The sequence below is a fragment of the Silurus meridionalis genome, chromosome 4 (assembly GCF_014805685.1).
Source record: "Silurus meridionalis isolate SWU-2019-XX chromosome 4, ASM1480568v1, whole genome shotgun sequence".
Lineage (NCBI taxonomy): Eukaryota > Metazoa > Chordata > Actinopteri > Siluriformes > Siluridae > Silurus > Silurus meridionalis.
In genome coordinates this window covers 33,921,883-34,066,061 of record NC_060887.1, presented here as the reverse complement: position 1 = coordinate 34,066,061, position 144,179 = coordinate 33,921,883, and the positions used below count along the sequence as shown (strand labels likewise).

The window sequence follows — 144,179 nt, the reverse complement described above, 5'->3', positions numbered from 1 at the left end:
TCTCAAGCTCTCCTGTGTTTGTATGTTAAAGACAAATGAAGACATTCTGTATTACTCCCGGTATTTGACGCCTGGTCTATCCGTGACACATGTAATAACCTGTAATTAAGGTAGCTGTTGTTCCCACATGAATTCATGTGACTCGTGGTGTAGTTAAAATTAGATTCGATTTGTATATGCCTTAACTCATCATTAGTTCACAACATTTGATTTACATATTAGTACATGCTTATTTATGTACTGTTATTGTAAAGTGTTACCCAAATTTTTATAGGTTTTGATTAAAATATCTCACCACTGTTGCATTTTAAAGTGGAGTCTTGTTTCAGAGAGCTGCAGACAAGAGACATTGATGGTTATGCTACAGACTGTATAGATTCTGCAAAAGTGCAATGTAAGGAACCCGAATGATACAGCAGAAATGTGTTCACCCGATTGTGGGTTGAGAATAAAATGTAAACCCTGATGATCTGTGGCAGGGAGCCATGCCCAAAATGTGCTGTGCTGTCTGTTTGGGAGGGTATACTCTCTCTCTCTCTCTCTCTCTCTCTCTCTCTCTCTCTCTCTCTTTCTCATCACAGTGTCAATTGTAGTCATCTTGCCAAATTTTTAGGACACCTGGTCATATGTATGGTATGTGCTTTTTGAGCATAGCATACCACATTTACTCACAATTTGCTCTTGCAGTGTAGTTCCCTCCACTATTCTGAGAAGATGTTCCACTAGATTTTGGAATGTGTTTGTGGAGACTTTGTGCTCATTCAGACACAAGAGTGTTGGCAAAGTCAGGTGCTGATGTATGTGAGGTGAGAAGGCCTGGGTTGCATTCACCATTCAAATTTAACCCAATGGTGTTCAATAGGGTTAAGATCAGAGCTCTATAGTAGGAGATCTTTCACTCCAACCCATGCAAAGCATATCCTAATGGAGTTTGCTTTGTGCACAGGGGCATAGTCATGCTGGAACAGGTTTGCATCTCCTAGCTGAAGTAAAGGGAAACTTTCTTGCCACTGCATCCAAAGAACCTGAAAGCTTTGCGATAACAGTTTGGGAAAGAACCACATATGGCTGGGAAAGTCAGGTGTCCCAATACTTTTGTCCATATAGTGTGTGTGGAAGACGGCAAATAGTGCTTTCCTGTAGAAAAAGCAGGTGCCAGACTTCACCCTCTCCATCGGGCATGTTATATAAAATGGCTGATGGTTAGGAACTGGTTCAAAAATTAAGTGTGTTTAAAGTGCAAATTACTGTCTCAGCTTAGCATTTATATACGATTAACTGATACTGGTAGAAAAGGATTTCCATTATGAGGGTGTAGAAGTGAAGAACACCCTCTGCCCCGGGTCATTCTTCCTCATTAATGCTTATTAACGTACCCAAATTTGAGAAATAACTCGAGATTAACACTTGTACTCAGATTCCTTCATGAAGCCAAATCATGGTTAAATATTTTAACCCCGCCACCAGAAACCTACACGGCACATTCAGGTTCGCGATGCAGTCATGTGAACGCTAAAAGCTCCCTTAATTGAATATAAATCATGTTCCCTGCCTCGCTGTCACCCGGCACTGATTAATCCTGGTTTAAACTTGAGGCGCAGGCAGAATTAAAAGCTCATAGCTATCTTTAAACAGGCTGTCTCCTTACGAGTCTATCAGAATGGACCATGCTGGCACAGCAGACTCCGGAGCTGAGGGAACAATGCCTTACTGACAGCTGCATATGTGTTGTTTAGATTTATGTAGCGATGCAAAAACTTGGCTTGCTGCCTTCGGCTTGTCAGCTCACTGCTTGTGGCCGATGATATAGCATTCTGGGCGGGGGGGTGAAGCCATTCACAGAAAATGGAGCAATCTTCACTGGTAGGCTGATGCATTGCAGATTCAAGACAAGTACCACAGGTCTGCCCACTTTAAATGCATGTCTGTAATACTACAGGCTAATGGAGGCAACAGAGTCTGGGCATAGTACTTTAGTTAGATGTGCTGTCTTTATCAGATGTTACATAAATCGGTTAAAGAGATTCTGAAAATTGATAGTATGAGACTGGGACGTGGGGTCGCATTTAATGCATATGCAATCAGGTGTGTGCTAATATCGCTTGGGTTCATTTATAACTTTTATAGCTTTTGATTTTTTACAAAATAGGCTTTTTTGTCTTTTTATTCTAGGATGTGATCACTGATCCTAAAGGAAATAGTGGTCAGGGATATGCTTTCAGCAAAACAGGCTAAAGTTATTGCATATTATAATAAACAAGATACAATGTGACAATGAAGGTGGATGTCTGAAGATAATAGTGACTGGGGAGGGTAAAAAAAAAAAATAGTTTTCGAAATACAGTGGAACCCCGTTGTACGAGCAACCTATAGTACGAGCAAACGGAGATATGAGCAACCTCGCTCGCAAAATTTTACCCTGTTTCACGAGCAAATTTCGAAGGCACGAGCAAACCCACGCTGCCGGTTCCCCGTTTTCGGCGGAGGGTCGCATCAGTCGCTTAGTTGATGACGATCACCGGTCGCCTCGTTGTTCAGTGCAGCAAAAACGTAACTGTGGCAGCGGGGGCGTGGCCGAGCGGCGGTTTGTGAATGGAGGGTGGGTCCGGGAGCAGATAGGCAGAGGATTGCCTCACCTGAAGTTAATGTGACCTAATGATTGTTCTCTCTTTTCAAGTGATCGGAGGGTGCATTTGTGTGTGTGTGTGTGTGTGTGTGTGTGTGTGTGTGTGTGTGTGTGTGCGCGCGCGCCAGAGACGTGCTGCGTGGGGCACTAAGCAGACCGACACAAAAAAAACAAATAAAAGTGGATGTGAAGCCTTTGCACCTGACCTGTTGTGGCGTTCCTTATTCCCGTATTCATACGCTCTCCCACAGTAACTTTTTTAGTTTTATATTTTTATTTCACTAGAAATCTTGAAAAATGTCTCCCAAGAAAATCAGTGATGGTGCTGTGAAAACGACAGTAAATAGAATTATATGGAAACCGAGGAGGTTATGAGCGTTTTGTGCGTCTCACACTTGCAATCAACCACTACCACATGAGTAAGTGTTAAATTATATTTATATTATGGTAATTTGCGGTGTATTTGTTTTTAAAAATAGGCTACAAATACTTTTTAAGTGCAGAAATAAGCGATCGGATGAGATCTCGGAACGGATTAAATCACTTTTACATTCATTCTTATGGGGAAAATCAGTTCGAACATACGAGCAAATGGACATACGAGCAATATACGAACGAATTATGCTCGTACAACGGGGTTCCACTGTATAATGGCAATCAGGTGACACACATTGTGTATAAACACTGAACATTTTGCCACTGATTTTAGAAGTATGCTCGCAAGTTGACCCTGCAATAAACTCTATTTTTGCCTTTTCTCCATCATATTATCTTGAAGACCAGTTTTTAAAAGAATAAGATTTTGGACATTGTTGACACGCAGCTATTGTGGCAGATTTTTCTACAACAATAGAATCCACATCAGGTGTCTGCTGTTGGCACTTCATTGCCAAGTCAGGTGACTGGGTTCAGATTGTCATGTTACTTTTTGTTTAATGATTTGTGATAGGTAGGAATAGGATTGTAATCTTGAGGCCAGGACTAGCCAAGATCAAGTCTTAAATGGGGTTGATCAACATCAAGCCTGAAGACTCAAGACTCAGATTCTTTCTGTGACCAAGCCTACACTTGGAGTAGTTGGTTTTATGTGTGTATTGCTTCTATATATGATTAAGCTGCTTTAGAAGTACTTATTCTTTTTTAAAAAGACCAAAACAACATTTAGCAAGGTAATTGTCCAATACAAAGACAAGTCCAAGTACAGATTACATTAATTCTAAAAGATAACATCTCAAGACAAGAATCGAGTCGTAGTGCAGAAAAGGTTGTTGTGGTCAGCATAAAGAATGTATATATATATATATATATATATATATATATATATATATATATATATATATATATATATATATACACTAAAACTAGTCCTCAGGGGTGGACAGTAATGAAGTAAATGTAATTCACAATACTGTACTTAAGTAGTTTTTTCTCCTGTATTTTTAGTTTACTGAAGTATTTACATTTCTGGAAGACTTTTAATTCACTATATTTTTAAATCAAATATCTAACTTTTTACTCCACTACACTTTCATTCGTTCCTTTTTATTTTGGAGTGGATAAAAATGTAACTCGTCAAGCACGCAGCAAACCACCAATCATGGTAGCACGCATTCGGTTTTAAACTTGTTTTGATTGCCGCTTGGTGGTATGTTGGTACTTAGCACACACATACAGTTCAGCATCAGTTTAATAGCAAGTAGAACATTTTGAGAGGAATAAATGACGGAAAAAACTAGTGATCTAATTAATCTAACTAGTGAACTAGTGCATCTGAAAAGTTTTTACTGCGCTTCACTTTTTCCACATTTTGTTATGTTACAGCCTTATTCCAAAATTGATTAAATTCATTATTTTCCTCAAAATTCTACAAACAATACCCCATAATGACAACGTGAAAGAAGGTTGTTTGAAATATTTGATCACCATCACTGCACCCCGCAACATCGTATATCTGCAATAAATAGACATTCGGTGCAACCCAGATGAGGATGGGTTACCTCTAGAGTCTGGTTCCTCTCAAGGTTTCTTCCATATGCCATCTCGGGGAGTTTTTCCTTGCCACAGTCGACACTGGCTTACTCATCAGGGACAAACCTACACTTATAAAGAACATATTCATTTTTTATAACCACATTATCTGTGTAAAGCTGCTTTGAGACAATGTTCATTGTTAAAGCGCTATACAAATAAAAATGAATAAAATTTAATTTAATTAGCAAATGTATTAAACAAAAAATCATATGTACATAAATATTTACAGCCTTTACTCAATACTCTGTTGAAGCACCTTTGGCACCAATTACAGCCTCAAGTATGATGCTACAAGCATGGAACACCAATTTTTGGACAGTTTCTCCCATTATTCTTAGCAGAACCTCTAGAGCTCCATCAGGCGTCATTACACAGAAATTTTCAGATCTCTCCAGAAATGTTAAATCGGTTTCAAGCCTCAGCTCTGGCTGGGCCACTCAAGGACATTCACACAGTCGTCCTGTAGACACGCCATTGTTATCTTGGCTGTGTGTTTGGGGTCATCGTCCTGTTGGAAGTGGCTAGTGACTAGTTTCCCAGTTCCAAGTGTTATTCTTTCACTGGGGGGTGGCTTCCATCTGGCCACTCTACCATACAGACCTTATTGGTAGAGTGCTGCAGAGATGGTTGTTCTTCTAGAAGGTTCTCCTCTTTCTGTTTCAGAGTGACAATAAGGCTCTTGGTCACCTCCCTGACTAAGGTCTTTCTCCCCCAATCGCTTTGGCCTGGCGGCTTTTTGTTTGGCCTGGTGCTCTAGGAAGAGTCCTGGTTATTTCAAACTTCCATTTACGGATGAAGGCCACTGTGCTCACTAAGACCTTCGATGCTGCAGAAATTTTTCTGTCCCCTTCCCCAGACCTGTGACATGATACAATCCTGTCTCGAAGGTCTACAGATAATTCCTTGGACTTTATGACATAGTTTGTGCTCTAACATGCACTGATTACTATGAGACCTCATATAAACAGTTGTGTGCCTATCATATCCTACTGAATATATTTGTTGTACTGTTACTTAAATGAAAATTTGAATGAAGCACTTTTACTTTTACTGGAGTCATATTTAACCTACTGTATCTCTACTTTATCTCAATTCCATAGTTTGTGTATGTTAATAAACGTTAATCACCTTTAATAGTACTGTGCCAGCCTATATAGCAAAATGCATTAAATATGCATGAAATGTTCTTTTATTTGCATGTATACCCACCAAATGGCAATATATCCATCCAAAAAGAAGTAGCTTGAGTTATGGTACCGAAGAAAAATGATTTGGTGGGAACACTTGAGTTCTACATGAAGCTGTGTTCTATAAACCCACCCCCCAAATAAGCCTGTCTTTAGTGGAGGCTCAAATGAGATTATCAACTATCTGACTACATCATATCAAAAACAAATAAAACGCCATGTCAGTTAAGATTCTAAAAGTTTTGTCTTGTATACAGGGAAAATGAAGGGCATGTCCTTTAACACATGCTATTATGCGCTCTAGTCCACTATATGATGAGGAGTCTGCTCAGAAAGCGAACAGTCTTAATTAGATTTGAGCACTGTGTGAAAATGCCGCCTTGTCCTTTTGCTGTGTATTAACATTGACAGGTGCCAATACAATAACCAACATCTCCATCATGGCTGAAATGGGAATATACAGCTTTGTCAGCTTTCCCAGTTGGGGTGAACATCTTAGGGCCGGATATGGAGAGAGAGAAGGAGAGATAGAAACAGAGCGAGAGTGTGTGAGAGAGAGAGAAGGACAGAGGCCAAGGTGAAAGAGTAAAATATTAATCTGGTATGTACAGCCTGAATACACACAGACGGTGTATAATATTCATGAGATCGCCTTCATCGTCCTCTGATACGGAAACGAATGAAATAAACATGCAGACACCGTCTTGCCTGGAGCGAATGTCGTTTTATCGACTCGGCCGTATTACCTACAGAGTGGAGCAAAAGCTTGACCCTTACTGTTTAACCTCGAGGACACACAGATCACAGGAATAGTGTTACATCTCCCCATCTGTCCATCTGATTGACAGAAAATCTCTGGAGGAACAGAGGAGCTTAGCTAAATCCCCCTTCATTGGCAGCGGCCAGTTTTTGTCCAGGTAATGCGTCCAAATTTGCTCTTTCCCAGGTGAATAACGCGGCTTAAACCTCCACTTAAAATTCAGCAGGGCGCTCGGAGGAAGGCTGATGATATAGACGCGACGAGCATTCGCATCCGTTTCTGAATAGCAGCATGATGTCTCTCCTTCAAAAAGGGCTGAAAGGCAATGTCTTTCCCCTGCAACACACAACTTCAAACCACAGTGTTTACCTCTACAAACACTCGTGTTAAGCTTTTAAGAGGAAAAAACACACAGCGGTTGCATTAATATGCACAAACTGAGCATGAACCCCCACACACACACACACACACACACACACACACACACACACACACACACATACACACACACAAGCATGCATGAATTACTTAAAGCCACTTCAAGTAACGGGTCAGTAATGACTGATTATACAGCAGCCAGCAGTCTCATTTGCTCTCAGTAGAAGAAAAAAAAGAACATCCACAATTTAAATGTGATCAGGAAACACAGGCTGTGTGCTGATAGAAGGCAATATAATCTCCAGTCTGTAGGTCAGAAGTTAATGAAATTCTCCAGTTTGGTTAAATACTTGTTTATGTAACACACTGCAGTCCGGTGCTTATGCCCATAAATCACGGTGATTTAATAAAGCAAAGATTAATGATGAAGCATCCGCCGAGGGCATTTACTCACAAGACCCATCATAACTTAATGGTTGGAGTGTAAACCAGGAAAATGCCAGCCTTCGTTTGGCTGGAAATGCATCAGAGATAATTAGGCCAAGCAGTCAGGCCAAGATTTGGCTCCATCAGCAGACTTTAAACTCCAGCCCGCCTTCATCCTGCTTTAATTGATTTGGAACGCTTTATCTTTCTGTACCATGGCAAAAACATTTTATAATTCCAACGAGATTTATTCATTCGTTTGTTTGCATCATTTGATTATTCTTTCTCTGTCAGCGTTACGTAGGGCAAATAAAAACATTTTTCAAACAAATCAAACTAAATCGGTTGCAATTCAAGGACGGAGAGACTTTTAAACTGTTTATGTAGTTGTGATGACTTTTTTTAATTGCAAAATAATATGTTTAAACAATGTCCAAAAATGTAAACAGTTTGTTACCTAGCCTGGAAGAAAATTTAAGTATATCAGTTCAGAATATAGATAAACCAAACTATTAATTGCATTAATTTCCTCATCGGAATCATCTAACAGTGTACTATATAACTTACCCACATGTTTCTTTAAAGAGATAACACCAAAAGCAATTGAACCTCTTCGAAGAAATCGATTCTTCCATTAGCTTTAGTTATGTACTTAAATCTTTTAAACTAGCAGTTATCAAACCCCTAATTACGAAAACTGACCTCGACTCCTGTCAATATCAAGTCTTTTCTTTATCTCCAGGGTTCCAAAAGGTTGTAGCACAGCAGATTCTCATACCTACAGTACAAACTGCATGTAACTGTCACAGAATGAACACTGCCAAGAAATAAGATGAGACATTTAATAAGAAATAACAAATGTATCAGACAGGAATTAGGCTTTATCATATCACAGGAACAGCACTGGGTAAAGTAGTAAATGACCTGCTACAGGCCTCTGGTAAAGGATGCATATACTTGCATGTGTTTCTTGACCTTATTGCAACTTTTGACACCATTGATTATTATTCTTCTCGATAGATTAGAAAATGTTGGCATCTTATTGAACTGATTTTTAGTTTGTGGATACAAACAATTGACTTTTCCACTTGTACTAAATAAGGTTTTCTTTCTGTTTTAGGCCAACTGCTGTTTTCTAATTTATTCTGCTTTAGTATAAAACTATTCATAAACATGGTATTACCAGCTTAATCAAATTCAGGAATGTGTAAAGGACATTAGACGCTTATTAAATTCCTTTTGACAAGAGAGATATAATACTTGCAGCATTGCACTACACATGTAGCATTACATTTAGGGCATTTGGCAAACATCGTTATTCAAAGTAACTTACATTTATAGAGTGTTTTGGTAAACTTTGGATGTTTGGCTGCTGCTCCCACCCCTATCCCCCAAGTTATTAGTGATCCAGAACCCATTAAAATCCACATTAGGACATTTAATTTTAACCTCCTCATCTTTCTGGATATATTTCAATTGACTAAAATGTTCCAATAATGCTGTGAATAGTGTATAACCAATCGCTTAGTGTTTATAGCATGAATTAATATAAAAGTTATATGCAGAATTGTTACATCTACCTGTGTTAAAATGCACGGATAGACAATACACACATTATTCTACTGATTTATGAAACTATCTTACAGTTAGAAGTGCTGGTTTTTACTGTTTATACCAGAAATGGCCAAACTTTTCTATCAAGGGCCAAAAAAAGTGAGTGCATCTCTTATATTTCAGCAACTATTGTAGTAGATCTTCTCAAGGAACAATTCAATAAAAATGAAATTAGGATATATTTTAGAGGAGTCAATGTGCAGCTTGTACAGATTTACTGTCCTTCAAAAATCAACATACAGCCATTATTGTCTAAATATCTGGCAACAAAAGTGAGTACACCCTAAGTGCTATCAGCTGTACGTCGTTTAACAATGCAAAGTCACATGTCCTATTCATTATGTTCATGTTTTTGTCTGCTTAACAGAACCTTACAAATTTGCATATCTTTTATTAGAGCAGTTATAATTTGAGTCAAATTCTCCCATACTGACTACAGAATGTTTAACATGCACGTCATGGCAAAGACTCTCTGAGGATTTGAGAATTAGAATTGTTGCTCTACACAAAGATGGCCATGGCTATAAGAAGATCGGTACCACCCTGAAACTGAGATACAGTACAGTTGCCAGGGTCATACAGAGGTTTTTTTAAGACTGGTTCCACTCAAAACAGACCACAAGGGTCCATCAAAGAAGCTTAGCCCTAGTGCTGTGCGTCAGGTGCAGAAGCTGCTTTAAAAAACAGGCGCATGAGTGCTGCAAAATTGCTTTAGAGGTTGCCGAAGTGGAAGGCCCGCTTGTCAGTGCTCAGACCATATGCCACACTCTGCAACAAGTCAGTTTGCATGGCCTTCATCCCAGAAGGAAGCCTCTTCTGAAGCTGGTTTACAAGAAAGTCTGAAAACATTTTGTTGAACACATCATGTCCAAGAGAATGAATTACTAAAACCATGTCCTGTGGTCTGATGAGACTAAGATAAACTTGTTTAACTCAGATGGTGTCCAGCATGTGTGTGGCGACGCCCTGGTGAGGAGAACCAATAAAATTGTTTTGCCTACAGTCAAGCATGGTGGTGGTAGCATCATGGTCTGGGGCTGCATGAGTGCTGCTGGTACTGGGGAGCTGCGGTAAATCTGTACTGCGATACAAGGTGCACATTGACTGCTCTAAAATATATCCAAGTTTCATTTCTATAGTGTTGTACCTTAGAATATATAATAAAATGGCTGCTAAAAGGTGAAGGGTGAACTCACTTTTGTGAGATACTTTATACATTTATATTAGGGATTTCAATCGATTCAAATATTTCATTGTGATTAATCGCATGATTTTCCTGACCTAACTTGTGATTAATCACAACTTAATCACATATTTATCTGTTCTTAATGTAACCTAAATTAATACCTTTTACATTTTTAATACTCTAATTAACATGGGCATATACAAATATGAATGCTTTATGCAAATGTATGTTTATTATCAGTGAAACCAAACTTAACATAGAGCATGAAGACAAAATATTCTTGTAAATGGTTTAAATTAATTAGGGTGTTTTAGAATACGTAAATCATCAGTACACCAAATGGAAATTTTGCTATGTTTCCACACAGGCGGAACAGGCATCATAGTGGATTTTGGTGCTGATTTGAGACTTGACGCATCAGTAAAAAATGTTTTTTAAGTTTTTTTTATATCTGATTAAAGATGGCAGAAGCGCCAGCATTTCAACCTGCATTTAGAAGGAGTTATTTTAAACACCAACTTGTCTTTTAAAAATCATATCAACCATGTTACAAAAACAGCCTTTTTTCACCTTAGAAATATTGTGAAGCTAAGAAACATGTTATCTATTTCTGATGCAGAGAAGCTCGTCCATGCGTTCCTGACCTCCAGACTAGACTATTGTAATGCATTATTAGGTGGTTGTCCTGCATCATTAATAAACAAGCTACAGTGAGTCCAGAATGCAGCAGCCAGAGTTCTCACAAGGTCGAGAAAATATGATCATATAACCCGAATCTTCTCATCCATACACTGGAACCTAAGTTTCGAATCGACTACAAACTACTGCTTCTCACTTATAAAGCACTAAATGGTTTGGCTCCCATGTATCTCTCCAGTCTTCTAACACGCTACAATCCGTCACGCTCCCTGGGATCTCAAAACTCCGGATTTGTAGTAGTTCCTAGAATAGCAAAGTCCACTAAAGGCGGTAGAGCATTTTCACATTTAGCTCCTAAACTCTGGAATAGTCTTCCTGACAGTGTTCGGGGCTCAGACACACTCTCCCAGTTTAAGTGCAGATTAAAAACATATCTTTTTAGCAAAGCCTACACATAACATACATCTCACATCATAACCTTGTGCTCCAGAACATCTGATCACATGCACATTATCAACTTGTGCTGTTAATATCATGAACAGCAGCTACGCTAATTCCTCTCCACTGCTTCTCTTTCTCTCCCCATCCCGAGGCATCCTGCGGTTGCTCCAGCCCCAGTCTCGTCCCACCTCATGAAGATTGTGGACCTTTAAAGAAGTGGATGCCGACCCCGCAAACATCCCGAACCATCTAGAGACGTACCAGTGCCATTTGGATTTCACTTCATGTATGGAGTTTTGACACTGGACCTCTGAGTGTTTAAAGGCTCTGTCATGGAGAAGTTGGTGTTGGATCTATGAGGATTCCAAATGTTGAGCTATTTTATGAGTTGCTCAGTAGCTCCTAGTTTTATAACCACAATGACTGTAAAAGACTGTAGAAAGATCATTACTCATAATCTTATACTCCAGTGCTCATGTTAGTTCTCACTCTCCAGTGTTCTGTATTGTTGAAAGATTTATGATCAAACTCTTGATGTCACCCGAATGAGGATGGGTTCCCCTTTTGAGTCTGGTTCCTCTCAAGGTTTCTTCCTCATAACATCTAAGGGAGTTTTTCCTTGCCACAGTCGCCTCGGCTGCTCATCAGGGATAAATACACACCATTCACCTTCACTGTTAATTTCTGTCTGTTGTGAAAAACGCTATAGAAATAAACTTGACTTGACTTAAAGAAAAGGATTTTAAATTCGCCTCTTTTATATTTATTTATTTATTTATATTTTTAATAAAAAATGGTCAAACAGAAATGCATGCTGCATTAATCGTGCGTTAATTATAAGCATTATAACGTAATATGCTCTTATATTAGGAGGTTATAACTGGGTTTATGGGTCAAATCAGCATAAATAATGGGGACAGTTTCCTGACGTTTTATCATTAGGTACTGTCCTCATCACTATAGCAAAAAAACCAACAACAATAACAAACCCAGCATACAGGATGCTAATCTGAAACAATAATAAGCCGGTATCAAGATTTGTCATCATTTCAAAAGGCTACTGCAGAGGAAATTACTCCAAAACAGAGCTACACCAAGTTTATCTTCCTTACATTGAAACTAGGAAAGAGAAATTTATGCAAGACTGCATTTTGTCTTAGACAATAATGACTGATTGTGTGATTGTATTTTCACAGCCGCACTAAATAATGAGTATAAAAGCGCATTATGGAGCTCATTTCAAAATAATCAAATGAGCAACACATAAATACATAAACAAATATGTTCTGTCGTCTCCATTATGTGACTAAATATGACATCTTACATGTAAAAAAGTACATCGCTTACATAATACTGCCCCCTATAGACCGAACATGAGCACTGCACCCTAAGCTTCTTTCCCGAGGCCTTTTGAGTAAAACAAATGTCTGATTATAAAGGATCTGATCAAATCCGAGTGCTCTCGTCCTGAGTTCACGACCTCGATTCCAAAACATGACAAAAATGAAATTATCAAGCACCAGCGCCAACGACGGAAGCAAGGCGTAAGGAGAACAACACACGACTCTGAGGATGATAAACCCAACCAGACTCTGGCTAGAAAATGTCGTGGCAACACCACAATGTTTCATTCGTCATGACATTTTCGCAGCCATTCAATGCAATTCACTTAGATATGCAAATTCAAGGCCTGTAATCTGATTTCCATAAATGTCATTCAAGATGTGAATGGGAACGGAAAAGATGTCTTGTGTCCTTTTGCAAGGAAAAAAAGAGACTCGAGAAGAAAAGAGGAGAAATGTGTATTACTCAGATAAGCCGTGCGACTGAGAAATATAGTGGCTTATCAAAAGCAAAGGTGAAATGATGCTCTGTCGTAACACCTTCACACGTTTTACTTCCATACATTACTTTTTTTTTGCTTGCTTGTTTCCATAATTATTTATAAAATTAATTGATAGTAGCATTTTCCCTATAATTCCCTATAATAATAATAACAATAATAATAATAATAATAATAATAATAATAATAATAATAATAATAATAATAATAATAATAATAATACATTTACGATCAGGGGTCTCTCTCTCTCTCTCTCTCTCTCTCTCTCTCTCTCTATCTATCTATCTATATATATATATATATATCTATCTATATATATATATATATATATATATATATATATATATATATATATATATATAATTTTATTTTTATTTTATTTTATTTTTTTTTTTTTTTTTTGAGATCAGAACTCTATAACAGGAGATCTTCCACTTCAATCTATGTGAAACCTTTCTCCATTGTCATGCTAGTTCAATTAATGATTAAATTTCATGCTACCGCATGAAAAGAATTTTAGGTAACAGTTTGTAGAAGAACCACATTTGGCTGTGAAAGTCTGGTGTAGAAATATATTAAGCAGGTGGTCATAAAGTTAAGTCTGGTTGTTATATATATATATATATATATATATATATATATATATATATATATATATATATATATATATAAATAATTGGATAGTGGCTCTTAAAGGACAAAAAAAAAAAATAATAATAATAATAATAATAATAAGTCTCATGTCTATTTATATTTTTCCCAGAACATTCTTGTCAAGTCAAGTCACATATATTTGTATAGCGCTTTTCACAACAGACATTGTCTCAAAGCAGCTTTACAGAAATCAATAGTTAGGGTGAATGGTGTGCATTTATCCCTGATGAGCAGCCGTGGTGACTGTGGCAAGGAAAAACTCCCTTAGATGTTATGAGGAAGAAACCTTGAGAGGAACCAGACTCAAAAAGGGGAACTCATCCTCATTTGTGGCCCATGAAAGCTCTTCCACGACCCAGTACTAGTCATAAACTGGTGGTTGGGAGCTTCTGCTCAAGATCACCATACAGACATAGTAAAAGAAACCCTAATTGTACCTATAGAAATGACAAATGTAGGTCTGGCTCATTGTGTAATCTCGTTTAAGGCTTAAATCTTAATTAAATTCCTTATCAGTCGTTCTTTTTAATCACACGTAATGAAGAGCTGATGGTTGTTTAGAATGACCCGTTAATGACCTGGTTATAGTGAGGAAATGAGATCTCTGTTTAATTACAGTTAATCCGACGGGAATACACACACACACACACACACACACACACACACACATACACACTTGATTTAAATGAGAAGTAGAAAAAAAAGATAGCGTATAATGAAACCTGTTAACTCTTTACATAATGACACAACACCCTTACACACTTATAATAATATGAACAGATGGCACAGAGGTAAACGCCAGGGGTGAGTACTTATTCTTACGATCTAATAGGAATTGAAGGAAATGAAAGGCATCCAGATCACCTTTGCTTTTACAGATATAACAATAGAAATGTGTACAAAGCGGTTTTACAGACATCCAGCTGCAGATATATTTAGATCTGAAATGGGAATGCCAGAGGCGACACTGGAAAGAAAGACTTCCTGAGACAACTTAAGCAAGAAATCTTGAGGCTCAAATGAGACTCAAATGAGAACCAAATGAGAACCGAATCTCTTGAGTGTGACACGGGATAGTGAGATTGTGTATCATTCTGGTGTACGTGTGTAGAAGACTAAAGTCATACAGTACTACTCAGATTGTGAATAAGAGTCCTAGGGCAAATTCCTTATGAGATTTCCTTCCTCCTGCCTACAGCTTAGAAGAATGTGTGAGTAACATGTGATGATTTCGTGACCATTTATAAATCAATCATATTTGTGCCCCTGGGGCTTTTGTGAAAACTCAGCCCTGGTTGGTGTTTTTTATACTCCTGAGAACTAACACTTACTGACAGCTCATGTTCTTAGTTCCATACGTTTCTCTTTTAAATGTAAACGTGAGTTTGGGGGTGTATGTTTGCTTACACACGTCCTCCAACTACACTATAGCCAAAAGTATGTGGACACCCGACCGTCACACGCAAATGAGGTTCCTTCTCAATCAGGGCATTGGAGAGACACAATCATAAAGAATGTCTTTGGATGTTGTAGCATAAAATTTATCCTTCACTGAAACAGGAGCCCCAAACCTGTTCCAGCATGATAAGGCTCCTGTGTACAAAGCCAGCTCTATGAAGATATGCTTTACATGGGTTGAAGTGGAACATCATGAGTGGCCTGTTATAGAGCTCAACCTTATTAAAAAGTTTTTTTGTTATGAATGTTAAACCTACATCAGTACCTGACTTTACTAACATCCTGGTGACTGAATGTGCACAAATCTCCATAAGTACACTGCACAATCTAGTGGAACATCTTCCCAGAAGAGTGGAGGTTGGGGAAAAAAGAGACCTATCGTAGCATGACAATGCACAAAACTAACTCCATGAAGGCATGGTTTGCAAAGTTTGGAGTGAATCCAGAACCCTACTGAAACCTTTATGATGAACTGGAACACCACCTGAATCTCTTCAACCAACATCAGAGCGAGATCTTATTAATCTTGTAGCTGAATAAGCACAAATTTCCACATCCATGCTCTAAAACTGGAGGTTATTATAACAGCAAATAGGGAATCAACTCATGGTTTGAGAATAGCATATTGAACAGCACATAACGTTGCGATAGTCAGGTGTCCACAAACTTTTAGAAATATAGTGTACTGCCTGCACTTGATTGTATATAGTTCTGTTATTGTCTGCTTCTTTACCAGCCCTGTTTTGGATTCTTCCATTTACTGTACATTCTCTTTATAGATCTCTTTATAGACAATTTCTTTATAGATTATTTTAGGGTTCTTTGTTTGTCTCTTTGTTGGAATCCTTGAGGTCTTCACCATATTTTCCCTAGAAAATAGTTTCTTAGAACCTAGACCCTATATGAAACCTTTAGGTGGGGTGGTAGCTTAGTGATAAAGGCATTCGAGTTTGGACCTGAAGTTTATGAGTTCAAATCCCAGCCACACCCAAAACTCCCATTTCTGGGCCCCTGATCAAGGCCCTTAGCTGCTCAGCTGTATGAATGAGATAAACGTAAGTAACTCTGGATAAGGGCTTCTGCCAAGTAGCATAAATGCAAACTAGTAAACTATAAACTAATTCTGAGACAATAAGAGAAAATTCCCATGAGCTGCAAAATGGATCATAATTTTGATTCTAAGTTTATCTGATGGTTATTCTGAATTATCTGTAGTATCTCCATCATATGACCAGGACACCATGCTCACAGGAACTCTAGCATGACCTCCAACACTCACACACACTTCTGGGTTCACTGCTATATAATCTGCTCATAGGCATTTCTTTAACACAAAGCCTTGACACCTCCTGTGTGAAATGTGAGCTTGGGTATTCAGCATTCCATTGGAGTACACACTAAGGGCTTTGCTGTGTTTCTTGGGAACTCATGGCCTTGAGAACTGCTTGCTAGTTGCCTACAGCTACAGGATTACATCTGCCATCATAGCCTGCACATCACATGACCTAGTAAATCTCACCCTGGTTTGTCTCAAACTTGTCTTCATGCTTGTTGTGATTCTTGTTCTATGTTAGGACAAATACACCAACAAGATATAACATTCTAACATTATGAGTGGTAAAGTGAATAACACTGATTATCTCTTCATCATGGCACCTGTTAGTGTGTGGATTTATTTATTAGGCAGCAAGTGAACATTTTGTCCTCAAAGTTGATGTTAGAAGCAGGAAAAATGGGCGAACGTAAGGATTTGAGCGAGTTTGACAAATTGTGACGTCTAGACGACTGGGTCAGAGCATCTCCAAAACTGCAGCTCTTGTGGGATGTTCCTGGTCTGCAGTGGTCAGTGTCTATTAAAAGCACTCCAAGGAAGAAACAGTGGTGAACCGGCGACAGGGTCATGGAATGGACTCATTGATGCACGTGGGGAGCAAAGGCTGGTCCATGTGGTCCGATCCAAGAGATGAGCTCCTGTAGTTCAGATTGCTTAGGACTGACAAAAGGGGGACCAACACAATATTGGGCAAATGGTCATAATGCTATGACTGATTGGTGTATATACATACACACACACACACACACACACACACACAAATTAAGAAACTCATTAACTGTTTACACAAAATCTTCTGTACTGCTCTCTACAGTAACACTGTGTGTACTGTCTCACTTATGTTGTTTTTTGCACAATATGTCAGACATGTGCCAGTATTTTGTGCCCCAGTTAGTTTTGTGTAGTTCTGTGTTTTGTGTTCATTTATGTTGTCTGATGTAACTGAGTCCTGGGGGAACGTTTCATTTTGCTGTGTACTGTATTGTTTTGTACTGTATATGGTTTGATTGGCAAAAAATTCTACTTGACTTGACGTATTTCAGTTTATGTTCTTTGCTTGTTGGTCTCATATTTTTGTGTTTGGCTTTGATTGAGGTTATTTTGAACTTTTGCTTTTTATTAAGTAAAGAGGTGGGAAGTAATGAAGTACAAATTCTTTGTTACTGTACTTAAGTGGATTTTTCTGGTATCAGTATTTTACTTCACAATTTTACTTTCACTTATTAAATTTTTACACAAATATCTGTACTTTCTACTTCTTACATTTTTAAAACAAGCTCGTTACTTTAGTTTTAATCTATTGTGCACCGTTTTCAGCACATCAACCAATTTCCTGTCATTGTGCAGCTTTTTCAATCTACGACTGGTGTGTCGATTCCTGGCTCTCACACATCACAGACGTAGGCCAGTTTATGAAGATAATGAGCAAGACAGAAGGCAACAAATTAACAAAGGGGTTAATGTGGACATGACTGAGAACAGAGACGTTCCTGATCACCTGATCATCATCATCTTTTCTCTGCTTGTGTTCTATATGGTGGATGTTTAGCCTGGATACATTCATTGGATAACAAAATGTAAAATTCTTTTGTCTTATATATAATTAATATATTAATCAGGGCTGTCAAAATAAACGCAAATTCATTTTAACGGCACAAATTTTATTTACGTGCAATTAATGCAGCGCGCATTTCTGTTGACCAACCTTCAACGCAACATGTTTATTCATAACGTCCTTTCTTTACTCAGATATAAAATAAGAAACTCTTGCTAAAAAAAATATTTTTCATCCGTAAAAATTTGTCTTAACTCAGCACCAAAATCGACCATGACACAAAAATGGACCATCTGGGGTCGACAAACGCACCGGCGTGTTTTGTGGCATTTTTCGGTAAAACAAACTTAAATTACTTTGTCTTTTGTGATTATACAGATAAAAGCGATACATCATTCAAATCTGTAAAGAGTCTACTTTCATTTGTATACACTCTTAATAATCATAATCATTTTTGTAAAATAAAGAAAACAGACAGGGGGCGCTCTGTTTTCTCACTTTACAGAGAAATAAATAATACCACCTGAATCTCAGTGAATGCTTGCCTCACAGACATGATAAATATGTGTAAAAAGCTCAAAAAGTTAAATAAATTAAACAACATGTTTTGAGTATTTAATCCGTATAAAAAAATATAGAACTATGGAAATGTAGCAAAGGTTCCGTTTAGTGTACTGATGATTTAGGTCATTTAAAACACCATAATTACTTTCAAACATTTACAAGAATAATTTTGTCTTTATGCTCTATATTGAGTTTGGTTTCACCAATAATAAACATATATTTGCATGAAGCATCAATATTTGTTCATGCCCATGTTGATTCAAGAATTTAAAACTTGAAAAGTATGAATTTACGGTACATTTAGAACGAGTAAAAATATGTGATAAAGTTATGATTAATCGTGATTTAATATTTTATTCGATTGACAGCCCTAATATTGATATGATGTGAGGTCCAGTTACTGCACCAGCATGACACTAAAGCAGGTAGTAGTAATAACTAATAATGGCTTTATACTTAAGTACACGTCAGAGCACAAAGTTCTTTGCTTTAACTTGAGTAAAGAGTATAGTCAGTACTTTAACATTTACCAGAGTCTTTTAAAACATGAGTATCTGTACTTCTACTTAAGTGAAGGATGTGTTTACTTTTGCCACCTCTGAGTAAATATTAATTGCTCTTTTTGTACCTGTTTTCTATTGTATTACATAACATAAATACACCACATGGAGAAAAGATTGGGGACACTTGATAATGGGTTTCATGTGATTTTTAAGCTTCACATTTGATCCCCATTTTGCGTTATAATTACCTCCACTTTTCTGGAAATATTTTCCACTAAATTTTGAAGATTTGTGCTTATTCAGACACTAAGGTGGTAGTAAAATCATGTACTGATGTAGTTGATGGTAGGAGACCTGGGGTGCAGTCAGTGTTCATATTGATCCCAAAGGTGTTCAGTAGGGTTGAGGTCAGATCTCTACAGTATATTAAATAATGGATGAGTAAAATTTGGAAATTTGGTAAATGAGTGAATGACTGAATGGATAAATGAGCATGTGAACATTCAATTCAATGTAATTTCTATAGCACTTTTAACAATGGACATTGTCCCAAAGCAGTTTTACATTTGAATATGTGAATGAAGGGATGAGTAAATAAAAAAATGGGTGAATGCATGAATGAATGAGCGCTCACACAGTGTATTGACTGTTACTATAGAAATTAATCTTGCTCATTCTTATTATTAGCATAAACAATGATGCTGAGGGAGTTACACAACAATAGACTCAGAATCCAGGATCCAGCCTTGACTGTAGTCTAATACCCTCACTGTAATAAATATAGTAAAATCTGGTTCCCAGAAACCTCCAAAAAAAAGTTTGCAAGTTGTATGGAAGGAATCTCCAGTGTCAGAGCTTCAGCACAGTAGAGTTTGACTTCATGACATCACCTGCATGTAGACTGTTTTCCTCTAGCAGCCTCAGGCACAATTCAATTGTCTTCAATTATGATAAAGTTTTTATTTGGTAGATTGAGTTGGTTAGTTGGTTGTTTGATTGGTTTATTGATGATTTGGTTAGTTGATGGTTGTTTGGTTAATAAGTTGGTTAGTTGATTGGTTTGTTGGTTTGTTGGTTGTTTGTTTATTTGGTTGTTTTTATTGGTTGGTTGGTTGGCTGATGGAACTTAAGAGGTTCTGCAAAGAAGAATAGGAGAAACTGCCCAAAAAGACTTGAAGCTCATATTCAAAAAGACTTGAAGCTCATATTCAAAAAGACTTGAAGCTCATATTCAAAAAGTCTTGATGCTCATACACAAAAAGACTTGAGGCTCATAATAAAAAAAACTTGCGGCTCATACTCAATAACACTTGAAAAGATATGAAAAAGACTTAAGGCTCAAAATTATTAAAATATACTTGAGGCTCATACTCAAAAAGACTTGAGGCTCAAAATAAAAAAGGCTTGAGGCTCATACTCAAAAAGACTTGAGGCTCATTCTCAAAAAGACTTAAGGCTCAAAATTATTAAAATATACTTGAGGCTCATACTCAAAAAGACGAGGCTCATACTCGAAAAGACTTAAGGCTCATAATTATTAAAATAGACTTGAGGCTCATTCTCAAAAAGATTTGATGCTCATACTCAAAAAGACTTGCCAAAGGTGCTTCAACAAAATATTGAGTATATGCTGTGAATACTCGTGATTTTCTTTCTCTTTTTTATTTTCAATAAATTTGCAATGATTTTAAACAAACTTCTTTCATGTTGTCAATATGGGGTATTGTTTGTAGAATTTTAATCCATTTAATTAATCCATTTTGGAATAAAGCTGAACATAACAGAACATGAAAATAAGTGAAGTGTTGTGAATACTTTCCAGATGCACTGTATAGCAGGCAATAACTTCCACTCCATCCCATTTAGAGCAGATCTTCATGGAGCTGGTTTTGTGCACAGTGACATTGTCATACTGGAACAGGTCTCTTAGAAGGAAAAATTGAATGCTACTGCATCCAAAGACATCCTATATAATTGTGTGCCTCCGACTTTGTGAAAACAGTTTAGAGAAGAATTGGCTGGAAAACACAACCTTAAAAGCATACAGGAAAACCAGAACCGAGGTGAACTGTCACAATGTTCATGTGTCACAATGTTCATCTGAAGTCATGTTTGTTAATGAGAAGTTCTGAAAGTCGAGACTCTGCTTCATGAGCACATCTAAAAGTGTGTGTTGTTTTGTTCTGTAAATCCTGCTGTGTGTGATGGGTTTGTGAGTGAAACACGATCAAGTACAGGAGAAAATCTCAATGAAATCTGTCACTCAGGATTGTATATATGTACAGTTATTGCTGCCATACATTTCACTTATAGTGTTCTTTATTTGTTTCAGAATGTCATTTTAGGTCTTGAATCATGCCTTAGAGCTGACAATTCACCACTAATGATTCCTACATCATATTCTGGTGACAGAAGCATGACAGTTTTCTTTCTAAAAAGTTCTTTCTCTCAGGCTGGTTTACTTCTAGCTGGGTACAGTAATGTGAAAAAGTCTTTACACCTTTTTGTATTTTATTTGACTTCATTCTAATAATAACTGGCTTACCTTTTATAGCTTTATTGTGTTTTTATTCTTTACATTAAAAAATGTATTATACAGTACCAAACATCAGGAACATATTAGACAAATTAAGTGTTTATTGTGACATTTTAGTTCTTAAAAAAATCTTCTGTTTCTGTTCCACTTTTTACAGGGTTATTACTGTTCTTTTCAGCATCCTATAAAACGTGTCACAGTTCTTTCCTTTACATTTAAATCTCTGGCATTTGGCAGATGCTCTCATGCAGAGTGAATTACAATTATCTTATTTATACAACTGAGCAGTTAAGGATTAAGGGGCTTGTTAAAGGGCCAGAAGTAACAGCTTGGCTATGGTGCTAGGATTTGAACTCACAACCTTCCAATCAGAAGTTCAACGTCTTAACCATTTCCCAGTTCTTCATCTTTGAAAGGACTTGAAAACATAACCTTCATATTAGGAGGTTCAGATGAAAATGGCCTTGGTGTTTTTGACCCAGTAAAGCAGAAGGCATAACATAAAATTAAATATAATATATATTTTAAAAAGTACATTACACATTAAGGCATATAAAATAGCTTGTCTAATACCTTTGCATGTTGTAGTAACAAGCAAGTGGATAAAATATATTTGCAGATATTTTAAACCAACAACCAGGCATGAGACATGAACATGAGACAAAGGGTGCAATAAAAGTTGAGGGTATATAAAAGTGCTTATTAACAGTAAATAAAAAACTGGTGCACAAGCGATCACATGTGCTTAACAGTGGACATTGTCTCAAAGCAGCTTAACACAGTTAGAATGTATATGCTTAGTGTCTATGAGTTTGTTCCTTATTATTTTAAGTTCACTTTACTTTTATATAATTTTATTTGTAACAAACTACAGTTTCTTTCAGCTTCTCCCATTAGGGGTCGCCACAGCGGACCATCCGCATGTTTGATTTGGCACATGTTTTTACGCTGGATGCCCTTCCTAACGCAACCCTCCTCATTTATCCGAGCTTGGGACCGGCACTAAGGCTTGTGCAACCCTAATGGCTGGGGTTGGTTCCCTGACCGGGGATCAAACCCGGGCCGCAGCGGTGAGAGCGCCGCATCCTAACCACTAGACCACTAGGAAACCTTGTAACAAACTACAGTGAATCTGGAAAATATTCACAGTGCTTTACTTTTTTCACATTTTGTTATGTTACAGCTTTATTCCAAAATGTATTCAATTTATTATATTTCTCAAAATTCTCCAAACAAAACCCCATAATGACATCATGAAAGAAGTTTGTTTGAAATCTTTTTTTTAAATAAAAAAGGAAAGAAAAATCACGAGTATACATGAGTATTCACAGCCATTACTCAATACTTTGTTGAAGCACCTTTGGTGCCTCAAGTCTTTTTGAGTTTGATGCCACTAGCTTGGCCACCTATTTTTGAGCAGTTTCTCCCATTCTTCTTTGCAGAACCTCTTAAGCTCCATCAGGTGTTGGTGCACAGCTATTTTCAGATCTCTCCAGAGATGTTCAATCAGGTTTAAGTCTGGTCTCTCGCTGAGCCACTCAAGGACATTCACACAGTCGTCCTGTAGACACTCCTTTGTTATCTTGGCTGTGTGTTTGGGGTCTTTGTCCTGTTGGAAGATGAACCGTTACCCCAGTCTGAGGTCCAGAGCGCTCCAGAGCAGGTTTTCATCAAGGACGCCTCTGTAAATTGCTGAATTCATCTTTTCCTTGATCCTGTTTAGTCTCCTAGTTCCTGCTGTTGAAAAACATCCTACCCCCCTGTAGGGATGGTATTGACCAGGTGATGAGCGGTGCCTGGTTTTCTCCAGACAAGACGCTTGGCATTCAGGACAAAGAGTTCAATCTTTGTTTATCTTTGTCTGAGAGTCCTTCATGTGCCATGTGGGAAACCCTAGGTGGGCTGTTATGTGCCTTTTACTAAAGAGTGGCTTCCATCTGTCCACTCTACCATACAGGCCTGATTGGTGAAGTGCTGCAGAGATGGTTTATCTTTTGGAAGGTTCTCCTCTCTCCACAAAGAAATGCTGGAGCTCTTTCAGCGTGACAATCTGGTTCTTGGTCACCTCGTTGACTAAGGTCCCTCTCCCCCGATCGCTCAGTTTGACCGGGCGGCTCGGCTCTTGGAAGAGTCTTGGTGGTACCCAACTTCTTCTATTTATGGATGATCGAGACCACTGTGCTCACTGTGACCTTCAATGCTGCAGAAATGTTTTTTGTCCCCTTCCCCAGACCTGTGATCGATGCAGTCCTGTCTCGGAGGTCTACAGACACTTCCTTGGACTTTGTGGTTTGGTTTGTGCTCTACCATGGACTGTTTACTGTGGGACCTTTGATAGACAGTTGTGTATTTTTTAAAATCATGTCCAACTAAATTTACCACAGGTGCACTCCAATCAAGTTGTAGAAACATCTCAAGGCTGATTAGTGGAAATTGACCTGAGGTGTCATGGCAAAGGCTGTGAATACTTATGTACATGTGATTTTTTTTTTTCAAGTATTATTTAGAGAGCAAACCATTTACTGGAATGTTATCTATCATGGAATTGTCAAGTCAAGTCAAGTTTATTTCTATAGCGCTTTTCACAACAGACATTGTCTTAAAGCAGCTTTACAGAAATCAACAGTTAAGGTGAACAATGTGTATTTATCCCTGATGAGCAGCCGTGGCGACTGTGGCAAGGAAAAACTCCCTTAGATGTTACGAGGAAGAAACCTTGAGAGGAACCAGACTCAAAAGTTCTGCCTATTTACCATACCCAAATCCCACTGAAGTGCTCTGGGATCATGAGGTTAGAAAGAAATCTCCAACTAGTGATAAACTCCTTGGCCAGTTTAACAAGAGGCATGGAAAAGTATTTCAGCTAAATGTTTGAATTGTCTGGATGCCAGGAGCATGTAAAGCTGTCTGACTATTGCAGTTTGGCAGATACTGTAGTCCTGTGCTTCTAGGTATAATCCTGACATTGCACAGTAATTTAAGAGATAATTTTGACATGTGGACAAGATCTTTCTTTAATTCCCTGTTTTAGGAATCATTTGTAAATTGACTTGAGTTTTACCACTTAATTAGACAATGTACTTTTATTTAGTACTTTGCACTGGTACAAGGTAACATCTTAAAAAGGACATTTCAAATTAGTTTCCATTTATGCATACAGATGATAAAAACAGAATTTTATATTCAGTGAATAATTTTTTTACAATGTATTATTTTTTAAATAGCATGTGTAGTTTAAAGACGTACAGTATATTGTACCTGTCTGATAAAATGTATATATGCAGCTCTAGGGTTGTAGGATAATTTATTAACTTAAGATAGCTCATACAATGAACAGACTGCACACTAAATTCAAGAGCCAAAAAAAGGACACAGGACACAGCAGCTAGGGACAGATCGTTTTGGATTTTTATTTGACCAGGACAAAGTAACTAAGTGAAATGTTCTGGGTCAGAGTGGCCTTGAGAACAGAGGTAATACTTGTAAGTAAGTGTGCAGAAGGGAAACCATCGGGCAGCTCACAAAACCTTCAGCAGGATCTTTACTGGCCTGACCAGTAATATCCTCACATACAGGTGAGGTGGGCTTGTAATCATGACCACCTGCACTAACACATAAATCAACACTGTCATTATTGTCAGTGGGTTGGTATCAGGAAGGCGATGTCTGATGACCTTGAGAAAAAGAAGCAGATGTAAAAACAAGATAGTTAAACATGGTCAGAAGGGATGTGTGTGTGGAATCACCTGATGTTCAAAAGTAAGAATAAACAAAAAGTTCCCAAATGTAATAGTAATCAGTGGATGTACAATGTGTATAAAAGAGGAAGATGTCGCTAATGAATTTCAGATCATCTCTGACATGTCATGAGTCTCGGGTTGATTGTTGTTTTTTTCTGCAATAAACACTACTTTTCTTTTTTCTCATTTTATTATTCTCTTTAAGACATTATTAGTACCATTGCTTCTCCTCATTTCCAGTGTGGCTATCCTCTAGGTTCTCCGATTTCCTTCCACAAGCCCCCTTTCCCATGAAAAAATGCTAATAGGTTAAATTTAACGTTAAATTGCCCCTAGGTGTGAATGCGATGAAGCCCTGAGATGAAGTGGTGTTAAATCCAGGATGTATACCCCGCTTGTGTTTAGAGTTCCTGGAATACACATTGGGTTTTCTTGAACTGCAGTTTATTGTGTGTTGGAAATTTAGCAGCTATACCAACAGCTGCACCTTTTATATTAACAGCTGCACCTTGAATATCAACAGCTGCACCTCTAGTCACAAGTCTGTAAAAGTATTTAAGTTTTAGATGACACCACTGTCATTGGGCTCATCTCTGAAGGGGATGAGTCTGCCTTTAGGTGGGAAATTAACCATCTGGTTGTGCATTTGGTACCTGGGCCTTTATTAGAGATGAACCTGACTTAATCCACCTCTTAATACCACCACTATCACATCACAATTATACAAACCATCAATACAATACAAAAACGCAATATAACGTGTGGTATTACAGAGAGAGAGAGAGAGAGAGAGAGAGAGAGAGAGGAACTTCACATATTAAGGGTGAATCCCATTTTACTAAATCAAAAAACCCAGTTAAGACTCCAAACATCTACACTACAACTGCAGCTGTGCACCTGCATCATCTGGAGCAGTTCAATCAATATCAATATTCAATCAATATTTGTCTAATAACATGACAATAAAATTAAAATGTAAATATAATACATCATACTCACCAGAGATGCAGACATCTTGAAAAGGACATTTCAAATTAGTTTCCATTTATGCATACAGATGATCAAAACAGAATTTTATATTCAATAAATATATTTTTTACAATGTATTATGCAGACTCATCATTTGCACCGCTCCTCAGAGGCTGTAATCCAGTGGTACCGCTCGTATTCACTGATCTGGAAGTGGAGAACAAACTCTTTCCCGGGCTGAGACAAGCTAGCTAGCTTCGGGGTTAGCCAACCTCCTCACGCTTTTCTTCAAAATGGATTTTTATGTATGTCCGAGACCAAAACAATTTCTCTTCCTCCGTAGGCATAAAAAAGTCTAACTTAGATGTATTAATGTGTGCAGAGCTACACACGTGTTTTGCCAGTCGAACATGGCTGTAACAGTTTTCCTCTGACCAACCAATCAGAGGACAGAAAAATGCTGACACTATTCTGGGCCAGCTAGCTGCCCTGTGAGGAGAATCTGCAATCTGTTCGGTTAAAGAAACAGACTAATTTATAATACTACAGTAAAAAGGCCAGCAGTACTGACTTTGAAGGCCCTGGGCAGATTAGATTGACAGGGCAGCACATAGAGGCTGAAATCTGATTGGACAAAAAAATCTAACATCCACATACACGCACTGGAAGCAGTGCAGCCAAGAGAAACACTACGAAATGAAGAAAATAAACTGTTGTGAATAAATTATAATTTCATAGAACAAAAATTAAAATGTATGTTGTAAATGTAGGTCAGTGCTTCTGCACCACTGCATTAATCTAAAACCCCAAACTCGTTTCATTCATCTCATATGCAATATATTAGAACAATCAACAATGACTTATACTGCAACCTGCACCTTGGACTTATTTTACTTGGCAATAAAGATGTTTCTGGTTTTTATTTTTATTCCGATTCCCTCCGTTTGGCTTTTTGAAATACACTTTGTGAAATACACATTAAAGTGCCACTGGGTGGAAGCAGTGTTCAGTAAATAAATGTTGCCATGAAAAGGCCTCTGACAAATATAATAATAATAATAATAATAATAATAATAATAACAATATATAATAATAATTATTATTATTGTTATTATTATTATTATTATTATTATTATTATTATTATTATTATTATTATTATTATTACAATAAAAATCATTATTGTTATTCTTATTTGTATTATTTAGTCACTGTTGATTTTTATTTGTATTTTTTGCCACTTGGATGCAAATAGCACCCAAATAGAGCCCATAAAAAAAATCAGTTTACACACACAGCACATATTTAACAAGTTTTTAATGACGCATTAACTTGATTTTGGCAATAACCCACTAAGGGACGATTGAGAAAATGTGTGCCAATAAATAAACGTTTGGTGTAAATCCAAATCTAAATGAAAACATTTTTAAAGTGTCAATCTGGCCAAAACTAGCACCAAGCCACAGTTTTTGCTGTTTGTTTGTTTGTCTGTTTGTTTGTTTGTTTGTGTGTTTTTACATTATAGGGTAAATGCAGGGTCACCCAACAACATACATCCTGCTCAAACTGCTTTAAACCTGCATTTGTATGAAATAAGACAGACAGGCAGACAGACAGACAGACGGACAGACAGACAGACAGACAGACAGACAGACAGACAGACAGACAGGCTGTTAAATGGGGCTGAGATTCACTCAAATATGTAATGTCTAAATGTAAACACTAAAAGTCACATGTTTTTTATTTGTATCTCACTGAAGCAGAAGGTACACAGAAAAATTTGACTTTTATCTCCACTATTGTCTTTTATATATAATACCATCCAAGCAATGCCTTTTCTTTTGTCCATCAAATACATTTTAAACAAGCCATTAAATATTACACTTTGGGGGAAGCAGGAACGCACTTTGTGCAGTCAGTAATGTTATATTATTTGTTATAATATTGATTGAACTCAACAAGTGAAAAACTTGTGTTGAGTGCTGTTTTCACCACTAGAGTGCAGCACTAACTCATACTAAACAAATGGTTTAATCCCTTTTTTTTTTTTACAGATTATGCTATTAAATAAACATTTATTTTTATAGTTATAATATAATTAATATATCAAATATTTATACAAAAATGTATACTAAATCAAATGTCACTGATAAAACTAATACATAGTTCATATAGTTCATAGTACATATATATTCATCTGTAATTATATTCATAGTACATATATATTCATCTGTATATTATGTTCATAGTACATATATATTCATCTGTATACTACATTAATAGTACATATACATCTTTAAATTACTGTTTATAGTCCTATATGACCTTTCTATTTAACTTGTGTAAATCATGTAAAAACTGTATATCCTGCACTTGCTGTTGTCTAATCTAATCTAATATTGTTCTATCACAATATAAAATTGGGTGTATTTAGCTATCATACATTCTGGGTACTATTGTCAAAACACCAATTTTGTACAAAAAGTATTTTCGCTTTCATTTCTCGCTAGTAAAAGGGCAGTGGTTCAGACAAACCACGTTCACGCATATAGTTTCATTTTGACATTGAACTCCAGTATAAAGAAATGAAGTGGTGATGGACTACTCACTTACGTAATATTGTGTCAGAAAGTATGCACAGTCACAGGCATTTCAGGGAAAACATAACCTCATGCAAATCATTCTAAAGATTGTGAGCACATCTTAAAGCATGCACCATATAAAGAGAGGAAACACAGCAGGTTTAATGAGGGGATGCGTTAAGAAAAAGGAAATTTTTCATGTATATCACACAAATATCAACAAATTTCAAATAGTAGACAAATATATTACAGGATGCAGAAGTTTCGCAAACAAATGCATAAGCATTAAAATATAAGATTTCCTCCTATCTCATATACAGTACAGACCAAAAGTTTGGACACACCTTCTCGTTCAAAGAGTTTTCTTTATTTTCATGACTATGAAAATTGTAGAGTCACACTGAAGGCATCAAGGGCTATTTGACCAAGAAGGAGAGTGATGGGGTGCTGCACCAGATGACCTGGCCTCCACAGTCACCGGACCTGAACCCAATCGAGATGGTTTAGGGGTGAGCTGGACCGCAGAGTGAAGGCAAAAGGGCCAACAAGTGCCAAGCATCTCTCGGGGAACTCCTTCAAGACTGTTGGAAGACCATTTCAGGTGACTACCTCTTGAAGCTCATCAAGAGAATGCCAAGAGTGTGCAAAGCAGTAATCAAAGCAAAAGGTGGCTACTTTGAAGAACCTAGAATATGACATTTTCAGTTGTTTCACTTTTTGTTATGTATATAATTCCATATATAATTCCACATGTGTTCATTCATAGTTTTGAAGCCTTCAGTGTGAATCTACAATTTTCATAGTCATGAAAATAAAGAAAACTCTTTGAATGAGAAGGTGTGTCCAAACTTTTGGTCTGTACTGTATATATATATATATATATATATATATATATATATATATATATATATATATATATATATATATATATATATTTCAACATCGGGTTTCTTTAGGGGCTCCAGGGACGGCTGGATCAATCCTAAAGTATCAATAGTTTTCATACTATTGTTGAATCAAAAAGGATTATTTCTCACATTAGAATATCGATCCTACCGACAATTTAGGTGACAAAGTTTTCCAGAAATTACAACAAGCCCACGAGAGATGATCGTGAAGGAGTTCCAGATGATATTAGTTGTGCAAGCAGATGTTTTATTGCATTTGTGAAGACACTTGATCAAAAAAAAAAAATCCCTAATCAAAAACTGTTGATGGATTTTCCTAAGAGATTTTTTCTAAATCAGGCAAATTGAGGGGAATCATCTCTTTGGCCCCTGAGCAAGGCCCTCAACCCTCAGTGCTCCAGGGGTGCTGTATCATGACTGACCCTGTGCTGTGACCCCAGCTTCCTAACATCACATGCAAAGAAATGATTCCACTGTGCTGTAAAGTACATGCGACACATGAAAGCTTCTTTCTCACAATCATTACAATCATAATTTTTTACATTTGTAACTGTTTTCAAAATATCTTTAATTTGTTAATGTTATAGGGTTGGAGGATTTGTAAGGATTTCATACCAGAGTTTTCTGTACACATGATAATAAACTCTTGAATCTTGAACAATCAAAGAAAAAACAGGGGAAAAAATCAAACTTCTCTTGTTCCTACCACAAAAACCTATAAAGGAGGAAGGGGGTGTACATCCACTCTGTGACAATTCTAAATAGTTTAATTATGGCGCGAGTTTGATGTGTTATATATTGTTAAACGTTAGTTTGAATAAAGATGCTCAGTATGTTTTAAATAAATGCAACAGAAGACCAGTCCATTACACTTTATTTAAAAAAGAAAACAAACAAACAAACAAACAAACCAAATATATATATATATATATATATATATATATATATATATATCAAAAGGTTACTACTTTGAAGAACTGAAAATATAAAACATGATGTTTATTCGAAACGTTTTTGTTTACTACATCATTCTGTACGTGTTCTTTCATAGTTTGGAGAAATAGTTAGTGCAAATAGTAGCAATTAAAGATACATATGTAAATGTATGTACAAAATGTAATATACAAGTGTGTTAATGTACAGAAAATAAATAAAGTCTGTTACAGTGAAAATGTGCATGAGCTGTTTATTAAGTACAACATATATATATATATATATATATATATATATATATATATATATATATATATATATATATATACAGTACAGATATTTATTTTCATGACAATGAAAATTGTAGATTCACACTGAAGGCATCAAAACTATGAATTAACACATGTGGAATTATATATGGAATTATATACATAACAAAAAAGTGAACTGAAAATATGTCATATTGTAGGTTCTTCAAAGTAGCCACCTTTTGCTTAGATTACTGCTTTGCACACTCTTGGCATTCTCTTGATGATCTACTTTGAAGAACCTACAATATGACATTTTCAGTTCACTTTTTTGTTATGTATATAATTCCATGTGTTAATTCATAGTTTTGATGCCTTCAGTGTGACTCTACAATTTTCATAGTCATGAAAATAAAGAAAACTCTTTGAATGAGCAGGTGTGTCCAAACTTTTGGTCTGTACTGTATATATATATATATATATATATATATATATATATATATATATATATATATATATATATAATTTCTGAACAGTGCAAGTACACTAAGAATAAATATAAACATATATATATGAAAATGTATGAGAAGTTCTATTAGTGCAGGATGTGTGTAAGGCACAATATTTGTAGAGAATGTTAGATGTACAAATGTACAATATGAGATGTGTACAAGTGTAAAAAATGATACACAATGTAGACACAGAAGATATATAGATATAACATTATCTAGGATATACAATGTATTTAATGGACTCTTTTCTCTACTGCGTTCAAGGAAGCGCTTTCACACCTTGAAGGAAAACACAGAGAGAATGAGGATGAGCTTCTTCCCACAGGCCATCCGCAGTTTAAACCAGGAAAACAGCCAGTACCTGGACTTCCTCTACTGGACTTACTTTTCCTTCCTATATCACACTGGGACACTCTGTCAATATCTGTCATATACATAAACATCCATTCTGCCTAATATATACATACATAAATATTTTATTCAATATTATTTTTATACTTACTTATACCTTATTTTTTATACTTTATATTTTTTACTTTATTTATTCTATAATATTTCTATTTCCATGTTGGAATGTCGTAAAAAAGAACATTTCACTACATGTCGTATAAATTTGTATGTGAAAAATAGGATTTGATTTATATACAGGATAAATAAATAGAATGATTGATTAAATCAAACGTTTGACTGGTAAACATAAATGTATACCTCAGGGTTTTATGTGTGTGTGTGTGTGTGTGTGTGCGCGTGCGCGCGCGCGCCGGAACCTTTTTTCCTCCACTGCTCAGTTGCATGCCGGCGCCGTTATGGAGTGACACTGACCGCAGCACAGTAAATAAAGAAATACCCGGAGCTCGGATGTGTTTCTTTTTTATTTACTTTCTAACAACAGTAACCGTTTTAGCGACCGGTTTTATTCTACCGACGTGTCGTTTCCCGTGAGCGTGTAGAAGCCGTTTGGTGACGGTAACGACGTGTTATTTCGGCGCTCCGACTTCGGGAAGAGTGTGTAGCCGGAGATTTGATTTGTAGGTGTGTGTGTGTGTGTGTGAGGGGGTGGGGGGGATTTCTAGCGGGTGGAGCCGTGTGCGTGTATCTTGCTTCTTATTTACACGTGCGCTGTCGGTGCATTTCGATGGCTTTACCGTGCGCACGCCGACGCCCGGGACCGGATACATGTGTGTAGACCGTGTTCTTCGAGGTCTGCTGTTCCCCTGACTTGGGTGGCATCCATCCATCACTCATCCATCCATCCATCCTTATATTCAAGCGGAGGCATTTCTCTTCTCCGTCGCATCGTCTGCGGACATCATGGGGAACACGACCTCCTGCTGCGTGTCCTCCAGTCCCAAACTGCGGCGAAACGCCCATTCTCGCCTGGAGCCATACCGACCGGAAGCCGAGCTGAGCCGCGAGGACACGGGCTGCAACCTGCAGCACATCAGCGACCGCGAGAACATCGACGGTGAGTCCTCCAGAACATCCATCATCTCTCACTCAGGGCTTGGTTTCTCTTTTTTTTTTATGATCATGATGTCAGAACCAATCCCCATCCCTGCGCTCTCAGAAATCTGAGCTGTATGAGATGATACACACCTACATCCACACAACATTCGTGCATACATGATCAACACTCAGGTTTCATCTGAAGCATTAGATTTAGTGTAGACCTCATCCTCTCCTGATAACATCTCCAATTGATCGTCCACAATATAACATGATGATGATGTTCAACACTCAGGTTTCCTCTGAAGCATCAGATTTAGTGTAGACCTCATCCTCTCCTGGTAACATCTCAGATTGATGGTCCACAATATAAAATGATGTTCAATACTCAGATTTATTGCCCAGTGGCAGATTCAGTGAAGACTTCATCTTCATCCTCTCCTGGTAACATCTCCGATGGTCCACAACACAATGATTTTTCAATATTCAATACTCAAAATTCTGGATCACAACATAATGTGATGATGATCAATAATACTCAAGTTCTCTCTGAAGAGAGATGTTCAGGGTAGTCCTCCTTCTCATCTTCTCCTGGTAACGTCTCTGATTGGTGCATCTTTACCTTGTAGCAGAGACGTGGAAGAGGTTTGCACTATTCTGTATTCGCTGTAGCGTCAAGGTTGTGTCCAACCATGTCACCTAAATGTCCATCACATGGACACCTTTGACATATTACAGTTCAGTTCATGAATTTTCTGCAAGAAGGTCTCCACCTCTTTTGTACGTAATATGGGTTTCAGTGTTATAATCTAGCATTATTTATTATAGCACACCGTTTACATTACAGCCCGAACGCCATCTTCACTCTCCTTAATTCGAACCCTCTACAGGAACCTCATGGATCTTTAAACTGTTCATGTGGAACTATTTTCAGCAGCAACGAGCAGTTTCCAATCGAAAACTACTCCATCAGGCAGGTGGGGCAGGACCACTGGTACCTCAGGAACAAGATTTGAGAGTTTGTCATGGACCACGTTACATCTCGGTGTAATTCCGTGTTTTCACAGCAGCCTGTGGCATAAATTATAAGGACATGAGATTTAAAAAGACGCAAGATAAATGGCAATCTGAGTTCATTTCGAATAAAAAGACCCCATTATCCTGATTAGATCAAAAGAACATGACGGTCTAATATCAATCAGCCTTTTGTTCATCAAACAGGAGCTGATTTACTCGTGAATCGTTGGTACTAGTGTCCACGTTTTTTGGGATCTGTAAAAACGTTCACGTTGTGCTGCTGCGTGCGTAAATTCACTACCGCAAACCTCGACCCGATCAACCACGTGTCCAACCTAAACGAGCGATTCAATCTTGACTTTTTCTTGCCGTCCAGACTTTTCCGCTGAGTGTTCATTTCGTGCTTGCAGCTCTTTGTGCTCTCGACCTTATATGGCATGTTGTGGGCGTCGCTATATGCAAATGAGGCGAATCGGGGACGAATGATTTGAATTTGATTTCACTTTTATTTGTATAGCGCTGGCAGGAATGGGCATTGTCCCGAAAGCTGCTTTAAAAGGGAAACCCATCCTCATCTGGGTGCCACCAAATGTCCATTCATTACATTTTTTTTTTTATCATCGTTGAGGTGTTTGCAAACCTATAATCGACCAAAAGTATCGGGACACCCGACTTTCCAGCCATGTGCGTTTCCACGAATTTGGCACACAATTGTATAGAGGAGATCTATGGATGTGGTAGCGTTAAATTTCCCCTTGGCTTGAACTAGTAGACCCGAACCTGTTCCAGCTCCACGAAAGATATGCTTTTCAAGGGTTGGAGTGGAAGATCTCCTGCTGTAGAGCTCTAAACTCTTCAGTACCTGACTTTACGAACACACTTGTAGCCGAATGAGCACAAATCTCCACAAGCACACTCAAATCTAGTGCAACACCTCAGAATAGTGGAGGTTATTGTAACAGCAATAATATAATATGCGTGAGAGCGTGTTTATTTTTGCCCTATCCTCCCACAGAACACGGAAAGCGTTAACACCTAGAGCTGATGTTAGTTTCTTTTCGTAGATTAAACACGTGTAGGAAGCATGTTTTGGTTCAAGAAGCGTGTACCTCTCACCTCTCGCTTTCTCTGGGCGCGTTTAGAGATTCGATATCGTCCTCGACCATGACTTCGATCGGTCCTAGAGCTGAAGGACGCAGGAGGACATCTCAGGAATTTTAGCACAAAAAAGCCAGAAGAGACGGATCAGCGTGTAACTTGCATACGGATACGTTCATTTCAAACCCGATATATTTGAAAACGCTCTTGAAAGAAAAAAAAAATGTTAATGTAATTTTTAGTCACATGACTCCTTCAACTCCAAACATACAAGATGGTAGTACTTTTGTTTGACATTTTTGTTTTGTTGTACAATTTTATGCTTGTTGTTAGGTTGTGGTAATGGCCTTCAGATCAGGCTTGTTTTTTCGAAAGGCGGCAGGAAGTTCACTCGTGTAGATTGTAAGAGAAAGTGTGAGAATGTAATTAAACTCTCGGCGGAATCGGCGCAGACCAAGACGTCTTCACGTGTGCACAGGACTGAGCGTGTGTTTTAGGCGTTTCGGTCGAACTTTTCTTCTTTTCTTCTTTCTCCAGTGCTCTGCATCAGTCCAGAAAAGTTCACTCAAAGTAGCACAAGTGTTTTATTATTATTATTATTATTATTATTTTCACTTCAGTTTGAGTTTATTCGTATAACACCTTAACGTTCAAAGTCACAAAACAGCTTTTCAGAAAGAAATCGATTACAAATATGACGTTTTCAATTGATGGATTAGTTTCTATAATTTTATCTCTAATGAATGAGCCAGATGTGCCAGTGGTGAGGGGAAAAACACCATGAGACTTCATGAGGAAGAAACCTTGATAGGAACTCAAAAGGATTCTCATTTTATGGATTCATACATCATTGACTTTGCAGTATTGGAAAACAGCTGAGTGATAACAGGAGCATCAGTGATGATCTTACATTCAGTTTTACTCCATACTGAGACTAGGACAGAGCAAGGACCAGACTAGGACAGGGCAAGGACAATGCAAAGACTGGACAGGGCAAGGACCAGACAAGGACTAAACTAGGACCGGACAGAGCAAGGACAGGACAGGGACAGGGCAAGGACTGGACAGGGACAGGGCAAGGGCCGGGCAGGGACAGGGCAAGGACAGGACAGGGACCGGGCAAGGACCGGACTGGGACAGGGCAAAGACTAGACAAGGACAGGGCAAGGATTAAACAAGGACAGGGCAAGACTTTATGAATCCCAAAGGAAATTCTTTCGCAATTCTTTTCAACATAGGATACAATGGTCTTTAATTAGTGAAGAAAAAAGGGAAGTGGTTCATTGGATAAGATGTTGGACTTGTAAACAAGATGCCAGTGCTTGAGCAGGTCTCCTAACCCTCAGCTGAACGAGAGAGTTTTTAGGGGCATCTTCCAAATGCCATAAATGTGATGTTAGAAAAAAGAAATCGTTCTGTACTGTTACTGTAGAGGAAGCCGGATGTGCTGATATATAAAAATATGTAACTTTTGATTGTTTTATACCATCGTCATCGATGCCCAGGTGTTGATTACGTTCCTCTTTTGGCAAGTGTCTATTACTAAACCTCATTACAGGTATAGAGGTATACAGGTGCACATTATTCCATATGATCATGATGAGTTTATCAGCTACACTTATTAGAAATGTGTTCATTCCATTATTTATTTATTCTTAAAATGAAGTTCTTTTTAAACTGAAACGCTTTCTTAGTTTTTTTTGTATTCTGAAACTCAAAGAATCCCAGACTGTTTGTATAAGGCTGCTGTTTAGTGCACTACAGTAAGTACATGTGGCACATGCTGTTGTGATTATTCATTTATTTATTTAGAAATCATTTATTTTCATTTGTAATTGAGGCCTAATGAGATCTAACATCTGTTTCATTACGGTGCTTTCGGGCTGAGAGTAATCCTGTGTAACGGTTTATAGTACGTACTGCGGCACATGAACCCCGATGCGGTCTGGATATTATACACTACACGAGCAGAAGTATTGGGACACGTAGCATTTCCCAGCCGTATGTGCTTCGTTCACAAATACCGCAAACACGGACGGCTTTGGATGCCGTAGCATGAGATTTTCCCTTCTCTTGAACTAGGAGACCCAAACCTGTTCCAGCATGGCAATGTCCCTGTGTACAAAGCAAACTCTGTGAAGATCTGCTCTGCATGGGTTGGAGTGAAAGATCTCCTGCTGTAGAGCTTTGATCTCAGCCCTATTAAGCACCTTCGGGATGAATGTGAACACTGACTGAACCCCAGGCCTCCTCACCTTCATCAGTACATGACTTTACTAACACCCTTGGGTCTGAATTCATCTCGTTTCAAAATCTAGTGGAACATCTTTCCTGAGGTTCTTATAAGGAGGCTAAATGTGGTATGTAGGAATCTTATGCTCGGGTGTCCACAAATTTTTGCACAAATATTGTAGATAAACGGGGTGTGTGTGTGTGTGTGTGTGTGTGTGTGTGTGTGTGTGTGTGTGTGTGTGTGTGTGTGTGTTTAAGGCCAGTAAGTACCAGATTGCTGAAATGGAGGAAGTCCAGCACTTTGAATCATGCATTGAGTAGATGTGGGAGGAGCACGTAGTGAAGCTTTTATCTGTGTGTGCGTGTGTGCGTGCGTGCGTGTGTGTATATATGTGTTTAAGGCCAGCCATTGCCTGCTGCTGAGATGGAGGAAATCCAGCACTTTAAATTAGGCACCAAGCAGAAGCACGTAGATGAGCTTTTATCCTCCTGTGTGTGTGTGTATGTGTGTGTGTGTGTGTGTGTGTGTGTGTGTGTGTGTGTGTGTGTTTTGTGTTTGAAAGACCGAATGAACACTCTGCCTCGCTTCTCTTCCTTTAAATCTCCTCTAATGAAACCTCTGTCCTGCTTTCATTACTCAACACTTCACACCCTGTGGAGTGTAACGATTCTGGTTCTGGTGTTAAACCGGCGCTCCTGGTCGCTCTGCGTTCCTAGACTGGAATCATGAAAAATTTCTGGGAGCAAAGGCAATCTAGATTTTTGTCTCATGTGACTTCATGTGTCTTAAAGAAAGAAAAGGGAAGCCTTGGTCAAGTCAGGACAAAAAACAAAACAAAACGTGCTGCTAAGCAACAGGTCATGTTCAGTCATATAATCGTAATAATATAGTGTAGTTGTGTAGTTGTGTAGTCCAGTGTGTGGGTTTCTACAGCTTGTTTTGTGTTTTGCGGTTCTGGAAGAACGGCATTTCGTTTCGCCGGGTATCGTAACCGCTCCGCTCTGTCGAAATGACCACTTGAGATGACTCAAACACATTCTGGGAGGCATGAGATCACGTGACATTTGTCGCATGGACGCAATATGTACATCGCATTTCGTTAATGCGATGTACATATTGCGTCCATGCGACAAATGTCACGTTGATATTCACTGGAAAACACAGCGAATAGGTGAACATAGTGCTCTCCAGGCATATAGGCAGCTGTGGTGAACACGAGCAGAAGAAAGCTGAGAAATTATTTTTTCTTTCACTTTATTCTCAAAGACCAAACACAACACGGGTCTATTCAAAATCTCACAAAAGTGTGTGGACACCTGACCTTAAGTATGCCATGTGACATCACATTCCACATTTAGTCCCTGTTAGCTGTTATAAGAACCTCCACTCTTCTGAGATGATGTTACACTAGATTTTCTAGTGCGCTTATGGAGATTTGTGATGTTTGTAAAGTCAGATATTATAAGCACATCGTCACTGAAGAATAAAAAAAATAAAAAACCTTTGGTCTTTTTCTAGTCTTGTTCAGTTTTGGTCTGCGTACGTGAGGGGGTAACACAAGAGTCACGGTTCAGTATGTACTTCGGTCAATTTCAGTACTAATGCTATTATTATTATTATGATTATTATGATTATTATTATTATTAACATTTGTAAACATCAACAGTTTACATTAAAAAAAAAAATTAAAAAATGCCTGCTTGGTTAAATAATATATAAAATAATATTTTATGTTTTAAAAAAATAGAAAATATACAAATAAAATAGAATTAATTAGGTACATGTATTTATTATATTGATTAAATTAAGTGATCAGTTCAATTGGCACAAAAGAAATTGATTAAATCAAATTAAATAAATGGACATTTTTTAAAAATAGTTTACATTTTTTAGACCCCATTTGGGGGTGTGTGTGTGTGTGTGTGTGTGTGTTTTACATTAATATAAATTTTTACTTAACTGTTCTACTTATTTCAACATACTTTAAATGAAGGATAAAAGGAATGAAGACATTTGTTATTCACTCTTGTCAGGATTTTCTCCTTTCGAGAGAAATTCTTGATGCTTAACATAAAAGGCAAAAGAATCTTAATACGAACACTGTGTTGACGAGGGAAAATCAGATCGTAACAATGTTGTGCACGTACAAAAGGTTTGCGTTCGGGACACGTGCACCGAACCGAAAGCCCATGCCGGCGTCGAATTCTACCGCGTGTGTGTGTGTGTGTGTGTGTGATGGAAAAACCAGCTTTTCCCTCTGCTATTGGCTGGATAGTTTCGCTCAGTTGGGTTGTTTCTTACTTGATGCTTTAAACCTGCGGCGTTGTCGTCATTGTACACCGACAAAGTGATCGGTGTGAAAGTTTTACTCCAGATAGATAACGAGTGTAGACACCGAGGTTAATAAGATTAAGCGTAGTTTATTTCTATTGCGCTTTTCACACTGTCTCAAAGCAGCTTTCAGAATTTAACAGTTAAGGTGAATGGTGTGAATTTGTCCCTGATGAGCAGCCGTGGTGACTGTGGCAAGGAAAAACTCCCTTAGATGTTATGAGGAAGAAACCTTGAGAGGAACCAGACTCAAAAGGGGAACCCATCCTCATTTGGGTGACATCAAGAGTTTGAGCATAAATCTTTCAACAATACAGAACACTGGAGAGTGAGAACTAACATGAGTACTGGAATGTAAGATTATAAGTAATGTTCTTTCTACAGTCTTATACAGTCATTGTGGTTATAAAACCAGGAGCTACTGAGCAACTCATAAAATAGTTCAACATTTGCGATCATCATCAGATCCAACACCAGCTTCTCCATGCCAGAGCTTTTAAACACTGAGGTCCAGTGTCCAAACACTACATTAGGTGAAATCTAAATAATTCTGGTGTGTTTCTAGATGGATCAGGATCTTTTGCGGGGTCGGCATCTACTTCTATGAAGGTCCATTAGGTGGGACACAATAATGCACGTTAATGCACGTCATAAACCCACAAGTGCTCCGAAATCGAGGCCAATTTAGAAAATTGTATTTGCTACTGCACGATTTTCAGTCGAAACACTCGACGCGGTGTTTACACACGTTAATGGACACTCAAGCGGTGCGAGTCGTGCGGTGCCACAAAACGGGCTTAACCTTCAAAAGGTTTTTTTTGTTTTCTTTTTTTGTTGATTCATGGCTGCGATATCAGAGCCGCTTCCACCACGTCAAGTTTCCTCGATAGACCGCAGCGTGTTTCTGACCATGTGTCTCGAGGCGGTGAATGACTACCATCTAAACCTGTGATCGAGAGACGGTCAGCCATGAGAGTGAAGCAGCAGTTAAAAGATTTATTGGCACCTTTTTTTTTTTTTTTTTTTTTTTTTTTAAGATGCAAAAAGAAATTTCACCAACCTTTAGTTCTGAATGTTTTTCTTAAATACACTCAGATTGGCTTGGTACCTTTAAGGACTAGCGTATACAGCTAACTCTAGCTATATTCATTTGGATCAAATATATGCGGTCGGATCCAGTTGTTGGGCGTAGTTCATTTCTGTAAAGGTTTTGTTCCTCAATTATTTACAGCGATGTCGCAGCTGGAACACGCTGGCGACTCTTTAGCTCCGTCCCCCTGACATGAGCCTGGCTGTTTTTTGAGAGAAGCGTGAAGTCGTATCTCTCCTTCATAAATCTGATCAAACCCAAGGACTCGTCAGAGATATGAAGGATGCAATACTACTTAATAGGTACTTGCATGAGACCGGTCGAACTCGTGTGTAGTATCTCCTGTCATATTCTAATGAATATATATGAAGTGAAATCTCAGTATAGGTTTTTTTAAAAAAAAAAAAGCTATTCGTTTGACAGAAAGCATAACAAGTCCAGTTTGCTTTCGCCAAGTCTTCCAATCAAGTCTTTTCTGTTCTTCTGGAAAATAAATCCAAGTGCAAAACCCAGACCTGTCTCGGCGGATTAAAACCTCCATAGATAGCGAATGAGCAGAGAACGCACAGATCGAAAGACTGAAAAGGATAAAAAGCCGTTCGCGAGGCTTCGATTCATCCCGCCATCATCCCATATCACTCGCTCAGCATGGATGCTAATTTTAGCAGATAGATAACGAGTGTAGACACCGAGGTTAATAAGATTAAGCGTAGTTTATTTCTATTGCGCTTTTCACACTGTCTCAAAGCAGCTTTCAGAATTTAAAAGTGAAGGTGAATGGTGTGTGTTTATCCCTGATGAGCAGCCATGGTGACTGTGGCAAGGAAAAACTCCTTAGATGTTATGAGGAAGAAACCTTGAGAGGAACCAGACTCAAAAGGGGAACCCATCCTCATTTGGGTGACATCAAGAGTTTGAGCATAAATCTTTCAACAATACAGAACACTGGAGAGTGAGAACTAACATGAGAACTGGAGTGTAAGATTATAAGTAATGTTCTTTCTACAGTCTTATACAGTCATTGTGGTTATAAAACCAGGAGCTACTGAGCAACTCATAAAATAGTTCAACATTTGCGATCATCATCAGATCCAACACCAGCTTCTCCATGCCAGAGCTTTTAAACACTGAGGTCCAGTGTCCAAACACTACATTAGGTGAAATCTAAATAATTCTGGTGTGTTTCTAGATGGATCAGGATCTTTTGCGGGGTCGGCATCTACTTCTATGAAGGTCCATTAGGTGGGACACAATAATGCACGTTAATGCACGTCATAAACCCACAAGTGCTCCGAAATCGAGGCCAATTTAGAAAATTGTATTTGCTACTGCACGATTTTCAGTCGAAACACTCGACGCGGTGTTTACACACGTTAATGGACACTCAAGCGGTGCGAGTCGTGCGGTGCCACAAAACGGGCTTAACCTTCAAAAGGTTTTTTTTTTTTTCTTTTTTTGTTGATTCATGGCTGCGATATCAGAGCCGCTTCCACCACGTCAAGTTTCCTCGATAGACCGCAGCGTGTTTCTGACCATGTGTCTCGAGGCGGTGAATGACTACCATCTAAACCTGTGATCGAGAGACGGTCAGCCATGAGAGTGAAGCAGCAGTTAAAAGATTTATTGGCACCTTTTTTTTTTTTTTTTTTTAAGATGCAAAAAGAAATTTCACCAACCTTTAGTTCTGAATGTTTTTCTTAAATACACTCAGATTGGCTTGGTACCTTTAAGGACTAGCGTATACAGCTAACTCTAGCTATATTCATTTGGATCAAATATATGCGGTCGGATCCAGTTGTTGGGCGTAGTTCATTTCTGTAAAGGTTTTGTTCCTCAATTATTTACAGCGATGTCGCAGCTGGAACACGCTGGCGACTCTTTAGCTCCGTCCCCCTGACATGAGCCTGGCTGTTTTTTGAGAGAAGCGTGAAGTCGTATCTCTCCTTCATAAATCTGATCAAACCCAAGGACTCGTCAGAGATATGAAGGATGCAATACTACTTAATAGGTACTTGCATGAGACCGGTCGAACTCGTGTGTAGTATCTCCTGTCATATTCTAATGAATATATATGAAGTGAAATCTCAGTATAGGTTTTTTTAAAAAAAAAAAAGCTATTCGTTTGACAGAAACGCAACAAGTCCAGTTTGCTTTCGCCAAGTCTTCCAATCAAGTCTTTTCTGTTCTTCTGGAAAATAAATCCAAGTGCAAAACCCAGACCTGTCTCGGCGGATTAAAACCTCCATAGATAGCGAATGAGCAGAGAACGCACAGATCGAAAGACTGAAAAGGATAAAAAGCCGTTCGCGAGGCTTCGATTCATCCCGCCATCATCCCATATCACTCGCTCAGCATGGATGCTAATTTTAGCAGAAGCGCACGCATGTCTGATTCAGAAAAAAAAAAACCCGGAGAGGACGTGCTGTAAAAAAACAAAAGTGCAGCGGCTTGTTTGTGTTCCAGTGAACAGCAGTCGTCATATTAATGTTATTAAATTAACAGCTTTGAAATGTTGAGAAATTTGACTTCATACTGGTGTTCTGATCGGTTTTAGGTTATATTATTATATTTGGTTTAATACTCAGTGTTTCTATAGTAACAGTACACACACTGTTACCACATACTTGGTTAATAGGTACCATAGTTAATGGTTAAAGGTTTAATGCACAATAATGCTGATTTTGCAAACTGTCCTTGAGTCTAGAATTATGCTGTACATAATTATATATATACAGGCTTTATATTAGCCTTTAAGAGCCACATGGCAAGATTTCAGAAAAGCTGATTTCCACACTAGCAGTTTGAGCTAATTATTACTATAAGTATTAAACCAACATCCCTCTAAAGTGTCTCTAGTGGAGGAAGTAAGAAAAGACCTCATGCTTGTGATAGTGGAGAGACAGCTACTGATGAGAGAGAGGGATAAAAAAAAAGCAGATTTATTAAAACTATATGACGACTCGTATCTAAATGACTGTTTTTGTCTACAGCTGGTTCACATGCTCTAAAGCCCATATGTGTACTTTGTGGAGATGCATTAGCTAATGGGTCGACGAAGCCCTTCACCATCTCCAAACTAAGCGCCAAGTTCGAGACACAAAACGATTGAAACAACCGATAAAATAATCTGATTCTCGGTGTACAAAAGGTCGGAGATCCCTGATTCAGCTGAAGGAAAAATGGAAACCAAAACAGAAAAATTAAGATTTTTCCTGCCATATATATCGTTTTCTTCCCAAACTGTTACCACAGTTGTGTAGGGTGTCTTTGGATGATGCAGCATTACATTTAATTTTTACTTTAACTAGAAAACCTGTTCCAGCATCTCAATGCCTCTGTGCACAAAGCCAGCTCCATGAAGATATGTAGTACTGGACTGGAAGATCTCCTGCATTAGAGCTCAACCCTTTTAAACACCTTTGGGATGAATGTAAAAGCTGACTGCACCCCCAGACCTGCTCACCTTCTCACCTAGTACATCAGTATCTGACTTTACTAACACCCATGTGTGCTGAATAATCACATTTTTACGAGGAAAATCCAGTGGAATGTCTTCCCAGAAGAGTGGAGGAAATTATGAAGACTAAATATGGACTGGGATGTTCAGAAATTGTTGAATCTCTTGGTCAGGTTTCCACAAACTTTTGTCCCTAATATTGTATAGATGGGTCGATTTCCAACTGAGGATAAAAGCTTGCAGATATTTTACAGCGTCTTTTTGTTGTGTCTGGTTTGAGTTTGTTGTGTCTGTAGTATCGTGTAAATCTCGGGTCACTGTGACCGACGCAGAGCACATATATAGTTAAGTGCTCAGAAAAAGTCTCCTGTCCTTGCCGGGGCTGAACAGGAGGTGGAGGAGGTGGAGATGGAGAAAGTGTAGGAGGAGGAGGCAGAGGTGGAGAAGGAGGTGAGTAGTTGAGCACACAGCAAAGTGAACGAGTGACTGAGTGAAGAGGGAAATAAAGGGGCGCTACCCAGCTGTGAACACACACCACCTCTTTACTTCACCATCAGTCATCCAGCTGAATAGAAATGAGCACGCTTGAGTGCTGATAAGACTCTGCTGCCTGAGCGTGTTTGAGTTTTGATAAGCGTGTAGAGCCTGTAATTATTCATGTTCTCTCGCTCTCTCTCTTTTCTTTCTCTCTCTTTCTCTCTCTCTCTCGCAGGGATTTGGCCAGTTTAAGCTAAAATCAGATTCAGATCATTCAGCCTGTCTGTCACAGAGCACGAACAAGCGTCTGTCTGTCTGTCTGTCTGTCTGTCTGTCTGTCTGTCTGTCTGTCTGGTGGATGAAGTACACAAAGCATGTGTTGACTAAAAGTACAGATAAAGTAGGTGAAATATGACTCCAGTAAAAATTTAAGATTTTAAACTTTCAGTTGAGTTAAAGTACGAAGAAATTGCCTTCAAATGTACTTAAGGATCCAAGTACCGTATTTTCCGGACTATTAAGCGCACCCATATATAAGCCGCACCCACTGAATTTTACAAAGATTTTTATTTTGAACATAAATAAGCCGCACCTGTCTATAAGGCGCACTGAAGCTACACTGTCTACACTGAAACTAATGAACTTTACACAGGCTTTAACGAAAGACAGTGTCTGTTACACGGCTTGTATCTAAACAGTAGCCTATCAAGAAAGTCATTGTTCACTGTCTTCCTCCTTCCTTTCACAACAATTTCTCTCGAGAGTTTATCTTTTGTCATCGTCGTCCATTGGTGAATCTTTTCTCCCGATGCCGTGCAGCTCAGAACACAGGTGAAGTGTGTTTTTTCATGCCCCGTTGTTTTCAGCGTGACGAATGATTCGCATTTCCTGTAGACAGTCCGAGTGAGCGGCAGGTCAAACGTCAGACGAACCTCATCCATATTTATGATGTGGTGCGGCCCGATTCAGTGGGAGCGCATCTGATTTAACATAAAGAGTTTCATTGGTTCACCTGAACCCGTTCGGCAATTTAATTGGTCTAATGTTATGGGGTTCAGTTTTTTGCCATTAAGTTTGTGAAACCGGAAAAAACCCCAGAACAATCCACGGGGTTCAAAGTGTGGGGAAAAAGTAGGGGCTTATAGTCCGGAAAATATGGTACTATGATTTAGAAGAAAAAGAAGAATAGCATTTTTGTCACATATACATTACAGCACAGTGTCATTTTTTCTTTGCATATCCCAACTTTCTCAGAAGCTATGTTCCGAATGCAGTTATTACTTAATTGTGGTTGTGAATTGTTGAAACAAGAACAGTTGCTTTACAATAGTGATGAACTGCTCCATCCGTCCGACTTTGGAGTAAAGCTAAAGAAGCAATATATTGTGGCTAAATGTGCAATATTTTAAAATAAAAGTAGGTATAGAATCCGGAAGGTGAGTGTCACCACATTCAGATGCGAACCCTGCGTCCAATTTCTCCTTTAACAAAAGAACCAATAATTTCTCCGAATCCTCAGTTGGATATAAAAATATTGTCGAAATTGTGAATTTCTAGATGTTCACTGTTCTCCGTAGCGCTGCTGTGATTCCCGCTCGTACCTCAGCGGCTGTCGTTGGCATGATTGCGCTCTTAACGATGATAAAATGATACAAGACTGATGATCTGAGCGTGTGAGGTACAGCAGAGCTAGAGAACAATCGAATCTGGTGCAGAGATCCGTTTGTACTTTCCGCAGAGCACCGAGTCTGGTTCCAGTTTGGCCGCATATGTTGAGAAGGTGATTGTAAGTTGAATTATTTATACCCCCCCCCCCACCAACCAATAAATGATCCGAAGGCGCGTAACGTCAGAGAAAAACGATACACTGTGCCGTGACCCATAAACATTTGGGAGTTATGAATAAATGATGAGCGAGATGGCTACATGGAGCGACGACGAAAGAAGGAATATTTCTGTCGTTCCACGTTTCATCTGAAGCCCAGCGGAGTCTCGCTCGCCGCCTTTTCTGCCTCTCGTCTCTATTTGTAACCGTCTCGGGGCTTTGATACTCCTCCTCCACGTCTTAGGGTTTATTTTGGACTCGCAAAGCTTTTCTCCTGCTATTAACACAAAAACACACGTGTGTGTGGTGTCTAGTGTGTGTTCTGCCTCGGCTTGGCATGCTGTCTAAGTAGGGCTGCAGGCAGTCTGGGAGAACATGTAAATAAACTCACGTCTCCGTCCTATTTTTTATTTTTATTCCTTCTCATCTTTTCCGAGACGAGCGACTTTAAACCTTCTTTACCCCCCAAAAAAAAGTCCCTCCGCATGATGTCCTGCTCTTACTCACATGTCTCGGTCTCTTAGGCAGATCACATGGTTCACATCGAATATGTTCTAGTTTATACGGTAACAGTAATTGTACAGTGTAGGCTTTATATAAACATTGTCCAATCATAGATGTTAAATTTACAAATAAATTGAGACACAAATCTTCAAAAGCACACGCCAAAATCTCACATTTTGCTATTTTGCTCAAAATTCGATTTATAGTGGCCAGTTGGGACTAAATGCGGAATTGGATGTGAATCTTATACTCGGGTGTCCACAAACTTTTGGCCATGCACGTGATACGGGACACATATGTCACGGTTCGGTACGTACCTCGCTTCGATTTCGGGACAGTCGGGGGAAAGAAATGCAAAAAAAAAAGAATAATAAAAAAACAGCTTGTCACTTTTTATCGACGCAGATTTTTATTATTAACATTTAAATAAAAAAGAAAATATATAAAAAAAATAAAAGACTAAAATCAAATGGTAACATTTTAGTTTTTTATATTGATTAAATTGAGTGATCAGTTAAAAGTTAAATTTAAAATTTAAATTGTTTTAAGTAAAATTAAATCACTGAAAAAATTATTTTTGACTCCATTTGGTTAAAAGATGCAGTTCTGTTTTATATTTAATATTTGATCATGTTAAAGGTTCTACTTATTTCAGCATATTTAAACATATGTCTTCATTCCTTTCATCCATCATTCATTTACTCTCCAGATATAAGGAATTGTCAGGATTTCCTCGTTGTAAGAGAAATCTTTAAAGCTGGACATAAAACGCTAAAGAATTTATATCGCTCTCATCTGCGCTCAAAGGTACATTAAGGTGTTTATTCTGTATCATCCTACACACATTGTTGTGTTTTCTGTGTACATACTCGCTGTTCAATTCATTAGGAACCTTCTGGGGTACGTTTCAGTATCGTGCCTTTCGTTAGTCGTTTATTTTACCTCAAAACTCTTCCGCATCCGTGTTGTTGTTTTTTTTTTTCTCTCGTGCTGGAATTTCCCCAAAAGTTTAACTTTATGCATGAACAGTTCTACATTTAAGTGCTGATCGCTGACTGCACACCTCCACAATGATGGAACTGTAATGAATGGACATTCGGTTCCACCCAGAAGAGGACGCGTTCTCTCAAGGTTTCTTCCTCATGCCGTCTCAGGGAGTTTTTCCCTCCCACAGCCGCCACTGGCTCACTCATTAGGGCCAAACTTACAATTATAAGGAACAAGCCTATGGGCGCTAAACTCGTACAACCTCTTACTCTGTAAAGCTTCTCTGGGACAAATGTTCATTGTTAATTCAATTTTATTTGAACATGTAGGCGTTTTATAGTGAGATTTCATTTCATGGCATGGATAAAGCCCTCGCAGGCGTTCTGATTCCTCCGGCTCTACAAACGCAAAAGGCTTTTAAACTTTCATTGTGCAGTGAAAAGAATGGACAAATATTGGCCTAGCGAGGGTTCTTTCATTTTCCCACACATTTGTTTTGGTTTCTGAGGCGCATTAGGTTTCACTTGAGGGGAGATCGATGGTTAAAGTAATAGTTCCATAGCAGGGGCGGAATAAAATTGCTATGATTTTTTTTAATTAAAAAATTAAAGCCCATACATACAGTGGTTGAACAAGATATAGCATTAGGTAAATAAAGCCGGGAACGCATTTTCAAGGCATGAGAACGCCTCTGTGCACATCCCTGTCCCCCAATTGTCTCTCCAATCTGCTGCAGCATTGGCCTGCTTTCAGACTCCCTTGATTCTATTGAACCCAGGTGCATTTGTGTCCATATCACATCATCGCCACGGCATTGGACTTTTTGTCCAGAGCGGACACTAAACACCACGTAGCTCGCCATATTATTTTTCCGCTTTAGTCATCATTTTGCTTGGCACAGTCAACAACCCTTTGCGCAAGGCTTTTAGCCGAGTCGGCTGATCGCAAAGAATTTCCAGTACCCTAATGATGTCATCAGCTGAAACACTCCCACGCTGAGTACTTTACTTTCTGGCCAAATGCGCACCTGAGAATGGGAATAGAGGCACGGATCCGGTGCAGCCGAACCTGGACCACCTCTCGCAGGTACTCTTACGTTCGGTACCAGTTTGTGTTCTCGGGTCCTTGCATGTTTCCGGTCTTTCACGTGAGCTGTGAAAAGCTTTCCTGCTATTTATAGAAGGAGTCTCCAGTGTAAGCAAGTCATTTTAATTCAATTGTATTTGCATAGTGCTTTTAACAGTGGACATTGTTCCAAAGCAGCTTCAGAGGTTATAAAGTATCAATTTATAGTGCGCACGGATACATTTCTTCCTAATGAGTGAGCGCGTGGTGACTGTGGGAAGGAAAAACTACCTGACACGGCATTAGGAAGAACCCTTGACACTTGAAAGGGAACCCCACCTCCTCCTCATCTGGGTGGCACCGAATATCCATTCATTACAGTTCTATCATCGTTAGGGTCACTATTTACATTTGCTTTCGCGGCTTTTAGCAGACGCCCTTAGCGTCGCCAGAGCGAAGTACAAAAGTGTTTTGAAGTCTCTATCAGTGGCTAAATCAACAACGGGTCACCTAGGTTGCAAACCTGAATAGAAATGATAGCACACTTTTATTTGAACATAAAGACATAAACAGGGAAAGGAAGTGCCAGTTGAAGCGTTTCAGGAAGAGGCATGTCTTCACTTATCCCTTAAAGAGAGCCAGTGACTCTGTTCTGACATCTAGGGGAAGTACATTTGGTACCTGAACAGGAAAAAAAAATTCTTGACGTATACATTACTAGGGGGCTGTAGGATTCACCGATTCCCATCGGTGCAGCGACATGAAAGTAAACGATGCGACGCATCAATTTGAAAAAGTGTACATCGCTATACTTGTGTCCTTGTATCCATTTGCATCTGTAAAAAAATTATTTATTTATGAATAGTTATTATTTAAGCTGCTATACTTTTATTATTTAGAAAATCCTCACCGAACTGTATCTCGAGCACGAATATGAGGTGTCGCAACACTACAGAGAGGCGTGTCAGATAGAATACAGATTAACATGGCAGAGGTAGAGCTAAAGGTAAAGACGGTAAAGACGTCAGGGTTTATCCAATTTTTTTAATTATAATAATTTTTTGTGTGTTTTGGGCTTTTACAAAGGAGTGTTTGTGAAAGGGCCATGCGTTAGAGGGCACTTAATGTTTTTGTAGATTTTTATTTATTTATTCATTTATTTTTTATTTATTTATTTTTTTCCCCATCGCTTCACTATTTCCACATTCTGTCCCGAAATTAACTAAATGCGTTATTTTCCTCAAAACTCTACAAACAATACCCCGTAATGAGAACGTGAACGAAGTGTGTTTGAAATCTTTTGCGATAAAATAATTCACTTTTTCACTTATTACAGTCTTTTCCATCACACTCAAAATTGCATCCTGTTTCCACTGATCATCCCTGAGATGTTTCTACAACTTAATTGGAGTTCACCTGTGGGAAATTGAGTTGATTAGACATGATTTAGAAAGACACACACACACACACACACACACACACACACACCTGTCTAAGGTCTCACAGTATATATGTGTTTTGTGTGTAGATGTTTGTCACACTTTAATGTTTCAGATCATCAAACTAATTTAAATATTAGTAAAAGATAACACAAGTGAACACAACATGCAGTTTTTAAATGAAGGATTTTATAATTGAGGGAAAACAAAATCCAAAACTACATGGCCCCGTGTGAAAAAGTGTTCACCTGAGCTGAATTTCTCTATCCACACCCAGACCTGATTACTGCCACAAGTGGTCACAATCAAGAAATCTCTTAAATATGACCTGCCTGACAAAGTTCAATGATCTGAAACATTAAAGTGTGACAAACATCCAAAAACATTTTTCACACCACTGTATATAATCACACACTATATACAGTATATTGACAAAGGTATTGGGGACACCTGACTTTTCCAGCCGTATGCGGTTCTTCCCCAAACTTGTTACCACATAGTTGGAGAAACACAATCTTATAGGATGTCTTTGGACACGTACTTTTAATATACCGTATCTGTAGCACACTGTATATATATTAATTACAGTCCAAATCCATCCTCATGGATCCACACTAACCACAGTAACTCTATCCATCGGTCGGTTTAGGGAGGGACAGGGACATTGATAAGAACTTTCCAAGTTCTCGTGGTTATTTATTTCTCTTTTTGTTTTGTTTTTTACTTTAAAAGAGAGACTCCCGAGGAAATACAACTATAGCATCTATAAGTGACAGCAGCTGGAAAGCAAGAATTTCTGCCACCAAGATTAAACTCTAAATGGATAAACGTGGAAGATCTTTAGTGAATGCACTCGGCTCGGTGCGAGATCATCTATCGATTTCTAAGTCATTGTGGAAATCGTGAACATTGGAACTGTTGGTACCAAAACGCGGTGGTGTAAAATCACACAGTGTAAACAGATGTACGGAAGCACAGCGGTGTGTTCAGGTGTCGGGCTGTGTGTATGTGTGTGTATGTGTGTGGATGTTTGAAATCTGTGTGTGTTGTCCAGAGAGTGGGGGATAAAAAGAAAGCACACAGCTGTGTGTAAAGGCTGCAGGCTGCTGTGTGGAGCTCATTGTTAGGAGGATGTGGGAGTCAGAGCTGCCTTTTCATTACAGCCGTGTGACAGACACTGAAAGAACACACTAATGGCCAGAGTCCAGCTGGAACACTCCTCCGTTCCTCTCATCTTCTTCTTCTTGTTCTTCACCATCTTCCTCCTCCTCCTCGTCCCCTCCTTTTTTTTTTTTTTTTTTATCTGCGTGTTTCATGTTGTCAGCGATTCTTGTATGGGACCACAATTTGCACTTTGTGTTCCCATGGTACTGATTCTCACACTTCCTCTAGTCATACACACTCCCTCTCTCTCGCTCTCTCTCTCTCTCTCTCTCACTCACACTCCCTCTCTCTCTTTTACCCTCTTTTACCCTTTCTCTCTTACTACCACTTTTCTCATGATTGATTTATCTCTTTCTTTTTCTGTTTGTCTCTCTCCTCAAGTTTCAAAGATAGAAATTACTCTCTCTCTCTCTCTCTCTCTCTCTCTCTCTCTCTCTCTCTGTCTTTTACTTTCTTTGTTTTTCTTCCAAAATACAGATTCAAATCTCTCTTGTTTTCCCAAATCTCGTTCTCTCATTATTTTTATTTTATTTTTCTCTCTCTTTACCCTCTTTTACTCTTTCCTTTTCTACCACTTTCCTCAAGAATGATTTATCTATTTCTTTTCTTTTCTTTCAGCTCTCTTTATCTTTGTCTCTCTCTCTCCTTCTTAAGTTTAAAAGATAGAATTTGCTTTCTCTCTCTCTCTCTCTCTCTCTTTCTTTCTGCTTCTCAAGTTTCAAAGATTCAAATCATTTTCTCTTTCTCTCTTTTTCTGTTTCTTAAGATTCAAATCTTCTGTCTCTCTTTCTGTCTGTCTTGCCCCCTTCTCTTTCTCTCTCTATCCTCTCAATCAATCATCTTTCCATCTCTTCAAAAAGGCCTGGATTTGTTCAGATGAGTTCAGATCTCAGTGGGTCTGTAGGGCCTCAGTCGTGCTTTTCCTCCGCTGGACGGTTTCTGTTTGGGTCGATGTGCTCTGTTCTGTCAGTGTAACTTCACGTAACGACACGTCATCTGTCTATCACACACTAGTAAAATAAGCGTTTTCTAATAGAGATAAAGGGAAGCTGGGAGGAGGAGATAGACAGGATGCAGAGGAGAGAGACAGTGAGGAGTTGAGTGATGGGAGAGATGAAGGAAAATGCAAAAGAGAGATGAAGAGAAGTAAGCAATAGTGATGTAGAGGTAGGAGATATCCAGAGAGATAGTGATAATTGGAGAGTGAGCATGATAGAGAGAGATAACGTTATAGGAGATGATGAGCAGAGAGATAGACAGAGAATTGCAGACGTCTACCCGTCTACCGTGGTAGTCTGTCACTCCAGACCAGACAGAATAGCCTTCATTGCCCTCGTCCTGCAACGAGCGTCAGATATCCGACACCCTGTCGCCGGTTTGTGGTTCGTCCCTCCGTGGACCACTGTATCTCAATCCAGTCGTCTGATCGCTTCCATTTTGTCTTCATCATCGCATTCACACACGTTTTCTCACACAACCAACTTTCACTTCCTGCCTGATATTTATTGATTATGAGATGCTAAATATTATCAGCCCATCAGTAGGTTTGTAGATTTCAGCCAACATTAAATGGATACAAGTGAAATGAAAGCAATAGTATTAGTGTTGGAGAATCGCTGTAGGCTAAAAGAGACAACAGGAAATAAGTCAAGTCTCAGGTCAGGTCAAGTCTCAGGTCAAGTCTCAGGTCAAGTCTCAGGTCAAGTCTCAGGTCAAGTCTCAAGTCTCAGGTCAAATCAAGTCTGAAGTCAAATCAAGTCTCAGGTCAAGTCGGCTTTATCATTTCAACCATACACAGTGCAGTACACAGTGAAATGAAACAACGTTTCCCTAGGACTACGGTGCTACAGCAAACAGAAATTAACAAAAGGAACACAGAAGTACACACTAACTCTAAACTAACAACACACAGTGCAACATTCAGTGCAAAAAAAAAACACAAACATGAGAAAAGGAAAAACATTAACACAGTAGCGCTGACCAGTACAGTAGGTTGTGCAAGAAGGGATTGTCCATATACAAATAAAAAAATAAATACTGTACATGTAAACATTCATAAACGTGACTCGTAACTCTGTGTGTGCGTGTGTGTGCGTGTGCGTGAATATATCAGGTAGTCAGGTCAGTCATGGTGTGCATGGCACAGATGGCGTCTCAGTGAGCCAGATCTTTCTTAACAGATTCTCCCGGAGCGACTCTGACGCAGTGGAACACTCACGCCATCATCATCATCATCATCATCATCCCATACTATCATTACCATCACACACCATAACACTTAACATCTTTATTTTAAACCATCACCTTCATCAGCACACACCACCATCATCTACCATCATCACACACACTTATCTACCACCGTCACACACCACCATCGCACACCATCATCTACCACCATCACACACCATCACCTACCACCATCACACACAATTATTTACCACCGTCACACACCGTCACACACCACCATCGCACACCATCATCTACCACCATCACACACCATCATCTACCACCATCACAAACCACCATCACACACAATTATCTACTACCGTCACACACAATTATTTATCACCGTCACACACACTTATCTACCACCATCACACAATTATCTACCACCATCACACACCACCATCACACACAATTATACACCACCATCACACACCATCATCTACCACCGTCATCTACCACACCAGCATCACATACCATGATCCTCCACCACCACCACACATCATCACACACAATCACCATCACACAGCACCATCTACTACCAACATCTACCACAAACCACCATCTCACACACCACCAACTCACACCACCGTCATCTTTCACCATCACACACCACCAACATCTACGACACACCGCCATCTCACACACACACCACCGTCACCAACTGTACATAAATGGAAATGTAAAATGTGTGCTTTTCGAACATCCACTACATCCACTAGATTATTGGAGATTTGTGCTTATTCAGCCATAAGTGTGTTAGTAAAGTCCGGTACTAATGTAGGTTGGAGGTCTGGGGTTCAGTCAGTGTTCACGTTCATCCTGAAGGTGTTCAGTAGTGTTGAGATCAGATCTCTATAGCAGGAGATCTTTCACTCCAGCCCGTGTAAAGCAGATCTTCATGGAGTTTGCTTTGTGCACAGGGGGATTGTGGAAAATTATTATGGGTGGAAAAGTCAGGTGGGTTGGGTGTGTGTGTGTGTGTTTTGTATATAATTTAAAAGTCTGCTGTCTGTCGGCGGTTCTGTCGACTGTTGATTCTGGTGTTTTATTGTTCCTGAACAGAAGATGAAATGATCAGGAAAAAGGAGTGCAGATGAACCATAGCAGCTGTTTTCTTTCTTCTTTTATCCAGACCAGCTTCTATTTTGGAAGAGAAAGAGACGGATCAAGATGAGATTAGGGGAAGAAGAAAGAAGTAAGTGGATGAGAGAAAAGGAGAGGTGGAGGAAAAAAGACTGTGGAAGTGCAGGAAAGGAGAGAAAACAGGAAAATGGAGAGGAGAGATGACAGAAGGTGCAAAAGAGTGGCGAAGAGACAAAGATGATTGAGATGGCAAGAGATGAAGAGCAAAAGAGGGGGAAAGGAGGAAACTAATCTTGGGAGAGATGAAGAAGAGCAATAGAGGAAAGAAGAAGGCAAAGGAGGACAGATGAAAAAGGATAAAGAGGCGGGTGGGGGGGTGAGAGGAAGAGGAAGACAATAAAACAAGAGATGAAAGTAGAATGACTGAGAGATGAGAGTGATTGACCTGAGTGATGGAGAGAGAGATGAAAAGATTGTGTTTGCAGTTTGTTGTGCTTTGATCTGGATGGACAGATCGGGTAACGGTGATTCCTCATAGCTCCAGGGCTCGAACCTGAGCTCATGTTACCTCACGTGTATGTGTGAGCGCACGTGTGTGTGTGTGTGTGTGTGTGTGTGTGTGTGTGTCGTTCAAAAATAAACCACTTTCTGGCGTTATATGCTTTTATGCAAAACATTTATTTCATGTATACAGCTGAGCAGTTGAGAGTTAAGGGCCTCACTCAAGGGCCCAACAGCTTGGTGGTGTTGGGGTTTGAACTCATGACCTTCTGATCAGAAGTCCAACATCTTAACCCCTTCCACTGAACTCAAATCTGCTTGTGGACGAGCTCTGGAACAGGTTTTGTGTGATGTTTCTGCTCAATGTTAACAATGATGGAACTGCTTCTGGTTTCTGCACCAAGGAGGCCGAACCACTTGTTTCTCCACCATGGGGCAATACTTCTGGTATCTCCCCATTGGGCAATACTTCTGGTTTCTGCAACATGGGGCAGGACTTCTGGATTCTGCAACATGGGGCAATACTTCTGGTTTCTCCACCATGGGGCAGGACTTCTGGTTTCTCCACCATGGGGCAATACTTTTGGTTTCTCCACCATGGGGCAGGACTTCTGGTTTCTGCACCATGGGGCATTACTTCTGGTTTCTGCACCATGGGGCATTACTTCTGGTTTCTCCACCATGGGGCAGGACTTTTGGTTTCTCCACCATGGGACAGGACTTCTAGTTTCTCCACCATGGGGCAGGACTTCTGGTTTCTCCACCATGGGGCAGGACTTCTGGTTTCTGCAACATGGGGCAATACTTCTGGTTTCTGCACCATGGGGCAGGACTTCTGGCTTCTTCACCATGGGGCAATAGTTTTGGTTTCTCCACCATGGGGCAGGACTTCTGGTGTCTCCACCATGGGGCAGGACCTCTGGTTTCTATACCATGGGGCAGGACTTCTGGTTTCTATACCATGGGGCAGGACTTATGGTTTTTACACTATGGGGCAGGACTTCTGGTCTCCGCTCCACGGGGCAGGACTGTTGTGCACCACGGGGCAGTTCTTCTCGTCTCTGCACCACGGGGCAGTGTGGTATTTGAAACACAATGGGCTTTTCCTTCCCTTCACTCTCTCCCTGTGCGTCAGCGCTACACAATACACTCCTGTTATTTATTTACACTACCTTCTATAACAGGGCATCGATGCACTGTGTGTGTGTGTGTGTGTGTGTGTGTGTGTGTGTGTGTGTGTGTGTGTGTGTGTTTATAAATTGCGTGCTTTTGTGATTATTACCTTCCATCTTGAACTTCCTGATTTTGTGCGTGTGTGTGTGTGTGTGTGTGTGTGTGTGTGTGTGTGAGAGATTCATTAGAATAATTAATGCACATTAACACAGAGGCTGGTCGCAACTGAGATGTGAAGCTAGAAAGAGGAAATGACCTCGTCCCTGCACAGGAAGCGCTCAGCCATCTGTCAGTGCTCGCAGGAAGAATGAGTAATGGTTGGTGCGTGCGTGCGTCTGTGTGCGTGTGTATGTGTAAATCGGTCTGTTAGATCAGTATAAAGATGAATAAAGTAATAAGGAGTAAACACGTGTAGAAACACTATTTGGCGATTTGCGTGGATCTTTGAGTTACTGTCGATTTCCCAACAGTTTTCAGTAACGACGAATAACGTCTCTCGCTCTCAGCCTGCGTACGTGTATCTCGCCGTGCTGAGAGACACTCTACAGACACGAGAGCAGGAAAGGCTGCCGGGCCGGACGAGGATGCGTTGCTCAATTATTTCTTCATGGCAATCTAAAGGCGCTTAGGAGCAGGCCGGCTCTGTAAAACGGCTCACGGCAGCACAGGCAGAGCGTAATAAACAAAATGTATTCACTCAGCAGGTCTCTAATAAACACTGCGAGTAACGCCTGAGGCCCCACTGTGCTACACACGAGCATAACGGTAATGACGATCAGGAGACTAGTGTGTGTTTTTTATTTTGCGTCATTCCGAGGAGTCGTGCGCCACGTGCGGACGTCACGCTGTCCCCTGAGAAACCGTCCTTGAGTTGACGCGTAAAACACGGCTAGAGCAGTGAGATTAAATACCAGTCATTAGCGCCTCCGCGTCGTTTTCCCCTCTCATTTTACCTTCTATTAGTATTCTAAGAGAGAGAGAAAGAGAGAGAGAGAGAGATTGCTCAGGCTGGCACAGTTTTATTAGCCTCATTAAAGACCACTTCACAGTCCTTCGATCCTGCTGAGCAGCACCGAGACGTCTGACTTCAGCAGTCAAAACACAAATACTCATGAGGTCCTTCAGCATTTCTGCAGAATATAAAAAAAATAATACAAATGTTTTCTCACAGCAGATTTTTTTGTTATTTAAATTCCCCATGAAATAGCTGGGATTCGGTTTGTACCTCGATTTTAAAGTCACGGTTTGTTCATTTTCGGTACGGTTATGGGGAATGAAATGCAATATATAAAATCGTTAATTTTTTTTATTTAGTTTGTTTATTATTAACATTTGTGAACAACAGTTGACATTTTTTTATATATAATTTAAAATAAAATGCCTGCTTGGTTTAATTAAAAAATTTTATATAGAAAAATAAAATGGAAAAATATATATATATTTTAATTATATTGATTAAATCGAGTAATCTATTAAACTGGCATGAAATAAATCGATTAAATAATAAATACATGGACAATTTAAATCAGTTTCAATGTATATATTTGTTACCCTTTTTGGGTAATGCAGATGTGCATGTAAATGGGTTTTTCTTTACATTTATTATAAAATTTTCGAAAGATATGTTCGACTTATTTCAGCATATTTTAACAAATGTCTGCTATTTAAAAAAACACGAGTTATTCATTCAACTTATTTATTAATACACAAATTCATTCCATCCATCGTTCAGTCATCCATAAAGCTAATAAAGTGTGAGGCGGAGGCTAAACAAATTCGTTATCCACTATTTAATATATTCGTGAGGGAATGTAGATTGTAATATGGTGCACACGTTAAACAAAGATCGCACCGAAAGTCGAGTACCGAAACGGTTTGGTACTGATACCTGTACTGTTACACCCCTTGAAACTCATCGGTTTTTTAGCCTCCAACTAGAAAAAAAAAGAAAGCCTGGACCTGAGGGAACATTGGCGCAGGCCTTGGTCAAGTACTTGTTGCTACACCTACAGTGCAAGTCGTCAACTGTCATTTCAGCCATATAAAGTTTAAACAGTACAGTGGTCTTAGAACATAAACCACACGTGTTCTGAAAATTGGCTTCAATGGTACCTTAGTAAATTTATCCAGACATTATGCCAGTAAGTTGGTTCCTTTTTGATGCAAACTCAACAGAAAATGGACATAAAGGCTTTATCATGAGAATAAATAATACAATAGTGTTTGAAATAATTTGTTTGTAAAAACAATGTTATTCCTAACGTTCCTGAACATTCTGTCCGAATTCCAAATTTTAAAATAATCCATAACTTGCTGTTGGTTAGGTTCAAATTTTTTCCCGAGCCGCGAATTATCGGGGGTTGACTGTATTTACTGAATTGACGCTAATGCAAAAAGGTGTTGAGCACATGCATAATGGCACCGTCCGACAGTTCAATCACTGCAGCATCTGATTGACAGGAAGTTCTGCATTATTTGTGTATTACAGCTTGGCACTTTAAAGGGAACATAGGAGCCGGCTGTGATTTAGGACTTTGCCGATTGGAAGATCTTGAAGACCAGTTTTGGAAGTGGAAGATGTTGAGTGGCCTGCTATCTGACCTCAAACCTGTCAAACACTTCATGTGAAAGCTGACTGCACCCCCAGGCGTCCTCACCTCCCTTCATCAGTACCTGACTTTACTAACACCCTTGTGGCTAAATGGGCACAAATCTCCACAAGCGCACTCCAAAATCTAGAGCAAAATCTCCTACGTTGTATTGCATTGTATATGCCTCATTTTCTGCATCCATCTTTTTCCGCCTTCTGTCCAAGTGCCACCGTTACCGTGGGATACAGAGCAAAGGTTTGCCCATCCACGTGATTTGGAGGGTAAACGTATCGAGGTGGAGTTTACCACCGAGCAGCTGGTGCGCTTTTACAAGGGATAATTGCTTACTGCAAAAAGTGGAACCGTAATTAATGGTACTATCCAAAAGTACCATTCAATCATGCTGCTTAACCACAGTGTGGCTGAATAGAATTTTGTGAAAATGGTTTCGACTGTAACATGAACGATATATTTCTTTTAATAGGGCTCATCAGGGATAAACTAGTAGGCACTAATGGAATAGTTTAGGTTTTATAACCTACTTTTAGGCTTTATATACCTATAAAATACAGCTAAAATTGAATTGTAAAATGGGGAAGTGAACACATGGAGAGGAAGGAAGAGGGAATAGAGAAGTGATGGGGAAAGAGAGACCTGGGGGAGCCAAAGAGAGACCTGGGGGAGCCAAAGAGAGACCTGGGGGAGCCAAAGAGAGACCTGGGGGAGCCAAAGAGAGACCTGGGGGAGCCAAAGAGAGACCTGGGGGAGCCAAAGAGAGACCTGGGGGAGCCAAAGAGAGAGGGTGATGGTATTAACTTGGTGATTAAGGCATTGGGGTTTGGATCCGGAGGTTGAGTTCAAATCCCAGCCACACCAAGTTGCCACTCCTGGCCCCCCGAGCAAGACCCTTAACCCCATAGCTGCTCAGTTATATGAATAAGATTAAAAAAATTAAGCCGCTCTGCATATGGCGTTTCCCAAAGGCCGTAAAGGCAAAGAGAGAGGACAAAGAGTGAACAATGGTTTATCGCTGCTGTACTCTAATTAGACCAGGACCTTTCTTGTCTCTATATCGTTCCACATCACATACAAATCTGTCTTTAAAACCCAAACCTGCATGACCTGTCACTCATATTCCTACACGAAACTAGATGTTGACCGATAATGGATTTGACCAAAAACTAGGTTGGATCGTAATTGCCGATAACCGATTAATCAACCAATTTTTTTAAATGGATACTGGATAAAAAGAAACAAAACAAATAACACTCCATCTAAAATGCTCCCAAAAACTGTCTTGCTCATCAGGAGTAAACAATTACAAGGAACCAACACAGACGATGAACTTGCACGTTCTTTTATCTGTGCAAAACTGTTTTGAGACAATGCCCATTGTAAAACAGGCTATACAAATCGAATTAAACTAGTACTGATCTTTAAAAACAAAACCTACTGAATCATGAAAATGTGCTTAATCCAATAAATCCAATAATTTTTTAAAAATGTAATGAATAAATCATAAATAAAATATATAATATCGCGCTCTCCGTGCAGCACGCAGTCTAACATGTAAATACAACAAACAGCACTTTGAGTCAGCGAGTCGCCCCAAAGGCCACTCTCGTAATGGCAGCAGACCGGAAGCCGGAAAAACTATCGGTATACATTTTTGCCGATAGTTCCAGCAATCAGCGATTGATCGGTCGACCTCTACACGAAACATCCAGCAATCACTGGCAAATTACCCATTCTGCTTTGTGCTGGTCTCTATTCCATCAACCAGGTGCTTATACACGGATTATTTATGACCCGGTCGGCCCGAATACTCAACTCTGATTGGCTGTAAGATCTGAGTTCAAGCAGTTGTACTTGGAAGCTTTGATCATTTTAATCCCTGTTCTATATTAATGTGCTGCCTTATGAACAGCTGTAATCATCGTAATGTACAGTCACAATTCAACACACAGTGCCTCTTAAAAAAAGTGTGTGTGTGTGGGGATATAACAGCTGTCTGCATCTGTATGCCACACTTCCGTGCCCATGTAAGGGCACATGGCACATAGACTGACAGAAACAGTATCTCATCCTGCTTGGCTTTCACATGGGCGAGGTATAAACACAGAGGAACGCCAAAGACGAGAGTTTCACTCTCTTGGTTCAGACAGACTGTAACCTCCTGACACTTTACACCCCAAAATCTAATCTATTCTCTTCTTTTTCTGTCGTTCCTCAGTCTCGTTTACTCCCCCATGGGTTATAAGGTCGTTTCCTATTATTTTTTAATGCCTACTTTTTTTGCTCTTATACTGGTGTGCCCTCCACTGCCTCGAAAAGCTACTTTTAACTGCGCAATACAAAAGAAAAAATTATGATCGTTATTACTATATGTCACTGGCGCAAAGATGTTTTGTATTGGACGTGTATTCGATGTTATTTCGGATGTGTTGATCCTCATACGTCACCTCAAAGTCACGTGATACACTGTTTTATCAATGTTGAATAAATATCACTTATCATGACTGTGGTAGCACTGTTGGGTGTAGCTCCAGGCACACACCTTCAAACTATACTTACGTGTGTGTGTGTGTGTGTGTGTGTGTGTGTGTGTGTGTGTGTGTGTGTGTGTGTGTGTGTGTGTGTGTGTGTGTGTGTGTTGGTTTGTGGTTCTTCAGCAAATGTGCTGGTAATGCAGATGTGCACACTTTCTTTATCTTGCACTGTCTCTCTCTCTTTTCCTTAGTCTGTCACTTCTCTCCCACATGGTGCTGAACTCCATCTTTTATTTATCACCCTCCTGTGTGTGTGTGTGTGTGTGTGTGTGTGTGTGTGTGTGTGTGTGTGTGTGTGTGTGTGTGTGTGTGTGTGTGGTTAAGGTTCAGGATCCTTTGAGGCTCGAGTGGCTCTCACACGGCTTCAAACAGCTTGCATGCACAAAGCCCTCTTCTCTTTCTCCTGCTTTTTTTTGTGTGTATTGTATCCTCATGATGCCTCTCATTTCATTAACAAAGTGCATTAACCTGTCTGTAGGACACACACTCTTTCTCACACACACAGAAAAAAGGGATGGTGGAACTGAACAATTCGGCTCCCTGTAAAGCTGAGAGGAAAGGCCTGTGTTTCCTCTCTGTTGTGTGCTGGGTGTGCCTACATCTTTCCTCTTCCTGTTCTGAGATGATGACGATGGTGTGTGTGTGTGTGTGTGTGTGTGTGTGTGTGTGTGTGTGTGTGTGTGTGTGTGTGTGTGTGTGTGTGTGTGTGAGAGAGAGAGAGAGAGACCGATTCATCAGTTTGATAATTATTCGCCACTTGACATTGTTTGCTGGATCTATCTGCAAAAAAAAAATCATCCGGATAGTTTTTCCGGGTCGTGTTATACAGTATGAGAGCACCCTCCAGAGGATCACAGATGTCAAGTGCTGTAGATTTTTCTTTTTATTATTATTATACAATTTTTTTTTATTAATTTTGGATGTAGTTGTTTTTAGTTATTTGCAGTGTTACTTTGTTTCAGTTTGAATGCATGTCTTATCTTCCTTCTTATTTTTTATTCTAATAAATATATATTTTTATTTTTGTTGTATTTAACACATTCTCATAATCCAGCAGTTTATTATTGGAATAAAGTTCAGTACTCTGTTACATGGAGTTTTATTTATTTATATTTTTTATTCAGTATCTGTTTTAAAAGTTTATTTTCCATTTTATTCAGTCAAAAAAAAGAAGTTCAAGTCCAAACCCTTTTATTTTGGACTGATTCATGCTTCTTAAACGAGTCAATAAAACCAGCAGTTACTGGTGATCCCTCTGGTGTCCGTGCAGTGTAACTGCAGCTTTGTATCACGATTGATTCTCTGGTTCTGCTCGTTTGTTGATCTCCTTCACCTGGCCCACGTTTTCATCGCTAGAAAATTGAATGCTGCATATTTTTTTCTTTCAGAGCTGAACATGGAGTACAACCCGTCAGATCACCCACGCACCAGCACCATCTTCCTCAGCAAGTCTCAGACGGACGGTGAGTGTGTGTCAGTGTGTCACCTTCTTATTGCCTTGAGAATGATGACTGTGAGAAAGGCTAGGTTATATATTTTCTTCGTTTTCTGCAATAACATGGTCATCATTTTACGTCATATTGATTTTGGCGATATCCAAAGTGGCAGAAATATTGTTGGTGTATTCTGTTGTTTTATGGGGGGTTTGTATACTTAACTCTACTTTATATACAGTAATCCCCCCTCATCCTTTTACACACTTTAAACACACACACAACGTTTGCAAGAATAAATCGAGATATATTTTGTGTAAATTGGTAGCAATACAGTACACTATCACACTTATAGTGAGTACATGTACTGTACAGTATAGAGTTCTGTAGTAGCGTAGCCTGCGTGTAGTTTCTCTGCTTGTTTATTGGCAGAAATGTCATTACGTCAAAAAAGGGGCGGAGTTAAAGATACACGTGACATTTACATTTGCGGCATTTAGCAGATCAAAAGTGATTTGAGTCTCCAGTAATGAATAAATCTACACTGGTATGCAAGAATACAAACCTAATATAATTATAACCCTTGAATTTTACATAGCAAACTTGCAAAGTGCTAATTTAAGTGTTTCAGGAAGGAAAGGTCGTCACCGCATTCTTGACTTTCTGTACTGTGTTAACATTTTACTTCTTTTTTTATATTGAGTAATTATATTTTTATAGATACATTTTATTATTTTAACATATAACTCTATAAAAACAATTCCCTACAAGTCTTTTTAGGTCTGTCGTTCTATCCGCGATAGACCGGGAAAATCAGCCCAACTAATTAGTTATGTGGCAAACGCAATTCCGCAATCAACCAGACGGGGGCGCGAGATTCTAACCGCGGTAAAGCGGATGATTACTGTATGTATAATGTGCTTTAATACCACTTAAAGCTTTGTTTGTAGTGTATTTATGCAGTATGTGCATTATGTATTTGTTGAAAATGACCAAAATTCTTGGCCACGCCTCCTTTAATGCATCCAACAACCACACAGACTTCTCAGGTCGTGCCTTTTTTACTGAGTAATAGTACATTTGTACAAATAAAAGAGTACTGTATCCTGATAGAGATGTGGGACACTGCTTTCAGTGCTTACAGTGGTTGTGTGTGTGTGTGTGTGTGTGTGTGTGTGAATAATGGTTTCATTTAGCTCTGTGCCTCTGGCTGAGATTGCACTGGGAATCAGCGTTGTGCTCTGTGTGAGATGCTGTTAGTGTGATTTCCAGCTCTTTTTAATGCCCATCATTAGCACCTTTGTTTTAATATAAATGAACTCCCTGAACACGTGTGTGTGTGTGTGTGTGTGTGTGTGTGTGTGTGTGTGTGTGTGTGTCGTGGTTTGGAGCGTGACTGATTCCTTTTTTTTTTTAAGGCGATGTACAAACCGAAAAAGAGTAAATTATAAAAGTAGTAAAGCACAGCGCTGCTGATGGCGCATGAATAAACCCGATTAAATCCAGAAGAAAAATGTGTCCTCTGTTTAATACTTTATGGAGAAATAATCCCGATAAGAATTCACATCATTTCTTGTCTTTCAGTTGTTCCTTCCAGCAAGAAAGGTACGTCCAATACCAAGGCTAATGAAAAAATCGTATTCCTGTGTGTGTGTGTGTGTGTGTGTGTGTGTGTGTGTGTGTGTGTGTGTGCGCGAGCGAGTGAGCGAGAAAGCAGCTGTTCTCATTAAGCGGTCCTGTTCATCGGTCACGAATGCTTCATGTGCTCAGTGTTTGTCTAGACTTTTGTTTTTGGACGTTTGCATGTTGGGTTTTGTACTGGAGAAATTATGCTGATTTTGCTAACAAGTGATCAACTTTATTTACGATAACGCCCAGTTTCACACTATAGTTTAAATTGTATGTAAAAGATCAGATAACTCGACCTTTGATCATTTCTTATTTGAACAGCTATAATTTAGGGTACTGTATTGTGAGGGAATTTATAGATACACTGGTTAGTGTTCTGGTTAGATATGGGGTTGGGGTAAGATTTGCGGGTTGGGGTTAGGGATTATCATTAGGGTTGGGATAAAAATTGGGGTTAGGGATAGAATTGGTTTTAGATATAGAATTGGGGTTGGGATTAGAATTGGGGTTAGGGATAGAGTTGGGGCTGGGATTAGAATTGGGGTTAGATTACAGGGTTGGGATTAGAATTGGGGTTAGATATAGATTTGGGGTTGGGATTAGAATTGGGGTTGGGGGTAGACTTGGGTCTGGGATTAGAATTGGGGTTAGATATAGAGTTGGGGTTGGGGTTAGATATAGAATTGGAAGAGTTGTGGTTGGGATTAGAATTGGGGTTAGATATAAAGTTGGGGCTGGGGTTAGAATTGGGGTTAGATATAGAGTTGGGGTTGGGATTAGAATTGGGATTAGATATAGAGTTGGGGCTGGGATTAGAATTGGGGATAGATATAGAGTTGGGGTTGGGATTAGATATAGAGTTGGGGTTGGGATTATAATTGGGATTAGATATAGAGTTGGGGTTGGAATTAGAACTGGGATTAGATATAGAGTTGGGGTTGGGATTAGAATTGGGATTAGATATAGAGTCAGCTGGGACTAGAACTGGGATTAGATAAAGAGTTGGGGTTGGGATTAGAACTGGGACTAGATATAGAGTTGGGGTTAGATATAGAGTTGGGGTTGGGATTAGAATTGGGATTAGATATAGAGTTGGGATTAGAACTGGGATTAGATATAGAGTTGGGGTTGGGATTGGGATTAGATATAGGGTTGGGATTAGAACTGGGGTTAGATATAGAGTTGGGGCTGGGATTAGAATTGGGGTTAGATATAGAGTTGGGGCTGGGATTAGAATTGGGGATAGATATAGAGTCAGCTGGGATTAGATATAGAGTTGGGGTTGGGATTATAATTGGGATTAGATATAGAGTTGGGGTTGGGATTAGAATTGGGATTAGATATAGAGTTGGGGTTAGAATTGGGATTAGATAAAGAGTTGGGGTTGGGATTAGAATTGGGATTAGATATAGAGTTGGGGTTAGAATTGGGGTTAGATATAGAGTTGGGGCTGGGATTAGAATTGGGATTAGATATAGAGTTGGGATTAGAATTGGGATTAGATATAGAGTTGGGGTTGGGATTGGGATTAGATATAGGGTTGGGATTAGAATGGGGTTAGATATAGAGTTGGGGCTGGGAATAGAATTGAGGTTAGATATAGAGTTGGGGCTGGGATTAGAATTGAGGTTAGATATAGAGTTGGGGCTGGGAATAGAATTGGGGTTGGGGTTAGATATAGAGTTGGGGCTGGGATAGAACTGGGGTTAGATATAGAGTTGGGGCTGGGATTAGAATTGGGGTTAGATATAGAGTTGGGGCTGGGATTAGAATGGGATTAGATATAGAGTTGGGGCTGGGATTAGAATTGGGGTTAGATATAGAGTTGGGGCTGGGATTAGAATTGGGGTTAGATATAGAGTTGGGGCTGGGATTAGAATTGGGATTAGATATAGAGTTGGGGCTGGGAATAGAATTGGGGTTAGATATAGAGTTGGGGCTGGGAATAGAATTGGGGTTAGATATAGAGTTGGGGCTGGGAATAGAATTGGGGTTAGATATAGAGTTGGGGCTGGGAATAGAATTGGGGTTAGATATAGAGTTGGGGTTGGGAATAGAATTGGGGTTAGATATAGAGTTGGGGCTGGGATTAGAACTGGGATTAGATATAGAGTTGGGGCTGGGATTAGAATTGGGGTTAGATATAGAGTTGGGGCTGGGATTAGAACTGGGATTAGATATAGAGTTGGGGCTGGGATTAGAACTGGGATTAGATATAGAGTTGGGGTTGGGATTAGAATTGGGGTTAGATATAGAGTTGGGGCTGGGAATAGAACTGGGATTAGATATAGAGTTGGGGCTGGGATTAGAATTGGGATTAGATATAGAGTTGGGGCTGGGAATAGAATTGGGGTTAGATATAGAGTTGGGGCTGGGAATAGAATTGGGATTAGATATAGAGTTGGGGCTGGGAATAGAATTGGGGTTAGATATAGAGTTGGGGCTGGGATTAGAATTGGGGTTAGATATAGAGTTGGGGCTGGGATTAGAATTGGGGTTAGATATAGAGTTGGGGCTGGGATTAGAATTGGGGTTAGATATAGAGTTGGGGTTGGGATTAGAGAACACGTTCTGGCTGATGGATTTCACTCAGGAGAATAAAGTAAATGAAGAACAGCGTTAATGCACTGCTTTGCCATGCAGTTCAGGTGTGTTTACTGAGTCATGCCACTGTTTTCATTCTGTATTGTACAGGCTCCTGCAATAGCAATGCAGACTTAGTGTGTGTGTGTGTGTGTGTGTGTGTGTGTGTGTGTGTGTGGTCAGTCAGCAGTCTAGAAGGCAAACAGCTCATGCATGCTGCTATATAGCTGTTATTTGTGCAGCACCAGACTGTTCTCGCTTAAGCTGGTTTGTGTTGGCACAAGTTGAAACTGTGTGTGTGTGTGTGTGTGTATATGTATATATATGTGTGTGTGTGTGTGTGTGTGTTTGTGTGTTTGGGGGGGTTGGAGCTGTCAAAATTAAAGCGTTAATAACACGTTAACTCAAATCCATTTTTAACGGCACTAATATTAAAAAAAAAAATTTAATAAATAAAAAAAAGAGAAAAACCCCTTAATGCAGCACACATTTATTCACAGTGTTCTTTTATTTACTCAGATTTAAAAAATTACAAAATAAATAAAATTCCACAGACTATTTTTTTAATCACTAAACATTTGTTTTACTGATGCTCCAAGTCTTAAATCAGCACCAAAATCCACCATAACACACACACACATCCGGCAATTAAAACCGTCCGTGTGGAAACATAGCAAAAGTTCTTTTTGTTGTTCTGATGATTTACGTAACTTAAAACACCATCATTTCTTAAAAACACTTACAAGAGTACATTTTCACGAGCTTCTCGGTCATATAGAAATGTAAACAGGCTTGTTTGTTTCAGTAACTGCTTCAGTTCAAAGAAAGAGAATTAATGGGAAGCTTTGGTTTTTCTATGTTTTTTGTTTTTTTCCAATGTGGTTAATAGACATGAACAAGTTCTTTGAAAAAATGTATGACCTTTGAAACATGTCTAGTGTTCATGCTCTGTGTTGAGTTCGATTTCACTAATAATAAACGTAAATATTTAATTCTTTTCACAGCCCTAAACAATTTAAAATAAAATGCCTGCTGCTTAAATTACATAAAATAATATTTCATAAAAATAAAATTGAATTAATCAAATTAATGCAATATACTTTATTATATTGATTAAATCGTGTAATTGATAAATTGGCACAAAATTAATAAATGGATAAATCTAAATAGTTTACATTTGTAGACTCCATTTGGGTAATACGTGTGTGTGTGTGTGTGTGTGTGTGTGTGTGTGTGTGTGTGTGTGTGTGTGTGTGTGTGTGTGTGTGTGTTTTACATGAATATATTATTTTCCAAAGATATATTCTAGGTAACTGTTATTTCAGCATACGTTTAACAAATGTCTTTATTCCTTCCATCCTAAATTCCTGAAGGAGAGAAGCTTGTAGCCCATTCCCTCTCTCGCCGGTGTAACACTACCCACTTCCCCTCTCCCACACAAATAATCGAAAGCTTTTGAGATTCCTGTACACAAGCGGCCAAACCCGCAGCAGCATGACTTCAGAGTCGCGGTGAATTTGCAGAGGCGGCGAACAAACACAGGGATTTATTAAGCAAACGAAATCTGAGTGCAAACACTCCTCTGCTGTAATCGTTTATTTTATTTCATTTTTTTTAAGTGTGTATTGATGTGTGTACTGATGCGTGTGTGTGTGTGTGTGTGTGTGTAGTAGCTTTGGCTGGGGCTGCTAACGCTTTAGATTGTGTTCATGTAATGTTTAGAGTGTTTGCTCAGGCGTGTTTCACTGACACACACGGTTTCTCTTTACAGTCCGGGAAAAGAGGAAAAGCATGTACGTGAACCATGTAAGTGGCAACACACACACACACACACACACACACACACACACACACACTCTCTCACTCCCTCAGAGCTGGTATAAGCAGTGGTGGATGAAGTACAGAAAGCATGTACTTGAGTTAAAGTAGAGATACAGTAGGGAAAATATGACCCACTTGAGGAAAAGTACAAAAGTATTTGCCTTTAAATGTATTTAAGTATCCAAAGTACTATGATTTATTATGGCTATAATCTTCCTGTTATCATTATCACAGGAAAAAAGACTCTGTGACTCTCAGCACACCGATCTATTAATAGAAAGATATTAATGAGTCAAATCACTAATTGATATCTATTCAAACAATCAAGAGCCCAAAATCTTTTTTTTTTCCCAACAATTTCAAAATAATCGCACAAATAAGGTCACGGGTGCTGTGGAAAGTTTCAATCAGGAGTTTCTTCATCACTTGTTCCTCTCAAAATGTTCTGCTTGCTGATGAATTGAATTGAAGCTGAACTGTATGTTAGTACCACATGGTATGACGCCCCCTTGGTGAACCACCGCTTTAAAAAGCACCTCTTTTGCTTCAGCTTCGGTCACTGGAAGAGTAAGAACATATTCTCAGAGCAGTCCACAATACATTTTGGAAAAGTGCATGTATAAATATCACTGTAAATGAAAGAACCATAAAACTCCTTGGCTACAATTGTAGCCATAAAATTCATACAACATCTGTATCCTTATAATCAATGACTTTTAAATGAGCTTGTAAGCTGCACTGGAGATTCTCCTTACTGACCTTTTCAGTATCACAGAAAACCCAAACAATAAGTGTGAGTTTAACTACAATCCAACTAGACCAGTTTGGCTGTAATTGTTTTGTTGCTACACACATTATGATAAACTACATACTATAAATTATAAAGTTATGCAGCTAAAAGAAATATTGTTGCTCTATATGTGTAAAAGCAGAGCAGGCAACATTATAACCTAAATGATATACAGATATGAACCCAATTTATTAAATACATTAACTTGTACCCTCCTCGTAACAAGATGAGTGATAGGGCTGCATACACACCTTTATCTTTTGTCTATCTATCTCTGTCTGTCTGCCTGTCTGTCTGCCTGTCTGTCTGTCTGTCAAATTAACCATCTGTCTGTCTGCCTCTCTTTATCTTTCTGTCTGTCTGGCTCTGTATCTCACCTATCTGTCTGTCCTTTGTTTTCTTTTGCTATGCCTCATCCTCTCTCTCACTCTTTCTTTATACTTGATGATAACATATGTCTATTTCTGTGTGTGTGTGTGTGTGTGTGTGTGTGTGTGTGTGTGTGTGTGTGTGTGTGTGTGTGTGTGTGTTTGTTTGTTTGTGTCTACTATAGCTGCACCCATCTGGTCCAATGAGACGCAAGTACAGCTCCTGCTCAACTATTTTTCTGGACGAGAGCACAGTCAGTCAACCCAACCTCAAATACACCATCAAATGGTACGCGGTCCTGCAACAACACACACAACTAAGATATAACAAATCTTAAAAAGGAAGGGAGGAGTGATGTATATAATGCATATAAACCGGTGATTGGATTATAGTTTTTTTTTCCTTTTTATTTCTGTTTATCTCTGTATCTTTAATATTCGTCTGTCTGTCTGTCTGTGTTTGTGTCTATTTATCTATCAATGTATCTGTGTATCTTTCATATTTATCTCTGTCTGTCTGTCTGTCTATTTATCTATTACTCTATAACAATCTCTCATAGTCGTCTGTTTCTATGTCTGTCTATGTCTATTTATTACTTTTTATTCTTTATCTCTGTATCTTTCATATATACATCTGTCTGTTTTTCATCTATCTATCTCTCTGTCTGTCTTTCCGTGTTTGTGTCTGTCTATCACTTTCTGTTTATCTTTCATATTCAGATCTATCTGTCTGTCTGTGTCTATTTATCTATTATTTTGTCTGTCTGTCTGTGTTTGTGTCTATTTATCTATCAATTTATCTGTGTATCTTTCATATTCATCTGTTTCTGCCTGTCTGTCTGTCTATTCATCTATCACTCTATAACGGTCTTTAATATTTGTCTGTTTCTATGTCTGTCTATTTGTCTATATATGTCTATTTATCTATCACTCTTTATTCTTTATCGCTGTATCTTTCATACATGTCTGTCTGTCTGTTTTTATCTATGCATCTGTCTGTCTGTGTTTGTGTCTATTTATCTATCACTTTATCTGTGTATCTTTCATATTCAGATCTGTCTGTCTGTCTGTCTATCTGTCTGTCTGTCTGTCTGTCTATCTATCTATCTATCTATCTATCTATCTATCTATCTATCTATCTATCTACAGTTAATGTAAACCTATCACTAATCGATCACAGTGGTATAAGAGTCATTTCTCAGTGGTTACTGTTTTTTTTTTTTGCCCACAGCGTCGCTCTTGCCATCTACTACCACATAAAGAACAGGTATGTGTTGACATTGTGGTGAGGATGTGGTGATGATTAGTGATCTGTGTGGGTGTGTGTGTGTTCACTGCAGTGCAGGTTCTCAGAGTGAAGCAGGGTGTCCACCGAGTGTTAGCATCCATCCCAAACCTGGTGCTGCTGCACAAAAATAGCCCAGGATCCATAGTGCTAAATGCCACACACATCAGAAGTGATCTCCATGGGCACAGGACCCAGTGGGGTCACGGCTGTTTCTTCTCTCTGAGCACAGCGATTAAAGACGTGTGTGTGTGTGTGTGTGTGTGTACTGATTTTTTGTCTATAACAGTATTACAGATAATTGTTACATCCGCTTAATGTATTTATACTTCATTCGCTTCCTTAAAACACTGTTTAAAGGTAATGAGGGAAATAAGACATATTTTTGGCCAAATGTATTGGGACACCTGACTTTTTCAGCCTTATTTTTTCCCCCAAAAAGCTACCACAATTTTGGATACTTGAACTAGGGAGACCCAAACATGTTCCAGCATGACAATGTCCCTGTGCACAAAGCAAACTCTATGAAGAAATGCTGTACATTGGTTACAGTGGAAGATTCAAATTATCTCGTTTTTAAAGTTCAAGCAGTAAAAGTATTAGTAATTAAAGGATAGTGGCCGTGTGTAAAATGCCACATATGATCGACATCTCTCATGAAGAAATCTATAAAATATATATATTTATAACAAATATGTACCAGGTGGAATCAAAAAGTTTCCAAACTAGTTTTGTAACACACCAACAGATGGCAGCACAAGGCTGCACTCATGGTCACAGGGAGCACCGACTTTCATAAGTCACTATTTTGACCTTGTGCATCATCACGTCTGCCATCATGTCTTTTTTCTCACTTCTGCACCCTACTCGCCCCTACTCGGCTCTTCGCTCTTGTCCCGATGATGAAGATCGAGCTCAGTGATCTTCGCTTTGACACCATTGCAGAGATCCAGTGCAATCAATAAAGTGCTTTCTTTGTAAGCCAGTCTGGAAACTTTTTGATACCACTTCGTATGCATAGAGAAAAATCATACGTTTCCTGGAAAAACGTTTCCTCCGGGTGCAACTATGCATTTCTGACCTGATCTTTATATGAACTTTGAATTCTCATTGGTATCAGAATAGGATTCGTGGAAGAGAGCTTCTGACATGGCTGTACTTTCTTGTTTACGGATTTCCTGTCAATAGTCCACGCTTTAATTTTGTCCTTTTGGTCATTTCAGAGATGCAGACGGTCGAACGGTGTTGGACATATTCGATGAGAAGCTTCACCCGTTGTCGGTACGTCACTGATCTTACGTAATGCGCTTTAGATTTACAAGAGAAAACGCAGTATGTTGGATATATACAAATATACACATCGTGCAGATTTGTTGTGTCTGTGTGCTGCAGAAGTCTGAGGTTCCAGCGGATTACGATAAACACGATCCGGAGCAGAAGCAGATCTACCGGTTCCTACGGACGCTTTTCAGCGCCGCACAGCTCACGGCCGAGTGCGCCATCGTCACTCTGGTGAGGCTCGGGTCACGGGGGGTGGGCACACAGGGTCCAGGACCTACTAGTCCTGTTAAAGTAAATAAAGTTTGGGCAGTAGGTTATAAAATATGAGTTATAAAAGTATTGGGGACACCCCGATTTTCCAGCAATATTTGCTTCTGACCCACACATTTGAAGGCTCACAATCATATAGGACGTCTTTGGGTGCTGTAGCATTTAATTCTCCCTTCACTTGATCTAGAAGTCCCGAACCTGTTCCAGCATGGCAATGCCCCTGTGCACGAAGCCTCTCGCAAGCGCCCCAACGCGTCGTACCGCACATACGCTGCTACTTTACCTGCCTCACAAAACATAAAATATTTTGATATTTATGTCGTAAGATCGTAAGAAAAATTGTCGAACCTTCGTAACTTGGGGACTTTGTGTAATGTGAACGCTGACTGTACATCAGGCCTCCTAGCCTCCCTGACTTTACTAACACCCTTGTAGCTGAATGGATCGCACACAAATCTCCACAAGCACATGCCAAAATCTAGCGGAACATCTACCTAAAAGAGTGGAGGTTTTTATAACTACAAACAGTGACTGGGACGTTCCAAAAATTCCTGTCAGATGTCCACAAACTTTTGCCCTAATGTAAGTGCAAAGTGGGTTATAAAGATGTTAAACTTTTCATCCTCACTTATTAATAGTAATAAAATAAATACAGGAACGATGAACAGATGAATAAACGAACGAGAGTCACCTTGATATTTATCCGAGTTTCATTCATGGTGAAAGTATGAATTCTGTTTAATATACAGATTTTAACTTCTTCAGCAGTCTAAACTGGTTGTTTGGAGAATAAATGTATTTCCGTTTCAGTCGTATTCTAATCAGCTGTCCGAGCAAACAGGTGAGAACTAGTTTTTTAGTTTAGCCCAAAGACCCTTAGAAACAGGGTTGATGACCGACATCCCAAAGATGACATTGTGGTGAGGTGTGATATGATGCAGCTGTCTGCGGGTTTTATGGTCAGGAAGACGAGCTTGTTTTAGCCTGTCGTCTGTTCTCACGCCTCCAGTCAGAGACTCAGCCCCAATCCAACATCAGCTTCTTATATCTCACACGCACACACACAGACTTCTGGAAGAGCCACAGTAGTAGATTTCTTTTGTGTGTAGGGGAGGGGGGGTGGGGGGTAAATAATAAATAAAGCAGGTTTTTACAACCTAACAAACATCATGTTTGCACTCAGCCTGGGTTTTTTTTTTGTTGAAGGCATCAGTCATGGGTTGCTGGTAGCTAGGGCAGGTTGCTCCATGTCATCTACCATACAGCAGGCAGAGAGAAAAATGTAAGTTTGGGTTTAAACTGACTTAGATTGGGTGGAAACAGGCTCGGGCTCAATAAAATGGGCGGGGACAGAGATCCGATTGGTTCCGATGGAGTTAGAGAAAGGAAACGGATCAAATTAGTTTTAACAGAAAGTAGAACGGAGATGAAATTAGAGGTGGGAAAAAAAATTGGATTGGTTATATAGGAATTAGAGGTGGAAAAAGAGATTGGATTGGTTATATAGGAATTAGAGGTGGGAAAAGAGATTGGATTGGTTATATAGGAATTAGAGGTGGAAAAAGAGATTGGATTGGTTATATAGGAATTAGAGGTGGAAAAAGAGATTGGATTGGTTATACAGGAATTAGAGGTGGGAAAAGAGATTGGATTGGTTATATAGGAATTAGAGGTGGGAAAAGAGATTGGATTGGTTATATAGGAATTAGAGGTGGGAAAAGAGATTGGATTGGTTAACAGGCTCGGCTCAATAAAATGGGCGCGACAGATCCGATTGGTTCCGATGGAGTTAGAGAAAGGAAACGGATCAGATTAGTTTTAACAGGAAGTAGAACGGAGATGAAATTAGAGGTGGGAAAAAAATTGGATTGGTTATATAGGAATTAGAGGTGGAAAAGAGATTGGATTGTTATATAGGATTTAGAGGTGGGAAAATAGATTGGATTGGTTATATAGGAATTAGAGGTGGGAAAAGAGATTGGATTGGTTATATAGGAATTAGAGGTGGGAAAAGAGATTAGATTGGTTATATAGGAATTAGAGGTGGGAAAAGAGATTGGATTGGTTATATAGGAATTAGAGGTGGAAAAAGAGATTGGATTGTTATATAGGAATTAGAGGTGGGAAAAGAGATTGGATTGGTTATATAGGAATTAGAGGTGGGAAAAGAGATTGGATTGGTTATATAGGAATTAGAGGTGGAAAAAGATTGGATTGGTTAACAGGCTCGGGCTCAATAAAATGGGCGGGGACAGAGATCCGATTGGTTCCGATGGAGTTAGAGAAAGGAAACGGATCAGATTAGTTTTAACAGGAAGTAGAACGGAGATGAAATTAGAGGTGGGAAAAAATTGGATTGGTTATATAGGAATTAGAGGTGGAAAAGAGATTGGATTGTTATATAGGAATTAGAGGTGGGAAAAGAGATTGGATTGGTTATACAGGAATTAGAGGTGGGAAAAGAGATTGGATTGTTATATAGGAATTAGAGGTGGGAAAAGAGATTGGATTGGTTATATAGGAATTAGAGGTGGGAAAAGAGATTGGATTGGTTATATAGGAATTAGAGGTGGAAAAGAGATTGGATTGTTATATAGGAATTAGAGGTGGAAAAGAGATTGGATTGGTTATATAGGAATTAGAGGTGGAAAAGAGATTGGATTATATAGGAATTAGAGGTGGAAAAGAGATTGGATTGTTATATAGGAATTAGAGGTGGGAAAAGAGATTGGATTGGTTATACAGGAATTAGAGGTGGGAAAAGAGATTGGATTGGTTATATAGGAATTAGAGGTGGGAAAAGAGATTGGATTGTTATATAGGAATTAGAGGTGGGAAAAGAGATTGGATTGGTTATACAGGAATTAGAGGTGGGAAAAGAGATTGGATTGGTTATACAGGAATTAGAGGTGGGAGAAGAGATTGGATTGGTTATATAGGAATTAGAGGTGGGAAAAGAGATTGGATTGGTTATATAGGAATTAGAGGTGGGAAAAGAGATCTGATCGTTATAGTGGAATTGGAGAATGGAAATTTAAATTGGATCGGTTCTTATAGAAATTGGAATGGAACATGGATTGGAACAGATTAAATCAGTTTTTGTATGAATGGGAAGGAAATTGAATTGGTTCCAGTAGATTGGTTTCTATTAGTTGTAATGAAAATGAAGAATGTGAACAGAGATCGAATTGGTTAAAATGGAATTGGGTCTGGAAAGGAAAATTGATTGTTTTAATTGAATTCGAGGTGGAAACAGATCAGATTTGTTTTTAACTGAATTATGAAAGATGGGAACAGAGATTGGATTGATTGTAATGGACCTGGGGCTGAAGCTGAGTGTGGTCATGATGGAATTGGGGAACAAAAATGGAAATCTGATTGGTTTTAATTGATTTATAGGTGTTATTAGTTATAATAGCAGTAGGGTTATTACTAGTTGAATTAAAAACAGGAGAGGTGGTCTGAACTGGTTATGGTAGAATTGGCAGTGATGGGTGGATGGGATTTGTTGCAGTGGATTACAGGGGCATTTTTGAGTTTGGACTGGGATCTGATTTGGTTGTGTTTGCAGTCAAGGAGAAGCTACAGTCCGCTCTCTCCATTAACCCTAGCGTATTTCTGTTATAGCTTTTATTTGTGTGTGTAAACATAAGGAGCTGCAACAAACCAGTACTTTGTTAAACTGCTCTTTCTCTCTTTCTACCATTTATCACTGTGTAGGTGCTTAAGCAGCTCTTTTCCAGTTAACAATTGCACTATAAGCTGTGAAACAGCACTCTGTTTATCTGTGAATCGACACGTATATAAAGAGGGGGGTGCGCTGTGTTAGTGAAAAACTGCTTGGGAAGATTTCACCATCGATTGAAGAAGCGTTTTGTTAGAACCAGATTGCCGTCTTCATCGGCCGTGATGGAAATCAATACACACTTACTGCGGCTCGGTCAGGTGAGAAACGAGCAGAGACGTCAGCGTGATTTAAGGTCTGTGTTCAGTTTGGGTCGCTCTGGTTTTAGGCTTGTAGACAAGTCATTCTTGTGGATTATCTTACTTGTGGGTTCAGTCTGTACAAACCAGCGCCCCCTAAAGTTTAGTTCCAGGAGTGCAAAGGGGTTTAAAGAGTTTCAGTTTATTTCATTAATAATAATCTAGAGATGAAGAGTTTACCTCACCCATGACTGCACGGCAAAGTCGGAATCCAACCCCAAGTTTGCTGAAGGCAGTGATGATGAAACTTCATACAGAAAGGAGTTGGAACCGGTGTCACCACAACAACCTGTCTCTTAACATAGACAAAACAAAGAAGGTTGTTGTAGACTGATCAGTGGCTCTGTAGTGTGGTGAGTCATTAGTACCAAGTTTCTTGGTGTACACATACCTGACGACCTCATTTGGACTACCAACACTAACTCCACTTTGAAGAACGCCTAACAAGCCTTCACTTTCTGAGGAGGCTAAAGAGAGCTAGCCTCCCACCACCCTTCTTTACCACCTTCTACTGAGGAACTGTGGAGAGCCTGTCCAGCTACGTCACTGTGTTTCAGAAACTACTAAACTTTCCATTCGCAGAGCCTCTACCATTGTGAAGGATCCCTCTTTTCCCTCCCGTAGTCTTCTCAAGACCCTGTCTACGGGAGGAGGTTCAGAAGCATCAGGACTACCGCACTACAAGGTTCTGGACCAGTTTCACCCCCCAAGCTGTCAGAGCCCTAAACACCCTGGGTGTGCCACCCATGACCTTGCTTCCTTCTCCTTAACTGTTGGTCATAGAGTGGAAATTTGCCTTTGGCTTTTCAAAGCAGAACATTTACATTTACAGCATTTGGCAGACGCCCTCCTCCAGAGCGAGTTGTGGAAGCTAACAACTTTGAGGTTCTGATCAGCAGTTTTTAATCAGAATAAACTTGAGGTTCTGATCAAAAGTCCATCATCCTAACCACTGAGCTACCCAATACAAAAACAACGTAAAGTACAAAAAAAAATAGTATGTAATCCAAATACTTGCATTCAAAATTGCATTCCTGTATGTAACAAATATCTATTTTTACTCTCAATCCCGGTATTCTCTGTAATTGGTTCGAATAAGAAACCAATTAAAGGCAACAACAGGAATTGTTCCACTTAACTGTTCTCCATATTTCAGCATACTTTAACAAATGCCTTTATTCCTTCCATCCTTCATTCATTCACTCCCTCGATATGCAGAATTTTCACGATTTTCTCCTTTTGAAAATTCTTGCAACTGGATTTAAAAAAAAAAAAAAAAAAAACGCAAAAGAAACAATTTTGCTAGCATTAGCGATGACCCGAAAGTCGCAGCGGCAAAACAGCGCACTACAAATTGTATTTCCAGCACGGAGTGATTAGCCGTATCGACACTGTGCTAACTCTAGTTGGTTTTATTTTTTTTTTTTTTTTGTTTAAAAACCCCTGGCACTGTTGTGTATGTTTTCGAGTTTAATAATAATAAACAATAAGGGTGACACTGCGCTCAAAGTGCGAAAGATATGTCCGTATGTGGATGCATAAATTGTGACATAATCATATATTTACATACATAGAATTGAAGATGGAAATGCAATTTGCAATTCCTTTTGAATATTGTCCGGAATTGTCTTCCTTAGTGCGAGGCAGAGACTAAACAACCTCGTGGTCCGCCACTTAATACGTTCATGAGGGAACTCGGGTTTTAACTCTAAAAAGGATTGCATTTGTTACACATGTGCACCGAAACCTTTCGATACGAACATCTGTACACCCCTAAAGGTTACACAGAGTCTGGGTCAACATATTCATTCTTCACCATGGGTAGGATTAAAGAACACATAAATGGGAGACTGAAGCGTGTTTTTGAGTTTTCATTCTGATGGCCCACACACTGGAACCATGCAACTGATTACAGGAAGTGATACTGCGTGAGGAAAACTGTTTTTTACACTGAGCATTTGAGAGGATCTCATGTCTCTGTGCTCTAAAGCATGTACGTCATACCCTAGTCCTGACTTAAATATTCCACTCATAGCGCCGGAGCGCTGAAACATACAGACGGCATCCAGACACAAGGCCGTCTTTGTTCTGTTCTCACTCTATGCTTATGCATTCCGAACAAGCCCATGTGTTTAGAATCGCTCAACGTCGTAGGCAGGCCATGTAACCCGATCGATACTGCTTCATCTGAAGAAAAACTCTTTCTCCGACAGCACGTCTCTCCTGTTTTAGTGCAGTTATCAGGTTAGTCAGTACAAATCACACAGAGTTACTTAGGCATCGTCTGTTAGTTTGTAAACACTTCACGGGTTTGGGCAGCTGTTGTGAAGGAAGACAAATAAGGAGCCGCTGCTGCTGCTCTGGATGCCTCTTTTCTCACATGTAATTGCTCATGGGGTTTTAAACTGTAGCAGTAAAGATATTGACGCAAGCAGGAGCTTGAGGTCGACACCAAGCATTTTTTAGGATCCCCCAGGAAACTGATGACTCTTTCAAAAAAAAATTATGTATGTATATAAATATATATTTGATTATGAATATATACTTATATACATACATACATACATAATTTTCATGCACAGACTAAAATAAAAACAGCAATTTGTTTTTATTTATTTATAGGTCTACCGTATTATCCGGACTATAAGCCGCTACTTTTTTCCCACATTTTGAACCCCGCGGCTTAAACAACGAAGCGGCTTATTTATGGATTTTTCCTGGGTTTTTCCCGGTTTCACAAACTTCAAGCCAAAAAACTGAGCAACATAACATTAGACCAATGAAATTTCCGAACGGAAACAAAAAAACGCACCTCACCTGTGTTCAGAGCTGCACGGCATCGGGAGAAAAAAAAACTTATTTTTTAAACGCACGACGATGCCAAAAGATAAACTCCCGAGAGAAATAGTTGTGAAAGGAAGGAGGAAGACAGTGAACAATGACTTTCTTGGTAGGCTACTGTTTAGATACAAGCCGTTGTAACGTGTTGAGTCTGGGTGAAGGGAGAGCGCGCTAACTCCAGTTGCAACAGAAATCATATAAGCACAGACAGGTTTCCAAAACTCGTGCTTTTTTATTTTTCTTTGCAACAGCGTTACGGGTTAGTCAAAGAAACTTAGAAATGAGCATCAGAAAATAATAAAGACATAATCCTCGGTCTTGCACACATGCAGTAATAGCAGAAAAATGCAGCAGCAGGCTATTCCCAAATTCCCAAAATCTCTCAAAAGGAGCCACAACATATTTCACCCATGTAACAGACACAGAGTCTTTCGGTAAAGCCTGTGTAAAGTTCATTAGTTTCAGTGTAGACTTTAGTGTAGGCTTATAGACAGGTGCGGCTTATTTATGTTTAAAATAAAAATATTTGTCAAATTCAGTATATATGGGTGCGCTTTATAGTCCAGAAATTACGGTATATACATATTCATTCTGATTTTTATTTATTTTTTTATTTTATTTTATTTATTTTTACCTGAGCTGTAATTTAACGTAACACTTGTGTAGATGTTGTAAAATATTCCTCCCTCACCAGATTAATTCTTTTTATTTATTTATTTATTTGAATTCTTTCTTCTTTTTTTTTTTATTTTATTAATTTGTTAATTTCTTTATTAACTTTTTTTTTTTTCATAAATTTTTTGTTTATTTGTTTATTGTAATTTGCTCATTTTATTTATTCCCACAACACAGCCGGTTCTGTGGCCTGTAGATTTGTAACGTACTCTATACTTATGATGATCATCTTGAAATTTGGGATTATTTCCCTGTAACCGTACGGCCTGTGGTGTAAATATATTTTTGGCTTTTTTGGGTTGTGTAGGACAATAAATTGTTCATTTGATGTTTATTTAACTGTTGTGGAATGAGTCTCCAGGGTTCCAGCTAGAGGTAAATGTTACTGGCACATAACTTGCACTTTTTGAGGCAAGCAGAAAGGAAAGGGGGATTTGTTTTTGTCATGTGATGAAACATTAATGCATGATGTGACACTGCAAACCATGGATGGATGGACGGACGGATGGATGGATGGATGGATGGATGGATGGATGGATAGGTCAATGGATGGATGGATGGATGGGCGGATGGATGGATGGATGGATGGATGGATGGATGGATGGATGGATGGATGGTTGGGTGGATAGATGGACGGTTAGGTAGATTGATGGATGGATGGATGGATAGTTAGGTAGGTCGATGGGTGGATGGATGGGTAGATGGATGGATGGATAGGTAGGTAGATAAAAGACAATGCATCAAATCCAGAATTCATCAAATTCAGTGTTTCGATTTCTTTAGTACATTTAATGAAGTGTGTTTTGGTTCCTCAGGTATATCTGGAGAGGTTACTGACCTACGCTGAGATCGATATCTGTCCTGCTAACTGGAAGAGGATCGTCCTGGGTGCCATTTTGTTGGCGTCTAAAGTGTGGGACGATCAGGCCGTGTGGAACGTGGATTACTGTCAGATCCTCAAAGACATCACAGTAGACGACATGTAAGTGTGTGTGTGTGTGTGTGTGTGTGTGTGTGTGTCCGTCCAAAGCTAATAATTAAACACACAGCCAGCCAAATGAATAGCTCTTCTCTCTGCCAGTGTTTCACCAGTGTAGAAATGACATGAGTTACAGTAAGATCTACAGAAGCTCTTCACACGCCTATTAGCTGTTGGGGAATTTTCTCGGACTTGTGAGTCAGTTGTGACTTTTTGTTGTAAAATGTCAGCGGCTTGTGGAGTTGAAGGTGGTTTGGAGAAGTGTCATATCAGTATTCGACTGCAGCAGTGACCACTCCTAACTCGTTATAGTGAGCAGAAAATCATCATTGGTCTGATTGTAGTTTTTTCACCTAAAGGGAGAATCACAGGTGTGTATGTGTGTATATATGTATATAAAGGCAATGGACTTTGGATCTGAAGGTCATAGGTTCAAATCCCAGACATACCAAGCTGCCACTGCTGGGCTCTTCTAAGTTTTTCAGGTCAAGAACCTCTTTTCAGAGGCCGTGATTCAGATCCCCTGATACAAAATGTGCCGAACATATTCGCCGATATTAATAGAAGATAATCATATTACACAAGCAATTAGAACAATGTTGTTGTTGTACATGCATCATTGTTTGTATATTATTTAAAATTTCAAAAAGATTTATGCATCACAACAAACTTATTTTGCAACTAAAATCACAATTTATTCATCTGTTCACATCTGTCTTTTAATAGTTTTGCAGTTTCATACGTTTTCCTTTTAGTATCACGTGGAATATTATCGATTTACATGAACATCAGCTTCAATTTGATTAGATCGTAACGTTTCTTTTTACTGTCAGGTGGACAATTATACATTTATATGTCCAGCTTAGAGTTTAATAGAACTTTAATGTAATTTTTTTTTTTTATTTAAAATATTTTATCTTTGATGTTTTTAACCCTGTTTATTTTATTTTTTTTAAACAAATAATTATTTCTGATTCTACAATAATTAGCAGTACCCCTGCAGTACCGCCACAGACCCACTAGTCCCACTGGTTGAAGACTCATGTGAAAATTAAAAAAAGGAAAAAGTACCAATAGAAAAAAGCCTAAGTCATTGTTATGACTTGCCTTAAAAATAATGTCTGTCAACATGAAACTGATGTTTATTTATTTCATATTAATTACCATTTCATGAACAAACACCCTTTTAACAAATCAGTCTTACAGTTCCAGACACACTGCCACTTTATTAGGTACACTATTTTAATTAAGAATGGAAGCTACCGAGAACTTGACCAGATGTTCCAATCAGCGTTAGGTCAGATTGCTGTGGTGTGGTGCAGAGAGCGATGTGACCTGACCCTCAGCATGTCATGTGACCCCCGACCTCCACTCAGTACACAGTTATTTTAAAGACCACACAGATAGTTTGGTTAAAAATGTGTTTGAGGCATGTGTGCGTGCGTGCGTGTGCGTGCGTGCGTGCGTGCGTGCGTGTGCGTGCGTGCGTGCGTGCGTGCGTGTGTGCGCGTGTGTGTTAAAGCTTGTGTTTTATTAAAGCATATTCTGTTTATCTCTTTCTCTCTCTTTTCATCTTTCTCTTTTATGTCTTTCTCTTTGTGTCTGTCCTTATCTTTCTGTTTATCTGTTTATCTTTCTCTTATCTGTGTTTGTCTGTTTTCCTTTTTATTTGCCTGTTTTTCTGTTTGTCTGTCTTTCTCTTTCTGTCTCTCTCTTTATCTGTCTCTCTCTTTATCTGTCTGCTGTTCACTTTGTCTATCTTACTTGTTATCTGTCTCTCTTTATAATCTGCCTTTCTTTTTATCTTTCCCTTTATCTGTCTTTCTGTTTTTATCTGTCTGTCTTTCTCGTAACTATCTTTTTATTTGTCTGTTTTTCTGTCTGTCTGTCTGTCTTTCTTTGTAGTGAATCCAGAATGTGCTCACATCTCTTCACTTTTTCCATATTTTATATGTTTTATTCCAAAATTGATTAAATTCATTATTTTCCTCTAAAATCTAGAAACAAAACCCGTGAAAGAAACGTGACAATGTGAAAGAAGTTTATTTAAAATCTTAGCAAATTTATGAAAAATAAATAAATAAATAAAAACCACACGCACATAAATATTAAATATAAATATTTACTATGACACTCCAAATTGAACTCAGGTGCACCCTGTTTCCACTGATCATCATTGAGATGTTTCTACAACTTGATATAAGTCCACCTGTGGGAAATTCAGTTGATTTGGACATGATATAGAAAGACACACCCACCTGCCTAGTCCCACAGTTAACAGTGCATGTCAGAGCACAAACCAAGCCATGAAGTCTGAAGAATTGTCTGTAGACCTCAGAGACAGGACTGTATCGAGGTACAGATCTAAAGAGGGGACAGAAACATTTTCTGCAGCATTAAAGGTCTCAGTGAGCACAGTGGCCTTCATCTTCCATAAATAGAAGTGGTTTGAAACCACGAGGACTCTTCATAGAGCCGAGCTGCCCGGTTAAACTGAGCGATCGGGGGAGAAGGACCTTAGTCAGGAAGGTCATAAAGAACCTAATGGTCACTCTGTAAGAGACACCTCTAACACACTTCTGTGTCTCTCCCCTCCCCCTCTTGTTTTTAGGAACGAGTTGGAGAGACAGTTTCTGGAGCTGCTGCAGTTTAACATCAACGTGCCGTCGAGTGTTTACGCGAAATACTACTTTGATCTGCGATCTCTGTCTGAGGCCAACAACCTGAACTTCCCTCTGGAGCCTCTGAGCAGAGACAAGGCCCAGAAACTAGAGGTGAGAGGTCACATCTTCATCACCCCTCTATCACTGAGAGGTCACATCTTCATCACACCATCACAACTGAGAGGTCACATCTTCATCACACCATCACTGAGGTCACATCGTCATCACACCATCACAACTGAGAGATCACATCTTCATCACACCTTCATTATTGAGAGGTCACATAATCACACCTTCATTACTGAGAGGTCACATCTTCATCACACCTTCATTACTGAGAGGTCACATCTTCATCACACCTTCATTACTGAGAGGTCACATCTTCATCACACCTTCATTATTGAGAGGTCACATCTTCATCACACCTTCATTACTGAGAGCTAACATCATCACCCCTCTATCACTGAGAGGTCATATCTTCATCACACCATCACAACTGAGAGGTCACATCTTCATCACACCTTCATCACTGAGAGGTCACATCTTCATCACACCTTCATCACTGAGAGGTCACATCTTCATCACACCTTCATCACTGAGAGGTCACATCTTCATCACACCTTCATCACTGAGAGGTCACATCTTCATCACACCATCACTGAGAGGTCACATCTTCATCACACCATCACTGAGAGGTCACATCTTCATCACACCTTCATCACTGAGAGGTCACATCATCACACCTTCATCACTGAGAGGTCACATAATCACATATTCATCACACCATCACTGAGGTCACATCTTTATCACACCATCACTGAGAGGTCACATCTTCATCACATCTTCATCACACCATCACTGAGAGGTCAAGTCAAGTCAAGTTTATTTCTATAGCGCTTTTCACAACAGACATTGTCTCAAAGCAGCTTTACAGAAATCAACAGTGAAGGTGAATGGTGTGTATTTATCCCTGATGAGCAGCCGTGGTGACTGTGGCAAGGAAAAACTCCCTTAGATGTAATGAGGAAGAAACCTTGAGAGGAACCAGACTCAAAAGGGGAACCCATCCTCATCTGGGTGACATCAAGAGTTTGATCATAAATCTTTCAACAATACAGAACACTGGAGAGTGAGAACTAACATGAGTACTGGAGTATAAGATTATAAGTGAATGCTCTTTCAACAGTCTTTGGTATAAAAGTAGGAGCTACTGAGCTCTCCATGCTAGAGCCTTTAAACACTCCAGGAAGTCCAATGTCAAAACTCCACACATGTAGTGGGATCCAATTGGCACTGGTACGTCACTAGATGGTTCAGAGTTTGGCATCTACTTCTTTAAAGTCCATAATCTTCATGAGGTGGGACGAGACTGGAGCTGGCCAAACCTCAGGGTGTCTCGGGATGGGGAGAGAAAGAGAAGCAGTGGAGAGGAATTAGCGTAGCTGCTGTTCATGATATTAACAGCACAAGTTGATAATGTGCATGTGATCAGATATTCTGGAGCACAAGGTTATGATGCGAGATGTATGAGGTTATGTGTAGGCTTTGCTAAATAGATAAGTTTTTAATTTACACTTAAACTGGGTGAGTGTGTCTGAGCCCCGAACACTGTCAGGAAGACTATTCCAGAGTTTAGGAGCTAAATGTGAGAATGATCTACCACCTTTAGTGGACTTTGCTATTCTAGGAACTACTAGAAGCCCAGAGTTTTAAAATCTCAGGGAGCGTGACGGATTGTAGCGTGTTAGAAGACTGGAGAGATACATGGGAGCCAAACCATTTAGTGCTTTATAAGTGAGTAGCAGTAGTTTGTAGTCTATTCGAAACTTATCCGGAAGCCAATGTAGGGACGATAAGATCGGGGTTATGTGATCATATTTTCTTGACCTTGTGAGAACTCTGGCTGCCGCATTCTGAACTAACTGAAGAGGTCACATCTTCATCACACCTTCATCACTGAGAGGTCACATCTTCATCACACCTTCATCACTGAGAGGTCACATCATCACACCTTCATCACTGAGAGGTCACATCTTCATCACACCTTCATCACTGAGAGGTCACATCTTCATCACACCTTTATCACGGAGAGGTCACATCTTCATCACACCGTCATCACTGAGAGGTCACATAATCACACCTTCATCATTGAGAGGTCACATCTTCATCACACCATCATTGAGAGGTCACATCTTCATCACACCATCACTGAGAGGTCACATAATCACATCTTCATCACCCCTCTATCACTGAGAGGTCACATCTTCATCACACCATCACAACTGAGAGGTCACACCTTCACTGAGAGGCCACATCTTCATCTCACCTTCATCACTGAGAGGTCACATCTTCATCACACCATCTCTGAGAGGTCACATCTTCATCTCACCTTCATCACTGAGAGGTCACATCTTCATCACACCTTCATCACTGAGAGGTCACATCTTTATCACACCTTCATCACTGAGAGGTCACATCTTCATCACACCATCACTGAGAGGTCACATCTTCATCACACCTTCATCACTAAGAGGTCACATCTTCATCACACCTTCATCACGGAGAGGTCACATCTCTATCACACCTTCATCACTGAGAGGTCACATCTTCATCACACCTTCATCACTGAGAGGTCACATCTTCATCACACCTTTATCACAGAGAGTTCACATCTTCATCAAACCTTTATCACGGAGAGGTCACGTCTTCATCACACCGTCATCACTGAGAGGTCACATAATCACACCATCACTGAGAGGTCACATCTTCATCACACCATCACAACTGAGAGGTCACACCTTCACTAAGCGGTCACATCATCACACCTTCACTGAGAGGTCACATCTTCATCTCACCTTCATCACTGAGAGGTCACATCTTCATCACAGCATCTCTGAGAGGTCACATCTTCATCACACCTTAATCTCTGAGAGGTCACATCTTCATCACACCTTCATCTCTGAGAGGTCACATCTTCATCACACCATCACTGAGCGGTCACATCTTCATCACACCATCACTAAACGGTCACATCTTCATCACACCTTCTCTGAGAGGTCACATCTTCATCACACCATCACTGAGAGGTCACATCTTCATCACACTTTCACTGAGAGGTCACATCTTCATCACACCTTCACTGAGAGGTCACATCTTCATCACACCATCACTGAGAGGTCATGTTTTACTTGATAGCTCACAGTGCATATCTGTCTTTTCAATCTTCTCCAGCTCTAAATCTTTCTTTCTTTTCTGCATTCTTAGTATTTTCTATTTGTTGTATATTTGTTTGTTTATTTATTTGTTTATTTTACATTTTGTTATACAATTTGTTTATTTTCTATGTTAATGTTTTTGTTTTTTTATTTAGTTTGTTAGCTTTTTCTTTCTCTTTCTGTCAGACTCTGTCAGACTTGGACAGGCAAAACTTTAATGGTGTGTGCGTGTGTGTGCGTGTGTGTGCGTGTGTGTGCGTGCGTGCGTGTGCGTGCGTGTGTGTGTGTGTGTGTGTTTCTTTTGTTCTCAGGCGATCTCCAGGCTCTGCGATGACAAGTATAAAGACTTAAGAAAAGCAGCCAAGAAGCGTCCAGTGAGTGCAGACAATCTCACAGTGGTGCGATGGTCTCCTGCTATCATCTCCTAACATCGGTTCAGGGATGCTGAGAACCGATCCAAATACAGACCAAGAGAAAGAAAGCGATAGAGAAAGAGACAGAGAGACTGTCCAAAGAATCGTCCTCTTCCTCTACCTGCTCGAGACAAAAACTTGTCGGATTTTACCTTCCGCACGTGTCTTTGTTGTTCTGACGGCTGCTGTAAATACGGGACTCTTGAGAAGCTGACAGGAGGGATGGAACGAACGAAAGCAGCAAAATGGATTGGAGCGTAAGGAACGTCTTGAAGTGTGGGAGAGGGCGGGGCATTCCAGCAACTCTGTATGATTGGCATTTTCAATTCAGAACCACTCCCAGCTTTTTCTGTACGCGTTACGTTTTTTTGTTTGTTTTCTTCCTATAACTATAATTTTCTGAGGCACAGGGAAACGTCCGATCTGACAGAACTGTACTATTCAACCCAAAATAAGACACTCAGAAAATCTACAGTTCTCCCATTAAGAGTTGAATTTTAACGCAAGTGTCGAAATAGTAACAAATCACAGTTAGTCTCGCACCGAAATAACCCTGGTACGCTGCACTTGTCCTTGTCGCTATGGTGACATCATCTACATCTTAAAGGTCTAATTATGAACCTTCAATTACTTTCAAGGTTCACTGTATTCACATGACATTCAAACGATGCACCCATGACGGTATCACCCGAGCGACAAGGAAAAGTAAGCGACAGTTTCCAGGGAGGTTCTGTTGGTATGGGACACTTTTCTGGCCACAAGCTTCAGAATCATGAAGGCTGCAATCCGATCACTTTGTCTACACTTCCTTAGCTAAACAAACATCTGAACTTGAACGTAAATGTTTTGGATTGAAAGCGGTTCGAAGTCGGGTTAGAAAAGTTTACGGGTCAGTTCTGGATTCTCAAATGTGTCGTAAGAGCAAAACCCATTCATGTTCTAAATACGCTAAAAGCAAAGCGTAATCGTTCTCAGCAAAAACAGAAAACGCAAGAACAATTCAGGAGTCCTGAGACGAAATAAATGAGAAAATGCGGTTGGGTAATTCACAAACAAACAAACAAGTCAAAAGTCAAAACTAAAAAGTCAGCAAAAAAATAAATAAAAAATCCAGAATGCAGCAAAAAAAAAAAAGAAAACGTAACCGAAAGCATACTAACATATCCAGCACCCTAAACAGCAAATCTATGAGACATGAACAGAAACGAACAAAAAACAGATATCACAACAGCAATTCAGAAAAATTTAACAACGAAAAAAAAAAAGCAAACTAACTGTTCAAAAAAAAAAAAAAAGCTAGAAAAACATACAGAAAGGAAAAATACAACATAAAAACACAACAGATTTATAAAACTCAAAGCAAAACCGAGTACGGAAACAAAAACTAAAGAATCCGACTGAAAAATGCGTAATCCAGTAAACGCACCAGAAATGTATGAAACGCAAACTAGAAATAAACACAACATCAGAGCAGAAAACACGACAAAACTAGAGAGAAAAAAAGAAATCAATTCAGAACTGGAAATCCTGAAGAAACAAGTCTTAATATAATATATGTTTATAGGCTTATAGGAGATTTCGGTTTTGTTTCGGGGGAATTCATATAAAATTTACGATTTGCACAAAACGGCTTTTTATAGGAAGGCGACTTATTCAGAAGGAAGACGTAACGTACGATTTAACGTACGTACGATTTAATCCGATATGAAGTGTCACGTTTTTTTTTTTTTTCTTTTTTATTATGCCTTCTGAGTTTGCTGCTGCGTCCTCGGTTTTTTATGTCCTCTCGCACATCACTACATAACACTGTACAGACAAAGGTCTGTGGACACCTGAGCGAAAGATTCAAATGCCCTTTGAACAACCCATTTGACATTTAGTCCCCAGACCTCCACTCTTCTGGGAAGATGTTCCACTAGATTTTGGGGAGATTTGTGCTCATTCAGACACATAGGTGTTGTGATGTAGGGGATGTGAGGAGGCCTGGGGTTCAGTCAGTGTTCACATTCATCCCGATAGGGTTGAAATCCGAGCTCTATAACAAGAGATCTTCCACTCCCAATACTTTTGTCCTAATTCGTGATTCTCCCACTTGAAGAAATCTTGGTGTCTACGTGTGGGCGGAGCCAAAAATCAGGTGATTCGGATGGAAGTTGGTTTGCTGGATTTAGCAAATAATGCTTAATATCGCTCCTGTTTTATGATTCGTCGTTTGGGAAATTCACCGCAACCTTCTGGTGCTTCGTATCAACCCTAAACAGCTCACTGAATTTCTGATCCACAACCAATGAAACCAAATGAAACATTTCCTTATTATTTCCTGGTGTCCTGTCCCACTAATAATCCCCATCTGGAATCATGGTCCTCTCATGTTTCGCATGGAATCATAATTATTATATGTTTTTTTAAATCTGATTTTCTTTCGGGGGGAAATCTTTTTTTTAAAGCTCCAGCGACAAGCAACGAAAATCCTCCCGATAGATGACGAGTTTCAGTAGCACACAAATAATGAGCGGATTCCAGCTCGCGTGTAAACAGACCGAACCGAGACGCCGCGTTTGGTCTTGTGTTAATGCAGGAACCCCACTGAGGTGTTTGGCGTCTAGGTCCTGTTTCCAGGCGTCCTAGTGTTTTTTTGTGTCCTCCTATAAAGTCCACAGTCTAATAATTGAAAAGAAAAGACGAAAAAAAACAAAACGGAGAAAGTGTGTTCTGTAGGAAGGTGTAAATGTAGCGTTTGGGTTCTGGGTGTGGATCCTGAGGATGAAGCCAAAGGCTGAAGAAATGAAGCGCTTTGATTGCTTCTGAAGGTAACCAGTACAGTGGAAAACAATGGATAAATTGCACAACCTCGGCACAGACGTCTTTCCTCGTTTCAGATTCAAACGACAAGCAATACACAGAGTGCAGAGAAATGGAGACTTTATCCTCAAACACGTATAATATATATAATGAGTGAAGGTTGCGAAATAAGTTTGTCATTAGTTTTAATCGTTTTTTTGTTTCGTTTTTTTTATATAAATGTTTTATAAAATTGGTTTGACACACGCACACAACACACACAGTCATTTTATCATCTCTGAAATACAAGAAAAGCCTGAGGTTGTGGATTTCTGCAGGATCAACAAGGGTTGTTACGGTTTCACACTTAATCACGGTGTATGATCAGACATCTTTTTTTGCCCCTTTATAAATCGACCTACACAACGTTTTTTCAGCAGGTGTAAGGTTGAAGACCTGAAAAACTCTTCACCACAAATTACAGTTCTCTACCGTTAAACACGTTAAACATCTTCCATATCGGCACCTGGATGTTGCGTTTTCTGTTTTGGAGTCGGTGATAACTCGAAGATATGACGATCAGGATCCTTCTATACATTTTAATCAATTTAAGCTTTGCTCCTTTTAATTCTTATGTAAATAAGGCAAAGAATAAACGTCTATAATCTTTTTTTTAGCACCCTAAACAGGATCGTAATACTTTCCTGAGGTAAAAATAGAACGCGATCGGGATAAAAATCCACAGCCCCGTAATGGCAAAGTAGAATTTTTATTCAATCGGACACGTCTGCTCTGCTGATTTCTTTCAGACGATGATATATTTATGCACGAGTCAGCGCTTTAAATATCATCTGTTTTCCAGACTGACTCGGACTCTCTTTTTTTAGTTTCTTTTTTGTCTTATGAGATGCATTTCAGTTCGAGTCTCGGATCGATCGCGCTCATCCGTGACGTCGCGTCGACGCTGTCTCTAGAACGATCTCACGCCGAACACACGGGAAAAAGAAGTACCGCTCATCAAAACAATGTTTATGAAATGTTCGAAAATTGTCGCGATCAAGAGAAAACAAGAAATGATTATATTTCATTTCATTAGAATGTGCTTTCTACTAATATTGGCACCTTGTTGGAAAGATGTTTGTATCCCAGAATTATTGGCACCCTTCTATATTCATACGAGTAAAATATACTTGTATATTCCTATTGATATTGTTTTTGTTTTATAACCTTGACTTTCACAGTTGTTTAAATAGGTTTTTCCTGCCCAAAGACCTGGACATTCTGTTACGATAGGATGGACTTTATCAAATATCAGCAGGAAGCACCAACACAAAAACAGTTTACTGACCAAAATTCCAAGGTCTCGCCATGTCCCTTACAGTCTCCTGACTTAAAAAAAAAAAAGCAACTGAGGAGGAGAGACCTCCAGCGTGGACCTGGAAATAAAAAAGGATCTGCAGAGATTTTGTATGTAGGAATGGTTTAAGATCGTGTGCTATGGATTCTCCAATCTATGTGTTATAGGAGAACACTTGGAGCTGTTCTCCTGGCAAAGGGACACAGTATTGCACAAGTGTTGACTAAAAAGAGAATTCTTGCAGTTTGATTTAAAGAGCGTTTTTGTGTTTTTTGTAACGAAAGAAATACAAATGTTTAATTTTCAATTAAAACACCAACTAACGAGAGTGCCAATATTAGTGAGGACACTGTGTATATTACAAAAACAAACAGTTAGTGATTGGTGAATATTTGCTCTAATTATCAGTAATATTCATTATCGTTTCCTACACTATAGTGCAATATAGTCTAATGACTGTAAAAAGATTTGGTTGCTAAGCAACATAATGGGCAAAGCATTTTATGGACAGCCCAGTGCATGTAGTGTGACGTTATGCCGTAATTGGGACTGAAACCGATTCATTAATGTTGTGGTTTTTCAGTTTGTTTCTCATACTGTGAAAAAGTTGACGCGTACCAACCCTAAGATCCGTGCCCAGTTACTACACACCAGTGTGTGTTGGCTAACAGTAGTAGAGAACGATGTGAAAGTTTTCATTCGTATTCTCTTTTCTTTACGTTCTCCCCTTTTCTCCATACACTCCTAACAGTCTGTTCTGAACAGACTTCTGTGTTCAAGTTTTATGTATAAGAAATTTTAATGTTTGGTTGAACTGTTTTTGTTTTCTGATCACCTGATCTGTGCATAATTCCTGAAATATTTATTTAATACTTCTATTCTTTCTTCATCCAGAAATGAGACTGATTTTTATTCTTCTATGGACAGAAACAAACTCAGCTTTTTAATTGAGATTTTCAAATGTAAAAAAATTATCATTTTGCCTTTTATTAAATATTTTTTTTTATTATGTACTATACACTATATGGACAAACGTTTGTGGACACCTGACCATTAGTGATGGGAAGATCAGATCAAATAATTTTTTTTCTCATTTCGGTTCTTCTCAGACCAGAGGAGTCATGAGATAAACAACTCCATTCTGTTTCCCGTCTAATGAACTGCGTGGGAGTCATGTGACACGACTCGGACTAGAAGAGTCAGGAGATAAACTACTTAATTCCATTTTCTGGACGTAACCTACGAAGATTTTGCGATGCTTTGCTCATGCGCTTCCAGTTGAAAAGAAACGAATCGCCATTAGAGATGACTCGTTTTACTGAGTCACATTAAAGACTCGTTCTATGTGAACGAATCATTTAATACTGACCATAAAGATTCGTATGCACTGATGTAGGTGGGGTGAGGAGGCCTGGGTAGTTTAGTGGTTAAGGCATTGGACGTTTGGATCCTAAGTTCAAATACCAATCCCAAGCTGCCACTTCTGGGCCCCTGAGTAAGGTCCCTATACATGTTTAGTTGTATGAATGAAAGAAATGTAAGTCGCTCTGGATAAAGTCGTAAATCTGCCGAATCGTATTCAATTAAAAAGTGAAGGAAAACATTCGTGTTACTGCATCCAAAGACGTACAGTTGTGTACTTTTAATTGTGCGATAACAGTTTGGGAAAGAACCACAAATAGCTGGAAAAGTCCGTGTCCCAATACTTATACTGTATACAGTGTCCATATAGTGTATATACACACATATATTTTGTACAGTGTACATACCGTGTTGGAGAAGACCAGAGTTTAAATATTATACCGAGATATTTATGAGACGTCAGTATTCATCTCATTCAGCATCCAGTTCTCTGGAAATAATTGAAAATGATGGCGATGAGGTTAATGATGAGAGATGAAAGGAACGATTTTTGGGATGATAAAGTGACTGAATTTGCACGTCGTCATTTATTTGTTGTCGGACTCAATTTTGCCGTCACGCAGAGCTCCACAGGCGAGTCGAGCCGAGCCGAAAGTAAAGTGCGTGCAGCAGGACTCGCTTTTTATTCTGTTCTTCATTTTTTTTCTTCTTCTTCTTGTTTTTCTCCTCCCTTCTGTTTGTGAACTTTGCAATAGCGTTGCCTTTTCTTTCTTTTCTTTTTTTTTTGTCATTCCTTTCGAATCGAAAAACAAAGCAATTCTAGAGAAGCGGTTGATATTTATCTCACGATTGTTTCCTTTATTGCTGTTATTGATTAGAAATTGTTCTCTTTATGTAATACATTTTTGTCATCAATACCAGGACAAAAAAAAAAAACAATGATCGTGTATTTTCTGAAGTCTTACTTGTGAATTGTAGGCCTTTGTGTGGTGCATGCTGTTCGGAGCTTGCACTGTCAATCGCTTAAATTAAAGGAATTTATTGATTTTTAACTTCGAATGACTTTTTATTTATTATTTTATATATATATATATATATATTTATTTTTAAATGCCATTTAACTTTTGTGTTAAGCAGAAAAGACACTCAGGAGCTCAGTGGCTACAGCTCTGGGTTACTGATCAGAGGACATTGGTACAAGCCCTGGATTAGCTAAGATCCCAGTGTTGGGCCCTTGAGCAAGGCCCTTAAACCTGTGTGCTCCAGGGGCGCTGTATCATGGCTGGTTGTGTGCTCTGACACTGGGATATGCAACTGTGCTGTAAAGTGTGTATGTGACAAGAAAAAAAGCATCTTTCTTTTTTCATTCTCTCTCTCTCTCCCTCCCTCCCTTCTCTTCTGCCAAATTAAGTGGTGATGTCAAGAAAATTGTCCTGATCACAAAGATTTTCTTACGTCGAGATCGCGAGAAAACTTCTTTTATTCCCAAATCACAAGAAAATTGTCGTGATCGTGAGTAAACAAGCAAGAAAGAAAAAAAAGAAGAATGCATTAGAACCTCCGTAACAAGATAAGGAATGATGCGTGAACAATAACGCACCCGAACAAGTGCAATCATACATATACACGTATAAACCTGCGATTTGTTATGCAGCCAAAAAAACGTCCCTCAGAACTGCTTTTGTTTGAAATCTATCCACATCTTTCCGACCAATCAGAATCCACCAACGCGTCAGAATAAACCGCATTAGGCATTTATTGTACACAAGCCTCATTTACTACGTTTCTAAATGAGTCTCAGTAAAGCCACACACACACACACACACACACACGTGCAATAAGGATGTAATTCATTCTGCTGTACCGCAGGCCTGCAGTCATCTGTTCCACACTTCTTTCCCTGCAAAAGGAAACAGCTGTCAGGGGCTTTATGAAGCTGCAGACTCACTCGTTTCCCCCAGCAAACATCTCCCACTAATAACCAGGAGCTGTTCTGCTGATCATATACGATACTGGACTGAAGTTCAGACATTATTCTTTTGCTCTCTCTCTCTCTCTCTCTCTCTCTCTCTCTCTCTCTTTTCCTGCCTTCCTTTCCTCTTTATATGCTATATTTATCATGTCTGTCTGAATCTCTTGCCACTCTTTCTCTTCTTCTTACCCTCCATCTTCTGCTCTTTACATGCTTTGTATATTCTGTCTCTGTCTCTGTCTCTGTCTCTCTCTCTCTTTCTCTCTCTCTCTCATTCACTCATTATTTTTCTCCTTTTCCTTCCTCCCTCATTACATGCATTATTCATTTATCCTGTCTGTCTTTCTTTCTGTCCTCTCTCCTCACTCATCCACCCTTTCTAACCAGCACTCTTTCATTCATTGCAGGCTTTATCCATTTATTCTTTCTTTTTGTCTCTGTCTTTCACCCCCCTTTCCTCTCATTCTTTCCCTTTTAAATTCTTATGTCCATCATTCTGTCTGTCTGGCACTCTCTCCCTAACTCTTTCTCTCTCACCCTTCCTCCTTGTCTTACCTTCCATACTTTGCTCTTCTCTCTCTCTCTCTCTCTCTCTCTCTCTCTCTCTCTCTCTCCCCTCCCTCTGTCTCTTCCCTCTTTCAATCATTGTGTCTTTGCGGTCACAGTGGACTGCTGGGAGTGAGGCAGGAGTGCATTGAGTTTATTGCAGTAATTCAGTACGGCCTTCCAGCAGGTTTTTGGGAAAGGAACGCTGGAGAACTGAGTGAAATAAAAGTTCTACATCGCAGTAGAATCTCTGTGCAGGAAGTAACTCAACCTGGTGTATTTCAGTTTAGAGCGATGTTGGTGTTTTGTGCTCAGCTGAAACAAGAGGAATAAACTGAACCAAAGGGCAAAGCTGTAGGAATGCAGAAGGTTTTCAGATAAATGAATGAAAACATTATACACTAAATATTTATAATATTATGTTATTGTTTATTTGGCACTGGTCCTGCGCTCGGGGACGTTGTTTTGCCACTCAATTTGCCTTCAGTACAAATGCATCAGAGAGCCAGACATCTACCAGTAATTATCACCATAAAAGTCCATTTATAAGAGAAAATCAAACAACTTTTAAAAAAGTGCTCATCGGATGCAAGTAGGCATTTGTATCGCGATGCATTGTATTATGTTGGCATTGGTTAAAAAAACAAAGCTATTTATTTATATCTAATTATTAATAGATGCACTAAACTTTTATTTTAAAAGTGACCAATAGTTGGTGTGCAATATTTGAAATGTAGATGGATTTCTCCTCGCTAAACTGTTTCTCGAGCGCGTTCTCTCAGCATCGCTGCTGCTACGTGAACATGACGAATCAAAACACAACGGAGACCGAAGCGGCAGAGTGACATCTTCCTGGAGACGGAACAGATTCCTGTTTGTGAAACAAGTTACAAGTCAGAAGCCGCTGAAGTTAATTGATGATTTTCTGTCTGTCTGAATCAAAGAAATAAAAGTGTCTACGTGTCTACCATATAGAATTGCCTAGCATCATATTTTACATTGCAATGCTTATTGCATTAAATTGAATTGAATTGAAGCGTATCGCATCGGTAGCTGCTTCGTATGCAGCAATAATGTATCGTTGGCATCGCTGGAAATTGCTCTGTCGTATAAGGGTGTAGACCTCAGTTTTCCACATGATGTGATCCAATCTGATTCATAGCAATGAACTATTTCACAATGCCACAGAATCTACTACAATATGATACAGTAGGGAAGTGTTGATCAGAACATTGTGAGTTCACATCCCAGTACTACCAAGCTGTCACTGCTGGGGCCCCTGAGCAAGGCCCTTAACACACAACTGCTCAGTTGAATATAAACAAAAGTCGATCTAGACAAGGGAATCAGTCAAATGTCAGAAATGTCATAAAAATACAATATGTTTCAGTTTTGTAACGGATTCTGGGTAAATCAGATTGCTAGCATAATTAGATATCAGATTGGAGCATGTGTTCAGCTCTTTTTATATAATAAATCACTTCTAATCGACTGTAACAGATAATAATTTGTGAAAAAAGTCCCTCAATTAATTTTAATCGTGCATCAATTTAAATCATCTGACCCTCACCTTTTTAATCTCATGGACCTGAAAAACATTTTGGGCATCAAATCACACTCATATATTTCTCGATGCTGGTTATGAGCGAAACCTTGTTAATTAAAGACAATTTGATGACTAATCTCTCTGTTCATCATTCACCTCAAAGTGCAAACTGACCCAAGTTATCTCAACAATGTTAGCCTGCTGACATGCCTTCGGTGGGTAAGAATAGCCTCACAATGGGGCTCACGTCTCTCATTTTCTGTTGTCTGAGAACAGTTGTTGTCCATTGTAAGAGAATAGGTAAGACAAGAGGCAGATCGGATTTGGCAGACTAGATTAGATCACTCCGTTTCAGTCCATTTGTGACCCGCTGCAGTTCGGATGGACCTGTGGGATGCTTACTGGAGTACAATTAAGAGGCAATACCTTGTCTAGAGAGCTCCTTTTAGAGAACATTGATCGGAAGTCATGGGGAGGCAGGGCGCCTCTGGAATCGTCTTCATCACACTGAATTACAACATCACCATTGTGGGTAGGTGAGAATAAATATTACAGAAAAAAATATTTTTTTCAGAATGGAGACTCGTAAGAATGATATGAATACTTAATGGACATATTCGCTTCCTTAAGATGCATTTTGGATGTTTCTATTAAATTAGTTTAACACTGCAAACTGAATTGGTCAATTAATTCATAATGTGCATTCAACCAACTGTAGATTCTACATTTGTAAAATTGTGAACATTTTTTATATTTGTATCAATTATATTGTTATATCTGCTTCAACACTAATATTCACTTTTATTAAAGAAAGAAATAATAAAAAAAAATATTAAAATATAATAGTAGAAGCCTTCAAGGTTCTTCAGTGAGGACTCAATGTCAAACGCAGGTACACAACAATCACAACTCATTTAGGAAGCTTTGACTCAAAATATTTCTTGGGGAACCATTTCTATAGATGCACCAGTGAAGCCTATGATGATTTAGAAATATGTACAAATTAATCCAAAATCCCGTTATGATAATTAGTTTGTCTCTCTTATAGGCAGTGGTGTTGGATCTGTGATGATCTCAAATGTTGAGCTATTTTATGAGTTGCTCAGTAGCTCCTGGCTTCATAACCACAAATGAGTGTAAAAGACTGTAGAAAGATCATTACTCATAATCTCACATTCCAGTGCTCATGTTAGTTTTCACTCTCCAGTGTTCTGTATTGTTAAAGACTAATCACAGTCTTGATGTCACCCAAATGAGGATGGGTTCCCCTCAAGGTTTCTTCCTCATAACATCTAAGGGAGTTTTTCCTTGCCACAGTCACCACGGCTGCTCATCAGGAATAAATACACATCATTCACCTTAACTGTTAATTTCTGTAAAGCTGCTTTGAGACAATGTCTGTTATAAAAAGCGCTATAGAAATAAACTTGACTTGACTTGGTGGATTTGAGTTGAGTTAAAGTAGAGATACAGTGTGTAAAATGTGACTCCAGTAAAAGTAAAAATGCTCCATTTAAACTTTCACTTGAGTAAAAGAACAAAAGTATTTGCCTTTAAATGTACTTAAGTACCCAAAGTACTATAAATTCTTATGGCTATAATGAGGACACGTGTGTTGTGGTGAGTTCGAGTCTGGAGTTTCTTCCATTATTATATTCCTCTCAACATGTTCTGCTTGCTGTTGAACTGATGCTGAACTGTATGTGGGTGTTTAATATCCTGTTTAAACCCCTGATTGGTGACTTGCTGCGTGTTTGACTAGTTAAGTTCTTATCCGCTCATAAATAAAAAAAGAACAACTGATTTCGAAAATAGAAAAAAAATGAGTTAAGTAGAAAGTATGATATTTGACTTCGAAGTGTCGTGACAAAGTAAAAATCTCCCCAAATGGAGATACGTGAAATTAATAATTTATTACTGTCCACCACTGATTATGGGGATCCTACTGTATGTAGAACTTTGCAAAAGTGTGTTTCCATTAGCCAAAATGCCTTTAGAAAACTCAAGAATAAGCTGTAGATTCTGCTATAATGCTTGTGCTACATAAACAATTAATCCCTGACTTCTTTCTCTTCTAGGGAAGATATGGCTGGTTCTAACGATCTTCCTACGCACCTCAATCTTGTTCACGGCCGGCTATCCGCTCTACCAGGATGAGCAGGAGAGATTTGTTTGTAACACCATCCAGCCCGGCTGTGCCAACGTGTGTTACGATCTATTTGCACCCCTGTCATTGTTCCGCTTCTGGCTGGTCCTGCTTTCCTCGGTTATCCTGGTTCAAGTGGTATTTATTGTCTATGTGATCCACAAAGTTACATCCAGTCTGCCAAATCCTGATGCCTCTAACAAAATGAAGCTTAAGTCTTTCTATAAAATTAAACCAGAACCCTTCCATGAAGCATCTCTGTCAAAGTCTAGTGTAAAAGCAGGTGTAAGACTGCTGCCTTCTTTCTCAGGCGCCTACATCCTTCACCTTTTAATCCGGATCCTTCTGGAAGCTGGTTTTGGGGCAGCACATTACTATCTTTTTGGCTTCTACACCCCGAAGCGCTTTATGTGTCAGCATGTTCCTTGCACCACCATGGTGGACTGCTATATATCCAGACCGACTGAGAAGACCATCATGCTAAATTTCATGCTGGGGTTGGCTGCTCTATCTCTTCTCCTCAGCCTGTCTGAGATCATCTGTGCCATCAAGCAAACAGCAAGACACAGGAGCAAGAAGAAGATGATGGTGGAGAAGATGCACAAGGAGGAGCGATATTTCCTTACCGAAAGTGGAGCGGACGGTGCAGACTTCGGGGACCCTGAACATCAATCCTTGCTGGTCAATGGAAGTTTCCATAAAAGAATCAACAAAACCTGTGTGGATGATGGCACCTCCTTGCATTTAGAAGGGAAAAGTATTCCGAGCAGTCATTGCAGGGGAACCCCTTTAGGTATCAATCTGGTCGTACCCAGTTCAATCAATGGTAACGGACCAGGTTGTTACCCAATGGTGCAGGACGAGGTAACAGAGCGAGATGGCAGTAAGGTGGCACTGTGTCCATCTGAGCCAGTAGGCACGCCCAGATCCATACGGGTCAACAAGCGTAGCCGCCTCAAACCCATGCCACCCCCGAGGTGGGACAAGCCAACAAGCGAAGGGCTGCTGGATGGCCCTGGAGTAGTGCCAGATTGTGAAAGGATGGCAGAACAGTACATGTTGGGGGATATAAGTACCGATAGTGACCTGATATCCACTGGTGGAGACGGCTACGAGAAAAGGTCAGCATGGGTGTGAGTCTCTGGATATGATCATTTTATTAGTGGCTTTTTGAGCCAGAAGCCAAAACAACTGAAAAGGTTATATTATTCACAGCTGCTAAAAAAAAGCCAATAACTGATAAAAATGCTGATATCTTTCGACTTTAAAATTTTATCGGACCTACAGAGGCTTTTTGTATAAATTGACTTGATTTAAATAGATGGTGCATTTGAGGGACCATAAACAAAGGTCTTAAAATATTTGAAGACGAGGTGACTCTAGGTTTTGAAGTCTCTGTGGAATGCCGACCTTCGCCATCCACCTGTTGCTTCTGTTTGTATTAGCTCACTCGGCTTCTCTAAACACTAAACACAGATCACCCTTGACCTGGCCGCATGCGTCAGAGGGGAGAGGTCATCCCGAAAGCAGGTTAGAGAGATCCAAAAAAGGCCTCCAAGTTTAAAATTTATGTATATTCTCTAACCTTGAAGCAAACAGAATAAAAACTACAAATTTATAAAAATTTTGATTTGTTTTATTATATTATTAGCATTAGATTTTCCTTTCAAAGGTTTGTCTAGACTTTCAAGAGCAGGAATTCCGCTCGTCTGAGGGCCGGGCAGAGCAATTAACGTCAAAGCCTGGATTTGTATTTATGGAGCTCGCTTGTCACAATATATTCAAAGACCCAGAGGGATTTAAGGCTGGAAATTTCGAACCCACACAAACACTTAAAATAGCACACCGCAATCCAATGAAACACGAGATCCGGTGACGCGCCACACAAGGCAACCTCTCCCGGTACGTTTCACCTCTACAGCTAAATTAACTACAGCCTACTGCTTTCATCATCCCATCTTTTGTCACTGTCTTATGCCCTTAGATCCAAATCAGACCATTTGTTCTTTAGAAGTGACAATCACAACTTTGAGTAGGAGTGACACTGGTTTGAATCCTGAATTCTCCCAAATCATCTGAACTCTATCAAGTCAAGTCAAGAAGCTTTTATTGTCATTCAACCATATATAGCTGACGCAGTACACAGTGTAAAGAGACAACGTTCCTCCAGAACCCTGGTGCTACATACAACAACATAAAGCTACATCACAGAAAAAACACAGAGCTGATGATTAGTAAGAGTCCTCGCCAAATAAAGTGGATTGTATTGTATCTAACGTGTATATGTGCAAAATAACACCAGATCTTTATCTTAATTTAAACACAGTCATTTATACTGTGAAGATGAAAACATAGTCTTCCAAATGTTGTGTCTCTGAATTGTAGTGCTTTTTCTTGGTTTGTTGTAATTGAATTGAAATTAAAATAAACTTTAGTCTTTATCTTTTTTTTTATCTTTCTGTTTTAACTAAATAAAAAAGAAGAAGAAATAAACAGAACATTAAGAAACTCTTAACAGTCAATAATACACCAATGATGTAAAGTGTGTTTAATAGAGACAGGGTTATGCTGGTGTACAATTACTGACTGTATGATGTTATTCGAGTGATGGTTCATTCTCTGCACTTCATTCTAAATACTATATACTAGATTTTTTTTTTAACTGTTATTAATACGACTTTGTACACAAGAGATCCCAATGAGGCTGAAACTGCCTCGGGTATAGATGTCATGTCTCAAACTCATTTTAGATGCGTTTGTCAGGGGACCCCTGAACATAGCAAGGGTACCCCTTTGGCATCATTTTGTAACATGCAGGGATTTCCATAGACTTCTATAGCACTCTGAACCGGAGCCTGCGGTGTTCAAATTTGATGTGTGAGGTAAGCAGGCTGCCCCGAGGTCGTATCTGTCTGGTTCTCCAACTGCTTTTTGATTATAAAATCACTCACTGTCTGATATTGAAGTGCCATCTGTAAAGCAGCGTCCAGCAACACACTCCCAACTAACTCTAACGCTAACTCTAACTCTAACGCTAACGCTAGCTCTAACTCTAATTTGAACTCTAACACTAACACTAACACTAACTCTAACGCTAACTCTAACTCTAACGCTAACGCTAACTCTAACTCTAATTTTAACTCTAACGCTAACGCTAACTCTAACGCTAACTCTAACGCTAACTCTAACCCATTCTCACTAACCCTAATACGAACCCTAACCCTAACACTAACCCTAATCTAATCCTAATCCTAATCCTAACCCTAACACTAACCCTAATCTAACCCTAACACTAACCCTAATCCTAATCTAATCCTAACCCTAACCCCTAACACGAACCCTAACACTAACCCTAACCCTAATCTAATCTTAACCCTAACCCTAACCCTAATCCTAACCCTGCATGTTGAATAATGATGCCAAAGGGGTACCCAGGAAGTCAAAAAGTGCCGACAAGGAATCCTGACGAACGCGTCCATATGTGATGAGTTGGGAGTGAGGAGGTGTTGAAACAGTATATTGTGAATGCATACAGATTAAAATATTCTGACCAACAATAGCAACAACAAATACTTTAATGGTCATAAAGCCAAATTATTGTTCTAAAAATGAGAAAAGCCTCAGGCAGGCACTTAGTTGGGCAGGTACACAGCAGCGAAATGCAATCTGGATAAATGTTAGTGTTAAATAATAACATTGTGCAAATGAACAAATGCAGTAAAATATATGTACAACAAATAAATATTGTCACATATAGATGTAAGAAGGCTTTGGGTGTAAAAGATATATATATGTATATATATATATATATATATATATATATATATATAGTTAGTAAGTTCTATATACACAGATACAGTATATGAGATAAACTTGGACATGCAATAAACTTACAAATATATACATGAATAACTATACAATAGAGAATGTACAGAGTGGAGCAGAACCGCATGATGAATACAAGCAGGAGAAGCAGTAAATGATCAGTGAGACATCAGTGTATTAGCGGTGTAGTGTAGATTAAGGTTCAGGTGATGGTTGATGGTAAAAAGTTGGCCTGAACCTGCTGATTCTCAATTAAACAAATCGTAACTTAGAAGGGTTTAATTTTCCTATTGATTGTAAATAACCCTTTAAGCTTTTTACAGAAAAAAGTGTGCTGTTCTAATCAGGATTGATGAGCTTCAGACAGTTGATGAATAGCTAAAAATATTATTTACTTAAAAATGTGTCATTTCAACCATTTCAGTCATATCATGAATTTACATTCGTGTACAAAACGACTACAAAAATGAGTTTCCATGTCCAGCTTTTTTTCCCCAAACAGCCAAATGCAGCAAAACTAAACGAGCAAATAAATGCACAGAAGTGTCTCAGGAGTTCATTTGCAATTTGCTAATTTCCTGGCCAATGATTTGTTGTTAAGTTCATTAAAATTGTAATATTTTTCTATTTGGGGCCATTTTCTCCTTCAACACTACACTATAAGGACAAAAGGTTGTGGACACCTGAATTTTTGATTTGTATGTGCTTTTTGAGCAGCCCATTCCACATGAATCAGATTTGCTGTTGTAGTAACCTAGTTACTAGTGGATCTGTGCACTACACATGCAAACATGTCGCCTCAAGCCCTGGTGATAGAAAAAGATGTACACATTTATAAAGTAAAATTTTTCTAACAGATGTAAAGGATTTGTGTAGTTTATACTATTCTGCCCTCTGGTGGAGCAATGAGTTACTGCAGCATACAACTCACTCAACAAACACCAATTAATGAGTGGTGGTTGCACAATTATTTCATTATAGCCTACTTTGATCATTATTGACAAATAGTAAATATAAAAGCCATTGTTGTATATGGCAACATTAACAGTCTCGACACGGCAATGCTGTGATCTTTACACATAACATCTATAATAGTCGAAACATTGTGTTCCTCCATTGGATTATTATTGGTGTTTCTATACAAGCATCACTATTGCTCTGTTCTTCATGATTCCAATTTTGTACAAAACCTCTATGTAGAGTCTTTCCTGTAAACCTACAGACTCTACAAATTCAAACAGAATCCATGCAAAACATCTCATGAATTTCTGACACGATGAACAGACGCAGTGTATCTGGGAGACGACGCTGTGGTGACATCCCTCTTCTGCCTCCCACACTGTGAATAATTAGATTTTTTCAAGGCTGGTGTTGGATCTCAATAGAAGACGATTGTTCATCCTTTAGATGTTCAGATGTTCTCCCGATTCTGTCATTCAGTAGAACAGTGAGTCTACTCACACGCCTGACACTACATCATACACGGTCATCACTTATTCACTTCAGTTCCTTTTCGTTTATTTAAGAAGCTTTAAAAAATGTTCGAAGGTGCACGTTTTTATTGATGCTGTTTCAGACATTGAAGGAATAATTAAAGAAATCTATGTATTGTATATATTACAACAGCATGGCTTTGTAGTAGAACATTGCTGAACTTTCACAACTTGAAAACATTTGGCTCATTATAAAACAAACAAAAAACTAAACAAAACAAAACAAAAAAAAAGCAGCGAAAATGTTGTATTAGACATGAATGAGGCAACATTCCTTTCCAAAAACCACAGTTCTCCCCAGATCTCCTCAGTTCTCCTCAGATCTCCTCAGTTTTCCTCAGATCTCATCAGTTTTCCTCAGATCTCATCAATTCTCCTCAGATCTCCTCAGTTTTCCTCAGATCTTATCAGTTCTCCTCAGATTTCCTCAGATCTCCTCAGTTCTCCTCAGATCTCCTCAGTTCTCTTCAGATCTCCTCAGATGTCCTCAGTTCTACTCAGTTCTCCTCAGTTCTCCTCAGATCTCATCAGTTCTTCTCAGTTCTCCTCAGTTCCCAGATGTATACTGCTGTTTAAAAAAAGCTGTATCTACTTTTTCGAGACATTTCAGGCAATGAATTAAAAATTACTTTATTTTTTCTTTATAATGATCATTTACTCATCTTAAACATGTGAAATGTTTCACATAGGGGTTCATTATTGTGCTTTATAGTATATACACTAATTTTCTCATGGTCTATTCATATGATGAACACACACACACACCAACTAAATGTAGTTTTGCTTAACATAACATTTTCTCAAAATTTGGGATCCTATGTGACAGTTTCCTCAGGGGCCACACACATATATTTAATTTAATTCAATTCAATTCTATTTACAGTGGAACCTCGGGTTACGAACGCCCCGGCATACGTATAATTCAGGTTACGAATCGCAGTTCATCAAAATTTTTGCCCCTGGTTACGAACAATATATCGGGATACGAACGTCACGCACCAAAAAATCGCAGGCAAGTTGGTTGTTTTTGCTCTATCCACGCAGCTCGTCACATCAGTTAGCGTCCTGTGTCCCTAGCGAGAGCATCGTGTTACTTATCCGCTTGAACTTTTCCCGGCAGCAGCGTAACAACTCGTTAGTTGATGCTCGTGGAATGATGAGATGGACAACATTAGCCGATGCATAACCACTTTACTTGTTTTTATGAAGATAGATTAGAGGGTTACAGTCTTTTCCAGTACAATACCCATAATGAATTTCACTCTGGACTTCAATACCAACTGATAGTAGCCTTAAAGAAACAGCTCTCATTTTCCTCTAATGCAACAATTGTCTCAGCGTTCGTGTTAATAACACTGTCTTTAATATTCTATAATATAATATATAATAATATATAATAATATAATATAATAAGATTCTCCTTCCAAACAATAACTCTCCCTCCTCCCCTTCTCTGACGTCGTCTCCTGCAGCGAGTCTTCTCAAAGGAAAGTACCCGCTAAAGATCTTTTCCTCTTTTGTATGTTTTTATGTGGTATGATTTTAATATAACATGTTAAAAGTAAATAATATTAGTGAATATTGGCTTTATTTTTATTTAAGTAATATTTTTGGTTGTCCAGAACGAATTACCGAAGTTTCTGTTCATTATTATGGGGAAATTTGTATCGGGATACAAACTTTTCAGGTTACGAATAAAGTACCGGAACGAATTAAATTCGTAACCCAAAGTTCCACTGTAATTCCATTCCATCGTATAAAAGAATGTATAAGTTTAGTGCCTATAAGTGTTCTTTATTATTGTAAGTTTATCCCAGTGTGTGTTTACTTACATTCACGTTTGCAATGTCAACGCAAAACATGATGCATGAGGATTTTTTTATTCAGATAGATAGATAGATAGATAGATAGATAGATAGATAGATAGATAGATAGATAGATAGATAGATAGATAGATAAATTCAATTAAATTCATCAAATTTTGATTTATATAGCGCTTTTAACAATAAACATCGTCTCAAAGCAGCTTTACACAGATAATGTGGTGATAAAAAATGAATATGTTCTTTATAAGTGTAAGTTTGTCCCTGATGAACGAGCCTGTGGCGACTGTGGAGAGAAAAAAGTCCCCGATAAATCAGTTTATTCATCCTGAAATTCACAAATGATGACAATCCTATCACATATAAACAATAGAAAGCTATAAACACTTCTGCATTCAGCAGACATTACAATCTAAATTCTTAGAACAATCTAAATTTATTTTCCAACAATATCCTATAAATTATTTTTCCTCAGATTCCAACCCGTGCCTAAATTCCTGCTTTTAAATCCAAAGTTTGGAAATCTGCCTGCTTCCTCCTACTGCCTGAATCTGGACATTAAGCGATGGGTTGAATACGGTTTATTTTTTAATCTTACTTGTGACTAACTCAAAAAATTCTTCATCTAATGTGTATCATGTTTTAACACATCACACAGATATCTCTGTTCACAAATGACTAACAAATGGTGACTTTTTAAATCTCATTCATGTGGCCTGTAATGATCAAAATCGACTTAAAGGATGATTTCAAATGATCGTTGACGTTGTTTCTATAAATCTTTCTAAATGAACAGTGAATAGGACCAGTGTTGCTGCCTGTGTTTCCCTGCTTTCAATACAATGATTCATCTTAACCACATTGATTTAATTAACAACCATTACTACAGGGGGGTTCAAAGTCCAACCCCAGGACCAAATAGAGCGTATGAACAGATGTTAACTAGCCCCTGGCTCCTTTATTAAAATCTATGATTTACGGCCAACATGGTGCAGTTTTTCTTTCAAGCCAATTTAGGTTGCTTTATTGTCATTTCAACCACATAACCTAACAATATTGCTCACAGACTTTCACACACACACACACACACACACACACACACACACACACACACACACACATATATATATATATATATATATATATATATATATATATATATATATATATATATATATAGTATATTCAATAGTAGGGCATATAGTCAAAAATTAGGAAATAAAGTTTATTAAAAATGTATAAGAAAATCTGTACTATATATGTTTGTGTGTTTTTGTGTGTGTGTGTGTGTGTGTGTGTGTGTGTGTGTGTGTGGAGCCCTTAGCCTTTTGACTATATTTCCTACTATTGAATAACAGCTTTACACACACTTAGCATCTGGACAATCACCTGAGATTCTTGGCCATGGCCTTTTTTAAAACTTGCAAAAGAGTTCTTCACTAGTTGGAGATTTCTTTCAGAGATTCTTTCTGACCTTGTGATGCAGTTCATCCCAGAGCAGTTCAGTAGGATTTAGGTGTGGTGACTGGACAGTCGATTCTATGCTAGATATCACTACAGCTGACTGTTTGCTCTCTAAATAACAGCTACAGGTATCTTTTGGCTCGTTGTCTTGCTGTATGTTGAAGTCGGTTCCAATGAGCTGCAGTCCAGACAGAATTGCATGGTGTTGAAGTATGGAATGGTTGCCAGGTTGGTTCTGTAATTCTCTCACTCGGGATAATTCTCCTACCTTCCCTGCTCCCAAACAACCCCTGAGAATAGCTTCATTAACTAAAGGAATGTAGGTTAAAAGGAATATTGAATATTGAAAAGAGTTTCTGTAAATTGCTCTGGATGAGACTGTGTGCCAAATGACATAAATGTAAAGGCGAACGTGACCCTCCACTGCTGCCCTCTTGTGTCTCAGCACAGTAATTTCAGAGTTTTATGAGACTTTTAAAAATGAGTCAACTGTTCAAGAAACTCTTTTTTCAGTAATCTGTGGGAGTCGACTCTTTTCTAAGGATCTTTTCTTTACATTGTATTTCCCTCCAGTGGTTTGGTAACAGGATCACTGTTACTCGTGTAAACAGGGGCTTAAAACTTAGTTAAAACTTAGTTTAGCTAAAACTAAGCATCACACACCGCTGGTTGGTCTGAACGTGCAGACTTCAAAACAAGCAAATAGATTACAAATACAAATGGCCTTGCTTTGTTATTTTGTTTCCACCTGAGGTAGTGATAACCTGAAACCTCCATCAAAGCACTGATTTGCATTTAGTATAAAAAACAGCTCAAAGAATATCGAGAGCAAATTTGTCCTTTGGTGATTTCCTTCGCGAATGGCTTCTTTTGCTTGTTGTTTTGAAGGACCCTTTGAACTAAATGCAACACAATAAGTCACAATACACGGTGGCTACGGTGGGCATTTCCAGCTTTCAAGTGCACAATGAGCCAAGTGAGGATGGGTTCCCCCTTTTGAGTCTGGTTCCTCTTAACATCTAAGGGAGTTTTTCCTTCCCACAGAGCCATGGCTGCTCATCTGGAAAAAATACACATCATTCACCTTAACTCTTAAATTCAGTAAAGCTGCTTTGAGAGAATGTTCGTTGTGAAAATGTAGAAATAATCATACAGAGCAATCATACAGAGCAAATAATACAATGATTTCACTGAAGTATTCGAGCAAAAGATATAAAGTGACCAACATCTGGATGGTTTAAATTTAAGAAAATTTGTCTTTGAAAAGAAATCCTGTTATCTTTAAAGTGATCGTTTATTACATTTACAGCTGTAAGATACATATCACAATGTGTCCCTATAATAATAATAATAATAATAATAATAATAATAATAATTATTATTATTATTATTATTATAAAAAAAAATTATTATTATATATAATATAATTTATATTTTTTTATATAAATATGCAAATATTTCAAACGATATTCTTTTACATTGTCATTATGGAGTGTTAAAAGTGCTATACAAATATAAAGGAATTGTATTTCTTTGGATTAGTTCTTACTGATTATTGGTATTAAAGGATTAAAGAAGTTAACCTGCTCAAACCTTTTGCTTCTACAGTCTTTGGAAAAACATGGTCAATTCTAAAGCTTTTAATGGTTTTAACAACAATTCATCGGTCAGAAGAGAATGCAAGAATAAAACAAATGCACTCCTGAGACATTCTTGTGGCACAGTGAAATACAGCAGGACTACAATTCCCATAAGCAGATAATCATCCAGTTTGAGTGTGTTTCCTCTCAAGGTTTCTTCCGGAGAGAATGTCAGAGACATCACTGCTCTCACCTCTGGCTCAATCGTTAGAGATAAACTCACAGGTATAAATTAATCTATACATTTAAAATCGATATTCGTATTCGATACACTGTTAAAAGTGATAAACAAATAAAATCAAATTGAAATGTTTGAGGAGAAGCTAAGGGAAAAAAAAAGGAAGGAAAAAAAAAGCTAAGGAAATGCGCTTCTCTAGCATTCATGTCATCTTGACAAAAATTCACATCATGATAAATCGTTAAAACATTTCGATGGAAAAAAATGTACACAAAAAAATCTATTAGCTGTCTACATTTTTTTTTTCTTTTTCAAAAAATCCCAATGGGGTGTTTATTTTATGATTTTTTTTATTTATTTTGTGCCTGTGTGGTGGTGGTGTTTTTTTTTTCATTAAATGGTTTTCTTTTAATGTTTCTTCTCCTATTGTTTATGCTTCTTTTTATTTCTTTTCTTTTAATGCTTTTTTTTCTTTAAATGCATCTTCTTTTTTTTCTTTAAATGATATTTCTTTATTTCCCTTTAAATGCTTCTTCTTTTTTTTTCTTTAAAATGTTCTTCTTTTTCTCTTCTTTTAATCTTTCGAGACAGGTGCTGGAAACTATTTGAGAGATGCAGCATGTCTGAGGCAGGTTATACTGACACTTTATATCCTTACACTGCAATAGGTTTATAAACAGAGGATGTGTTGATATGAACCGACATGAAATCACACAAACGGCTACATGTGTTTTCCAAACTTTTCCAATATTTGGATATCTAAAGGAGGAATATAGCATTAATTAGCATGAATCGGCCCCGAAACAGCGTGTTACACACGTTACACACCCTGAGCCATATTTCATAATTTGCATTAGGAGTCGATTACGCACAAATTAATTAGTGTGTGTGTTCAATCAATCAGATAAATATTCAGCATCTTCCATGTCATTGGTGTACATCAGCATAAATAACTGGATGGATGGATGGATGGATGAATAGATAGATAGATAGATAGATAGATAGATAGATAGATAGATAGATAGATAGATAGATAGATAGACAGACAGACAGACAGACAGACAGACAGACAGACAGACAGACAGACAGATAGACTGTTTATGGTTTATTGTTTATTTGCTGTGAGTGTTTCCTTTTTTCAGACAGACAGACAGACAGACAGACAGACAGACAGACAGACAGACAGACAGACAGATAGATAGATAGATAGATAGATAGATAGATAGATAAATCTATGAAATGTTTATGTCCTAATACACAATGACATGCTGCTCATGGATACGCATTTCCGTACAGGACTGATGAAAGATGAATCACTTTTGTCTCACTGTTGTTTTACTTTGATTCTCATTTCTTAAAACGACTCGTTTCCTTTGCACTGTTTGAATTTTCTCAGCCTTCAAAGCAGTGACATTCACATGCTGCTTCAGAGGTCATTGAAATGAAAGCACTTGCTTCAATTTAAATATTAAACAAAACAGACACCTCTCAAGATTAATTCGATCTGATTACATGACAATAATATTTTTACAAACTTCAAGTCTGTTGGATTTTTGGTAATATCCAAATATATAAACATTTAAAGACCCGTTGAAGCATTTGCATGCATCATGGTGTAGCTTTTAAAAACAATAAATTACTTTTAAAAAAGTGTGCAATTCTTTTTGTGGTATAAATAAAGCAAGTCTCTGAATGTTGTCAGTGTTTTAGCTTCACTAAAGACCAACTCGAGCACTTTTGGCCTTTTTTTGTTGCAAAAATCCTACGATTTAAGCTGTTTATAATACTAGCCTCTAGATGGCGCTATAAGTTCACATATTTGTCAATTCAATTAAAAAAACAAACAGAAATAACACCTGGACAGATGCATACATATTTGATATTAGACTTTCTAGACAAAATAAAAAAATTTGGAAAGAGTTATAATGTATTTATTTATAATTTTATATTGTTATCTGATTAAATGAACTTCTGATGAATGGTTTCTGTTGATGTGCAGGTGAAATCTCAGCTTATTCGAAAACAGCAGATGAGTGCAAACGTGTAGAAATGTGAGAGTCTCTGGTTAGAGAACAGGAAGAGCAGAATAAACATGTTAAAGTGCACTTGTGATGTTTCAGTGATGGCTCTGAGGTTAAGGCAGAGTGATGGGCATAAAATCATTTAACATCAGTGTTCCACAGGCTTTATAAGCTTTTTTTAAAATCAATGTAATGACTGTATTCACCTACTGGCTGTGTGCTCCTTAATGCTTTCTGCTACTTAAATAAACTCTTTTCAAGCTCATAAAGGGTTTGTTAACGTCCTGATTATGTGACCAAAAAGCAAGCAATACGATGGAAAGAAAAAAATTCAAGATTGCACCAAAATGATGACAAAAGCAAGAAGATTGTTTTTCCTTTGCATGACACCCACGTTTGATTGGGAAGCTCTTTCTAGGAGTGTTAATACAGTGCTGTCAGAGCTCCACAATAACATAAAAAAACCTTTCCATGTCAGATTAGGTAAAGGGGACCACCTGTAGGGCTTCCATTCAGCGTGAAGCTAACCTACGTGATTAAATAATGCAGCCGAGCTCAAACGAGACGTTTTCCACAGCATGCTGAAAAAAATTCAAACAGTTACAAAGTCTACGAAAAAAAAAAAAAAAAAAAAAAAAAGAAGTGGAGCCCGGGCCCCCCGAGTGCTACCGTTTCAATACCGTCGATCAAAAGCGTGAGGGTCTCTGATTAGACATTAGACAACTTGGTGCATCAGTAAGTACAGAAAAAAAAGAAGGTTCTATGTACATGTCACCTTTATCCGAGACTTTAAAGAAAGATCAAAGTGTCCCCGTGGATGAAAAGCGGCCCCTTTTCTCTCGCATTTAAACCCCATTCACTCGGCCCTCTTTTATTAAATTAAGTGGTGAACACAACAATGATGGAGCTTCTCCAGCTCGAGCTGCTCGCCTCTAATTACGACCCTGATAGCCAAGAAAAGGGCTTCACTTCACAAGACCTGCACAAAGAAAAAAACACCTCTATAGCCAGCATTTTCAATAATACAGTCACCATCAGAACGAGCAAACGAAGAAAAGTTACAAGCGTTAAAAGATGCACAGGGAGAAAAAGGTGTCCGATTAAAGATTTCTCCAAAATATTTTATTGTCAAAATAAAAGCGATATTTTATCCTCTCCGAATGACATCTACACTATGTACACATTTACAATAATCTTATAAATCTTTTTCTTCTTCTTTATACAAAATTTACACCTTTTGCACAGAACTGTATAAATACATTAATAAAAAACAAGAACCCGTAGAAATATAGGAGCACTAGGATTTTAAGACTTTTTAAGGCTTGTCTGAGAGAGAGAGAGAGAGAGAGAGAGAGAGAGAGAGAGAGAGAGAAAGCGTCTTTGATATTTTTTTGATTGTTTAGACATTCTTAAAAAAAAACAAAAAAAGAAACAGAGAATAATGAAAGAAATGAAGGCGAAAACTTTTGAGCGTAAATGTGAAAGGGTTGGTGGAAATGTTCAGCACCATGTGGGACGATGCGAAGCCTGATTCTCTCTCAGCATCACTGATTGCATGTCATGTCCATATGAATAGAAATGGCAGGAAAGTAAACCACACACTGATGTGTTCGATTGTTTCAGCCAGTCTTTCCGCTTAACAGAAACCCTTCGGCAGTTTATTTGTATGGAAATGTGTGTGAGTGTGTGAGGAAAAAAAAAAGCAGGAACTGGTACGCCGAGCTCCTCTAGACCCGGGACAAAGGCATCTGCTTGGCGCAGGAGACCGAGCTGGCCGTCCCTGAGCGCCACGTCAGTCCTGCGCTCACGTCGCTGTATGCCGAGCTGCTCGCACCTTTCCCTGCCCAGCGGCACCGACAGCAGCGTGCGCACAAGGCCCGCCATGACTCCACAGTCTTCCCTGACCAGACCCACACGCCCGACGTGATGCCCACAGCCAGGCACATGAAGTACTTGAGCATGAACACGGCGTAGTCAGGCCTCTCGGCGTCTCGCTCGCGGTCCAGGGCACAGGCGCAGTTGTGTGCTGCTTCCCAGCGCTGCCGGTTGTGCTGTTCGTAGAAGTAACAGGCCACGATGACGGCAGCGGGCACCGTGTAGAGCACCGTGAACACCCCGATCCGGATCATGAGTTTCTCAAGCTTGTCCGTTTTGGTGCCACCCTGCTTGATGACACTGCGGATGCGAAACAGAGACACAAACCCGGCCAGCAGAAACATGGCTCCGATGCACAGGTAGATGAGCAGCGGGGCGAGCACGAAACCCCGCAGGTTGTCCAGGTTCTGGTTCCCCACGTAGCAGATGCCCGCAACAGGATCGCCGTCCACAGAGCTCAGTGCCAGGACGGCTATAGACTTCATGCTCGGGATGAGCCACGCAGCCAGGTGAAAGTACTGAGAATAGCTCGCAATAGCCTCGTTTCCCCACTTCATCCCCGCCGCCAAGAACCAGGTAAGAGACAAGATCACCCACCATATGGAGCTGGCCATGCCGAAGAAGTAGATCAGCAGGAAGACCACGGTGCACAGCGCAGGGCCGGTGGTTTCATAGTGGACGTGTTCCACGTCATGTTCTCGGCTGCAGGCGACCCGCTCGTGGCCCGCGATTAGACGCACGATGTAACCCACGGACACAAACATGTAGCACGCGGAGAGGAAGATGATAGGGCGCTCTGGATACTTGAATCGCTCCATGTCGATCAGGAACGTGGCCACGGTGGCGAAGGTGCTCACGAAGCACAGCACCGACCACAAGCCGATCCAGAAGGCGGTAAAAGCGCGCTCATCCGGGGTAAAGAACGGGTTATGGCAGGGCATCGCGCAGTTCGGGGTCCTTCCCGTTTTCACGCGGTTGTACAGCGGGTGCCGCTCGCTGCTCAAACGCACCATGGGCGCGCGGCACTGACACCCGGCCTCGCACGGCTGCGTCACCGGCTTGCGCTTAGCGTGTCCTCCGCCGCTCGCACCGCGGCCACCTCCGTGCGCCCTGCCGGGGTAACCTGTGGGTTTCGGCAGCACCGGCGCGGCGGTCGTGGCGTCCGTCCGGTTGTAGTCCATGCACAGCGTGTCAGGGGTGCCCTGCACGGGCAGCAGCTCGCAGCGCATGCGGTCGGGCCACGGGAAGCCGTACTGGCGCATGAGGGGCGCGCAGCCGGCACGGGCGCGCTCGCACACGCTGCGGCACGGCGGCAGCGGCTTCTTGTAGTCCTCCAGACAGATGGGTGTGTACATGCTGCACAGGAAAAAACGCAGATCCGCCGAGCACTGGATCTCCACCAGCGGCCAGAACTGATGCACCTCCAGGCCCGCCTCGTCCTGCGTGTCGTGGTTGAACTGGTTCGGCATGTAGGTGTAGTTGTATCCGATGCCCTTGCACAGCGGCACGGCGATCTCCTGGCAGCTCAGCTCCTTCGCCGTGGCGCCGCTCGACCGCCGCAGAGTCAAGAGCGCCAGGAGCAGGTAGATACCCGACAGGTAGCGCTCCATCGTCCGTAGTCTGGTCTCGGGGTTCGGCTTTTTTATTAAACGCGTGCTTTATCTCTCCTCTGGTTTAAAAAAAGGAGAAGAAAATAAAAAAGAAAGGCAGTGTCCCCCTTTAGAGCTCCAACAGCGGCATTTCTTCTTCACTTATCCTTTTTTTTTGGTGTGAAAAATAAAAAAAAAAAGCAACCAGTTTCAGTAACAGAAAAAAAAATAAAATAAAAAAAAAAATAAACAGTCCGCTTCTCATGCAACCCAAAATGGCTGGAGAAACGCGTCTCTGCCTGTCTTTCCTTCTTTTTTATTATCCCTTTCCTCTGCTTTTCCGCCTTGAAATCAGCAGTCGGATCTTGGTGAAGACGCACAAACACGACTCCGGGTTCGAGAGAGTCAGACACCAGGCAAAAATAAATAAAAACATGAAGCAGTCGGAGTCGCGTTTTACGCACCGCGTCTCACAAAAGCGCCTTTTCTCCTTATTCTCCTTATACAAATCCGTGCACACTAGCGCCACTCTCTGCGCCTTTATACGCACTGGGATTCACCACGCCCCTGTATGACACCCTGACCAATCAGAGAACAGGGGGGCGGGGTCTGGTCAGTCAATGCTTTGATTAGGTGTTGCAGAGGTTTATTAATTTTATTAATTTATTTCAATTGGACATTTTCTTCAAGGAGTTCATGCATCCCCCTCCTCCTCCTCCTCCTCATCATCATTATCATGCATTATCATGAAAAATAAAAATTCAGTGTTAAATGTAGAACAGGGCAGGTTTGTTTGGTGTTTTTTTTCTTTAATAAGGGGGTAATGGGGGTATCCTACTTGGCAATGTGGGGTGTTTATGTTTTAATTGATGTGCTGATGTTCTACTGTTGTGTTTAATAGAGCTGGCACAGGAGGGGGGTAATTACAAAAGAAGGAGGGGTAAGGTAAGGTGGGGTTGGTGGGGATGGTGGGGTGTTGGGGGCAAAAACAAGTAGACAAGTTGATAGGTTTGTTAACAGTGTCAGAACAACAATCTCCCCCCTCCCCGTCACACCAGCGTCTCGCATGCACTAATACACGAACGTGCTAATTATTCCTCTGAACACAATGGGCCCTCTTTAAAACGAATATTCTTCACTTTGTCCTAATCAGCACACAATAGCGGGGCATGTTAGTCATTAAAAAGGTAGATGACGTGGTGTTCGTTACCTGTTTATAAGCTTGATCACATACACTTAAATAATAGAAGTTTTAATTATTATGAGGGGGGAAAAAGAAGTAGAAGAACTGGGTTTTCCCAAACACATTAATAAAATCATCAATGGTGGAGTGAGTATCACATCGAATGCTCTTTCCTTCTCTTAGATATATCATATTCCAGATATTTCACTTTTTTTTTTTTTAACAAATATTTATTTGGAAATTATGAATCGATCCGGCTACTGTTAACGTCTTCACATATTTATTTATTGATTGACTGCTTGGTTAATTCATTATTAAAAAATAAATGTCTTTTTTCTAATGCTAATTTATTTATTTATTTATTAATTATTAAATTTGATTTAATTGTTTTTAATGCCTTTAAAGCCTTAATTGCTTTGAATTGCTTTTGATGCCTAACTAATAAAAACTGTTTCTTTTTACATGAAATAACGTCAATTTATTTCCTAATTCGTTTATTTATCTGTTAGTTTATTTGTGTAATGTAGGTGTATTTAATGATTTGTTTAATAAGTGTGTAATAATGCACTATATGATATTATGACCATATTATGGAATGTTATTATCTACTTACATTGTAAATCCCATTACAGTTTAATCATTATTACTGCCAAGGACCAAACAAAATACAAAAAAATCCACATCTCTGTGTGACTTATTAACTGCTCCAAAAGAGTGTTTTATGAAATCATCTGCATGATGTCTCCATGTAGGCAATCAGATGCTCGTGCTCTTGTAAAAGACTTCAATTCAAATTCAATACTACTCGTCAAAACTACATGGCTGTAGTGTATAAAATGGCTAATTTTCCTGAGTGGAGGAAAACCGTGGGCTTTGAGGAACAGGTGTGTACTCCAAGGTCCCTGGTGAATGCGTCTGATGAAAAAAAAAAAAGAAAGGCATCGTTTTCACTGATTATGCGTATTATTGGCTGAGCCCATATTGATTAACAGAGAGATAGAGGCCACTGTGGTCTCCAGCAGTTGGAGCGTAACCTCTTCGCCCGGCGGAGGCCCACAGCAGGCCTGGCTTGGGTTACATAGTGCCCGGGCATTCCTCAGTGCAAATGGAATTAGTGCATCTGTTCGAAAGTTAATTTTTGAATCGGCATCGAGTCATTTCTTTACAGAGAAAAGCAGTAATGGCTGGGGCCAAGTGGGGGAAAAAAAAGAAAAAAAAAGAAAAACATCTCCTCAAGTGTAAGTGCAAGAAAAGACTCAAATTTGTACTTTACTCTCGTGGGAGGCTTTGCTTTCCAGTCCTTGGAGAACCATGCATTATGGTTTATATGCGCCAAATCGAATTAAAAGCACTGATTAGACGTTAAAAACTCAGCACTATATTATTATGCTGTCATCTAAAGAAGAACAAAAAAATGCTTTATTGTGCAGCTGAAATGTACACAATTAAATTAACCAGTTTAGAGATAAAGGTTTAATTCATGAAAAAAAGACATTTGTCTTGAGTAATTGCCTTCAAACACAAGCTTTAGATAACGGTATTACACACTCTGCATGTGTGTGTGGGCGTGTTTACCCATTAGCATACTGTGTATGCAGAATGCAGAGAGCAAACAATACGATTAGGTCTGATTATTTATAAAGCAACGAACCACATATTAGGAGTGTTTATATTTCATTAGTGGTCATCACGATCACTATGAATACAGGGATTGTGGAAATAAGTTAGTCAAATATACACTTAAGTGGAAGAGATTCAGAGTCAAAAGAAAAAACACAAATATTATTTTATACAAATCAATTCATATAAAACAAATTGAGTGTCTTGAGCGGTTTAGGTCTTTCAGGAACATGAAAAGCTCATGGTTTTTTAGCAGAGGTGGAAAATAAGGAACTAAATTTACCTGCATTACTGTAATCAAGTAGATTTTTTGTGTGTTTTTACTTTTTGAAGTAGGTTTTTGCAAAATCCTTTTATTTTTACTTAAGTATGTTTTGTTTGAAGTATTGTACTCAACTATATATTAAATTATATACAGTACATTACTGAGTAAAAAATTTATAAATTAATAAAAATTATGAAAAAAAAATCGCACCTCGGAAACTTCTCTTATTTTCATAAATGATGTTATAACAGGAGATTTTATTTTTGCTGTGAAAGTGCAAACTCACATTAGACTCATAAGACTAAGTCAGGAACTGCAGTGTTTTTATTTATTTATCTTTTAGTTATTGCATTTTAATTTGTAAAGGTGTTTCTTCAATTAAAAACCTAGACCTAGTTTAAGATTTATATCCCCTTGTCCTTTTTGAACCCCCCCACCCCCCTTGTTAAAAAATAATTTTACTCTGAGTACATATTTAATAAGCTACTTTTTACTTCTACTTGAGTAGATTTTTAGACCAGTAACTTTACTTGTATTTAAGAAAATTTCAGTATCCGTTCTACCTTTGTTTTTTAGTAACATAGTAATTAACCAAGTAAGATAATTTTCCACAACATTAAATATGACTGTTAATTTGACTTGTTTAAATGAATGCAAATTATAATCATTGAGAAAATATGCTTATGTATATTATATTTCATGTAATGCTTCACCGCATCACCCCATTGTAAGCTATTCTTTTATTACATTCCCGTTTATGGTATTTGGCAGACGCTCTTCTCCAGAGCGACTTCCAATTATTTCACTTATGCAGCTGAGCAGGTGAGAGTTAAGGGCCTTGCTCAAGGGTCCCTTCAGTGGCATTTTGGTGGTGCTGGGATTTGAAATCCAACGACATCCAATGACAGACACCTTCATCAGGAGTGACTTGATTTCATATTTATTATGTTCACAATCTTTTGACCACATGTCCAAAATCTTGGGAGTGAAAAACTAAGCTACCCCTCCCCAAACATTCCTTCCAATGCAAAGAAATAAATGTGTAAAAAAATCATTAAAGCTATAAAAACTCACAATAGAAGAGTGTACATGAAGGTAACATTTAGTTAATAATCAAACTGTGCTCATGAATAGAACTTCGTTTGCAGACTTCAGCTGGAACAGAGTGAAATAAGATCAAGTAAGGTGGATTAAGGACACGTTGTACCTTCAGCTGAAATTGCGTTTCAGAGTCTATTCGCCTGCTTGTCACAAAGAATTTTTTTTCCGAAATAGTCTGGACTTTGTTCTAGTCAATTTATTTTGGCAAGTTGTACAACTAGAGAGAAATGATGAGGCAGGAGTTACCGCTGCCAGTCTGGGCTACGAAGTGCGAGACATAAACGTGGTCTGCCTTGTGAGCAGGTAATGATTCGCTCCGAGTTAAAGCTGTGCGGCTCTCAGCTCCAAATTTATGGCTTACTCCGCAGTTACTGAGTGACAGAGTGACGGGAAAATTGCTCCTCTGGGTTCTTCATCTTAAAACAATTCTCACAAGGTCATACAGACTAAAGTGAAAAAAATTTAACTGTCTGTATTGTCTTTCTTTTCCAGAGAACATTTATCTAACACTGTCTATCAAAAGTCTCAACAATCCTGGGTGGTGGCAGGCGGCGCATGCCTCAGCTCCTAAGTCAATTAACAGGTCTGCGCTAAGAAACGAGGAACCTATTTAGGGAGTTGATTTGCCTTGTTTGCGGTTTGACTTTGCACAAGCCTGTGTCTTCTCTGCCGAGAAAGACAGAGATGCAAAAGAAGGGGGTTGGGAAAGAGCCTGCAACCAGCAACCCCCCCCAAACTCATCTGGGATTGTTTGCTTAAGGCTTGGCTGCTAATCCCTGTCAGGTGGAGCTGGACCCCCCCTCCTTCTGCCGTCCCCTGAGGTGGTGGAGCACGCTCCCTCCGTGTCCCTCACCTCTGCCTCATTACCTTGACAAACAGGACCGGCCCCTGCAATCACTCGCCCGCTGAGAGGGGATGCGCCAGGATACACAGCGCCCATCATCCAACAGCTCTGTTTACACTCAGCTAGCGGGATACAGAAGACACAGAGGCCTGAATTCGAACAGAAGCTCAGCGCTTAAATAGCATGTCATTATAGTGAACAGCAGTTCTCAAACTTTTTCTTGACAGGCAACTCAACTGACAATAAATTCCACAGACATCCTCAGTATCAATTTATTTTGTATAACATTATTTATATTGGACAAATAAGATAATTTTTAGGGCCATGTTTAGTTCCTGAATTTTCCACTAAGGGAACACATAGCATCAAATATCCATGCTTGGGCCGCTCAATATAATAACTCCAATTTAGTAACATACCACGGTGACAAGCTAATAAACATCTACTCCTGTTGGTCCTCAGAAAACCAATGGTGTAAAGAAGTGAAGTGAATCAAGAAATCAGATGTCAAATTAGCTTTTGCAATAAAATATAAATTGAACCTAATAATCAGATTATGATTAGACTGAGAGAACATAAATAAAACCCATTCATGTGTGTTCATGTGAAGTCTCAAAACTGATTGTTCGAAGGTGCTGGTAAATTTGCTGTAACAGCAACTCTGACTATATTATTGTACTTCAACATACTGTGTATTTCACATCTATATTTGATTTGATATTACATACACCGATCAGGCAAAACATTATGACATTATAACTTATTAGGCAGCATGTGAACATTTTGTTTGCAAAGTTGTCTTGTTGGAAACAGGAAAAATGGGCGAGCGTAAGGATTCAAGCAAGTTTGACAAATTGTGATGTCTAGACGACTGGGTCAGAGCTTCTCCAAAACAGCTCTTGTGGGCTGTTCCTGGTCTGCAGTGGTCAGTGTCTATCAAAAGTGCTCCAAGGAAGGAACAGTGGTGAACCGGCGACAGGGTCGTGAGTCCGATTCAACAGATGAGCTCCTGTAGCTCAAATTGCTGAAGAAGTTCATGCTGTTGATGCTTGAAGAGTCAAGACTGTTTTGGCAGTAAAAGTGGGACCAACATGATTTGATAGCCTGAAAAAGCTTGCTCATGAGAGATTAGATGAGCATCACTGGAATGATCTATCTCAAGAAAGTGTGTTTTGTGCATTCTGAGATGCTTTCATGCAGTGATTATTTGAGGTAATGGCAACCAATTATTCACTCAGGATTTTTTAGTTTTCACACCATTCTGAACATGAGATCGGGAGTTTCTTATCAATACTCAATCCAGCCCATCTGGCACCAGCACTCATGCCATGGTTATAATCCCAGAGAATACCCATTAGAGATGAATGTAAACTGAAGCTCTTCACCTGTAGCTACATGACTGGCTGATTCAATATCTGCATGAAAGTTCCGGTTCTAAATAAATTGCATTGTGAGTGTATCAGAATTAGAATCAGGTTTATTGGCCAAGTGTGTGGACACACACATTTGGTTCCAGCTGTTAGTGACTCTCAAAGTACAGACATAAATCAAACTATACATTCAGCTTGGACTATACAAGACAAAACAGACAATACAAGTTCTGATAATGCAGTACTTATAGATATGAAGCAGGGAATATATTTATGGTGAGTTGTTAATGAGGGTGATTGCCTGGGGAAAGAAACTGTTCCTGTGTCTGGCAGGACACCTGCTGGAAGGGAGGAGCTGAAAGAGGTTGTGTCCAGGGTGTGAAGAGTCAGTAGTGATTTTCCTGCCTGGTTTCTGTTTCTTGTATGGTCTTGTAAGTCCTGGAGAGTGGGCAGGGGAGCACCAATGATTTTATTCTGCTGTTTTAACTGTGTAGTGCAGTCCGTTTCTGACCTGTTTTGTTGCTTGTCCAAACCAGATGGTGATTGATGAGCACTGGACAGATTTAATGACCGCACTGTAGACCTGCATCAACAGCTCCTGTGGCAGACCCTACGTCCTTAATTGGGGTAAAAAGTATATCCTCTGCTGGGCCTTTTTGAGAATGGAGTTTATGTTGGACTCCCATTTCAGGTCTTGGGAAATGGTTGTGTCCAGAAACTTTAAGTGTATGTATATATATTGTAGGAAAATCTCTCCAGACAAACTCCAACCCTGTCATTCGTATTTATAAAAGATCAATTTCTAAAAAACAGGTTCCACAATCTGTGTGCTGATAGAAGAGATTTTCTGGCTGTAGCCATGTGATCAGATTTCCTAATCGCTGCTTTCAGGTCAGTGAACAAGACAGAAACAGGACACTGCACTCAGGTTTTTATCAGACTTACACGACGCCATTCATCTCGTTCACTTGAGTTCTGACGATCGGTCGTGCTACAGAGAGCGCATCTAATCTGCTACATCTCCACTCGGTAAACTGAGATGAAGCTTGATTGACAGGTGGAGTTTCAAGAGCAGTGATGTTTGGAAATTAGTACAGTGTCAGTGCATTGTGTAGTGTCTTGTCAAGCTGACAAGCCCAAATGTTTCGGTTGGGTTTCTGTTTTAATGCAGGTGCAGTTACTTCAGCAGAATTTTTTCGTGATGAAAAACACTCGGATGCATTTTTCACCCTCTGTGTGCAACTTTAGACAGGCGAGAACACGCTTATTTGTGTTAAAGGTATTTTTTTTTTGTAAATGTTAAAAGTTGCTTAACTGAGCCATGAATCTTGATTTATGTTTAAAACTAATCATTTAAATCAATTTCAAATATTTTATTGCGTGCTGAATGAGTTCTTTGTGTTTGGAAGTGATTTCAAAGCACTTGATTTTTAGCACATGACTCACATACTTTTATTTATTAACATATTTTTCACTTTTTATGTTTTATTTTATTATTTTGCACTTAAATGATCAGTTTTTCTCTAATTTAACTTGGGAAAAACAATCTGGTCTAAGGTACATAAGTGCACTTGGTGTGGTTCGGTTTGTCATGAGAAGAAACAAAACTGCATGATGGGAATCAAACACAAAACGTATGTAGTGTTATAGAGTTATTTTGCTGTTGTTTTCTTGCTGCTTGATTAATAGGGTTCCAGCTGTACAAAGGACAAAAATGTAAGGCTGCAAAAGTGACCAGGATGGGAAGCCATTGTCAAGTCAAGTCAAGTTTATTTCTATAGCGCTTTTCACAACAGACATTGTCTCAAAGCAGCTTTACAGAAATCAACAGTTAAGGTGAATGGTGTGCATTTATCCCTGATGAGCAGTAATGGTGACTGTGGCAAGGAAAAACTCCCTTAGATGTTATGAGGAAGAAACCTTGAGAGGAACCAGACTCAAAAGGGGAACCCATCTTTATTTGGGTGACATCAAGAGTTTAAACATAAATCTTTCAACAATACAGAACACTGGAGAGTGAGAACTAACATGAGCACTGGAGTATAATATTATAAGTAAATGTCCTTTCTACAGTCTTTGGTATAAATCTAGGAGCTACTGAGCTCAACATTTGTGATCATCACAGATCCAGCATCAGCTTCTCCATGCCAGAGCCTTTAAACACTGCAGGAGGTCCAATGTCAAAACCACACATGTAGTGGGATCCAATTGGCACTGGTACGTCTCTAGATGGTTTGGGATGTTTGCGAGTTCGGCATCTACTTCTTCAAAGGTCCATAATCTTCATGAGGTGGGACGTGACTGGAGCTGGCTAAACCATTGTGACTGAAGACAGTTTGGAAGAGTAAATAGCAGGAACAATCCCCAAATTGTGTCCAAAATATAGACACATTTCTTTGTCACCAGTTTTCTTCATGAGCCCAGATCACACTGATTGATCACGTGAGCATGTTATCTCAATAATGATAATAGGACTAGAATATATATTGAGGTCATTTCATTCCATGTGTAACGAGTAATAATTTTAAAAATTTAAGATTAAATGAGTAACAGTCACATGTACAAACACTGTGATTTTGTCTGAATTTGTGTTACAATTACAAAAGCCATATATCTTCTCAGAACCACATCTAGAACCACCATGGTGACTGGAGATTAATACTTCCTGTGTGATTCTGTTTCGTAGTGATCAGATGAGCATGGCTGTGGAGATAGAGATGGAAGGAAAAAATTACTGTCCTCCACTTCTGAGAGACTGTCTACCTCTTTTTCCCAACTTCCTGCTGTCTCGGTGTGGATCTGTACATCTTGCTGTCAGGGTGAACTGTCGAACAGATGGTGTGTTGCCTCACTGACCTGTGGAATGATGATGACTGAGGGAGAGAGATGAAGAGAGAAATACAGAGAGAAATAGATAGAGAGAAAGAGTGAGAGATGGAGCATTGCCTCACAGAAAAAGACATGGAAACATCCAGAAAGACCATAACCTTGTGTATGTGAAAGGCACTTTTTTGTATTTTCTCTCTCTCTCTCTCTCTCTCTCTCTCTCTCTCTCTCTCTCTCTCACTCTCTCTCTCTTTCTCACTCTCTTTCTCTAAATAATACTATGACCTTGTGTATGTTAAAGGCACTTTTTCGTATTCTCTCTCTCTCTCTCTCTCTCTCTCTCTCACTCTCTTTCTCTAAATAATACTATGACCTTGTGTATGTTAACGCCACTTTTTCGTATTCTCTCTCTCTCTCTCTCTCTCTCTCTCTCTCGTTTCTCACTCTCTTTCTCTAAATATGGAATTATATTGAATAGACATCCTCTTTTGTGTCTGGTTCCTCCCATGGTTTCTTCCTCATACTGTTTCAGTTATTTTCAATGCCACTGTTAACACTGGTTCGCTAATTAGGGATAGATTTCTTTGGACTGGTTTATTAACCTAAAAGTTCTGTAAAGCTGCGTTAGACAATGTTCAAATCAATAAGTTTTCTAATGTACAGCTAGATTGTAAAAAAAAAAAAAAAGACCTGATGCAGCTAAAAGTGCATCTAATTTACTATTAGCTAGCTGGTGCTTGGTGCAGTTATACAATTCATTACTAGTCTAATGTAAGCTTGAGGTAAATTCACTGAGAAAGTTCCTGTTCGCTAGCTAGTTTGCTAAATCAGCTGTTTTACTTGCAGAAAGTTAGCCTAATAAAAGCTAGCTGCAATTTCATGTAAAACATACTGTTAGCATTCTTTTAATATTTCTGTGTAACATCATGTAAACTAGCTTGAAAATTGACTGTGTTCTATTGGACAAAATACCAGTTTTAAAAGTAATATTAGATTATTTGCTAAACAAATATAACAAAATAATATTATTGGCTGCTGGGTTATTTAATTCAGAAGTTAGCCTAAAGTTAGCTAGCTTTCAATTCCTTTTTTTTTTTAATCATAGTGCTAGCTAGCTTGCTAGAGGACCTAACAAAATAAGTTGTCCAAAATATAGGTAGTTTCTTACATGAATAAAACAGCACAATATCATGATGAATTAACTGTTAGTTAGTTAGTTTTAGAAAGTATAGCTGTTAAACTGCTACAATTAAGAAGTTGCCAGATTGCAATTCCCAGTGTAGCATATTGTTAGCTAGCTTTGCTAGAAAATTTGCCTAGCTCAAGCATGTAGTCTTCTGGTAAAAAGATTTTAGTTTCTTTTTAGTATTTGCTCGTTTTCTCATGTGTAGGTGTTCATGTGTGTGTGTGTATATCCATTAGATTTAGTTAGACTGACATGCCAGTTGATGTCTCTGGCACACTTTGAATCATGCTGGCTAATATAGCGACTCGGACACATCTGGATAACGTGTTTAGATATGTGAGTGGCAAAGCGCTGGGCTGCAGGAACTGGTAGAAATAGAAATGTTATATATTCAGACAGCGCTTGGCTAATTTCTAACATTCCTTCTCTTCCACTTTCATGCAATTTTTTCCTGCTTCTCATGTGAATTTTGCCATGGTAGTAAATCCGGGTTCCAGACTGTAAGGATGCTCAAGAAACATGTATAAGCCTATAGCCACAGTCTTGGGGAGTTATGATTATGCTGCACTGTTTTTCTTGCCCCAGGCTACAAAATAGAAGCTCAACCTAAAGCATGGTTAGAACAGCAGAGGTGTTAAAGTGTGGAATGTTTATGGGGGGCTGATTGTTGACCTTTGAACGCTGCCAGTAGTAACAAGGTCAATTTAGAGCACCATAACCGACACCTATAAAACACGGCTACGGAAGATAAATAATCTCCAGTTATTGCATTATGCCGGGTGGATGACATGTATTCAGTTAGTGATTTAGCTATAGTATTTGGTGTAAAAGTTTTGGCCCTTTGCTATGTAAGGAAAACTGAGCACAAATAATTTCTATGCTTGACTTTTTATTTATTTTTTTTTATTGCATGTACAAACAAAAACATAAGTAAGGCCTTTCTATTACTTAAGATGTTACTTCAGTGCTTCATTACAATGATCCAGATTGGGAATAATTCTCAATTTATATAAATAAAGTTGTTTGTTTTTTGATGTTTTACATGACATAATTTACAATAAGTGTAATCAAACATAATGTAGGCTATGGCAAATATGTGAGTGTGTCTAAACAAGTAACAGAACTACTGATGAATCATTCTGTGTGTTCTTTGTAATGTACTTTCAGCTTTCAGAATAGTTAAATATAGATGAAGATATCTCAGATATTTAGGGATTATGAATTGGATAAGGCTGTTAAAACGTCACATCGCAGATCCTGCGAATATGAAATGCGTGTGCACCATGGTGACTTTGTTTCCCATGCAATGAAAAAATAACAATGACTTTTTCAAATTGCTGATATGCAGAGTATTTTTGTGTTGGTGTACATGGGCTGGAGGAACCTGGCAACTCTCTGTTATCCTGTGTTAACTCTAGAACACACACACACAAAACACAAAAACAAAAGCAGGCTATATTCCTCTCATCGCCCCGTTATAAATGTGACAGATGATAATTGAGGCAGTCTCATTTTGCTTAACGACGCGAGATGTGTATTTGTACAGCGATGGCACTGAACGTAGGTTGCCAGATGACAGGAGCCTCCTTTGTGGGTGGCATTGCTTTAATATGCCGTGATGGCGTCAAGCCAATGGAGGTGATGCAATCCAAAGCTCTGTCTACATATGAGCCCTTATCTAGCAGAGATATGCAGAGAGTAATGTGGGCAATTGACACCATTTAGATGGATGTGTGGCATGCATTCGAGAGGTGTGAGGCAATGTGTGATCTTGTTAGCTACCTATTAACATTGTCTAGGTCAAACAATTATTTTGATTAGGCACTGTTTTCTTAAAAGCATCAGAACCAATAGACAAAATAATTTGATACTGTTAAATGGTTGTTACAGCCCTGAATTAGAAAAAAAAAAACCTGATTGTTCCTGGGCGTTTTGTTGGGCCAAATGTGTTAAATGGGAGAATAAAAGTCACATTTCTCAATTTGAAACAGACTTTCCAGCAAAGAAAGATCCATGTCCAGATTTGTCTTAGGTTACATAGCTAGCTAGATACCTTAGCTGTTCATATTGAATGCATTTTGCTAATAATAAACAAACAAATTCACATTTTGAGACTTCTAGCTATAGTACCTATGGTTATTGTGCTAGCTAGACTGCTTAGCGAATTATTAATAATTTAATCTGGGTCATGTTACTCTCTATTTACAGTACCTGCACACTAAGATATGAAGCTAAAAAACTGTAACAAACAGGTGTAGCTAATATTGGCTAAACATACTAGCATACTAGGAGACATCTAATTACAAAACCTGTTGACTAAGTTAGATAAGCAATTGTAGCCACAGAAACTGTAGGTTAAGCTAGGCAGATAGCTACATTTGTTAATAAGTAATGAATACTTATCTAACGCTAGTAAATGTTAACTAACGATATACAATTGAGACAGAACCTGTAAGAATTTAGGGTCCTTTGTTAAGAAAGCTAATGTGTGAAATTATCAAATAATTATACTCAGAGATTAGTAGCCATAAAACTGTGTGCTAACTTAGCTAGCTAATTATTAATTAATAATCTTAGCTAATGTTAGTATTAGGGAAATGAGCTACAGAGATTAATCAAGTTTGAATATTTGGTAGGAATTTAGCAGGAAAATGAGCTAGCTTGGTGGTTTTCAGGTGTACTATGTGAAATTATGTTCAGATGCTTGTAATGCTAATAATGCTGAGGGGAAAAGATGTATTCAAATGTCTCAAAACAGCTACCTTTACCTAGTCTCTGTCACCGACTGACTCTTAAATTGTATATTTCACTGTTTTTTCATTTCAAGGCTGAGTCACAGGTTACAGATTTCGATTCCTTGTTGTCATTTTCCCTCTAAAGCATAAAAAATGTTGTTAATTTGCAACCCTTTTACTTTGTTAATTTAAGTTAATGTGCAGTTCTCAGATTCCAACCCGACTGCACTATTGTACAAAGTGCAACATTGGTTTTCTTTTATTTTTCATAATAATTTTACCCTCTTTCTCATAGTGAAAATTAAAAATGTTGTATTCCTCTACACCTTTGTGGCTTTTAAAATCTGTCTGAAATCTGAAATCTGTCAACTGACTCCTGTAACATTACAATTTCCCCAATGAGAATAATAAAGTACTCTATCTATCTATCTATCTATCTATCTATCTATCTATCTATCTATCTATCTATCTATCTGTCTATCTGTCTATCTGTCTATCTGTCTGTCTGCCTAAAGTACTCTATCTATCTATCTATCTATCTATCTATCTATCTATCTATCTATCTATCTATCTATCTATCTATCTATCTATCTATCTATCTATCATCTATCTATCTATCTATCTATCTATCTATCTGTCTGTCTGCCTAAAGTACTCTATCTATCTATCTATCTATCTATCTATCTATCTATCTGTCTGTCTGTCTGTCTGTCTGTCTGTCTGTCTGTCTGTCTGTCTGTCTGTCTGTCTGTCTGTCTGTCTGTCTGTCTGTTTGCCTAAAGTACTCTATCCATCTCTCTATCTCTCTATCTATCTATCTGTCTGTCTGTCTGTCTGTCTGTTTGCCTATCTATCTATCTATCTATCTATCTATCTATCTATCTATCTATCTATCTATCTATCTATCTATCTATCTATCTATCTATCTATCTATCTATCTATCTATCTATCTATCTGTGCTGATCAGATATGTAAATTAAAGCGAGATAGCTCGAAACCTGCTTCACCACAATGTGTTTTGTTAAAACCTGAGCTTGTGGGTGTTTTTTTCTTTAAGCGAGTACAGAGTGCCATTACAGGTGCTTGTGCCAGGTCAGACACTGAAATCCTAAAGTGGTGAGAGCACAAATTGCTCTGTACGAGTTCCCAATGAACAAACACACACACAACTCCGCAAGGTACACACAAAGCCATCACTCAACCAAAAACACTTGATTGACGTGAAACACACTCGATTCACAGACAGGGCCCCCCAGCTTAGGGGTGCCTCAGTGTGTGTATGTGTGTGCAGGAGAGAAGCTGAAACCCGAGGATGGCCAAATCCAGGTTGGAATGGCTGCTGGCGGTGACCTGCACTAGAGGGGGTCACAGAGAAACAAAGAGCGTTCAGGTAGCGGCTGAGACTGTCTCCCAGCCTGATAAGACGAGGCCAAGAGGCTAATGTAGAAGAGTGCACATTGTTAGCACAGTGGACAGAGATGAATGGTGAATTGGATGTTTTTTTTTTTTTCCGGACACACAAAATGGACTGAAGAGGCCAGACTAATGGAAGAGTAAACACTCAAAATCCAACAAAAATTCCAGAAATTTCTCATTTGAACAAAAAAACAGCAACGTTATAATCTGTGGCTAATCCGCCTCGCCTTCATGACACCCCAACCTCCTTCTGAGGATTCTTCATTCTTTCTTCGAAATATCACACTATCTTTTCCCAAGTGTGTTAGAATTTGGGCCAACATGAGTTTTTTGTGTGTGTGTGTGTGTGTGTGTGTGTGTGTGTGTGTGTGTGTGTGTGTGTGTGTGTGTGTGTGAGACACAAAATTTCGTAGCATTGTTATCACAGGAGTATGTAGACTCTTTCTGAGCTAGTGGACTCAATAAGTCTGAGATAACTGCTTGAATGCGGCGGGGATTTCCTTACTCAAGCAGCGGCGTAATCTTAGACTTGAACAGTCTGGCATGCGGACAAGAAAATGTTCCTGTCCGTGCAGTGCTCAGAATAAAAGATTTGTCAGTTGTCAGATTTAATTCCAATATAAAGGAGTGGAGTATCAGATGAACGCTGGCATTCAAAATACAATTTCAGGTTTTTTTTTGCTTTCAGAGTACTTTATTGTCATTATTGTTTGTATTGCCAAAACTATAGATTAAAAAAGAAAAAAATTATGGAGATGAAAATATAATAAAAATGCGTGCAAAGCATAATTAATTTCAGTTCAATTTTATTTTATTTACTAGTTCTCTAAAACAGGTCAAAGGTGACTTTTGTGAACCTTTAATTGGAGTATATACAGACAGAGCAAAAAAGAATTATAAATTCTGAAAATTGATGAACAATTAAGAAACAAATGAACACTTGTAAATTATGGTAAAGGTGTGAACCCTGTCTGGTCTCATGCAATCAAATAAATGAATTCATGCTGCTGAAATTCATAGATACCATACAGAGGGAATAAAAATGTTCTGCTTTTTCAATCATAGTAACCCAAACCGTAGTTTATATCAAGAAATCCTGAAACTGTGCGCCGTCATACTGACGACACCACTAAACATTGTAATGATTTTGTTTCTAAACAATGACAAAGGGATTTTCATTCTGATGAAAATGAGATGTTCATTGACACAAATACTTACTGTGATGAACTGTGGATTTTGTGAAAAGTACAGGCTTTTGCAAGAAATCCAATGTTTTGTGCTGTTTGTACAAATTGTTTTGAGAATGCACTTACTGCTCCACAAATATGAAGCGTGATTTGAGAAATGCTCCAAAGCAGCATAGAAAAACTGTTAAGGGAAAGGGGTAGCTCAGTGTTTAAACTGTTAAACTTATAATCAGAAGGCCATTAGTTCAAATCCCACTGCTAATCTGCCGCTGCTGGGCCCTTGAGCAAGGTTCCTAACCCTCAACTGCTCAGTTGTATAAATGAGAAAATTGTAAGTCACTCTGGATAAATGTGTCTGCCAAATGCCATGAATGAAATGAAAGAAATGCTGCGTTCACACATACAGAAATATTACTGCTGCAAGTTATCAGTCTCAGTGCTATGAAGTCTCAGTGTCTACTACTGGTTGCTGTACTATTGCTATATTTTTTACGTTCAGTTGTTGGGTTTACATTACATTTACATTTTATGGCATTTTGCAAACGCCCTCATCCAGAGTGATATACATTTTCCTTTTTTCACACGGCTGAGCATCAGAGTGGTTAAGGGCCATTCTCAGGGGCCCAGGAGGAGGAGCTTGGTGAGACTGGGATTGAAACTCATGACCTTCTTATTCAAAGTTCAATGCTTTAACCACATCTACAATTCTCTTAGTAATTATGAAGCTCTAAAAGCATAATCGTAAACTCAGATTTTTCTGCGAATCATTTTAGGTAAATATTGTATTACTTAGAAACAATCACAGGTTTTTTTGGGATCAAATCATTTGCATTGATAAATTATAGCATGACTCAGTTCAGACATTAGCATTGGTCATTTAGATTCATCTATATAACTCAAATCTCTTGACTATTTAGTATAAAGTGTTGGTTCAGATTTGTTCACTGATTTGTTCAGTAGTTCAACAACACAATTCAGCTGCTTTTAAATGCTGTGTTCTGCCATCTTTTCTTCCGTCGTTAAAAGAGCTGAGAACCAGTGGAAGGATGATCATGTATCAGCCAAAACCAACATGATCAGTTTCTCATTCGTTCATCTTGTATGGTAATTTTTCTGCAAATGACAAATACTAGTTATAGTAAGTTTTCCTATTTATTATTTTATTGTATTTTTTTTAAGTTAAATTTGTGTGTATATGAGGTACATGTGTATAATGTGCTTATACAGTATACATAGATTGTAAATATCTTAAAAAACACTCTTTAGTAGCCTTGCAGTTCTCACCCTGGACTTTGCTGGTGTCCTCCATTTTTTTGGGGTATTCAACTTTTTTTTCACCCTCTTTCTCATTTCTCTTGCTTGCTCACACTTGGGACTAATTATTAAGCAGCTACAAATACATGCATTTATTTTTTTAAAGCAAAAGAGAAAGGGGAAGGAAACCCCACATCGGCTTTTGTTTTTCTCATAACAGCGCTTCAGCTCTTTTCTACGTGAGCTCTTGTCGAGTTCTGGGGCACTCAGGGATCGCAGCAGCCAGAGATTTGCAGGGTGCGGTAATTGTGTCTCATTAGTTCTAACAGTAATACAGGCGAGCTATACAGGCCATGCAATTAGCAAGCTGAGCCCTGAATAAAGCAGTTAATCAGCGGACAAAGGCAAAAGCTCAGCACCCGCTCAGGCCCAAAGGAACTCTGCGCATTGTCAGGGACACAAGGAATGCATGCAGAGATGCCTTCATTTAGCACAAATCAAGCTTGAGGTGGGGGTGAGAGGGTACGAGGTGGACGGGGGCTGGGGATCCTGTTGTTTTTTTTTTTTACTCTTTCTTTCTTTCCCCACTTAACCAAACTTCCTGCTTTTTCACGCGCTTAAGAAACAAGAGCATGACAAAAGCAAAGCCTCCCTCTGGAGAAGACGCTGTGGAAGAGAAAGAGCCAGGTCAGAAAAGAAAAAGTTGTTACAGCATAAGCATGCAATGTTTTCGTTCCAATGAATCACGTTCAAGGCATGCAAATTGTACAAATTCTTCAAAAGCTGTAGAAGATTCAACGTTTTTTGTTATTTTTTGGGAAAAACATTTTGGAGAATCTGTGAGAAGATAAAGACCGAAATGTTACTGGAATATGGAATAGAATCGCAAATGTTGTATATGATTTGACTTTTTCGCATGTGAAAAATTGATTTCAAACTGAAAGAATTGTCATGTAGAACCATAAAAGACAAAGAAAGAATAAGCAAAATAAATAAAATAATAAATAAAAAATGCATTGCATGCAAATAATGAGAAAGCGAGAGACACTAACTAACTAAATGTGTGTGTGTGTGTGTGTGTGTGTGTGTGTGTGTGTGTGCCTGCCAAAGTGTGCATCTCACTTCTCCCTTCATGAACCTTCAGTCCCACAGACACATAGATGCGCAGCAATCAAAAGTGCCAACTCAGGAAATTTCAGGACCTCATGCCACCTCAGTATAGAAAGAAAAGAAAGAATAAAAAAAAGCACAGAAGAATAGCTTGTCTCTCACTCTCTTATCTTCATCTTCTTTTCTCTGGAAGGAGCGTTATCTTTCATCCCAACTTAATCGCTGCAATGGCGGGATGAACAGAGAATAAATGAATTTCTCTTAGCCATTAAAATAAAGCACTGAATTATTAACCTGTAATTAGAGAGAGAGAGAGAGAGAGAGAGAGAGAGAGAGAGAGAAATAATGAGAAAGAGAGAGAAAGAAAGAATTAGAAAGAGAGATAGAGAGAGAGAAAGAGAACGAGAAAAAGAGAGACAGAGAAAAGAATATGAAGGAGAGAGAGAGAGAGAGAGAGAGAGAGAGAGAGAGAGGGAGAAAGTTGAATATAAATTTTATAAAAGAGAGGTTATATAAAGAGAGGAGATATGATGATTGCTGGTGTCATTGTTTATAATGACACCAGCAATCATCATAAATAAATAAATAAATAAATAAATAAATAAAAAACAGACTATAAGCAACTCCTGGTATCTCCTTTTACAAAGTAATGCATTTTCCTGCTTGTAAATATTATTCTAATCTGCTTTTTGAATTATTATTATTATTATTATTATTATTATTATTATTATTATTATTATTTTGGATATGCAAATGTGTTTATACATAAAAATCTACCTAACAACTTTGAAGGATTATTTACTTTGTGTGTTTTTACATCAAAAGGATACATTTATAAGAACAAATGAATACATTTTAAACGTGTTTTAACTTCACTTCAGGGAATTTGGGAGACGCTCTTATCCAGAGCAATTTACAAAGTCACCATTAATAAATATATTCTGATTCTGGATCATTACTGAAATCTAACAGATCTTTATTAGAATTAAATAGTGCAGGTGCACAGCAACGAAATGCAGTTTAGCATCTACCAGAAGTATAGTAGCAATTGTGCAAATGGACAAATGCAGATAAATATGTGATAAAATGTACAGCATGTAAATATAAAGTAGATTTATCTACAACAAATAATTATAAAGGCTCTGAACAAATATATGAACATGTATGAGAAGTTGTATTAGTGCAGGATGCGTGTTAGGAACAATATGTGTGATATAAAGATTTAGGTTAAATAACATCAGGCTAAACCAATGGGAGGCGGTAGCTCAGTACTGCAGGCTTTGGATTCAAGATTGGAAGGTTACATGTTCAAATCCCAGAACCACTAAGCTGCCACTGCTGGGCCCTTAAGCAAGGCCCTTAACACTTAAAAGTCACCCTGGATAAAGGCGTCTCCCATAAATGTATATACGAATAAATGTAAAACTGATGTTCCAATTTAAGAAGAGGTAGATCTTTAGACGCCATTATTAGACTGCATCATGTGGAAGTTTGTTCCACCACCTCAATCCCAGAACAGCTACTAGTCTGGAAGCATGTCTTCCTTGTACCCAGTAAGCTGGTGAGATCAGTCGGGCAGTGGTTGAAGATCGGAGGGAGTGTGTTGCAGTGTGGGGTGAGATAAGTGCTCGGAGGCAGGGGAGTGCTGGTCTGTTTTTGGCTTTGTAGGCAAGCATCAGTGTTTTAAATCAGATGATTTACAGGAGGTCAGAGCAGAAGGGATGTGTGGGAGAAGCTAGGTAGGTTGAAAATAAGTCACATGGGTAAATTCTGGACCAGTTGTAGTGGTTGAATGTCCTTCAGACCTTGACCTATCAGGAGTGAGTCGCAGTAGATCAGTTTTGAGTGTATAATAAAATAATATACACTCAAAACTGGTCTACCGCAACTAAAAGTATTGGGACAAAAGTACTGTCATGGTGTAAAGTATGTAGAAAGGTATTGGGACACCGGACATTTCTAGCCGTATGTGGTACTTTCCCACACTGTTACCACAATGTTGGAGACACATAATTATATAGGCTGTCTTTGGACACCAACTAGGGGGCCCAAACCTGTTCGAACATGACAATGCCCCAGCATGACATACAAAACTTATGGTCAGGTGGTCCACAAACTTCATTTAGTGTACCACTTATTTCTGTAACGTTGCATTGGGACAATGTTGGATCCCCCCCAATAACAGCATGTCCGAAAGTGTTTTATTCCTCTTATACTATGGCAATAATCATTTGTAAATAAATTGAAGAATGACATGTTGCAGATCTTTGTCCATTTATAGTTGTGGAACGGCAGCAAATCAAGCTTGTACTTGTTATCACATACGATGTTATAAAAGCTATTTTTCCATTACCAGCTTCCTTTTTGATTTCTTTCTTGACATTAATAAAACAAAAAAAAAAGTTAGCTTGTCATGTTAAGGAGAAACCAGAAAGCACAAAGTTCCCTGGCCTAAAGAACTTTTCCCACGTCAATTGACATGAAAGAACATTTCAGGCTTCCTTCCAAATATATTAAATAAAGGCTTTCCTAACAGAAAACTTTGCTATATACACAATTCTGCATTTTGGTTTTAAAGATAAAGAAGTTTAAAGATAAAGAAAAAAACAACTTTTCTGGTGTATTGTTTTAATCTTAGGTTAGGTTAAACATGCTCCATAAACGTCCCTGTGAACCAATTGCTACTATAATAATGACAACCTATAAGAACCCGGAGAAATGAATATACACACACGATTAAAATTACAGTCTATTGTACCAATCAGATCTGAGAATTCAACAGGTGTTTGTGACAGGTACTGCACAAAGCCACAGCTGAAGTGTAACTACGCAGGCGGAAATCGAGGTGGCAATGATTTCATTAAAGCTGTCATCTTGTGGCGAAAGTTTCTTTTCATAGATGAATTTGTGTTACAGTACAGATTACCCAGGCATTTGTTCTCTCCACCTTCTTTTCCGCCTGTACAGCTTCTCCTGCTATAATAATCTGACTTTGACAACCTGCTTACATTAAGCCTAAATAAACCAGTTTTAAACTCTGCTCGGCTGGCAATCCTGTTTTATTTATTGCCTTATTTAAAATCATTGGCATCTCGCCTGTCTGCCTGCCTCCCTGCCTCGAAGGACTGTAGGGTTCAAAACAGATAGACTTCAGTAGCATGCATGTTTTTTATTAATCTATACGTGTGTGAAGGAGTAAAACGAATTTTTAAGTTATACAGTATATATATATATAAGAGTCTTCTTTATTTTTATGACTATGAAAATTGTAGATTCACACTGAAGGCATCAACACTATGAATTAACACATGTGGAATTATATATGGAATTATATACATAACAAAAAAGTGTGAAACAACTGAAAAATGTCATATTCTAGGTTCTTCAAAGTAGCCACCTTTTGCTTTGATTACTGCTTTGCATACTCTTGGCATTCTCTTGATGAGCTTCAAGAGGTAGTCACCTGAAATGGTCTTCCAACAGTCTTGAAGGAGTTCCCCAAGAGATGCTTGGCACTTGTTGGCCCTTTTGCCTTCACTCTGCGGTCCAGCTCACCCCTAAACCATCTCGATTGGGTTCAGGTCCGGTGACTGTGGAGGCCAGGTCATCTGGCGCAGCACCCCATCACTCTCCTTCTTGGTCAAATAGCCCTTGATGCCTTCAGTGTGACTCTACAATTTTCATAGTCATGAAAATAAAGAGAACTCTTTGAATGAGAAGGTGTGTCCAAACTTTTAGTCTGTACTGTATATATATATACTGTATAACTTGAAAATATCACAAGGCGCGACATGGCCCAGCCTACCCAGGAGTCTTAATGAATAGTGATCAGTAATTTAGCAATACAGAGCAAATTACAGTACTGTAATATATCACAGTATATATACATGTATCTGGCAGCGGGAGCATGAACGGGGGCCAGTTTGCGTGAGTTAGATGCGCTCTGTTTCAGTGTCCGGTGATGCAGATAAAAAGGAGAGAGACTACAATTAAAACTGGGCTTTGAAACACCAAAAACACAGAAAAAATATGCTCTCTAACACTGAGGCAACTGAACTCTGTTGACCGCTGGTGAGAGTAAGGCATCTCACAAGGTGGGAGATGTGTACATCCTGGCAGCATCCCAATGTATCATACTGGTGGAAAATGGCGCGTGGAAATGTAAATATTTGTAAAAGGTTTTCGTATTGCTGTCATCATTGTAAAATCAAAAAATCTTGACCATGTTGAACCATGGTATGAATTGAAGTGACAATGTTTGACAATTTTCAATAGTCAATACATTACTTCAGGAAATGCCATGTTCCTTTGTACAATTGCATTCAATTTTAGTGTAATAAATATTACTTGCTCTTATTTAACAACGGACAGATTCACAAAGAAACTTTACATAGACTCAGGATATACTGTAAATTTTAAATAGATACCTTCATCTGCACATATTTCTGCAAGCTAGAGGTTATGGTAGAGAGAAAAGTCTGCCTGAGACTTCATGAGGAAGAAATCTTGAGAGGAACCAGACTTAAAAGGGAACCCAACCTCATCTGGGTGACACCCTTCTGTAATTATATACTGTATGGTCAAAAGGGGCAATTATGTAACCTGGAGCTGTGAGGCAGAAACCTCCTGAATCAGAATGAATGAGAATGCTTAACAATCCTTATTTCTCTTCTCAAGCTCTCTCCTTCTCTGTCGAGTTAAACATGCTCTTGAGGTACCAGTGTTCCTGTCCATTTCTTCTCTTCGGATATGCCTGATTCATCCTGATGCCCTACCTCTGGATGGAGTTCTCTTCAGTTGGAGACACTCTTTGCAGTTGTGGATGGTTCCACATTAACAGCCTGAAGATCCATGGAGTTCCATTTTGAGTCTAGTTCCTCTCAAGGTTTCTTTCTCAAGCCATCTCAGGGGGGTTTTCCTTGTCACAGTCGCCACTGGTTCACTTGTTAGGGATAAACTTACAATTATAATGAACAAACACATAGGCACTAAACCTATGCACACTTTTATATAACTTTATATCTGTAAAGCGCCTTAGAGACGTCGTTAAAAGTTCTATACAAATAAAAATAAAATTAATTGAATTACCCAGATTATATGTTTAATATTGGCAAAAAAAAATCACTATTTCTTATAATATTGTGAGCACATGAGACCTGCATTCGCCCCTTTGTAAACCTCTCCACAGTAATAAACACTGGTTCTAACAAACGTCTGCTGTGATTACAGACTTTCTTTTCTAAATTTTGATTACAAAGTCATGTGACCTTAAGTTAAAGGCGTGTGTTATGACACTTGGATTAGATCATCATGACAGGATCATTACTGTGGAGTTTAGTAGCATAAAAATGAAGAAATGCAGCACCGTGATAGCTCTTTCTTATTAGAATAAGCCTTTATATATGTTTATATGATGTGGATAGTTGTCTGTTGTGATCACAGGCTGATATGGGGGTCATCTAGTCCTAACTTTATAGTTAAGTATCAGCAATCTTGCAAAAATGAGGCAGATCTTTTGCAACACTTCCTCCATCATGAAGCTCCATCTCATTGGCTTTTGTACCACAAACATCTGTTGCCTTTTTTCCTCTCTTGGCAAAATTACAGGTGAAGGTGCAGGCAGCGTCCGCAGCATTGTTCTTGGTCCTGCAAGAGGACTGAAAGAGCGCTGTATCATATCTCCGCCGGCTGATGGATCTACCCCGAGTTCTCCGGTTTCAGAAAGGGGCCGTGGAGCTGTTTCCCATCGCCTGCGCTCCCTGCCTCATTGAACAGACATATCACTGGCCTTTTGTGGCTGTCTCTGTGCTTCCGGACGCCTCCCGATACACAATACGCTCGCGAGACTGGAGCTGTGTAACCTCCGTGTTTCTTAACCGGACAGGCCCCTGGGCTTTTCCTCTACTCAAAGATCTGGGAAGTTGTTCATGCGGCCCACATTTATAAAGCATGTCAAAATAATAGCACTGCAAGCCTGGGATCAGGTTTCTGTGACCATATGATGCTATTTATGCTGATATAAAAGCCTAAAAGTCAGCCCGAGATAAGCATTCATGTTCTAAAGATCACGGATTAAAACAGCGGAAGGAACCGTATCATTTCCAGATTTTCTCATTACTCTTCAGCAGAGGGTGTTCATGTCGATTTGGAGGAAAATATAACAGTAATTTTAGCTAGCTGTTTGTTCCAACTACTCGCAATAAAAAATCTTTTTCTGAATGTTAGGTTTTTTTTGCTAGTTGTTCAGAACATTTTTTCAAATGTTTATATTTGTTTCCCTAATATTTTTATATTACTTTATAGGAACGATAACATTTTGCAAAGTTGTCGAAGGGCATTCAAATAATATTGGGAATAAAAATGTTACTATAGTGAATTGCAAAACCTTTTTATTTACATTTACATCTTTTAACAGAAGAAACACGCAGAACTGGTGATAAAGCGATGTTGAACAGTTAAAGCTCCCATTGTGCAATATAAATAACAATATGTGCAATAGCCCTTTTTTTTATTAATTTTTCTGCACTTTTAATTTTTTTAATATATTGTATTTTTTAATTTTTTTTAATGTGCAGTTGGAAGCTTCTGTCACCAAAACAAATTCCTTGTAAGTGCAATCATACTTGGCAATAAAGCTTCCTGATTTTAATTACATTTAGTTCACATTTATGCAAGGAGTCTCCAGTTTCAGAGCTTTGTAACAGTCAATGGTAAGAGTTTTTAGACATGGGAAAATATTCAGCATGGAGCCATAAAAGCTGCATTTCTATCTCATTAACTTTGAAAGAAAGAGTGAAAGAGAGAGAGAGAGAGAGAGAGAGAGAGAGAGAGAGAGACAAGTAAGAAAATGAATAGATAGTGTCATCTGGTAGTCATCTGTTTTGGGGGATCTTATACAATCTTAATGGAACAATAAACTGACAAAAATGTACAAAGTCATTAAGGCTTAGGACACTGCACCACTGATCAGAAGGTTCAAATCCCAGCCCCACCAAGCTGACACTGCTGGGCCCTTGAGCAAGGCCCTTAACACTTAACTGCTCAGTGTATAAATTACATAATTGTAATTTGCTGGATAGGGGCATCTGCCAAATCCCATAAATAAAAATGCAGTGAAATGTAAAAGAGTCGACTTCAGCTTTATGTCGGGCTTCATCACAGTTGCTGAATATTTTCCTAACAATATAGAAGCCCATATGTGTTTTACTCTATACTTGTTACTCTACTCTACCCCTTCTTTTTATTTTTTACCATTCTTCAGACCACTTTATCAAGATTTAGGACAGCTTAGCCATTCTAGACCCTATTTAATACGTCTTGAATGTTGTAATAATGCTCTGCACCTTCTACACTAACCTTTGACATTTAAATGTGTCCTTTCAGTCAGCATTTCATCCGTGCTCCTCCAGACTGCTGCTTTGTCCAGGCAGAATGCGACGAACTCCGTCTCGGTGAAGTAACGTGTATTCCATTAGTTAATGACGCACCTTAAAGAGTACGGAAGCGTACTTTGTGGTCTAAGCAGGGATTATAAAAAACAGCGCTTCAGCATCTCCTTAATGCTCTCAGCAGTCACGTGCACTGTTATCTGCAGGTGCTAATGATCGTGTGGCCCCTTTAAGTACACAACCCATTTAGCCCAGTCCTAGTAAATGCCTTAATTAGATTCTTTTCAACCCATTACCATTGTCTCTCTTATAACCTTTATGTCTGAGTCAATAAGTCTGACACTTTTACAATCCTCCCTGTGTTTGCTCCAATCCCGCTAAGCAAATATTGTCGATTTGGTCCCTGGAGCTGAAGCACTGAGACCACCTGGTTGCCTAAAGCACGGCCTGTGATTAATAAAACCTACACGAGCAGCTTGTTATTCTCTACTGGTGTGGTTCTTTTTTGATTTTCCATTTAGGTTAGCATTCTGACACACGAGGTGGCTGTGGGACGGACAGGGAGGTCGGGAAACTGAACCGGTGCTCTGAGACCACATGTTCCTCAGCGAGGAGGGGTTAATTCACGGGTTCCTGTTTAATCGCAGCAGCTTGAGTCGAATATATGCTCACAAGGTCAGCACATACTGATGCACCTTCACAGAGACAAGAGTCTTACATACTTATTTATGTGGATTATCTAAGAATATACAGCAAACTTATTCTCCGTAATAACACTGCTTGCTAAAGCCAATAGCGTCGTGCTATTCCTTATCCGTACAGACATTTACACTTCATGTATACTGATATTCCCCCTGAAAAAACGTAATTGAATTTAACTTGTTGTGGGGAGTTCACGCCCCCGTATCACCAAGCTGCCATTTACTGAGCTCTGACCCCAGCTTCCTAACATTGCTGGGATATGCAAAGAAAGAATTTCACTGTGCTGTATGGAGAACATGTGACAAATAAAAAGTACATTTCCTTTTCTAGCTAATTTCTTCTTTTATTACATTCCGCTATTTACACCGATTTCATCAAGAGTACACTTTGACATCCTCCCTTTCGAGAAAGTACACTGGGTTAACACACTTTTATAAATCCTCAAATCTGCTGATCTGACTTCCTATTTTGTGTTCGAACTTGCACTAATTTGAGCACAAAAGCTTTTACTAACGTGCCTTGACCTATAGAGCTACTCATAAAGCGGCCCTGCTGACAGATCAGCAGTCAGTGGATGGTTTAATGCAGCATGTCCCTTTGACACGTGGCTCTAAAAGGCAGGGGTCTTTGTCAGTTAGCTCGGACCACCAAGGTTGGACTTTTCTCAGCACAATGCCTCTCTCATCATTTAAAAATACCAATTAGGACCTTGGTATGAAAGTGAAACAACACCTTTTATATTAATTACAGTCCAAATCCATCTTTATGTTTATTGGGGTTTAACCCTCCATTCTAACCTCATGTATATTTAAGCTGTGGAGAACATCCTCAGCTCCAGTGAGTGGTTTCCAATTGAAGAGAACTCCATTCAGAAGCATCAGGGTGGCTCAGGCAGGTCCAGAGAACAAAAGGGATAGAATCAAATTCAAGAGCACTGATAGTGTGCATTTGTTTCGCTATTTGAGACAATATGTGGAACTTGTTATTAATTAGAGAAGTTCTGGTTTGTGGAACACATGGTGTTCATCTGGCAAATGAAGAAATGTGTGAATTTTAGAAAGAGAAAGTGAGAGAAGAGGGAGAAAGAAAGAGAGAGAGAGATGAGACTCTCTGATGAAGCGACCCATTTGTGCAAGCAACATGCTCGCCGAGTCTGACAGCATGAAGAACATCAGCGAGCCACATCCTCTATTGACAATCTGTGTTGCTGAGAGCGAATACGCTGTCTGCAAACGACGCGGCCATTTGGACTTTGATCAATTTTTTAAATTTCATGCTTTCATGCTACATCTTAATTTTCTCATGCTGAAAAAAAAAACTATTTCAGAGAGCTCCAGTGCAATCTGGGTGCAGTAGGTTAAAAATTAATGAGCTTGTCAATGCAGGAGCATTATGTTACTTTTTAACCGCACACCTCGTTAAATATTCAATCTCGGTGAAGCAAACAGTAGATTCTCGTACCTTCAGTCGTGGCTTCCTGTCTCCTCTCGGCTCGTTTGTTTCTATGTGTGTCTGTGTGCATGTGCTGTATCTATTTCTCTGCCTTGTTTATTTGTATACTGAAACCTTTCAGCATAATTGGAATTTCTGCAGATGATTTTTCAGCCATGCGGCAGCTCGGGAATGGTGTTCGTTATTTGTACGATCGTGTCACAGCAGGAGGAAGAGATCCCTATTAGAAACCTAATTTAATGTGTGTCTACCTAACCAATTAGGACTGATGGCATGGCCTTCAAAAAGTGCACCAGAGGGTGCAAGTCCTTTTGACTTTCCTTTTGACTGTTTCACACAAATGAGTGAGGGAAAGACAAAATGCCTCTTTAATGGTTTATGGATATTGAGGGATCGAAATTTTTATGGATATTTTTTATGGATATTGAGGGATCGATTTTTTTAAATCGATTTTGGCAGACATGAAAAGCAGAGAGGTATAAATCCTGTGGACTGCTGAGCTATTTTATGAGTTGCTCAGTAACTTCTGGTTCCATAATCTCAAATGACTGTATAAGACTGTAGAAAGATCATTACTCATAATCTTACACTCCAGTACTCATGTTAGTTCTCACTCTCCAGTGTTCTGTATTGTTTTAAAGACTATAATCACACTCTTGATGTCACCCAAATGAGGATGGGTTCCTTTTTGAGTCTGGTTCCTCTCAAGGTTTCTTCCTCATAACATCTAAGAGAGTTTTTCCTTGCCACAGTCACCCATGGCTGCTTAAATACACATTGCTCACTATAACTGTTAAATTCTGTAAAACTGC

General features: G+C 38.9%; 3 protein-coding genes across 4 annotated transcripts; 2 read left to right on the top strand and 1 right to left on the bottom strand.

The window, feature by feature from the left end:
* Positions 1 to 32,441: 32,441 nt before the first annotated feature.
* On the top strand, positions 32,442 to 94,662 carry ccny (cyclin Y). Of its 2 annotated transcripts, XM_046846977.1 has the most exons (11): positions 32,442 to 33,089; positions 63,269 to 63,343; positions 64,898 to 64,918; positions 69,297 to 69,331; positions 70,690 to 70,793; positions 71,736 to 71,771; positions 73,013 to 73,070; positions 73,182 to 73,301; positions 81,656 to 81,822; positions 84,431 to 84,593; positions 88,009 to 94,662. In XM_046846977.1, exons 1-11 carry the CDS (start codon positions 32,936 to 32,938, stop codon positions 88,123 to 88,125), a joined length of 1,050 nt encoding a protein of 349 aa, XP_046702933.1. In that variant the 5' UTR covers positions 32,442 to 32,935; the 3' UTR covers positions 88,126 to 94,662. The 2 variants fall into 2 exon arrangements, with proteins under 2 accessions (XP_046702933.1, XP_046702935.1); XM_046846979.1 differs by lacking the exon at positions 64,898 to 64,918.
* A 3,480-nt stretch (positions 94,663 to 98,142) lies between these two features.
* LOC124383815 (gap junction delta-4 protein) lies at positions 98,143 to 100,957 on the top strand. The gene is made up of 3 exons (XM_046846140.1): positions 98,143 to 98,206; positions 99,753 to 100,511; positions 100,614 to 100,957. The coding sequence occupies exons 1-3, from the start codon at positions 98,143 to 98,145 to the stop codon at positions 100,955 to 100,957; spliced, it is 1,167 nt and encodes a 388-aa protein (XP_046702096.1).
* Positions 100,958 to 113,359: 12,402 nt separating this feature from the next.
* On the bottom strand, positions 113,360 to 116,232 carry fzd8a (frizzled class receptor 8a). Its single transcript, XM_046848455.1, has one exon. The coding sequence runs from the start codon at positions 115,747 to 115,749 to the stop codon at positions 113,992 to 113,994; it is 1,758 nt and encodes a 585-aa protein (XP_046704411.1). The 5' UTR covers positions 115,750 to 116,232; the 3' UTR covers positions 113,360 to 113,991.
* Between the last annotated feature and the right edge of the window lie 27,947 nt (positions 116,233 to 144,179).

Coding starts and splice junctions, on each gene's coding strand:
- ccny (XM_046846977.1), top strand. CDS start 32,936: ATGGGGAACACGACCTCCTGCTGCGTGTCCTCCAGTCCCAAACTGCGG. Junction 73,302..81,655: donor AGTGCGCCATCGTCACTCTG/GTGAGGCTCGGG, acceptor TTGGTTCCTCAG/GTATATCTGGAGAGGTTACT. Junction 84,594..88,008: donor ACAAGGCCCAGAAACTAGAG/GTGAGAGGTCAC, acceptor TTTTGTTCTCAG/GCGATCTCCAGGCTCTGCGA.
- fzd8a (XM_046848455.1), bottom strand. CDS start 115,749: ATGGAGCGCTACCTGTCGGGTATCTACCTGCTCCTGGCGCTCTTGACT.
- LOC124383815 (XM_046846140.1), top strand. CDS start 98,143: ATGGGGAGGCAGGGCGCCTCTGGAATCGTCTTCATCACACTGAATTAC. Junction 98,207..99,752: donor TTACAACATCACCATTGTGG/GTAGGTGAGAAT, acceptor TTTCTCTTCTAG/GGAAGATATGGCTGGTTCTA. Junction 100,512..100,613: donor ATCCTTGCTGGTCAATGGAA/GTTTCCATAAAA, acceptor GAACCCCTTTAG/GTATCAATCTGGTCGTACCC.